Source organism: Acinonyx jubatus, chromosome C1 (assembly GCF_027475565.1).
Source record: "Acinonyx jubatus isolate Ajub_Pintada_27869175 chromosome C1, VMU_Ajub_asm_v1.0, whole genome shotgun sequence".
In the NCBI taxonomy this organism is placed as follows: Eukaryota; Metazoa; Chordata; class Mammalia; order Carnivora; family Felidae; genus Acinonyx; species Acinonyx jubatus.
In genome coordinates, this window is record NC_069381.1 from 210,042,989 (window position 1) to 210,144,081 (window position 101,093).

At 48.9% G+C, this 101,093-nt stretch overlaps 3 protein-coding genes, 2 long non-coding RNA genes and 1 pseudogene across 19 annotated transcripts; 2 read left to right on the top strand and 4 right to left on the bottom strand.

Moving 5' to 3' along the window:
- Nucleotides 1–213: 213 nt before the first annotated feature.
- Nucleotides 214–30,113, bottom strand: LOC106980996 (general transcription factor II-I repeat domain-containing protein 2-like). 14 transcript variants are annotated; one of them, XM_053215950.1, is made up of 8 exons: nucleotides 29,838–30,065; nucleotides 29,261–29,356; nucleotides 24,479–24,704; nucleotides 23,298–23,384; nucleotides 20,156–20,280; nucleotides 18,908–19,031; nucleotides 11,975–12,132; nucleotides 9,100–10,496 (listed from the first exon to the last, which is right to left on the bottom strand). In XM_053215950.1, exons 6-8 carry the CDS (start codon nucleotides 18,916–18,918, stop codon nucleotides 9,277–9,279), a joined length of 1,389 nt encoding a protein of 462 aa, XP_053071925.1. In that variant the 5' UTR covers nucleotides 18,919–19,031; nucleotides 20,156–20,280; nucleotides 23,298–23,384; nucleotides 24,479–24,704; nucleotides 29,261–29,356; nucleotides 29,838–30,065; the 3' UTR covers nucleotides 9,100–9,276. The 14 variants fall into 14 exon arrangements, 12 of the variants coding, with proteins under 12 accessions (XP_026903805.1, XP_053071925.1, XP_053071926.1 ...); XM_053215951.1 differs by having other exon boundaries at nucleotides 29,261–29,359; XM_053215949.1 differs by lacking the exon at nucleotides 29,261–29,356.
- A 7,391-nt stretch (nucleotides 30,114–37,504) lies between these two features.
- NMUR1 (neuromedin U receptor 1) lies at nucleotides 37,505–45,088 on the bottom strand. Its single transcript, XM_027047943.2, has 3 exons — nucleotides 44,731–45,088; nucleotides 41,704–42,592; nucleotides 37,505–39,467 (listed from the first exon to the last, which is right to left on the bottom strand). The coding sequence occupies exons 1-3, from the start codon at nucleotides 44,941–44,943 to the stop codon at nucleotides 39,085–39,087; spliced, it is 1,485 nt and encodes a 494-aa protein (XP_026903744.2). The 5' UTR covers nucleotides 44,944–45,088; the 3' UTR covers nucleotides 37,505–39,084.
- Nucleotides 45,089–49,014: 3,926 nt separating this feature from the next.
- LOC106980990 (stromal membrane-associated protein 1-like) lies at nucleotides 49,015–54,615 on the top strand (annotated as a pseudogene).
- Nucleotides 54,616–55,037: 422 nt separating this feature from the next.
- On the bottom strand, nucleotides 55,038–78,187 carry LOC113596059 (uncharacterized). 2 transcript variants are annotated; one of them, XR_008295612.1, is made up of 4 exons: nucleotides 69,339–78,187; nucleotides 69,086–69,176; nucleotides 59,392–59,730; nucleotides 55,038–56,651 (listed from the first exon to the last, which is right to left on the bottom strand). It is a non-coding gene; the product is annotated as an uncharacterized LOC113596059 (long non-coding RNA). The 2 variants fall into 2 exon arrangements; XR_003416744.2 differs by having other exon boundaries at nucleotides 69,086–78,187.
- A 1,535-nt stretch (nucleotides 78,188–79,722) lies between these two features.
- On the bottom strand, nucleotides 79,723–82,494 carry LOC128314147 (uncharacterized). The gene is made up of 3 exons (XR_008295613.1): nucleotides 81,452–82,494; nucleotides 80,941–81,076; nucleotides 79,723–80,478 (listed from the first exon to the last, which is right to left on the bottom strand). It is a non-coding gene; the product is annotated as an uncharacterized LOC128314147 (long non-coding RNA).
- Nucleotides 82,495–84,680: 2,186 nt separating this feature from the next.
- On the top strand, nucleotides 84,681–86,825 carry TEX44 (testis expressed 44). Its single transcript, XM_027047931.2, has 2 exons — nucleotides 84,681–86,047; nucleotides 86,392–86,825. The coding sequence occupies exon 1, from the start codon at nucleotides 84,737–84,739 to the stop codon at nucleotides 85,919–85,921; it is 1,185 nt and encodes a 394-aa protein (XP_026903732.1). The 5' UTR covers nucleotides 84,681–84,736; the 3' UTR covers nucleotides 85,922–86,047; nucleotides 86,392–86,825.
- Nucleotides 86,826–101,093: the final 14,268 nt, after the last annotated feature.

Genomic DNA, 101,093 nt, shown 5'->3' on the forward strand with positions numbered 1-101,093 from the left:
ATTAGGGGCGCCTGGGTGGCTCAGTCGGTTAAGCGTCCGACTCCGGCTCAGGTCATGATCTCATGGTCCATGAGTTCGAGCCCCGCGTCAGGCTCTGTGCTGACAGCTCAGAGCCTGGAGCCTGTTTCAGATTCTGTGTCTCCCTCTCTCTCTGATCCTCCCTCGTTCATGCTCTGTCTCTCCCTGTCTCAAAAATAAATAAACGTTAAAAAAAAATTAAAAATGTATGTATATGAACCTTCAAGGAGAAATATAGCCCTCACATGGACCAGGACTGTATTATTCATAAACTGACAACGGAAGCTAAATCGGAAGGTAGCTTGGCAGACATGGAAGGCCAGCTGACCACCTTCACAATAGATCTAGAATCCTAACCCTCCTCACCATGTCGGTACTCCCATGAGAGTAAGATCTATTCCCAGTTCCCCGACTCTGCTTTCCAGCCCTGCCGGTTTTCTCTGAAATCTCCAGATTCACCCAGCCACATTCTGCTGAGGACATGAGTGTGAGTCTTTGACTCAGGTTGCCTCCCCTGAGATCACCGGCATCTCCAGAGCCCCCATGGGGTGTGGGGCCCTAGCCTGCTGTCTGGCAGAGCAGGAGCTCAGCAAATGTTTCTAGAGGGAACTGCAGTCAGGAAGAGCCTCGTTGAGGAGATGTCATCTAGGCTGAGACCATAAGGGTCTGTGGGATCTGTCAGCCTGGTGGGCAAGGGGAGAGTGCCCTGGGCAGGCACAACGGAATGTGCAAAAGCCTGGAGAGAGAGGGCTGGTGCCATGCTGAGGACTCAAGGGAGACTGAGGGGCTTGAAGACTCACGATCAAGAGGATGGGAAGAAAAGCTAGAGCAGATGGGGCTAGAGATGCAGATTAAAGATTAGATACCTTTCATTGTAAGCAGCTGCTCAAACTGTTTAAATACCCAAGGGGTTCATTGGCTCTCAGCACCACAAGGTTCTGGGTGCCCCGTCTCATAGCACTTCAGGGCTGGCTTGATCCGGCAGCTCAAAGATGTCGTCCTGTACCAGTTTTTTTTCATCTTTCTTTCCCCACTGTTCTGTGTCAGCTTCATGCTTAGACTAGCTTTCATCATGGTGTCAGTGTCTTTTGCTGCGGTCAAAAAAAGAACCTCATGTCTATACATCCTAGAGTCTAGAGGGAGCTAAAAAACATTTTTTCCAGCAGCCCCAGCTAAAAAAAAAAAAGTCATCTCCACTGGCCTTGGGTTAGAGGCCCACCCTGTCGCCCAGTAATGGGATTATGCTGGTCAGTATGGGCCTGGGCCACCTGCCCGAGCCCCAGGCCCAAGTGAGTCAGCACTTAGGCCAGTGGGTACCCTCAAAAATTATTAGGGACTAAGACAACAGAGAAGGGTTATGGGAGGCAAACACAGTAGTCAAAAACTCGAATTCTTCCTTTCATTTACTCATCTGTGCAGGGTATCATCTCTCTTTTGTGGGGTTGCAAGAACAGAGAAGTTTAAACGTGACAGTGAGGTGCTGCCATCATCATTGGGGTGCTGTGGCTGGTGTGACATCAGCAGAATGCCCCAGGGGACTGTTTCTCTTCAGTGAAGGAAGGGCAGCCTTGGTCACTTGGTCCTACGGAGCTGAGTTTCTCACTCTATCCAAGGTCCTGTTCTCGGAAGGGAGGTGCAGTGGCATGACATGGCCAGCAGGTGGCAGCGCCAAGGCAATTTCTGGTTCCCGCCAAGCCTGTGAGCCTGTTCTCCATAGAGAACCTGCTGGCTTCTCCAGACAGATCCTGAAGCAGCTGCGACTTCTTGGGGGCCCTGACTTTCAGGTGGCAGCAGGGCCAGCTTCATGGGTGTGTGATACATACTTTGGAGCGGCCTGGGACTGGTTTAGTGCTTCACTGTCGCTATCTTGAAATCTTAACAATTGTTAAGGGGGAAGATGGAGACCTTACATGGGGAGAATGGGGACCCTACAGGGGAAGGATGGCGATCCTACATGGGGAGAACGGGGACCCTACAGGGGAAGGATGGCGATCCTACATGGGGAGAACGGGGACCCTACAGGGGAAAGACAGGGACCCTACATTGGGGGAAAAATAAATCTCTCCAGTGAGGTCATCAGTGGCCTCCTGGTTGTTACATCTGCTGGAAACCTGGGTCTTATCTTAACTTGACCCCTTTGGTATCTGACACTCAAGGTCTCTATTCTATACAGTCTCAGGACTCCCCTCATTCTCCTCTGGGCTCTCTCCTCACTGCTTCACAGCCATCAATGTCCCCTGGGCTTCCTTCTATTTTTAATTTAAAAAAAAATTTTTTTTTATTGTTTGAGAGAGGACACGTACAAACAGGAGAGGGACAGAGGGACAGAGAGGGAGAGAATCTTAAGCAGGCTCCGCCCTGAGCTGTGAGATCATGACCTGAGCTGATATCAAGAGCCGGACCCTTAACTGACTGAGCCACCCAGGTTACCCTCCTTCCATTTTTTAAGAAGTCACCTACTAAGGTGTAATTTACATACAGTAAAACTCAACCATTTTGGGTGACAGTTCAATGAGTTTTCGTAAACATGTACAGTCATGGTATAATGAAGAAAGAATGCTGCCAGCCCCCCTTAAGTTTCCCTCATGCCCTCTCGTAGTCGGTCCCAGCCCCCACAACCCCTGATCCACTTGCTGTCTCTATGGTTTTGCCTTTTCAGGAAGGTAATGGAAATGGAATCATACAGCAGGTAGCCTTTGGGGCCCGGCTTCTTTCACTTACCATCAGGCCACTCCCACTTTTGAATCTTAGTTTTTGGTGTTCCAGGCACAGCCACAGCTTAAAGCACCACTCCCTGCTGAGGACACCCACGGCCTACCACTGCAGACCCTCAGCTTCCCTCAAACCAGCTCCTCTGCCTTCGTTCTCTCCGTTGGTCACCAAGCAAGAAGCCTGGGAGGCATCATTGACTTTTTCTGGTGTCCCTCCATATCCAGATGTCACCCTCCCGACAGTCCCCTCTGGCACTGCCTCTGTTCAGGCCCTGCCCACACCCTTGCTGATCTCCCTGCCTTCTCACCCTGGCCCTGTCCCATTCTGGTCTGCGGGTATCAGCTCCCAAGTGTAGCAAGCCAGGGCCCTCGCCCTCATCTGGCCTCTGCCTGTCTCTCCGTTCTCTCCTGTCTTCCCTGCTCCTTTCAACCCCACAACAGAGAGATGATACCCTGCACAGATGAGTAAATGAAAGGAAGACTTCGAGTTTTCGACTACTGTGGTTGCCTCCCCTAACTCTTCTCTGCTTAGTCCCTAATAATTTTTGAGGGTACCCACTGGCCTAAGTGCTGACACACCTGGGCCTAGGGCTCGGGCAGGTGGCCCAGGCCCACACTGATCAGCATAATCCCGTCACCTCCCCTCCTCAGAGCCTTGCATTGGCCAGATGTCCACCTTTCACTTCCCCCAAATAGTCCATGCTGTTTTTCATGCACAAGAGGCAAGACTATTCAACAACTTCACAAAAGCTGATGGTGAACTTGATGAAATGGAACTGTAGGTGAGTAAGCAGCACCATAACAGAGTAGCTCACAAGGTCTCCTAGCAATTTCCAAGAAACTGTTAAGTATAAAAAGCCAAGTGCAAAAGCGATCTATAGTAGGCTTCCTGTCATGTAAAGAAGGGGAACGTGTGAAAAGAAATACTGTAAGGATAAAGCAGAAACTAACTGAGGCTGGTTACCTGGCTGGCCACAGGGTGTGAAGGTGGGAGTGGGACAGGTGGAAGGCACGGGGAAGTGACGCTTCTCGGGACATGGCTGTATGGTTCTGACTTTTAGAATCATTACTATTGAAAACATTTTTTAATCAACAAGCAATTGGGGAAGAGGAGGGGTGGAGATGACACGAAGTGAAATATAAACAGGAACAAATGACCCCAAGTGTACTACAAATGAAATAACCCTGAGGACACGGGGACAACTCAAATAAGCAACTTTAGAAAAGAGTATTTAGACCAAATACCCTGAGACTAAAGAAAAAACGTGTACAATATTGTACCCTGAGTAGTAGGTTTATTTTTCATATCTGCACTAAGCGGATAAGAAAATTATACTGACTGGGGCACCTGGGTGGCTCAGTTGGTTAAGCGTCGACTCTTGGTTTCAGCGCAGGTCGTGATCTCATGGCTCATGAGTTCAAGCCCTGCGTCAGGCTCTGGGCTGACAGTGCGGAGCCTGCTTGGGATCTCTCTCTCCCTTCCTCTCTGCTTCCCCCACTCATGCTCTCTCTCTCTCTCAAAAATAAATAAACTTAAAAAATTATTTAAAAAAAGGAAAAAAAGAAAATTATACTAATAAAAGCCATATTTCTGTCATAAAAATGAGTTAAAAATATGGAAAGGGGATCAGCTAGAATAAACACTGTGGTGTTGGGCTGGAAGTAGAGCCATCATTGTGAACTCATAGTTTTCAAAATTACAGACAGATTTGTCAAAATAGCTTTTGGTATCTATGTGTATGTACATACATTTCCTGACCATCCACTGAGAGGGCCTGAAGGTCCTAATGCCCAACATCAATGACCTCACCCAGCACCCAGGTCTTGGTGTCTACTGCCATTCTGTAATGAAAGTCCCCAAGACTTCTTGGGGAATAGCCATATCTTCACGGCTGTGGCAAGGAAATTACAAGATAAGCCTCTAACACCTTGTGGTGCCAGAAGGTAAGGAAGGGTTCAAATAATAATGGGGACATGTAGACCCATATCAGTAGACACAGGAGGAAACCTGAATGGGCTCCCATGCCAAATCTGGGACAATCTGATAGACAAAATAAATAATGATCATAAAGGATTATAACCCTTAGAATAAGAAGCTATAGGATAAAATAAGAATCTGTGAGTCCATATGGATATAAATACTTGAATGAATGCAGAAAAAAATTAATGAGGGTGAAGGGAAAGGACTTCCTCATGGAATTCCAACCAATAAATATAGAATGAGCAAAATTGAAAACCACCATTTGGCAAATACCCCAGTGGTAAGTGTTTTAGGCAAGAATCAGCAATAGATGTTAAAATTAATAGGAGAAAGTAGGATAATAAACAGACTATTTAGAGAGTCTCTTAGTATCTGTCCATGAGATACTTATAAACAAGTAATATTATAGTGAAGGAACCTGACAGAAACCATCTTAAGCAAATGATCAAAGATAACATCACCAGGAATGGGGCAAATGGACTCCATATGCCTCCTGATATGACACTGAGGATACAACATTTTGGGGTAAGGGTATCACATAAGTGGAAACAAAAAAGGAGAGGGAGGGGTTGCCTGGGGGGGGGGGGCGGTCGTTCTAAGGTGGGTCAGGAGAGGCTTCTCTGAGGAGGCAACACTGAAGCTCTGACCTGGGTGGTCAGGAGACCCGGAGAGGAATATTCCAGGAACAGCTATGCAAAGGACTCAAGGCACAGAAAGAAGGCAAGTATCAGGTGTGCAGCCAAGAGCAAAGTGGGTAAGAAATCAGGGAGACAGGAGAGCCCCTATTACATATGGCTTTGTAGTCCCATCGTAGGTGAGGAGTTTGGGTTTTTTTTCCTCTTTATTTTAAATTTTTTAATGTTTATTTATCTTTGAGAGAGACAGAGAGAGACGGAGAGAGAGAGAGAGAGACAGACAGAGAAAGAGGGAGACACAGAATCCAAAGCAGGTTCCAGGCTCTGAGCTGTCAGCACAGAGCCTGACGCGAGGCTCAAACTGACAAACCTCAAGATCATGACCTGAGCCAAAGTCGGATGCTCAACTGACTGACCCACTCAGGCACCCCCTCCTTTTTTTTTTTTACTGGGTAAAGTACAAATAACATGTCATCTTAATTATCTTTAAGTGTATAGTTCAATGGTATTAAATGTATTTGTAATATTGTGCAATTACTACCACCATCCATCTCCAGAACTCTTTTCATCTTGCAAAGCTAAAACTCTATACCCACTAAACACGAAGCCCTTCCCCCCCATTCCCCCCCCCCCCCCGCACTAGGATCCTGACTGACGACTCTAAGCTCCTAAGTGGAATCATCCTATATTTGTTTGTTTTGTGATTGGCTTATTTTACTCAGCATGATGTTCTTAAGGTTCATCCATGTTGGAACATGTGTCAGAACTTTCTTCTTTTTTAAGGCCAAATGATATTCCAATTTTATGTATATACCACATGTTGCTTATGCATTCATCCGTTGGGAGACCCTTGGGTTGCATCCATGCTTTAGCTGTTGTGAACATGGGTATACAAATATCTGTTCAAGACCCTGCTTTCAGGTCTTCTGGGTATACACCCAACAGTGGAATTGCTGGATCAGATGCCAATTCTATTTTTAAATTTTGAGGAATCACCATATTGTTTTCCACAGTGGTTGCACTATTTCCCATTCTCACCAACAGAGTACAAGGGTTCCAATTACCCTATAGCCTCTCCAACACTTGTTTTCTGTTTGCTGTTGTTGTTTGTGTTATAGTAGCCCCCTAATGAATGTGAGGTGGTATCTCATTGTAGTTTCAATCTGCATATCCCTATTGATCAGTGATGCTAAGCATCTTTTCATGTGCTTACTGGCCATTTGTACATCTTCTTTGAAGAAATGTCTGTACAAGTCCTTTGACCACTTAATTGGGGTTTTTTTTTTTTTGTTGTTGAGTTAGAGGAGTTTGACTTTTATTATAAATGATGTAGGGAAGCATCAGAGAATGTTAAGTAGGGGAGTAATGTGACTTAATATGATTTTGTTTTGACTTATTTTTTGGTAACTCTATGAAGACTATTTTGGAAGCCAAGAATTGTAGATGGGGAAACCAGAAGCAGGGAGACCAGGTAGGGGCTTTTGCAGGAGTTCAAGCAAGAGATGACAACGGTCCTAACTAGGGTAGTGTTCACTACTAATGGGATTGTAGAGAAGTGGGAAGATTGGAAACCTTGGTTAAGTAGTATAATCAAGATTTGGCAATAGAAATGGGAAGTAAGTTAAGGAGGAGTCCAAGATGACTGCCAGGTTTCTGCCTTGAGCCAGAACTGGGTGGATGATGGCACCATTCACTAAAATAAAGAAAACTAGAAAAGAATTGGCTTAAGAGTTTGGGGAGAGAAATGATGAATTAAATCATCAACACCATGCATTGAAAGGGCCTGTGGGACATCCCAGTGGAGAGGTCCAGCGGCTTCCAGGCTGACATTTAGAAAGAAGTGCAGGGCTGGAGATTCTATGCTGAAAGCTTGCACATAACTGAAGCCATGGGACTAGATGGTCCCAAGCTGGGGTTCTAGGGTCTGGAGACTTCCTGAAAGTGTGATAAAAACACACGTGTAGGTACATGTGTGCATAGTTTTGGAAAAGGGTTTGTATCTCTTGAAGTTTATTTATTTTTTGTGGGGGAGGGGCAGAGAGAGAGAGAGAGAGAGAGAGAGAGAGAGAGAGAGAGAGAGAGAGAATCCCAAACAGACTCCATGCTATCTGTGAGTGGGTGGAGCTGACCCAGGACTCCATCTCAGGAACCATGAGATCATGACCTGAACCAAAACCAAGAGTCGGACACTTAACAGACTGAGCCACCTAGGCGTCTTGGGTTGGTATCTTTTAAGTGTTGCTTTAAGAGAGCCCTGACTGACCTCCCCTGTCCCCTGCCCACCCCCGCCCCCATGCTAAAAGCCACCAGTAAATTGTAGGGAAGAAAAGTCACTGGAGGAAAATCATCATTTAAAGGACAGAGGAAGGAGAGGGCCTGAGAAGCAGCATTCCGAGAGGAAGGAGGAAAATGAGAGTGAGATTTCAAGGAGAGGGAAGGGAGGGCAGTGGTGGCAAATGGTGCAGAGATTAAGGTCAGATCTAGAAAGCTGAGCTTCTTCATGCTCATTAATGGTCCCAGAACCTCTGCCCAAAGGCTGTCCTGAGTGTCATCAGACGTAATCTCCCATTCCTTCCCCAGAAAACAGGGTGTTTCTCTGGCCTTCTCAGAGCCTGGCAGAACAGAAAAATCAATCCTATGGCTTATGTGACGCCAAGAGAACTCACCCTGGCTGCCAAAGGCCCGTCAGCACACACCTGATGCAATCAGATAAACTCAACTTTGAGCTTGGAAGACTGACAGATGCTTAGGATTTCACTGTTAAGAGGGGAGGGGGGAAGGAGAACAGAACACAAAATGATTCAGACATAATGCACTCAACCATATAAAATAATTCATAGGAAGTGAAAGGAAACAAACATATTTAAATATTTATAGGGGTTACCTTTGGTTGTTGACATTATAGACTTTTCCCTCTATTTCTTTATAGTTTCCAAATGTTCTACAATAAGTACATTTCACTTTCATAATTGGACTATTTAAAAAAATTTTTTTTTAGAGAGAGAGCGAGCGAGCACAAGCAGGGGAAGGGCAGAGGGAGAGGGAGACACAGAATCCTAAACAGGCTCCAGGCTCTGAGCTGTCAGCACAGAGCCCGACATGGGCCTCGAACCCACGGACCGTGAGATCGTGACCTGAGCTGATGTTGGACGCTTAACCAACTGAGCCGCCCGGGCGCCTCATAATTGGACTATTTAAAATACAGTGTCTGTAACAGTGAGCAGTCATGTCCCAATTTCACAGTGGAAAAACACATTTTGGGTCACAGACCTTTGTAAGGTGCTGCTGGTACCTATGGGCCTTCTCCCCAGAATGATGCTCATAAGCTCTTCGACACGGACACCTCATTCTGCATCCCCTTGGGGGCGGCCCTGATGGGGAGGAAATGCCTATCTGTGCCTGTAAGAGGCAGAATGGCTGTGGGACCAGCCACAACTTCTTTTAATGCTGACCAACAACACTGAAATTTCAAAGAAATGTGTAAATCCAAAATGGAAGCACCAAAAGAGAAGCCGAGGGGCCAGTATTGGCTATGCTGTCCCAGCTCTCTCCAGGGAGGGGGCTGAGTCTGTCATCCTTGGGGATAGAGCTGCTCTAGGCCTCTAAACACCCCATTCATCCAGCGGACTCCCTGGTTCACATCCCCGGTTCACAAGTGCCTTTGGGAAAAACGCGATTGCTTCTAGGGCAGAGGTTTACCAACGTGAATCACTCTTCAGGGCCAGAAAGGTACGGCAGGGGAAAAATAAACCGCCAAGGTATAATCAAACTTTATTTTATACGTGATAAGATACAAACATAGGATGCCAGAGATTGTGGTTTAAATTTGACAGTGAACAATTTGGAAATCGAAATAATCAAAGTCTCATAATGTATTACTCCTTAGATTTGAAATCCAAAACGTGACATTCTTTTCTTAAGCCCCGAGGTGTCATTCGACGCCAGGGTGTGTATCTGGTGCAGCGACATGCCGCAGGGAAGTCACCCCTGAATCTTTTAAGTGGGGGCAATACTTAGTAGTTTTCTGTTGTTTCATAACTGAAAATAGCTGCTCACAAACGTAGGTACTTCCAAACATGGACAGAATCTTTGCACAATGGTTCTTATATTTAGGGTAACCATTCCCAAGGTGTTTGTAGAATTCTGGGATTCCGACACAGTCGTATTTCGTTTTCAGTATCGTGTTGCACTGTAGTTCAATAACCTCCATCTGTAGCTCCTCGCTCACGTTGTTAATATTAACTGAGAAAGGTGAACTGAACAACGTCAGCTCGCTTTCATAAAGTTTGAAATCAGAGAACCGTTTTTGGAACTCAGTCTTCAACTCTTTAATTCTGGGAATATAGTTCAGGCCATCTCTTTCATTTTCGGAAACTAATTTCAGCGTGGGGAAGTGGGCCAGATTGTTCCTTGCCAAATGAGTCTCCCAAAGACACAGTTTCATTAAAAACGAGTGAATTGAGTCATACATCTGCGTAACCACTTGTGAACGCCTTTGCAGGGAGATATCCAACATGTTTAGGTAAGTCATAATGTCAACCAGAAAGACTAAGTCTTTGACCCAATCTTTGCTAGTAAGCTGGGGAACAGGTTTTCCTTTAGAAGACATGAAAAAATCAATTTCTTCCAACAGTTCGAAAAACCGCCTTAACACCATGCCACGACTCAGCCACTTAAGTCCCACGGAGAACAAGCTTCCATACTGTGCATCTAACTCACTGAACAAAGCACTGAACTCTCTGTGGTCTGAGCCATGGGAACGTATCCAGGTTATGGTGTGAATTACTATGTCCATGACATGATCCATTTTTAACTTTTTAGTGCAAAGTGACTCCTGGAGTATGAGGCCGTGCACAGACTTAAGCTCTGTGTCTTTGCAAAGCCCTGACACCTTAGATTTAAGTTCTGTAACAAGTTGTTCAACACTAACCAGTGCAGAATTGCCATCGGTACTAACACTGACTAATTTCGACCAGTCTACATTAAATTTTTTAAGACTTTCCTCAACACATACAAATAATTCGTTTCCTGATGAGGTGCCTGTCATGGGTACCATGTCCAAAAGCTCTTCGGTCACATCAAAAGTTTCGTCAACACCACGAATAAATACAGCCAGTTGGGGGGCATTATCTACATCAGCCCCTTCATGAGCTGCAATGGAGAAAGCCACAAATGATTTACCTTTTCCTCGCAACTTGTCCTGTAAGTTCCCAGCCACATCGCCAACGTGCTGCGGAACAATATTAGCACTTAGTCTTATGTTCGCAAATGCGTGTCTCTGTTCAGGGCACATAATCTCCACGGCACTCAATAGACATTACTTTATAAACTTGCCATCTGTAAAAGGTTTGGACGCCCGGGCAATTTTCTCACTTAATACGTAACTGCATTTCATAGCAGCATCACTTATTTTATTCACGTTCAAAAGGACATCATGTTGAAATTTCAGTCTTTTTTTCAGCTCATTTAGTTTTTTATCACGCATCTTTTCTGTATATCCCTCATGGTTCCTGCTGTGGTTTGTTTCATAATGGTGTCTGAGGTGATACTCCTTCGACACAGACACTCTTTGTTTGCATATTAAACACGTAGGGACATTCTTTACCTCCACAAAGAAATAGGCTCGCTCCCATTTTTCTTGAAATGTGTGGCTTTCTTGTTCTAGCTTTCGTTTTCCCACTTTTGAAAGAGACAAATGCATAAGAAATATTAACATGTCACCTTCGCTAATGCTTTGCAAGAAAAAAGTACTGACTCTATTTTTGCAAAGTGTAAGTGTGTTGTTCGCTCCTTCAGTTAGGGAAGAACTTAGTGAATGGTGGGGGTTGTAGTCAACAGCTAAGAGGAAGCCTCTGATTTTCCTGTGCAGATGACTGCAGACATGTAGGAATGCAGCCCCAGGGCCACCAGATTTTCTGATGCAGCAGCAAAAGAAGCTGGAAATCCAGATTTCTATGTGAAATTTCTTGATTTTTAAAAATATTCATAATAAATTGTGGGGTTTTTTCCCCCCTGTAAATACTGTAGAAGCCATTATGACTACTCACTAGATTAGGCAGATTAGGGACTCGTTTGGGGTCTCTGGTTTAAACCTGACAAAAACTCTACTTGAAGAGAATTAAATATCTAATTTCTGAAACCACAGCTTTACGAACCTGTCCAAACACAATCCTAGAGAGCCCCCAAGAAGGGGAGCTAAGCTGATGTATCTCAAAGTGCTGTGTTTTTGCAGACTTCAAGGTTACAGTTAACTAGGACAATACTCATTAACTTGATCGGAGGACTTACCCATTTTTAATACAGGGAGAAATTGTATTTAAGTGTCCCTATCCTGAGGGGCTCTGGGTGGCTCAGCCAGTTAAGCATCGGCTCTTAGTTTCAGCTCAAGCCACGATCTCACAGTTCGTGAGTTTGAGCCCCGCGTAGGGCTCTGTGCTGGCAGCGTGGAACTTGCTTGGAATCCTCTCTTCCCCTCTCTCTTTGCCCCTCCCCTGCTCTCGCTCTCTCAAAATAAATAAACTTAAAAAACAAAAAAGTGTCCCTATCCTGATTCCAGCCCCTCTCTGGGGAACCCGGCTGACAACCCGACCCTGGCAAGTTTCAGTCTACAGAGCTTTAGCGTCCCTTACTTCTCCGCGTGCTGTTCTTCCAGCCTCTCTCTTCTTGGCCTTGACTTTTCTCTCCAACAGGGTCCAGAGCTATGGCAAGCCCTCCAATCTTTGTTCCTTGCTTGTCTTCCAAGGCCCTCTCTGCATCAGCCTGTGATTTGAAGTCAGCATAGGCGATCCTGCAATTGTGGGGACCGGGTGGAGGGGAGAAGAAAGCATAGTCAGCATTCAGTACTTTTGGCTTCTGAATTAGTAATACATACAAGATTCAAAAGGCAAAAGGTAGAAAAGGATATGGTGCAGTGTGCCTTCTGCCCAACTTCTAGCCTCAGAGGCAACATGCTGTACATATAAAAGCAAATGTACACATATACACACTCTGTGTTTGTTAATGTTTTTATTTATTTTTGAGACAGAGACAGAGTGCGAGCAGGGGAGGGGCAGAGAGAGGGAGATACAGAATCTGAGGCAGGCTCCAGGCTCTGAGCTATCAGCACAGAACCCGACGCAGGGCTCAAACTCATGAACCATGAGATCATGACCTGAGCCAAAGTTAGACACTCAACCGGCTGAGCCACCCAGGTGCCCCACACTCTATTTTTTAAAGCTTTACTGAGATATAATTCATGTATCATAAAACTCATCCATTTAAAGTGCACAGTGAGGGGCACCTGGCTGGCTCTATCAGTGAAGCATGTGACTTGTGATCTCCAGGTTATAAGTTCAAGCCCCATGTTGGGTGCAGGGATGACTTAAAAATAAAATAGTGTACAATGACTTCTAATGTATTTATAGAATTCTATAACCATCACGATAATCCAATTTCGGCAGATTTTTATCATCTCCCAAAATGTCCGTCAGTGGTTACTCCTCGTTCTCCCAAGTCATACCCAACCCTTGGCCCAACCGCTATGCTATTTGCCTATTCTGGACATCTCATACAAATGGGATCGTAGGACTGTGCAATCTTTTGTGAGTGGCTTCTTTCATGTAGCCGAATGTTTTTCAGATCCTCCATGTTGTAGCATATGTTACTATTTCATTCCTTTTTATGACAGAACAGTATTATGTTGCATGGAAGGACCACATTTTGTTTATCCATTCATTTGCTGGTGGACATTTGGGGTTGTTTCCACTTTGGGGCTAGTAAGGATGAAGCTGATATGAACATTTGTCGAAACGTGTGGATTTACGTTTTCATTCCTTTTGGGTGCGCACCTAGTGGCAGAATTGCTGCACCATATGGCAACTCTATGTTTAACATTTTCGGAAACCGCCAAACCGTTTTCCAAAGCAACGGCCCTATTTCACGTTCCCGCCAGCAATGAACGAAGGTTCCAAGTTCCCCATATCCTTGCCCACACTTGTTATGGCCTGCCATTTTTTATAGCCACTCTACTGGTTGTGAAGTAGGATCACACCATGGTTTTGATTTGCATTTCCCTAACGACTCATGTCGAGCATCTTTTCATGTTCTTATTGGGCACTTTTACACCTTGTTTGGAGAAATGTCCATTCAAGCGCTTTGTCCATTTTTTTAAAAAATGTTTGTTTATAAAAAATGATAAAAATAAAGATGTTTACTTATTTTTGAGAGAAAGAGTGATCGCAAGCAGGGAGGGGTAGAATGAGAGGGAGAGAGAGCATCCCAAGCAGGCTCCACATTCAGCGCAGAGCCCAACGTGGGGCGCGATCCCACACCTTGTGATTATGACCTATGCCGAAATCAAGAGTCAGACTCTTAACCGAGTGAGTCATCAGGCACCCCAAGCCCTTTGCCCATTTTTTAATTGGGTTGTCTTATTATTGAGTTCTAAGAGTTCTTCACATATTCTGAAGATAAGTCCTTTAACAGACACATGATTTGCAATATTTTCTCCCAGTCTGTGGAGTTTTTTGTATAGTGTCCTTTGAAGTACAAATGTTTTTAATTTTAATAAAGCCCAACCTGTCAATCTTCCATCACCTGTGCAACACTCTAACCTAAGATCACAATGATTTACTCCTGTGTTTCTGCCACAATCTTGTTTTAGCTCTTATGTTTTAGGTCTTTGATCTGTTTTTAACATTTGTGTTTTCTACACAAAATACAACCTCCACTGTATTTTTACATAAAAAGTAGAATATCACACACACTGTTCTATATTTTGCCTTTATATTGGACATTATTTCCCATCAGTACACAAAATGCTGTTTCACTTCTTTTTACAACTGTATACTAGAATATCTTTTGGATCTACCAGAAAATTTTAGTCAGTTTTCTATTGACAGATATTCAGGTCAATTCTAATTTTGCACAACCAATTTTGTAACACATTATGTCACACTTGTCTGACTCTATCTGCAGGATAAAACAGTACGTGCAACTATAACAGATACTAACTCATCTCTATAGACTTCACCGATATCCCTTCTACCAACGAAGTCCGAGCATGCCAGTTTCTCCAACCCTCTAGCACTGTGATGATACATTTTTTGATCTGTGAACATCTAACAGGTAGGAAGTTGCATCTACATTAAATTAATTAAAATTACATTTTAATTAACAATTCTTTTAGTATGAATGAGGATGGGTGTCTTATGTTCAAAATTCCTTTGGGAATGCAAGCTGGTGCAGCCGTCTGGAAAACAGTATGGAAGTTCCTCAAAAAACTAAAAATAGAACTACGCTAAGACCCAGCAACTGCACTACTAGGCATTTAACCAAGGGATACAGGTGTGCTGTTTTGAAGGGACACATGCACCCCCATGTTTATAGCAGCACTATCAACAATAGTCAAAGTATGGAAAGAGCCCAAATGTCCATCGATGGATGAACGGATAAAGAAGATGTGGTATATATATATATATATATATATATATATATATATACATATATATATATATATACACACATATATACACATACATACATACATACATACATACAATGGAGTATTACTCGGCAATCAAAAAGAATGAAATCTTGCCATTTGCAACTATGTGGATGGAACTGGAGGGTATTACACTAAGTGAAATTAGTCAGAGAAAGACAAAAATCATATGACTTCACTCACATGAAGACTTTAAGAGACAAAACAGGTGAACATAAGGGAAGGGAAGCAAAGATAATATAAAAACAGGGAGGGGGACAAACCAGAAGAGACTCTTAAATACAGAGAACTGAGGGTTAGGGAGGGGGTGTGGGAGGGGGGATGGGCTAAATGGGTAAGGGGCACTAAGGAATCTACTTCTGAAGTCATTGTTGCACTATATGCTAATTTGGATGTAAATTTAAAAAAATAAAAAATAAAACAAGTTAATAAAAATAAATAAAATTTAAAAATAAAGGAAAAAGATACACATAAAAAAAAATTCCTTTTCTGTGACCTACCTGTTCATACTTTGCCAATATTTTTACTGGATTGTTGGTCTTTTTCTCATTGATTTGTAAGATGCACTTTATCAACAAAATTAGCCCTCAGTTGTTTTTTTTTTCATTTCTTTAATGTTTATTTTTTTTGAGAGAGAAAGACACAGTGTGAGTGGGGGAGGGGCAGAGAGAGAGGAAGACACAGAATCCAAAGCGGGTTCCAGGCTCTGAGCTGTCAGCAAGAGCCTGACGCAGAGCTTGAACTCATGGACTGAGGGACCATGACGAAGAGCCAAAGTCGGAAGGTTAATCGACTGAGCCACCCAGGCACCCCGATTAGCCCTCAGTTTTGATAGAAATTACAAATTTTTTTTCCTGGTTTGTCACTTGTCTTTTGACTTTGCTTAAGGGATTTTTTTCCCCCACATAGAAATACTTTATATTTATGCAGTCAAACTTATCTACTCTTTTAGGACTTCCAGGATTTGTGTCACACTCAACGGGTCTTCCCCTGCTGAAGATTAAAAACAAACAAACAGCAGAGTCCAGCTGGTTCAGTTGGAAGAGCATGTGACTCTTGATCTTGGGATTGTGAGTTCCAGCCCCCCATTGGATGTAGAGATTACTTAAAAATAAAATCTTTAAAAACAAACAAAACAAAAACATTCTCCATGTCTTCCTCTAGTACTTTATGATTCCATACTTTCAACGTAAACCTTCATGAAACTGTAACTTACTTCGGTGAAAGATAAGTAGAAAGGATCTGCTGAGTAAGAATATTCTTGAAGAATGTACCACACTCGATTCTGACATAGGTATTAGGCTTTATTTAATACGGCCATGGATTCCTTGGCTTCCGCTATCTCCCCTTTATAATAATTCTTCATGTAAAGGAATGATTCTGAAGACTTACGTATATGTAATCAAAACTTATTTAAATATCATTAGAGAAATTCTATGGTTTTTGGCAGCAATTTGTTGTTGTTTTCCAGTGTTTCTGACTGTAAGCATGGCAGAGTCCCCAAATCTCCTCACAGAAAACACTGACAATAGCTAATTGCTAACAATATGGGATTCATCCTTTCAGACTTGTTTTCTGAATTGGTAGGATTCTTTTCTAGAGATGTTATTCAGAATATACTGGTATAGACTATTTTAGAGTTTACCTACTCCAACAATTTTCACTCAAATGTATCTGTAACTCTGATATGCAAGCTGCACCTCATTAAGAATTCCTCCAAAATAGGGGCCTCTGAGTGGCTCAGTTGGTGGAGCATGGGACTCTTGATCTAGGGGTTGTAAGTTCGAGCCTCACAGTGGGTAGAGATTACTTAAAAATAAAATCTTAAGGGCTGCCTTAAAATAGGAGTACCTGGGTGGCTCAGTAGGTTAAGCATCCAACTTCGGCTCAGGTCATGATCTCACGGTTCATGGGTTCAAGCCCCACATCAGGCTCTGTGCTGACAGCTTGGAGCCTGGAGCCTGCTTCAGATTCTGTGTCTCCCTCTCTCTCTGCTCTTCCCCCACTCACGTTCTGTCTCCCTCCCTCAAAAATAAACATTAAAAATTTTTTTTAATAAAATTTTAATGGGCACCTGGATGGCTCAGTCAATTAAGCGTCCAACTCGTGATGTTGCCTCAGGTCATGATTTCACGGTTCATGAGTTCAAGTCCCACATAGGGCTCTGTGCAGATGATACAGAGCCTGCTTGGGATCCTCTCTCTCCCTCTCTCTCTGCCCCTTCCCCACTCATTCTTTTTCTTTCAAAATAAAAAAAACGTAAAAAAAATTATCAAAATCTTAAAAAAAAAAAAAAGAGGGTTGTGTGGGTGGCTCAGTCAGTTAAGCATCTCACTCTTGATCTCAGCTCAGGTCTTGATCTTAGGGTTCTAACTTCAAGCCTTACATGAGGCAGTTTTGAGCTTACTTTAAAAAAAGGGGGAGGTGGTGGTGGTGCCGGGGTGGCACAGTCAGTTAAGCGTCTGACTTCCACTCAGGTCATGATCTCATAGTTTGTGAGTTTGAGCCCCACATCGGACTCTGCGCTGACGGCTCAGAGCCTGGAGCCTGCTTCGGATTCTGTGTCTCCCTCTCTCTCTGCCCCTCCCCCACTCATACTCTGTCTCTCTATCAAAAATAAACATTAAAAAGATTTTTAAAAAAGAGAATTCCAGGGGAGCCTGGATGGCTCAGTCGGTTAAGCGTCCGACTTCAGCTCAGGTCATGATCTCGCAGTCCATGAGTTCGAGCCCCGCGTCGGGCTCTGTGCTGACAGCTCAGAGCCTGGAGCCTGCTCTGGATTCTGTGTCTTCCTCTCTCTCTGCCCCTCCTCTGCTCATGCTCTGTCTTTCTCTGTCTCAAAAATAAGTAAAAACATTAAAAAAAAAAAATTAAAAAATTAAAAAAAAGAGAGAATTCCTTTCATACATCCTACTCCATCCTTTCTGATTTCACCACATTCACCCTCTTACTCTACCAAAGCCTAGATACGTAGTGCTAGTGTTCCATTAATTATTACAACACAGTTCTTTTTAAAAAAAATTTTTTTTAAATGTTTATTTTGGAAGGGACAGCACAAGCAGGATAGGAGCAGAGAGAGAGACACAGAATCTGAAGCAGGTTCCAGGTTCTGAGATGTCAGCACAGAGCCCAGTGTGGGGCTCAAACTCAAGAACAGTGAGATCATGTCCTGAGCCAAAGTCGGAGGCTTAACCAACTGAGCCACCCAGGTGCGCCCCCCCCTTTTTTTTTTTACCGATGATGGCTTTAAGGTTGTTGTTGTCTTTTTAATATTTATTTATTTTTGAGAGAGAGACAGAATGTGAGCAGGGGAGGGGCAGAAAGCTAGGGAGACACAGAATCTGAAGGAGGCTCCAAGCTCCGAGCTATATTAATACAGAGGCTAACGCGGGGCTCAAACTCACAAACTGTGAGATCATGACCTGAGCTGAAGTCGAATGTTTAACTGAGCCCCCCAGGCGCCCCTGTTACAACATAGTTCTAATGGGCCAATTCAATGCTTGTTTGGCCACCTGTCCAGGCAATTCACCAAGTGTGCTGTTCTACTGGAGTCAGCCCTGGAGAGAGAAGAATGGAGATGATCTATGACTGAATTCTTCCAATCTTCAGTCTCGAACTTGGTAGAATAAGCCTTCATTTCTCAATGACACCACTACAGTTTTCTAGAAACTTCTGACTGTCCATTTATGATGCCCCCTTCAGTTTTTTTATTCTCTTTTTTCCTTTAAAAAAATTTTTTTTAATGTTTATTCATTTTTGAGAGAGAGAGACAGAGAGAGAGTGCAAGCAGGGGAGAGGCAGAGAGAGAGAGAGAGGGAGACACAGAATCTGAAGCAGGCTCTAGGCTCTGTGCTGCAGAGCCTGATGCGAGGCTTGAACTCACAAACCACAAGATCATGACCTGAGCCACCCAGGCGCCCCTGCCCCCTTCAGTTTTTTATGCCTACTGGTAGAAAGGTTGGATAACTACTCTTTTGTTTTCTAAAATCAGGCCTAAGTGACTTGGGAGAATGCAGTGAAATTGTGTTATGTCTGAACCCAGTAGAAATACATTGTTTTTCAACACCGGTACAAAACACACCTTTTATTCATCCCATCCTTGCTCACCAATCTGATTTGAAAGGCATCCTTAAACACTTCTTTTAACTCACGCTGAATGACTTTATCAGGCAGGTCCTTGATCAAAAGTGTTTTGGTATTTCGAGCTATGTAACACAAAAGCATATTTTCAGTCTGAGTTCAGATCTAATAAGCATCAAAAGTTCTACAAGGGAGGAAAAATACTTCTCCAAGAGTTAGGGAGTGTTAATAGCAATACATATTCCTTCATTTAACAAATGTTTGCACACACATCTGGGTGAGGGCCTATGCTACATGGTACATGAAAATACAGGCTTCTACTCTCGGGAATGTGGCCTTGGAGGAAAAGGCTAGCAAACATACAGTCACATAATTACAAACTCTGATAAGTGCTAAGAAGGAAAAGTAAAAGGGAAATGAGAACATCTAGTAAAGACTTAACCTAGGGGCGCGTGGCTGGCTCAATCAGAAAAGCACGCAACTCTTGACCTCTGGGTCGTGAGTTTAAGCCTCACATTGAGTGGAGAGATTACCTTAAATGAAGGGAAGGGGAGGGGAGGGGAGGGGAGGGGAGGGGAGGGGAGGGGAGGGAAGGGAAGGGAAGGGAAGGGAAGGGAAGGGAAGGGAAGGGAAGGGAAGGGAATCCCCCATACTCCCCCCCCCCCAAAAAAAAAAAGACTTAATCTAGTCTGGAAGGGAAATTTTTTCTGATCTGAGGAAGTGACCTTTAAACTGAGATTCTATGGATGGGCTGCAGGTGGTCAGGGACTGAGTCCTGCAGAGAACATTATGGCAGAGAAGGAAAGGTACATAATGACAGAGAGTACTGTAGACAAAGGATGCTATGACAGGGAAGGTGAGCCAGGCAGCTAGAGCACACAGGGTGAGAGCAATGCAGATAAAGTTTGTGCTGTGGAAGCAGGTGACCTGGTGGTAACTAAGTACTTGTACACAATAAGAAAGAATCTGATACTACTAGTTCCTGACCCAGAGTCTTCTAGATACACAGTTATCTATAATGTTTACTTATTTTTGAGAGAGAGACAGAGTGTGAGTGGGGAAGGAGCAGAGAGGGAGACAGAGAATCCAAAGCAGGCTCCAGGTTCTGAGCTGTCAGCACGGAGCCCGATGCAGGGCTCAAACTCACGAACCGTGAGATCATGACGTGAGCCAAAGTCGGACGCTTAACCGACTGAGCCACCCAGGTGCCCCCACAGTTATCTATAAATAAATTACCTTGTTTACATACCTTTCTTTACTTCCCTTCCTTTTGGTTTTCTCAATTTAATTTCATTCCCAAGGACCTTTGTCTCACTAAGTTTCAAGGCTTTTCCCTGATCATTAGCAGATTTAAAACTCACATAACAAAATTTCCTACAGAGATATAAAAGGGGAAAAAAAACACTAAGTAAGATCAAGAGGCACATGACTTCTGGTTGGCTAGTCACACTGGATGTGAAAGTGGAAATCAGCACTGAGTCATTTACAATTTAAAACTAAGGCTCCACCAACCAGCAATAAGAATGCCAATAAAGTAACCAAAGGAGTGGTTCTCACCTTTGGGCAAGTTTGACAATGTCTAGAGACATTCTGGCTGTCACAACTGGGGGAGTGCTTCTACTACTCAGTGGGGAGAATCCAGGCACACTGCTACAGAGCCTGCAACGAACTGGACAGTCCCCCACAACAAATTATCCGGCCCAAAGTGTCAATAGTGCCAAAATGGAGAAAGCCTGTTCTGGATCAAGGGATGAAGTCAGTGCAAATTCACCTGCTGAAATCTTTATTAGTTTTCTGTGTAGCAACTGACCAAATTTAACCAAAACCTATAGAAAATGAAGTTTAAAAGTAAGGTTTTGAATTTTTGTTTTAAGAAAAATCCATGTGCATTTGTGAATTAGAACAAAAATATCACTCCTAATGAGGAATGTATTAGCAAACCCAAGGGCTATTACAGAAAGATTTTTTTTTTTAATGCAAAAAGGGTTCTTATTTATTGCAAATTACAAACAAAAAGTTAACAAAAACCGTAAGAGCGATGTGACAAAAGTTGTGGCGTAGGCTCTGGAGCCAGAGTGCTGGGTTCAACTCCGAGCTCTGCCACTTTCTAACTGTGTGATGTTGGGCACATTACTTAACTTCTCTGTGCCTAAATTTTCTTTGTGAAATGGGAAGAACAGCAATAATTACCACTGAGGATTGTCTTAACAGGTTCAATGAGTTAATAGAAATAAGGAACGAAGAACAGTGCCTGGAACAGTGAGTGCTCAATGAATGTTTACTATTATTATTATTATTTTTTTAATGTTTATTTATTTTTGAGAGAGAAAGAGACAGAGTGCAAGCGGGGAAGGTGCAGAGAGGGAGACACAGAATCTGAAGCAGGCTCCAGGCTCTGAGCTGTCAGCACAGAGCCCGACATGGGGCTCAAACTCACAAACTGCGAGATCATGACCTGAGCCAAAGTCGGACGCTCAACCGACTGAGCCACCCAGGTGCCCCTGTTACTATTATTATTTTTTGTTTGTTTTTACCTAAGACAGTCTGAGTACTATAAAATATGCTCACACCCAGGAAATACGCTTCTGATGAAAAAGAAGTGAGAAAGATGAAATTCAACTTGGCAAAAAAAGCAGAAGTGATACAGAACCTATATTTGCACCAAAGCGAGGGGGCTACGATTAAATGTGCAGCTTAGTTTAAAATAATTCTGGGCAGGGGCGCTTGGGTGGCCTAGTCCATTAAGTGCTGGACTCGGTTTTGGCTCAGGATGTGATCTCACAGTTCATGAGTTTGAGCCCTCTTCGGGCTCCAAGTTGACCGTGCGGAGCCTGTTGGGATTCTCTCTTTCTCCCTCTCTCTCTGCCCCTCCCTTGCTTGTGCTCTCTCAAAATAAATATATTTAAGAAATAATAAAGTAAAATAAAATAAAATAATCGTGGGCAAATAACATCACTCACTGTAGAAAATCATGGAAATGTGTTTCTGTAAAGACAAGGAGAATCTCAGGATTATTTTAACATTTCAATTGGAAAAATGGGATAGCAATTTAATATGATGGATTTTTTAAATAAATTTTTTAAAATTTATATTTATGAGAGAGAGAGTGCATGCATGTGAGTGGGGGAGGGGTAGAGAAAGAGGGGGACAGAGGATCTGAAGCGGGCTCTGTGCTAACAGCAGAGAGCCCGACATGGGAACTGAACTCACAAACCATGAGATCTTGACCTGAATCCAAGTCAGATGCTTAACTGACTGAGCCACCCAGATGCCCCAATACAATGGATTTTCTAAGAGCCACTGAAAGATTTTAAATATAGTAGTCCCTCTTATCCGTGGTTGCAGTTATCCACAGTCAACTGTGTGGTCTGGAAGCAGACAATCCTCCTTCTGACCTAGCTTCAAAATGTCAACAGCACTCTAAAGCGAGGTCACAACGCCTATACCACGCACCTCACCCCATCTCATCACGGAGGCATTTTGTCATTTCACAGCATCACAAGAAAGAGGGTGTGCATAGCAGAGTAAAAATATTTTGAGAGAGACAAACCACATTCATGTAACTTTCATTATAGTATACTGTTACAATTGTTCTATTTTGTTGTATTGTTGTTCATCTCTTAGCCTGGTTAAGTTATAAATTCAACTTTATCACAGGTATGTTGTAAAAGAAAAAACATAGTATACGCAGGGTTCAGTACTATCTGTGGTGTCAGGCATCCACTGGGGATCTTAGAATGTTTGCCCGCGGATATGAGACTACTGTACTCACTTTGAACTGCCAGAGACTGATGTGAAACCCCACTAAAGGGTGAACAGCAGGTAACAGAAGGATCCGATGAGACAGAAGTCTGGTAACCCACAATGAAACAGAAAAATACGGGAACTCGTAATTTCTCCAGGGATAATAATGCTGGGCTGATCGACTTAACATTCTTCATCTATCAGTATTTACCTGGACATGCCAACTCTGACATCAACCACTGTGAGATCATTTTTAGCAAAAAACTCACTGAGACCGGTTTTTAGTTCAGCAGCGGTTTTGTTGAAATTCAGGTTTCCAACAAACAGTTTGAAAGTTACAGGTGACAGGTGGTTCAACTGCCATACAAAAAGGTTAAGGAAGGAAGGAAGGAAGGAAGGAAGGAAGGAAGGAAGGAAGGAAGGAAGGAAGGAAGAAAGAAAAGAACTCAAATAAACAGTTCAGTAACAATGATGCTAAAAGAAAATTCTGTTAAAGATTCTGGCATACTGTAACGCCAAACTGCAATAAAAATCCCCTTGTTTATCACTTGGGCTTTCGCCTTGTCCACAAACATCATACCTATACTTAACCAATACACAAGTCTCCGTGTTTTGTCTTGTGCTTTAAAACACAACAAACAAGTTACCTTCCAATCTCTGTTTTTTGATTTCAGGGGAAGCCTTCTGTTTAGCCATCTCCTTCTTCCATTTATCAGGTGTTTTTTTGATAGGCTCTGTGGGCAAAAGCCAGAATACTATATTTTTAATGATCTGTCTGTACCACTAATGAGTAAACCGGAAGCTTTTACTCTAATCACAAATACCATACCTATGGTATGTCTACTCTTCACAAAACACATAGGTTAGGTCTGGTCAGAGTACTTGTGAAAGCATTTATAAATTAATCAGAAAGTTCTTCAAGTTCCTAAAAGAAATCCAACAGCCTCTGCCCAAGGGCTTCCCTTACAACCTGAATTCCTTGATACGGGCCACCCCTCTACTGAACTGATTTAGGTCATTCTGACCTTCCTTTTCCTCTTCTTCCTTACAGCCCTTTTCCTCAGTCACTGTCCCCAACCCCTACAGGAAGGGCTTTCTCCCTCTGACCCATGTAGAATACACATCTTCTTTTTCAGATTCTAAATGAAAACCTACCTAATCAATTAGACAGACTTATTAAGAATGAGAATAACAAATTGTTCTTTCAGAAAAACTTCCTGTAAATCTGGCTATAATACACAAACCAAAAAAAAAAAAAAACAAATTCACTGCCACTTTAACCTCTTATTTTGAAATAACTTTAAATGCATTGTCATTGTATTTTAATAAAAATACAATAATTACTTATTTGGAAGCAGTATCTTTTTTTTTAATTTTTAAGTAATCTCTACACCCAACATGGGGCTCAAACTCACAACCCTGAGATTCAGAGTCATATGTTCCACTGACTGAGCCAGCCAGGCACTCCTGGAAGCAATACAATTTAAAATGTTACATAGATTCCATCAAGACAAAAACGAAATCACTGAGAATTAAGTTTGGGGGACTATTAATGCGCGTGGCTCATAGCACCACGACAGAAACAATCAATGTATAATGTTCAGTGAAAACTGATTCTGGTCATGGGGACAGCAGAGGTCAAATGTCCACTGAGATTTCCTCCTCAATGAAGCCAGGCCTGAAAAATCAGCCAGAGATTGCCATGGCAACTTTCTGAAGGGGGGTATCTTCACAGAACGCCTCTAACAGCAATGTGGAAGGACACAGGGCTGACCCTTGCTATCTTGTAGCCACTGGCCAGGAGCGCCTCTGGAAGAGGACTTCTTACCTTTCTCATCTTGGCCCAACTCCGTGTTCTTATCTTCTTCCTCCTCATCGTTCCCACTTCTCTTCTTGGCACTCCTCCTGTCTTTTGGCAATTTGGCCCATGTGGCTGTCTTCCTGTGTGGTGATGTTAGTTTCTCAGCAACCACGGGAGCCAGAGACGTTTTCCCCCCGACTTTATTTTCTGGAGCAGTAGTAACCTCCCCACCATTTTTCTGAGGGACGACAGCCTGGAGGAGAAGTAGCAACAATGAAAGCAGGTCTTCCCCCTGCCCAAGAGGTTACAGTCACATATACAGTCAGCAAGGGCAAGATTTGGTCAAGCACATATGTCAATGTCTATGTTGATCTGAGATGAACTTCTCAATGTGCAGTAAGAGAGCTCCCAGCGCCACCTGACGTGCTCGTCTTAAGAAAAAGGAAAAGAAAAACAAATTCCTAAACTTCACTTAGAGTTATCAAATCAGAATCTTTACAGGGAAGGAACTAGTTTCTAGGAGTATCCAAGCTACTGCCCTAGGAAAATATGCCCAGTCAACTACTGTTTAGGTGGCTCTACATGCCTTTAGAGTGCCAAATTTTTGCATACAAATATACATTAAAGTGAAAAGCTTCCCACAACAGACGACTAGAACATACACGGGAATGAGAGCCAAGCCCCAAACATTGAGTCTCATGTTTTCTAATTACACCATCAATTCCCACCCCATGGCTACTAATAACTGGGCATGGTATTATAAAATTAGATACCTAAAGATGACAATTTTAGTAAAACACTGAATGCAGTTTCACCATACACAAAAGAACAAGATGGGCAATTAATAGAAGCACTGTCTTTATCTTGCCAGTGCTAACTAGAACCATGTCATAATACAGGGAAGGCATTACTGGAGTTATGGGCTGAACTATATCCCACTAAAATTCATATGTCAAAGTCCTAATCCCCAGTATCTAAACATATTACTGAGAGCGCCTGGGTGGCTCAGTCGGTTAAGCATCCGACTTTGGCTCAGGTCATGATCTCACGGTCTGTGGGTTCAAGTCCTGTGTTGGGCTCTATGCTGACAGCTCAGAGCCTGGAGCCTGCTTCAGATTCTGTGTCTCCCTCTCTCTCTGCCCCACCCCCACTCATGCTCTGTCTCTCAAAAATAAATAAATGTTAAAAAGTTAAAAGAAAAAAAAAAGAATATTACTGTATCTGGAGACAGGCCTTTAAAGAAGTAATTAAGTTAAAATGGGGTTGTTACACTGGCCCTAATCCAATATGACTGCTGTCCTTATAAGAGATTAGGCCACAGATGACAGACGAATGACTACGTGAATAAACACTGAGAAAGCAGACATTTACAAGCCAAGGAGAGAGGCTTCAGAAGACCAAACCTGCCAACAGCTTGATCTTCAACTTCCAGTTTTCAGAACTGTGAGCAAATAAACTTCTGCTGTTCAGCCACCCAGTCTGTGATATTTTATTAAGGCAACACCAGCAAACTGGTGTATATATATATAGCCCTCAATCCACATCATAGGAAGAGATAAGTACATGTGATTAGCATTACTGATTATGAACACAATTTATAGGCAAGCAGATGAGGGGGACCAGTGCATCTGGCATGGTAATGATGTGGGATCAGGGAAGTTAGGTGAAAGAGATTAGGGTTTTATTTATTTATTTTTTTAATCTATTCATTTTTAGTAATCTCTATACCCAACGTGGAGCTTGAACTTACAACCCAGAGATCAAGAGTCACATGCTCTACTGAGCCAGCCAGGTGTCCCAAAAGATGAGGGTTTTAATGAAATAATTTCAATGAGCCAGCTTTAGGTTCTGGTTACCTTAAAAGTTCATCTAATTGCAACAGTATTACTACATGCTGCACTAATCAAGGATTATAAGAACCACACTTTAATGACCAAGGGTGACCAGTGTGAACAGTCGAGAACCACATCACATGCTTATCAGCCTAAGAAAAATATTATGTGACTACTCCTGTTTTCCTCTAAGCTATCAGAGTCTGAGTTCCAAAGCAAAAGTTGCATTCACCAATGGGAATGCAAGCTGGTGCAGCCACTCTGGAAAACAGTATGGAGGTTCCTCAAAAAACTAAAAACAGAACTACCCTACAACCCAGCGATTGCACTACTAGGCATTTATCCACGGGATACAGGTGTGCTGTTTCGAAGGGACACATGCACCCCATGTTTATAGCAGCACTATCAACAATAGCCAAAGTATGGAAAGAACCCAAATGTCCATCTATGGATGAATGGATAAAGAAGATGTGGTATATATATACAACGGAGTATTACTCGGCAATCAAAAAGAATGAAATCTTGTCATTGGCAACCACGTGTATGGAACTAGAGGGTATTCTGCTAAGTGAAATTAGTCAGAGAAAGACAAAAATCATATGACTTCACTCACATGAGGACTTTAAGAGACAAAACAGATGAACATAAGGGAAGGGAAACAAAGATAATATAAAAACAGGGAGGGGGACAAACCAGAAGAGACTCATAAATATGGAGAACAAACTGAGGGTTACGGGAGGGGTTGAGGGAGGGAGGATGGGCTAAATGGGTAAGGGGCACTAAGGAATCTACTCCTGAAGTCATTGTTGCACTATATGCTAACTAATTTGGATGTAAATTTTAAAAAACAAAAAATAAAATTAAAAAAAATAAAATAAAATAAAAAGTTGCATTCACCAAGAACTTTCTGGCTGATCGGTATGGAAAGCTAATGCAATGTATAGTGAACATCATAATACGTTAGATGTTCTCTTAACTGTGTCTAACCATCATATAACATATCTATGGCTAGATTAAATGACAGTCTCAATTCCAAACAGGACTTACTAACTTGCCATCCATGAAATGCCAAGCATGTGTGGCTAGCAGGTTCCTCTATAGTACTCAAAATACACCCGGGCATTTCTGTTCCATATGGCTAAAGTATATCCTTAAAAAGCATCAATTGCGTTTGTTCCAAACCTGCAAGTGACCATCGTATTTGCAGTTTCAATTACATAACCAAATCATACAAACCAATCATGCAAAAAGTAAGTTACTAAATCTATGAAAACCAAGTTGAATGCTTTGGGCATATTAGATAAAGCTTAAAAACCTGTAGTCAGGTTAGGTGTGGGTGAGCAGCCATAAAAGGATGGAAAAAATGGTAAATATGTAGGAGTATTCAAATTGCTTTATTAGCAGTCTTTCTGGTTTTCTTTGCTCTAAAGAAACAAACTTGGGGCACCTGGGTGGCTCAGTCGGTTAAGCATCCGACTTTGGCTCAGGTCATGACCTCAAGGTTCATGAGTTTGAGCCCCGCGTCAGGCTCTGTGCTGACAGCTCAGAGCCTGGAGCCTGCTTCAGATTCTGTGTCTCCCTCTCTCTCTGCCCCTTCCCTGCTCATGCTGTCTCTCCTTCTCAAAAATAAAATAAGCATTTAAAAAAAAATTAATAAAAAAAAGAAACAAACTTCAGGGCGTCTGGGTGGCTCAGTCAGTTAAGTGTCTGACTCTTGATTTCAGCTCAGGTCATGATCTCACAGAGTTCAAGCTCCACATCCGGCTCTGTGCTGACAGTGCAGAGTCTGCTTGGGATTCTGTCTCCCTCTCCCTCTCTCTCTGCCCCTCCCCCACTCGCGCTGTCTCTCAAAATAAATAAAAATAAACTTAAAAAAAAAAACTTCAAATTACAGAAGATGCACTTATGGGTGTACTTTGCACAGGGAAGACAAATTATTCCAATGCTGAACCCAAAGTCAAAGACAAAACCTTAGTCCCACATCAAAGGATTGGTAAATGAATATATATTTAATGTTTTAAATTAAAATCAAACGGTATGTGTGGATAATTTACTTTTGACTGATTAAAACAACTACTAGACTGAATAGGGTTGAGGAAAGTTTCTTTTATACAACTCGTTGCTCAAAGTGGACAATAAACGATTGTTGACTGCCTCTTACAACGAATGCTTGGGGGGAAGACAAAAAAAATGAGCTGGGAAGGGGTAAGGGCTTTGGATTCTGCAGAACCATAGATAATCCTGGCTGTGTCGCTTATTAGTTCTAAAACCATGGGCAAGTTAGTTAATGGCTAAATCTGTTTTCCCATCTATAAAATGGGGCTGATGCCGCCTGCCTAATATGGTCACTTAATGCATTAAGCCCGAGCACGGTGGCTGCAGACATGAAACATTCACTATTCATTAGCTGTGTCCTCACTCATCCACCTCAGTTCTTTCAGGACTTAACTTAAACCCGTCCATATTCAAATGCTAATACAGAGGCTCCCAGCCAGAAGCAGAGAATGTAGTAGGGACCTAAACATTTGTCAAAAGAATAAATATGGAAACAGAGATGTTTGGCGGGCATACAAACTAAAGAAATTTAATGGGGCAGTCTGACAAATCAAGAGATTTCCTTTCAAGCCAGTATTTCCAGGCAACCAATATCACTTTTCAAACAAAAAACACTTTTGCATTCCCCCGAAACAAACCTCACTTCTCACAATGTATCATTATTCTTTTTACAGGACACGGGTAGTTGACTCGATAAGATTCTGTTTGGAATTTCTGCATCTATGCTCATGGGAGTGGTCTGTAATTTTTTTTTCTAAAAGTGACTGTCAGATTTTAGCACTGAGTCTAGAGGGTGGGCTTGTGAAACTAGTCAGAGAGTGTTCAGTATACCACTTTTGAGATTAAACAAGGCAGTTTAACTGTTTTACTCTGGATTCTGACAGTAGTAAGTCATTATGCTACGTGCTGTTTATATAATTACCTCATGTCTACTTCCATCGTCTGACATCTCATCTTCCCCATATTCTATCTCCTTTGGAAAAAAACTCATTTTCTTCAGTTCATCTTGCTTTTTTTCCTGCTTAAAATGGACAAGATTATTAGGCTCATCACAGGGCCTTTGACATTCCATGCTATGTACGTTTTGCCTCTAGTATCTGCCATAAGTTTCAATTTGTAATAAATTCTATTTGTAAGAATTCTACTTGTAATAAAATTAGGTCATATCCTAAAGTTAGTTATATTTGGAATATTTTGCTCACACTGGGGAGTAACAAAATATAGCGAAAAAGATAATTTTTGGTAAATGTCTATAGGTCAGATGTCCCATACCGTGACTTCTGCCAAAACCTAGAAATGGTAACTCCTCAAGGTATTAGGCAAGCTTCCAAGAATTCCTCCCTTTCCCTCTCATCGGCTCCCTTCACCACGCGTTTTCAAATAATTTCGATGTTTTTAAAAATTAATTCCACTACCAACTGCTCAAATGAAGGCACACCGGGCCAAAATAAAGCCCCATACAGGTAAAAAATCAGTACCTACAGTTCAAATGTCTTTACCTTTCCAGACTGAGAACTCAGTGTTAAGGAGAGCAGCGTCCATCTCTACCTCCGTCCAAATTTACAACACAAATAAGGAGTCTCGCACCAGAACCTAGAGCCGCCACTTCTCAAGTTAACCCGCAGTCTGGTCCCTCCTTTACAGGCGACTGCGGGGGTGCGGCCCCGCCCACCCAGGGCCCAGCGAGCCACCGCGCACTGCAGAGCCGAGCAGGAAGCCCCTGGCGCCAGCAGATCTGCAGCGCCCTCCCAGCGGCCGCCCAGCACTCTAGACCCGTGCTGAACGCTCCCCGGAAGGAGACGGAGCCCTCGTGCCTCCGCGTCGGCCAATCAGAGCCCGCACAGTCTCTGGGCCAATCCGAGACGCGGGCCCCAGGAGGAGACTGAGAGCGCGAGCCTGGGGGCGGGGTCTCGAGTCAGGGCCATCAATGCTGCGCCTGCGCACAGGGCGGACATCTTGGTCGGTTTTCGTCGGTTTTCGTGGGCGGTTGGGTGTTCGGTTCAGGTTGGCGGAGTAGAAGGTGCAAGTCCTGTTAGGTTTGGGGGCCTGGCGGGTGGTCCCACGTCCCGGTACACCCTTGTCGGTGGGTCCGGAGAAAGTGAATGGCAGTCATAAAAGCAGCCACTCGCCCGCTCGTGAGCAAGGGTAGATAGGTTCCAGGCGCTCAGTTAACCTGGTGAGGCCGCCACCTGCCCGTAGCCGAGAGGGAGGCGCAGGGCATCAGAGGCTGCGACCCGACGGGAGGGATTGGGGGGCGGTCTCTCGACCCCGGGCACCGCCGCCACGCCGCCAGTGACGTTGGTGATGGTTCTAGCCCAAATCATCAATACCTGTTTTGTGCCCGGCATAGTTGCTTTTCACACATTTTATCATGGACTTCTCGAAACTTGTGATTTAGGTGTTATTAATAAAATACCATATCATTTGAAATAATGCCTAGCTGTAAAAGTGAAAGATGTGATGACGCTAAGTAAAAAGCATTCTTATTAAAATCAGGAATAAGAGGGGTGCCTGGGTAGCTCAGTCCGTGCAGCATGAGACTCTTGATCTTGGGGGTTGTGACTTTCAACACCACATGTGGTAGAGAGTTCACTTAAAATTTTGTTTTAAATCAGTAATAAGAGACATATTAATAAAAGACAAAAATGGACAAAGGATATGAAAAGCAATTTTCAGAAGACGTTTAAGTAGCACAAAAGAGTGTGAAACCGTGCTCGACCATACAACCGTCAGGAAAATACAATTTAATAAGATACCATTTGTATCCGTCAGATTAACAGAATTTAAAACCTCAAACAGTATTTTGGGCAGTATTTTAGGATTGTGGGAAACTGGCAAATTGCTACTGTAGGGAAGAAAATACATTTTTTTTTTTTTTTTTTTTTTTTGCTCTATCCTAAATTCTGGGTTGGGGGACAAAAGAGATAAACAAGAGAAAAGCATGTAAGTTTCTTCATCGTAAGTTTTATGTAACACGGGAGCCTTCAAAAGGAAGACCTGAAGAAGTGGTTAAGCCTGAGTGTTTTATGCTTTTGGTGAAGAGTGGAGACTTGTGGGAACACAGAATGGGACAAAGGAGTATGAGCTCAGTGTGGGAAACCAGAGAAAACAGCAAGGCCTGTTGGTTCATATTCCTCATTGGTGTCTTGGAGAAAAGGGTGCTCCTTTCCTCCGCATACAGGGAGGGTACCTTTGCCTCAGAGTCCTCTCTGCACCTGCTTTGTTCAAATTCATTTAGCTTAAAATGTTCAATATGCCAAGGTGCCATACTTCGGGATAGTGTGCCCTGAACCCCCTCATTACAATCACTCACAGAGAACTTTGTCAATTTCCAATCAAGGTAAAAATTCTCATTCCTTATATTTAATAATTCCACTTATAGGTATCTAAATAATAAAGAAGCAGTCACACTGATAGACGTGAATTTTTTAAAATATTTCTTAATGTTTATTTTTAAGAGAGAGCACAAGAAGGGGAAAAGCAGAGAGGGAGACAGGATCCGAAGCAGGCTCTGTGCTGTCAGCAGAGAGCCCGGTGTGTGGCTTGAACTCATGTACTGTGAGATCATGACCTGAGCCGAAGTCGGACACTCAACTGACTGAGCCTCCCAGGTGCCCCCATAATAAAATTCTTTTTAAGTTTGCAATAAAGATTTCACACATTAGGGAACCTGGGTGGCTCAGTCGGTTAAGCGTCCAACTTTGGCTCATGTGATGATCTTGAGGTTTGTGAGTTCAAACCCTGCATCGGGCTCTGTGCTGATAGCTCAGAGCCTGGAGCCTGCTTCAGATTCTGTGTCTCCCTCTCTCTGCCCCATCCCCACTCATGCTCTGTCTCTCTCTGTCTTAAAAATAAATAAAACATTTAAAAAAAGTTTAAATAAACATTAAAGAAAAAAAGGATTTTATTATGAACATTTCCAAACATACATTAAATAGAATAAAAAATGAATCCACTTTTACCCATCACCCAGGTTCAAAACTTCAATATTCTTGCCCAATTTTTTGTAACTATTCCCTGCCTTACTTTCCCCCTTCTTCCCTTCATTTTTTTTACTTGAGCATTTTAATGTGAATCCTAGGCATCCTATCATTCTACCTATAAACACTTTATTATGTACATTAACGTGATATTGGCTTGATACCAGTTAATAGCTGGTCTGTGTTCAATTTTCTGTCTCCAAAATGCCTTCTTACTGTTGGTTTGCTTGAATTAAGATTCAAAAGTTTCTACAATTCCATTTGGTTGTCATTGTCTCAAATCATTTAAATTCTTTAATAGAAAACCTCTTTTAAGTGCTATCTATTTATTGAAGAAACCAAGTCATTTGTCCTAAAGAATTTGACCTCATTCTGGATTTGGATGACACCTTTAAGGTATCTTTTTTTTCTTTAATGTTTCTTTTTGAAAGCGAGCACTTGAGAGAGTGGGGAAGTGGCAGAGAGAGGGGAACAGAGGATCTGAAGCAGGCTCTGCGTTGTGTCAGTGCAAAGCCTAATGTGGGACTCAAACTCAACGAACCATGAGATCATGGCCTGAGTCAAAACCGGATGCTCAACCGACTGAGCCACCCAGGCGCCCCTCTTCATGGTATCTTGAACATATTCGTCCAGCCTCAGTGTTCTTTTAAACTGGTAGTTAGATCTGGAGGCTCCATTACATTAAGGCTCAGGGTTTTTTGCAGGAAGACTTCATGGTTGGTGGCGTGTAATTCTCTTGCCTTCCTCTAGGAGGCACTTAGGGTCTGGTTGTCCCACTTTAGCGAAGTTAAAATCGATCAGACTGTTCGGGTGTTGTCAGCTTCATCACCCATTGTAACCATTAATCTTCTACCTGATAGTTCTAGGCAGTTTGTTTTGAAAAGCAAATGATTGAAAACAATCTATTATTCATTATTGGGGGGAGGGGATATGTGTAGGGACATGATAGGAATCAAATTGCCAAGAGCCTAACAGTGGTTTATGTAGGTGTTGGGAACAGAAGTATCATTTTCATTCTGTATACTTCATTGTTTAAAATTGACTAAAATAGAAACAAAAGAAATCCTGCCTATGCATGTCTAATGAGGTAAACCAGCCAGGGAAAACGACTGGCGGGAAGATTCCAAATCCAAATTCCAGGAAGGGCAGCCAGGGAAGTGCACAGAGTGAAAGCCGTGAATGTAGAGCACAGTCTGCTTTGCTGTGTTTTTGCCTCCGGTGTCCCTTCCTCCTTCTGACAGCCTGCATTCTCTCTAGGGTCCCCCCCTTCCTCCCCTGGATTCAGTTTTGGTGGAATTGTCATAAGAGAAGGTCCGCCTCTCCCGGCCAAAGCTCAGAGGCCAGTCAGGCTCCTTCTCCCCCGCCTTTGAGTCTTGAGCAGCATCACTTCCTCCTGGACGCCTTCCCTCCACTGAGGCAGGTGCCCCCCTTCGGTGCCGCCCCAAGTTCCAGCTGTCAGAGCACTTCTAGGCCAGTAGGTTTGTATGCCCCGTCCTACCCCCGTACAATGGCTGGCACGTGGTGCTAGCTGAATGATGCCCACATTGCTTTCATGCTGCTGGAGACACTTGAATAATAGATAAAAAGATCCCGCTCCTCTTATAGATGTTCCAGAGAATGTGGTAGCAGCTTCCAGGCCTTCCAGTCTAGCCCCAGCCTGTGGCCACTTCTCCTGAGCCAGGGGACTCTTACCCAGCCAGGTGCAGCCTTCCATGAATCCCTCACCTGGGGGCTATCTACTGTCAGCACAGAGCCTGCTTTGGATCCTCGGTCCCCCCCCCCCCCGCCCCTCCCCAGCTTGTTTTCCTCACGCTAGCTCTCTCTCTCTCTCTTTCAAAAATAAACATTAAAAAAAAAAAAGAATTGGTATGAATCCTTCACCTGGGCCTTGGGCCTCTGTTCCTAAACAGCCCCCTAGTTGTCCTTCCCTGCCCTGTGCAGAAGCTTGAAAGAGGGTGAGGATTAGGGGACTGCATTAAAGGAGGTCACACAAAGGGACATTTACCTGAGAGGGTAACTACCATCCTCACACTAAACCTTGTAGATTTAGGAACCTGAACACTGTTTGGAAGGATGCTGTCTTCTTAGCCTGTGAGTTCTCTTATTTGTGCGCAGGGAGGTTGCACATTCTTTGTTTAGAAATATCAATACCTTTCAGTCCAGTCTGACTTTGGCCTAAGGCCATTCTGACTTTTAAGGCTAATTAGCTGCTAAGCCGAGATTCAAACCCAGGGGGCCTGACTCCAGAGGCCTTGCTCACCACCTCTGTACCCTACTGCTTTGTCGCACTCAGGTTCTTTTCTTGTGCTGAAGAGGTTTAGGCTGTTAGAAAAATGTACATATGTTTCTAGGATCAAATGCCTTAAATCTGTCCTCGTCTTTTCTTGCCTTGAAAAAAAAAAAGCTAGTTTTAAAAACAGTGAGAGAGAATGATGATTAAGAAGTATTACTGTAGTTTGGGCTTTTAACAAACAGTGATAATATCTGCTCATCTTAGAAACGTATAAAGATAACCACTAGTAGAACAAACAGAATGCGTCATCTTCAAACCAGTGAACGGATGCATGTGTTAAGGTTCCTCGTTGCAAAAAACAGCCAACGACTCTGGCCGACTCAAGAAGAAAAGGAATTTATTGAAAAGCTCCCAGTAGCTCACAACAGCAACAGGAAGGCCAGAACAGCTGGCAGAGAAAAAAAGGGCAGAAACCAAGGAGCCTGGGTGGCGGGAGCTCCAGGAACCAGCCCAGACGGGATGCTGCTGTTGGCACTGTGGGCCTGGACACATCTGCCCCTGTTGTCACGGGTCTTAGGATCACTTGCTCCAGATAGGAGTCCCATGTCAGATCAGCCAAGCTGCCTGAGGGCGAGTCATGGGCCACTTGGTGATGTCAGCGGTAGAGTGTCCGGAACCCTTCCAGTGTCTGTAGTGGGAGCCTGGGTTTGGTCTCTTGACGAGAGTCATACACTGAGGGACTCCTGGCCCACACACACACACACCAGGAATGCGGTAAATATGCCAGGAAGCTCCCAAAAGGCAACTCCTCTCTACAAGGAAGTCCTGGGACAGAGAAAACTTGGTGGATCCATTAGAAGGGAACATGGGGAAGGAAGAGTCTGAGAAGTATACAACATGAGGTGGGCTCCCACATGTCAGGACTGATTTGGAAATACCATCTGACTATGTAGCAATAGATGTGAAGTGCCGTGTCCTTCACATTTTCTTTCTTTTTTTTTTTTTTTTTTTTTTTTTTTTTTTAGTTTATTTATTTATTTTGAGAGCGTATGCAGGAGGGGCAGAGAGAAAGAGAGAGTCCCAAGCACTGTGGAGCCTGATGCGGGGCTCGAACTCACCAACCATGAGATCATGGCCTGAACCAAAATCCAGAGTTGAACACTTAACTGACTGAGCCACCAGGCGGCCCCTGTCTTTTACGTTTTCTGAATAGATACTTAAAAGAAGGAAGAGTGGGAAAATGCAGCTTTGTTTGTTGAGACTAGTCTTGGGACTGTGAATTCCCAGAGAAAATAAACCTTCTGAGAAGGATGATTCCAGCATGTTCACCTTGGCGCTTAGAGATTCTGGCATAGAAGGTTGTGTGTGACCTGGCAGAGAAGGACCATGGGATGTAGGACACATCCGAAGGGAGGTGAAGATGGGAGGAAGCTGATGAAGTGGAGGAAAGCAGAGCAGTTGAGAACGAGGAAGGCTGGCTGAGGTAGAAGAATAAATCTATCATGGGGGAAGAGCAGGAAGGAGGCTGTCATGGTCAAGAGTTTCCCCCTTCCAGAAATGGGAAAACTCCTGGAGGTCCTGGGAGTGAGGAGGTCACCAAGGAACCAAGAGGCGGGGTGGAGGAGAGGTCTCCAGAGCTGAAGGAAAGATCAGGAACTGAAACAGGGCAGCAGTGGGACATCCATGTGGCCTTCGATGCCTCCCAGGATAATGGCAAGAGTGGAATAGATGGAGGGGCGCCTGGGTGGCTCGGTCGGTTAAGCGTCCGACTTCGGCTCGCGTCATGATCTGAAGGTTTGTGAGTTTGAGCCCCGCATCGGGCTCTCTGCTGTCAGCACACAGCCACTTCAGATCCCCTGTCCCCCTCTTTCTCTGGCCTTCCCCCTCACGCATGTGCACTCTCTGTTTTTTAAAAAAGGAGTGGAGTAGATAGGAAGTGGAGAGAGCCCCAGCTCTTGAGCACAGAGGAGGAGGGATGTGGGTGACCGTAGCCAGGAGGGGAGGTGGCTCGAGCCCCAGAAACCCCAGACACTTAAGAAGAGTTGGGGACCCCTGGCCTGGGAGTAGCCCCAGGCGCTCCGGGGAACGCTGCCCCACCCTGGCTGGTGCAGAAGGGCCTGCCACAGGGGACTCACTGCCGGGGAGTGGGATCCTGCTGGCTGGCCTTTCCACCTCCATCCCTTTTGCTCCAGGGCAGAGCCCAGAGTGTTTTTTTTCCACTTTCCATGGTAACTGGCGACCTGTGACAAATGGGACCCAGCCACTGACACGCTGGGGAGACACTTGAGAGACAGGCATCGAGTTTACACTAAGGGGAGCCATGCCTTCTGATAAGTCACGTCTCCACCTTCCCTAGTCAGCCCAGCACTGCTCTGCAGCAGACCTCCCATAACCACACACTGGCCCAAGCTCCTCGGGACCATAGGTCATCTCTGGCAGTCGCTTGAGAGAGGCCCCTGGGAGCCCACGGTTAGTCTTTGGGAACCGCAGGCTCCAGCCTGGAGTCCGGGGCCTGGCTGCTCCCCCTGGCCAGCCCGGAGCCCCGGGAGCTCACTTCAGAGGCGACCTTCTGTGCTGCTTCTTTTCACAAGCCCCTCTCTCTGAAGGCCCCCGTCTGTCTTCCACACAGTGGTTACCTCAGGAGAGTAAAGCTATGGGTGGTCTCTAACTTTCCTCTTTTCCTTTAGACTTAATCCTTCCTCCCTTCCTTCCTGTGCTGAGAGAGAATGTGAGCAGAGGAGGGGCAGAGGGAGAGGGAGAGGGACAGAGAGAATCCCAAGCAGGCTCTACACCCAGTGTTGAGCCCGACGCAGGGCTCCATCTCATGACTTGACCCAAAATCAAGACTCGGATGATTAACTGACTGAGCCACCCAGGCACCCCTAGCCTTAATCCTTTCTTTAAAAAAAAAAAAAATTGTGGCAAAATACACATAACATAAAATTTACCATCTTAACCATTTAAGGGTGCAGTTCAGTATTAAGTACAGTCACACTGTTGGGCAGCCAATCTCCAGAATGTTCTCATCTTGCAAAACTGAAACCCTGTACCCGTTAAACAACTCCCCGTTTCCCCCTCCTGCCGGCCCCAGCAAAGGTGGTCTTTAATTACTTAAAATTCATTCATTTTTGCTTGTTTGTACCTTCCAATTTTTCTACCAAGAGCATTTGACATTTTTATAATTGAATTTCAAAACCTCCAGAACATTGTGCACAACCTGTACAATCTCTCCACGTCACAGGGAGAACCTGGGCAACAGACCTGCGTCACGCCGCCTTCTTCACTCTGGGCACCTGCAGCACCCGCCAGGGAGGCTGGGAGTCCTCCCACAGCAGTCCTGTCTCAGGAAAGGGATGGGGTCCACAGACTTGTAACAGGTCAAGTTCCAGAAACCGAGTGGGTCCTGACTGAGCACGGCACCAGCCCCCAAGCATTTGGGATGGGGTTCCGTTTCAGGACTTACATACTTACCCCTGGTCGCTCTTCCCTCACTGAGCCCCAGGCAAAACTGTCCTCACGGCCACTCCTTGCCCTTGGTTGGCCCATGTCTCTTACCTCCGGAATCCTCTGGTCAGCCAGGCCCGGGTTCTGCCCACCTCAGGCCCCCCAACCAGCCCACGTGGAGGCGAGGACTGAGGCAGGCAGGGGCCTCGCTCACACGCTGACCCTCAGTTGCTGTCAAGCAAAGAACATGCCTAGAGTGGCTCTCAGTGCGCTGGCAGGGGCGGGGGGTGGGGGCGGCGCGGACATGGAGGTCAGGGAGGGAGTAGGAGCTGGAGGGTGGTGAGGAAATACAGAGTAATTTCTGCCTTGTCGATCCTGGGTTTTCCATCAGTTTTGTTACAAGCAGTGACTTAAGCACACGCACCAAAAAACCGCGGCTAAAGTGCCAACGTGTGACACTGTACAATGTCAGGGCCCCTCTTATTTTGCAAACAAGGGACCAAGGCTTGGAAAGGTGATGTCACGCTGCAAGGTGGTGGCAGCAGGGCTGAGACCAGAACCAGGTCCCCCGGATCCCCGGCACCCCTGCCACCCAGCGACTCCACCAGGTGGAGATCCAGAGCAGAACGAGCTGAACGGGGGCCACGGAGGGCCAGGCTGGAGGGGGCCCCGGGTACAGGCCAAGAGCTTAGAGGGCCGGAACGGGCCGGAACCTGCAGAATCTCAACAAGAAGTGGGAAGGAAAGGTGGGACCCAATGAAAACATTTCAGAAAATGGGGGTGAGGGTGGGGGAGAGCCCAGATGGAAGCTGGCTCCTCCAGTTAACCAGCTGCCATGTTTCTGTAGAAGAAGGACTTTGCCTGTGGGCCTGGGGCTCTGGAGGGCAGATAGCAACGTTATATTCCTTCCAAAACTTGGGTGGGGGTAGGAATCACTGAGGTGCCAGTTCAGAGTTTAGAGGCTGAAGTGGGGACGGGCACAAAGGGGGACAGACCAGGAAGACACCCCAGCAGAGGAAGGCGAGTGTGGCTCCCAAAACTGCATGTGGCACTCTGGTCTCTCTGGGTGTAGCTGCTTCGAGGCTCCGCTCAGAAGGGGTCAGTCTCTTGCTGCCCCTCTCGGCCACCATTCTCAGTCAGAGGGTGGGCCCTGGTGCCCGGGGAGCCCAGGTCACACAGGGTGCTGCCCATGGTCACCCTGCTGAGGCTGTGGGAGTTGTGGCAGGGCCTGTGGTAGCGGCGCCGGGCCCCCAAGCACAGGGCTTCCTGGAAAGTCTCCCTGAAACGGCTCGACATGAGGTTGTAAAGCACAGGGTTAATGGCGGAGCTGAGGTAGAAGAAGACGCCGGAGATAATATGCACGTACTGGAAGGCCAGGTACACGCCCTCGGTCCAGCTGGACACAAAGCTCCACATGAGGCGATCGACGTGGAAAGGGGCCCAGCAGACTCCAAACACCACGACCAGCACGACTGCAGGGACACAGAGGGGAGACTTTGGTGCCTGCCAGAGTCCTCTCAACTAACCGCCTTCCCTGGGCTTCAGTGTAGGCTGCCCACTTTCACCTTCCCACCCCCGCCCGTCGTCCATATGGAACTTTCTAGAAGTTTGCCCGCCCTGGCCTCATCACCCCTTTCAGAGAGGTTGGTCCCACCGCTGTCACTGACGGGGCAGTGGGCGTGTGCTCTACCCCCCTTCCCCCCGCCCCCCAGCCACAGTCAACTGGACCAGGTGTGGACATCTGAGCCACACTGGCCCAGTCTGGCTCTCTCACCACAGAGTTTGGAATTAGGTGACTCTAAGAGTTCACCCAGCTTCCCAGAGCTTCCCTCCAGCTGTGGTGTTGACCAGCCACGCCCTTCCTGGGGTCTCTTTCATGGGCTTGCCTCGATTTCTGTTTATTTCTTGTGTTTGCTTCTGTGACTGTCTATCTTTCCCCTGCAGTGCCTTCCCCACCACACCCCAGCACGGTTTTCCCTCCTAATCCAGGATTTCCATCAGGATGCTGCTTACAATATCCCCACCAGGCCCTCAGAAAGTAAAGGTGGGGGAAGGAGCCGGAGAGGTGGGGAAAGGAGAAAGCCAGAGCCCCAGGCCAGCAAGCAAGGCAGGCTTAAGGAAGCACCCCAACTTCCCAGGGGGAGAGCCATCCCAGCTGAGCAGACTTGACCCCCACGGGACAAGGAAGGAAGTAGAAAGCAGAGGCAGAACGGGCAGGGAGCAGGTGGTCTGCAATGCAGGCTTCACAGAGCTGAGGGGCAAGCTTGGAACTCTGGGGTCAGCCTCATTTTAGGGAGCAGCACAAGTGGCCTTGGGCTCTGGGACACTTTCTGGAGGGCACGATGAGTGGATCTCTCACTGGGAATGGGGCAGTCCCCTATATAATCCCACGGCTTTGACCAGGGTCTCACTAGCTCTGTCTTGCCCTGGCTCACCCCACCTACCTGATTCAGACCCTGCTAGGGTAGGGCAGGATGGGGACGAAATCAGTGATTGGCTTAGTGTCATTTTGTCTGGCTTCCCCAGGGCCACTGTTTTTGAAAAAGAGCCAGATCTAGATGACAGTAACACCCAGAGCCTCAACCCAGCTGGGCTTGCCATGGCCTGCCCCAATCCACACTTCTGCCCTGACCTTCACAAATATGCCCCCTGATGAGACTCTTTTAGACAGCGGTGGCCATTCCTGTGGTCCCCTAGGAACCAGAGATATAGCATGGAGAGAATTTATCATCTTGCCTCTCCAACACCTTGCTCCCCTACTTTGGGGAATTTTGCTCCCCCCAGATCCCACCACGTGAATCCATGGGGACTGCAAACCTCAGCATCCTGCACTCTGGGCCAGGGGCAGGCTATGACCTAAGCCCACCAATTGGAATCCTTCCCTGGGATTTTTCAACAGCCATTAAGGGAATAGGGCAGTTCCTCAAGAAAGGGGAATTCTGTGCCCATGGCCATGCCTCCCAGGCTGCTATAGGGAAGGACAAAGCCAAGACGTGTTTAGGAGCAAAGATGAGAGATCTGGAGATCCAGCTCCCACAAACAGCTCTGTCATCCTGGAACCCAGCCACATGCCCCAGCCCTGTCTGTGGTTTGATTCCACGAACCAGCACCAGCTTCTGCACAGGCCTCCAAGCTTAGAAGGACCCTAGGCTTCGTGGCTTAGTTTATGCTCGATTATTGCTGTCTGGACAGTCTTTTTTTCTTTTAATGTTTATTTACTTATTTTGAGAGAGAGAGATTTAGAGCACGAGTGGGGGGTGGGCAGTGAGAGAAGGAGAGAGGAGAGAGAGAATCCCAAGCAGGCTCCACACCTTCAGCACAGAGCCCAACACGGGGCTCGAACCCACGAACCGTGAGATCATGACCTGAGCCAAAACCAAGAGTCAGACGCTTAACCGACTGAGCCACCGAGGTGCCCCGCTTGCCTGGACGGTCTTAATGATTTTTGAACAAGGGACCCCAAATTTTCATTTCACACTGGACCCCACAAATTATGTGGCCCATCCTGCCGTTTATCTTTGAGTTTCTTACAGAGTAATCGCACAGGTGCGTGCACACACACAGGGCGGCGTGGGCGGCAGCGGTGACGACTTCAAACTTCACACTCAGCCCCCATCTCAAACCCAGACACTCAGCCCCCAGGTCCTGGAAGCTCTAGCCCCTTACCCAGGGCCTGGCTCAGTCCCTCTTCCCCACCGCAACACTTACACAGCATCTTGGTCACCTGTGTCCGACCCTGATCCTGCGGCCGCTGAAACCTGCGGCTCTCGCTGGACTTGGCCCTGCCCCTGGCCTCCTGCCTGAGCAGCAGCAGTCTCTCCCGCTGCAGCTGAAGCCCGATGAGCAGATACAGCACGCTGATGGTGGCCATAGGCAAACAGAAGAAGAACAGAGTGGTGATTTGCACCACCAGGTTGTAGAGGGCCCGCGAGCGGACCAAGGTGCACACAGCTGAGTGGGGCACCGTGCCCCGGCAGGGCACCTCCAGATGCTGGATGCCATGGAGGCTGGCGTTAGGCAGAGAGCACAGCACGGCAAGGCCCCAGATGGCTCCGAGTACGCGGCGCACGTGGACCCGAGTCATCGTGGATCTGGCCTGCAGCGGGTGCACCACGGCCACGTAGCGCTCCACACTCAGGGCGGTGACATTGAGCACCGAGGCCAGGCAGACCGTCTCGAAGAGCAGCGTGCGGAAGTAGCAGCCACCAGCGCCCAGCAGGAAGGGGTAGTTGTGCCACATCTCATAGAGCTCCAGGGGCAGGCCCACGAGCAGCACCAGCAGGTCCGACACAGCGAGGCTGAGGAGGTAATAGTTGGTGGCTGTGCGCATGGCCTTGTGGCGCAGGATGACTGTGCAGGTCAGCCCGTTGCCCACGGCGCCCACCACGAAGATCAGCAGGTATGTGGCGCAGATGGGCACGAACAGCTCCGTCTGCCGGGGCCCCCGGTACTTGAGTCTCAGTTCCTCATCGGTCAGGTTCAAGTCCTCAGGGCCAAAGACCCCCCAGGCCCTACTGCCATTGCAGGGCACTGGGCTCCCTGCCTCCGTCGGGGACATGTCTCCAGGGAGGATGGAGCAGTTGAAGCAGAGAGGAGTCTGTGGAACAGAAGAGAGAGACCCCCCGGAAATGTCACTCAGAGATCCCTGGTAATTCATTAAACCAAAGGTGCCGGCAACACTAGGAGGAAGGTTATTTTACGTACCACTGAGAAACAAAAAACCGTCATCCGTTGTAAGGTGTGTAACAATTTCAGAGATGTAAAAATGTACATCTTGGAAATGATAAAAGTGGGATTCGGTCGGGGCGCCTGGGTGGCTCAGTCGGTTAAGCGTCCAACTTTGGCTCAGGTCATGATCTGGCAGTTTGTGGGTTCGGGCCCCGTGTCAGGCGCTGTGCTGACAGCTCAGAGCCTGGAGCCTGCTTCAGATCCTGTGTCTCCCTTTCTCTTGGCCCCTCCCCCACTCACACTCTGTCTCCGTCTCTCAAAAATGAATAAACATTAAAAAAAATTTTTAAAAAGCAGGACTCAGTTATGAATTTCACAATCCACCGAAGCTTTAAATAAACAATGGATCCTCCGGAGCATGGGCTTTGCGGTCAGCAGTCTCCCCTTGGGTCTGTCCCCTTTCAAGCCCTGGACTTTGGGAGAGGGACTCGGTTTGGGTGTCTGTAAAATGGGCACAACATGCAGTATCTTGTCAGTACGGTTTTTAAGAACAAGGCCTCTGGAAGCAACCGCCCGGATTCAAATCCAACTCCTCAGTTCTGGGCTATGTGGCCATTTGTAGGGGAACCTTTCTGACTGTCTCCTTATTACAAGGATGCAGGGAGTTTAAGCTACAAAAGGTATTAGCTCAGGGCCTGCCTGACACACAGAAGGGCCCGGTTATCAGCCATCTCTCAAGGAGGACTGAGTCATTGTGGGGACGAAGCGAGGGGGTCAAAGGCTAAAAACTAGAATGCTAACCCCAAAGCTGGTTCGTGTTCCTGTTTCCTATCACCTGCGCTGTTAAACGTTGAAATATTTGACAACCGTGACCCTGCTAGTTCTGGGGCCCCCTCTCCTCTGTTGGGTCCCTATCTCTGCCAGTCCGTGGGATATAGTGGTAAGGACCCAGACCACAGAGCCAAACATGCTGCTTTGGGGTCAGATGCCAACTCTGCTACACTTTAGCTGTGACCTCACCTCACTGTGTCTCAGTCTCCTCATCTGTGAAACGGGGGTGTCCACAAAGCTTACCCCCTAATTTCTGTGAAGATTAAATGAGGGAACACATATCAAGTTGTAAGGGGTGTGCCTGGTTTTAGGTGCTCGAGATCAACGCATAGGAACATTAGCCTTACTTCCCACGTGGAAACGGAAGATTAGTCCAAGGGAGGGGCACCTGGCGGGCTCAGTAGGTAGAGGGTGCAGGGTTGCGAGCGTGGGCCCCACACTGAGTGTGGAGATCACTCAAAAATAAAATATTTTAAAAAACAAATGTAAAAAAGAACCGTCCAAGGGAGATGGGACAGGGGCCGAAACAAGATTCGGCTGGGCAGACGGTTTGGTGGGACAGGCCAGGAGCTGGGGACTGTCCTCCTTAGCCTTTTTGCCGAGCCCGCCATCGCCACCACCCCTCTCCCCAGGGCAACCTCGGATTTTCAAGCTCTCTTCCTGGATCGTCTCCCTATTCCATCACCTACATTTCCTCTTACCAACGGGGGCTTGGGGCATCCCCGTTGCCCACGTACCTGCGCGGCCACATTTCAACTTCCTTTCTAGGTCCTTTTCTGTCCCAGACCCCAAGAATTCTTAATCCGGAATGTCTTCCTCCTCACCAGAACCTCCACCCAGAAGTCTCCCCCAGCCTCCCTGCCAGTCCCACACCTGATCCCCGCACCCTGGGATGGAACGCATTTTCACCCATCCAGGCGGTTCACCTGCCCGCCTCCCAGGCTGCGGGCAAGGGCCGAGCGGGCAGCCGCGGGGAGGAGCTGGGGACCCGCAGGCGCCGAGCAGGGTTCGAGGGAGAATCTCTGCGCCACCGGGAACGGTCGCAGCGCCCGTGGCCGGCAAAAAGAAATAACCCGGAGGCTGCGAGTCCTCCGAGAAGGGGGGCGCCTCCGATCCCTACGGCCCCGGGGAGACCCTCTGTGCGCGCTTCCCAGTCCCGCGCCCCAGCCCCAGGCCGCCCGCGCGCCCCGTCCAGCCGCCCGCGCCCTTGGCCTCGGCGGTATCGCGTTCACCTACCCTCCCGTAAGCGGCTGGAGACATCGAGGCGCGCGGCGGGCGGCGGAGAGCGACGCCCAGACGCGGCGCCAGGAACCAGTCGACTGGAGGCTGGACGGCGACCGGCCCCCAAGTAGCCCTTCCCGTCGCCCCGCCTGTAGTCTGGGTGACCCGAAAGGGACCGCCACCAGGGGGCGGTGCTCCCCCCGCATCGCTGGACCCAGACACCCTCATCTGGGGTCCCCACACCCACCCCTAGTTGTTTCCAGGCGTCTGGCGCGACACTCCCAGGAGCACCATTATCGAACTCCCACGGAACCCTAACGGAACCCTCACAACAACCCCTTTACAGATGAGAAAACCGAGCCTCAGAGACACGAAGTGCGAGTGGTCTAGCTCTCACACCCTTGCCAGGGTCTCCAGCGTGCTTTTACCCTAACTCCTTATTATGGGGTCTCTCCAGCCCCCGCCTCCTCCTGCCGCACATTTCAGACGCACCTGAAAGTCCACGTGCCCCAAAGGGTCTCCTCTCCCTCTCTGGGGCCCCAAGTCCCAGGGCAACAGTCTCCACCCCTCTCCCTAGGGTTCCCGGTCCCTGAGCATCTCCTCCTGCCCTCCCAGGACTTCTGCCTGCTGCGGGAGCCTGCGTCCTCCCTCCAGTCTGTCCTCCCACTGCCCAGTAGGAGCCCCCAACACCTCACTCCTCTGCTGGAAAACCTCCCCAGCCACCCACCTCACTTCCTTCTGAAAAAGGACATACCAAAGTCTAGCTTGGTGTTGGCCCCATGCCCCACTTGCCTTCCTGCCCCCCCACTATATTCCCTCACCCCCAAATACCCTCCCTCTCATCCATTCAAATGTTTCTCCATCCCTCTCACCCCACCGCAGGGTGCCCAAGGGGGAAGGAGTGAACTGTAGGTAAGAGTCATGAGTGCTGGAATCCCAGCCTCCTCCTGCTCCCAGAAGCTGTAAACAGGTGAACTCCAGCAGGGAGCCCCTTCCCTGCTCTGTCCCTTCCTCCAACCAGCTCCTTAGCTGGAAGTTATTTCATTAGGAACTTTCTAGGGAGCCTGCATACATGAATCTTGCAGGCCCAAATGCTGGCTCCTGGGCCTCTTCCCAGGGTCTGATTCATTTATTCTGGGCAGGGTCCAGCAACCTTCATTTTCGAGGAACACCCTCCAGGCGGCCCCAAACCTAAGAATCACACTTTGAGAAGCACTGGAAGGGGTTAAATACCAAGTCCCAGGACCCAGAAGGGCTGCCTGAGCAGTGTGAATGGGAAAGAGATCAGCCCCTCTGTGCCTTGACTCCCCTTCCCAGTGGAATGTGTAACCATGTGTTCCTTGAAACATCAGTGCAAAGATTTAGCACAGGGCTGGCATGCAGCCAGCACTCAAAAGAGTCTATGTGATGACAAGTGGAGGTGTGACCTTCTTCCCCCCAGACTTTCCCTGCCTCCCCTTCCCCCATGAGTCACTGTCTGGCCTTGGGAACTGGGAGTCAGACCCTCTCAGAGCCTCCACAAGCCCTGCCTTCCCAGGAACCCACGTGTAAACACAACCCCAGGCACAGGGAAATTGTAGGCCAGTGCAGGGGCAGATGTCCTTGGGGAAAAGAATTCTAGGGTGTCCCTGAGAATTAACTACTCCACCCCAGATGAGTGACCCCACCCAGAACCTTCAAGGTCCAAGCTGCTATTATATCAGAGGAGCGTTGAAGGGTAGGCAGCATCACTGGGAAACAGCCCACCATGGGGTCAGGGTGGTACTTAGCACGTGATGAGCATTGTCAACCCCTGCCCCCGTCACTGGAATCACACTCCCACCACACACGCCACTTTGCATACACTCTGAGCATCCTGAAACCCACTGTGGACTCATTGGAGGTGCTCCGAGCCCAGGAAAGGAAAGGGAAGGACCTATTTCTGCCTGACAGAGACACAACGGTTCCTGCCAATAGGAAGTCTTTAGCTGGCTGCATCATTCACAACATTAACTGAAATCAAAGACCATGCCAGGCTAAAATACAGGGGTAGCCCCCCCAGAAGGGGAGGCCCAATGGCCATCATGGCTATAGCCACCCCTGCACTGTTCAGAGGGCCCTGGGTGTCCCAGCCTCAGGCCTGAGCTCAAGACCGCCATGGCAGCATGTCCCATCGGAACTGATGGTAGGTATACTGCTGCCTCCCTGCTCCATCCTGAGGGAGCTTCTCCAGGGCCACGTTCGCTGGGGTACTGCAGGGCTGAAGCCTGGAGTAAATGCATCTTAGGTTTTCTGGGTGTACATTCCAGTCTCCTGGCTTGGCTGGTGGGCATCTGCCCAGACCAGGGTGTTAAGGGCCCCACTGTGCACAATTGCAAATGCCTCAGGGGTCTACGGGAGGCAGCCGGGAGACCTCTCAGGTCCTGGAGTCTGTGCAGGGCTCGCAGGGCCTGAAGTACATGATTAGCTCCATAGCCTTTCCTCACCCTGCTGAGAGCCACAGAAGGGCAGCTGCCCCAAGCCAAGTCTTCACCGGCACGACCTGAGCAGCTTCTGGAACATTCACCATTCACCCCCACCCCTCCCCCTGCTCTACTGCCTGCAGGGACCAGACAAGGAGGATGAGATGAGCTTGGGGACACCAAGGTATTGGATGGGAGAGAGGAATTGTTCTGAAGGCAGTGGGGACAGCCCAGAGTCCACCAGTAATCAGGCTCAGCAAACATGGAGAGCTGGGCATAGCAAACATTTGGAGTGGGGAGAGTGCCCATGCTTACCTAGGAACTTCTCCACGTCAGACACCTGTCCCTGGCTCTGCTGGGCTGGACCCGGGCCAGGCCAGGGCTAAGGGAGAGAGGAGGAAAGGTCTGAGTCCCTTCAGAGTGGGGAGGGTTCCCCAGTGCACCTCAGTAAGCCATGCGGCCTGTGTGTGGCCATCCGCACTCCCCAAGTCCCCAGGCCTGGATCCACTCACAGAAACCAGCACACTTCCCAAGGAGAGAGAAGGCAAAGGAAGGCAAGGAAGAGTGAGGCCTGGAGGAGAATCCTTGCTTGTACTGCCACACACTGGCTGTGTGGCCTTAGACAAGCCTCTGTGCACTCCAGACACCGGCTTCCTGGTCTGTAAAAAAGCAAGAACAGCACTTACTTCTCTAGATGCTAAGTGAGATAATGTGGGTTAAAACACCTAGGGTTGACACACTCAAGAAATGGTAACCGTAACTGTGCTCAGAATTCTCTGAAAGATACTAGAAAGCTGCCAGGAGTCAGGGCTGGGGCGGAAGCTAGAGAACAGAAAAGCTTGCTCAGCAGGGCTTGGAAGGGCAAGGTCCCCAACATCCTAGGGCAGGAAAGCTACTCCCCAGTGAGAAGAAGGAAAACACAAACTTATGGGGAACCTGGCCACAGTGCAGGAGGCCCAGGCCCTGCAGTTGGACCTCGGGGACCAGCGGCCAAGACCTCCAGTTAGCATCGCCTCTGCCTCTCCTGCCCACGGAGAGGGCCACTTGGGACGAATTGTCTGGCTTCTTGCCGTCTGAGGGCCATGCGGCCTGGCTCTGAACCATCCCGGTCTCTCGGGCAGGGACTGGGCTACAGAGTCAGTCCACTTGTGGCCAAAGGGAGGACAGACTCAGGTGGCACATCGAGAGGGCCAGAAAACGCCTGAGTCTCTCTTGTCCTGAGTCTGTGTGTCCTTCATCCCACCCCGGGGTGGGGCTAGTTGTCACTGGTGCTCCTGGCACCTGCTCGTCCACACGGCCTTCTCAGTTAACCGCAGAGAGGCCCCTCTCGGGATCTTCCCTGTTATGAATGCTCACGGTTAGCTCATAACCAAAGCTCCTGACCTCCTGCCAGTGACTGCTGTCAGAGGGCTTAGGGACTCGTTAGTCACATGGGTTTGCTGTGTCTACCTTAGTGTTTTTGTCTTCCCTTTGAGTTTTTTTATACCGGCATAATCTGAGAGTCAATTGCAGCCATAATGCCCCTTTACCACTAAATACGTCAATTCTGGTTTAGTTTCAGTGTCCCATGAATATCATTAATTCCACCTGGGAGGAGTAATCGCTTCTCATCTAGCACATCTGATAATAGAAAGCAGACGACTTTTAGTTGGTTTTATATTTTATCAGGTTATTGCCATTCCCAAGGCCTCCACAGTCAACAGATACAAAAGCAGTAAATATTCGAAGTGCTGGCAAACAGAGGCTCAGGATTCCAAAGGATATAACATGAAATCGGAGGAAATAAATTACAAAACCTGCAGGTAGTGGAAAAAGGACAGTTGCTCATGCATACGGAATGAATCTTTCTAGAGTTACCATGAGGTAAGTGAAAAATGCCGGGCGTATCAACCAGCAACCATGAGACATGGGGCAAGGGACAGAACACAGGGACACTGGGATTGTGCGGTGGAGGGCTGGACCCCAGTGTGGACACAGCAGGCCCGAAGTAAAAAGAAGGCAGGAATCTGAGCACTTGAAGGCAGTGGGCCAAGAGATGCCGCTACTGAAATTCTGGTTGCAAACGATAGCGGGCTCCTGTGCACAATGTGAGGATCTTGGTTTGCAAATATCCAGACTGGCTCTAATTAAGGCAGAATTTCCTGGAGACTATCAGGTAGCTGGAGGACCAGGGAGGCTGTTCGGTGTGGCCCACCGCCCCAGGCATGTAGCCAAACGGCCTGGGGGTGTGGCCCTACATCTTCCGGATGCTTGCCCTGGGCTGGGACCACATTCCTACTTTTTAAGGCACTTGCCTGGACTTCCTGCCCCGGGTGAGACTTGGGATGCCCTGAAGTGAAGTTGGATCTGACCCCGGTGTTCTCACTGCTTGGGACAGGTGAGCCTTCTGGAGTGGAGGAGGGCAGATTCCCACTTCGTGGATCATTGCTGGCAGACAGCCTGAGTGCCACGCAGCTGAGACAAAGCGCATGGGTCCCTGCCACTCAGAGGTTCAAGGCCTCTTCAAATGCACCAACATCAGAAAAAGGGGCCAGCAGCTCATGTGGGCACAGTGGGACCCAACTTTGGGGGTGGGTGGTGACTTGTCTAAAAGGCTCACTAAGCCGACAAAACCTTTTTGGAAAACGATGCCCAGGAGAACATGCATCTGCAGGGAAGATAAGAGATTGCAGATTTTAAAACTCGGAAAGACCAGCTCACCCTCATACTTGGGGAAACCACATCCAAGAACCGAAAGTTTAAACCTTTTCTGATCTTTTTGGACTCAAAAAAAAAAAAAATCAGACTTATAAACAGCCTGTTCTCAAGCAGCAAAATGTCTGTTACTCTTGCCAGCTGCCTTAAGATGGAGGTTATGACAAACTGGCCTTAAACACAAGGAAGCAGTGAGTCTGAAACATTGAATAACTTGCCCAAGGTCCTGTAGCTAACAAGTGCTGGAGGTGGGATTCGGGACTAAGTTTATCCAAATAAAAAACTTTCCACCTTTTACTCTATGGTTCCGACACTACATCCCCCATTTCCAAAGACAATCAAATTTCAAGAGTCTGGACTCAAAAATTTTTTTAATGTTTATTTTTGAGAGAGAGAGACAGAGACAGAGAGACAGTGCAAGCAGGAGAGGAGCAGAGAGAGAGACACACACAGAATCCGAAGCAGGCTCCAGGCTCTGAGCTGTCAGCACAGAGCCCAACAACGCAGGGCTCGAACCCATGAACCGTGAGATCATGACCTGAGCCAAAGTCAGGCGCTTACCTGACTGAGCCACCCAGGTGCCCCTCAAGAGTCTAGACTTAAAAATAAATGTCCACATGCATTATTCATCCCCTCAGAGACTGGATTTTTGTGGCCATGCCTAGCCTGGTTCCCCTTCTCAAGCCCACGTTGCCTCTCCCTCGCTGGGTTATGAGTTGTCTTCAAGAACCGCCCTGCCTGGTTCTTAGTGGCCCTGAACTGCTTAGAGGTGTCACTTTCCATGGGCTGGTCTGTTCCCTCCATGTTCCCAGCCCATGGGCAGCTACTGAGTGCCTTTCCCTGGAGAGCAGCGTCGGTACCCATTTGGCTCTGGAACTTTTGGAAAAAATTCAAGAGTTTCCTAGTTAGGGCTTGGTGCCTTCCAAGGGGTTAGGACGTGTGGTTGCAGCTCAGAGGCTGTGAGGTGAGTTTCCAAGGACGCAGTTTTATAACCTCTGTTCTGAAGCTCTTGGGGAGGGGTGCATGTTGCTTAGACTTTCTATGCCTCAGTTTCCTCATCCGTAAAGCGGAGATGACAACAGACCTACTCATGAAGTCATGAGAGGATTCAGTGAAATAAGGATGTAGAGTGCCCAGAAAGCACTTAGCTGGCACCTGAGAACCATTTTTCAAATAAAAGAAGGTAGGTGCATGTCTCAGAAGCTTGGTACCTCTTCTGAGCAAAAATGAAGGGATTTTTAATATTTCTCTTCTGAGGCAGCAAGAGACAATAATGTAGAGGCTTCTCCACCCCCTGGGAGGAGAAGTAGGCAGAGAGAGACAGAGGGCCAGAGGAGTTACAGGAAGGAGGCAGGCCCCATCCCCGTGTAGGTGGCCTGGCAGGCCCTGTCCACCCTCAGGCTAGCATCCTGCCTTCCGGCCACTCATGTTCCCACGAACTTCTCAAGTGTGTTTGTGTGCAAGCACTGTAAACAAAGATGGAAAGAGCAGGCTGCAACAAGCAGGCCTTTATTAGGGCAGAACCAGTTCAGTCAGGCTGAACCCCTCTCCCTCAGGAAAGGGACCCAGGAGGACCCCAGCCCCCACCTGGCTCCAGGCTGGCTCTTTCCCCGAGCAGAGGTCATTCTGCGGTGAAAGAGGGCGGCTGCAGCAAGAGCAGGGACTTGGATGTGTGACCTTGGACGAGTCCCTTCCCTCCTCTGACCTCAGCTTCCTAGTCTGCAGAGGGGGGACACATAGTCCCCTCCATGGAGTTGAGGACGGGAGAACAGGTTGAGGTTCTCCCACAGCCCCCCACCCTGCCGTGGCCAGCGTGCAGCTCACGGGCTGGGCAGTGAAGCGGGGCCTGGCGGGAGGGGCGCCTGTGTTCCGTGTCTCTTCCTGCGTCTGATTCTGAAGTGAACACTGGTTACCTCTGGAGGTTGGTTAGGGTGGGAGGAGGAGGGGAGTTAGAAATTTGTTTCAACAGTCAAATTTGTTCCTCCTATTTTTTTTTCATTTTTTTTTTTAACGTTTATTTATTTTTGAGACAGAGAGAGACAAAGCATGAACGGGGGAGGGTCAGGGAGAGGGAGACACAGAATCCGAAACAGGCTCCAGGCTCTGAGCTGTCAGCCCAGAGCCCGACGCGGGGCTCGAACTCACGGACCGCGAGATCATGACCTGAGCCGAAGTTGGCCGCTTAACCGACTGAGCCACCCAGGCGCCCCCTTTTTTTTTTTTTTCCATTTTAAAGTGCAGTTCCTTGGGGGCGCCTGGGTGGCTCAGTCAGTTAAGCGTCCGACTTCAGCTCGGGTCATGATCTCAGGGCTCCTGAGTGGAGCCCCCCCCCCCCCCCCCCCCCCCCCCCCGTCGGGCTCTGTGCTGACAGCTCAGAGCCTGGAGCCTGCTTCGGATTCTGTGTCTCCCCCTCTCTCTGCCCCTCCCCCTCTCATTCTCTTTCTCTCTCTCTCTCAAAAATAAACATTTAAATAAATAAAATTAAGTAAACAAATAGATAAATAAAATGCAGTTCTTTTTGGAGCACCTGGGTGGCTCAGTGGGTTGAGCATACAATTCTTGATTTCAGCTCAGGTCTCGATCCCAGGGTCATTCCTCCAATTCCAATCTAACCAACACGGCATTCATCCCCTTTCGTTCATCCCTCCCTGAGAGTGAGAAACGTGCCTTTTGTTATTTTCAGCATATTTATTGGTAGGGTCGACCCCCCCCCCCCGAGTGTGTAACCAGTCTTCCACGCTGCCACCCTTTGCAGACCCCTCCTCACCCTCTCTAAGCCTCTAAGTTGTCCCTGCTTCTCCCCACATTTATCTGGGAGGCATACAGGACACCCTCCTCACCGCACGCAGCCTCTCAGATAGAGGGGAACAGGCTTCGTCGCCAGGGATGAGAATTACAGCATTACCGGAGACAAATCTGGCAGCAGGTACCAAAATACACAGATGTCTCTCTCTCTCTCTCTCTCTCTCTCTCTCTCTCTCTCTCTCTCTGGTCCTGCAACTCTACCTCTAAAAATGTATGAAAAAGAGTCCACCTGCGGTCCTGACGGCTCCAGGTACGTTCACCCCGCCCAGCTCCTGCCCGTGACCACCGCTGTCGCGGAAACTTCCCAGGGGTCCCCGCCCCGCTGCTGAGATGGCCACGTGCTCCTGCCGTGAGGAGGGTCAGAGGCTGAACGACAGCGCCAGCTCTTCCTGTCCAAGGTGCTGAGGGAGGAAGACAGCACACAGTGCGTGAACTGCAAGCTCAAAGGTCCTCCATGGGCTTCCCGGAATATTGGTGTGTTTATTTGCATCAGATGTGCTGGAATCCATAGAAATCTCGGGGTTCATTTATCCAAGGTCAAGTCAGTCAACCTAGACACAGTGGACACCAGGACAGATACAGGGCATGCGAGATATGGGAAATACTAAAGCAAGACTATTCTATAAAGCCAATCTTCCAGAAAACTTTCAAAGACCACGGGTAGAGGGGCGCCTGGGTGTCTCAGTCGGTTGAACATCCAACTTCAGCTCAGGTCACGATCTCACAGTTTGTGGGTTCGGGCCCCGTGTCGGGCTCTGTGCTGACAGCTCAGAGCCTGGAGCCTGCTTCAGATTCTCTGTCCCCTTCTCTCCCTGCCCCTCACCAGCTCATACTCCGTCTCTCTCTCTGTCTCTCAAAAATAGATTAACATTAAAAAATTTTTGAAAATAAAAGTACCAGTGCTAAAAAAGTCACAGAGCCCACTGCCAACCTTTTAGGACCTGATGGCGCTGCTGAGGCACCAGTGACCAATGGGAACACAACCGCGCTGCCAGCCCTGAGTGATGATCTGGACACCTTTGGACCAATGACTTCGAATCCCTTACCTCCAACCATCTACGCCCCCAGCTCCGGGGACGTCCTCTATACCTGCAGCTGCCACTCTGTCTACGTTAATATCTGGGGTGCTCGATCTGTTCACTCAGCAAGCTACAAAATCAGAAGAGGTGGGGAAGAAGCAACACGCCAAAGACTCCATCTTCTCTCTGTGTGGTACAGGAACCGTTCGGCAGAAGAGTACTCCTGGTGTGCTTATGGGACCCACAAATATGCCCTTTGCCTCACGAGCACCGTCTGTCTTTCAAGGCTTTCCATCGACGGGCACGCCTGTGCCTCCACCTGCAGCTCCTGGTCTTCTAGGAAATGTGATGGGACAGAGCGCCAGCCTGATGGTGGGCATGCCCAGGCCCAGCGGGTCTATGGGAAACACATGAACCGGTGTGATGTCACTTCCTTCAAATGTGGTCGGCCCCCAAGGAGGAACCGTAGGACAGAGGGGCGCACCCTCGGGTGAGCTTGGCCTGCCGCAAGCTCAACGGCCCCAGCAGAACCTCTCGCAGATGAATCAGCAAATGGCTGGCACGGGTATCAGTAGTACGAACCCTGCAATGGGTTTTGGCCAGCCCCCAACACAACAGCAGTTTGGCCCGGAAGCTCATCCGTTCAGACTCTCGGCACACAGCTGTGGAAATGAAAACTGCAGGGCAAGTTACATCCAGAACCAGCCCCTGACATTCTTTGCTAAAACACATCTCGTTCCCATGATTACTCATGTACTTTTTTTTTCTTTTTCCCCGTTTGTTCATATTAAGAATTATCTGACTGGGGCACCTGGGTGGCTCAATCGGTTGAGCGTCCAGGTCATGAGCGTCGGCTCAGGTCATGATCCCCAGGGTCATGGGATCGAACCCCGCACTGGGCTCCGTGCTGAGTGTGGAACCTGATGAAGATTCTCTCTCTCTCTCTCTCTCTCTCTCTCTCTCTCTCTCTCTCTCCCTCCCTCTGCCCCTCCCCCACTTGTGCGTGCTCTCTCTCTCTCACAAATAAAAAAAATTAAAAAGAATTATCTGATTGACCATGTTGGTCTGTACTGATTAAATGTGATGTGGGGGCACCTGGGTGGCTCAGTCAGTTAAGCTTCCAACTTCGGCTCAGGTCATGATCTCACGGTTCATGAGTTCGAGCCCCACATCAGGCTGTGTGCTGACAGCTCAGAGCCTGGAGCCTGCTTGGGACTCTGTGTCTCCCTCTCTCTCTGCCCCTCCCCCTGCTCTTGCTCTGTCTCTCTCTCTTTCAAAAATAAACATTAAAAAAATTTTTTTTTAATTAAAAACATTGATGTGAAAAGCAAAAAAAAAAAGAATTGTAGCTCAAATACGGAGATGAGGTAAGAGGATACCAGGCACAGCCTTTCTGTAAAATAATGAATAATTGGAGACAAGTTCAGTTTTCTTTGCCTTAGCTCCTGAAGCAGGGCAGCTTACATGCCTCCCAAACCCATCTGCCTGGAGGACCAGATAATTGGTTGTTAATTGGCTTCCTCCCAGGGCTCTTAGCATCCTGCATTTTCTGGTTGTGTTTGTACAAGAATCCAGAGGGCTGTTGTGTGTCAGAGAAGGTACTGGGGCAGAAAGTGGAGGGAGCAAGGCAGGCACTTGAGTCGGGACCCTTCCTCCATAGGCACAGCTGAAATCAGAGTTAGGCCAAAGGGAGACCGGTCTTCAGCATGATGGTGTCTTCAGCATGTTCTGGTTTAGGCCAAAAGTTCCAGGGACTTAACACCCCAGGAGCAACCCTCCCAATGAGGGATGGGAGTGGGTGGGAAAATGTCTCATGTGATAGGCGACTTCCAAGATGGCCTCCGATGACCCCTGTTTCCCGGGACTCACACCGTGTGTATTTCCTTTCCACACTGAAAATGGCTGAACTGTGTGATAGGATGTTACAGAAACGACAGTGTATGATATCCAAGGCTAGATCATAAAAGAATTGTAGCTCCTGCCTTTTTCCCTTTTGGATCTCTTGTTCTTGGCAGAAGCCAGCTGCCATGTTATGAGGATGCTCAAGCAATCCAGGGGAAGGTACACATAGGAAAGGTGCATAAGGACTCCTGTCAACAACCAACACTCCCTCGTCAGGCAAGTGAGACAGCCATGTGGCCATGTTGGAAGTGGATTCCCCGACACAGTCAAACCTTTTGATGATTCCAGCCTCATGAGAGACCCTAAGCAGAACCCTGAGCTAGAACCACCTAGTTGAGCTGCTCCTGGGTTCCTGACCCTCGAAAACTGTGTGATATAGCAAACATTTATTGGTTTTTTTAATGTTTATTTATTTTTGAGAGAGACAGAGAGCACGAGAAGGGGAGAGGCAGAGAGAGAGGGAGACACAGAATCCGAAGCAGGCTCCAGGCTCTGAGCTGTCAGCACAGAGCCCAATGCGGGGCTTGAACTCAAGCACCGCGAGACCATGACCTGAGCTGAAGTTGGACACTTAATGGACTGAGCCACCCAGGCACCCCAAATGTGTATTGTTTTAACCTGCTAAGTTTTGGAGTGATTTGTTGTGCATTAATAGCTAACTATATTCTCATACAGCCCTGTAGGAATGGAAAATGGTGTAGTGACTTTGGAAAACAGTTTGCTGGTTCCTCAAATGATTAAACGGAGAGGTACCGTATAACCCAGCAATTCCACCCCTAAGTATACACCCAAAAGAAATGAAAACACATGTCCCCAGAAAAACTTGTGCATGAATGTTTACAGCAGGATGTATTCAGGATAGTCAAAAGGTGGAAACAACCCAAATGTCCATCAATGGACACATGGAAAAATAAAATGTGATACATTCATATAATGGAATATCATTTGGCCGTACAATGGAATGAAGTAGAGATACATCCTGTAGCTTGAATGAGCCTTGGAAAGTGAAAGAAGCCAGTCACAAAAATCCACATGTTCTGTGACTCCACTCATACGAAATGTCCAGAAGGCAAGTCTATAAAGACAGAAAGTAGGTTAGTAGTTGCCTAGGCTGAGGTGGGGGATCGGGGTGATAACTAAAGGGTATGAGATTTCTCCTTAAGGTTATGAAAATATTCTAAAATTGACTATGGGAATGGCTAACACACATTTGTCAGTAAACTAAAAATTACTGAATTGACTACTTTCAATGGATCTGTTATATGTATATGAGTTACATTTTAATAAAACTGTTTAAAAAGCTGGTAATGAAGGGGTGCCTGGCTGCCTCAGTTGACAGACCATGCAACTCTTGATCTCAGGGTTGTGAGTTCAAGCCCCACGTTGGGCGTGGAGCCTACTTTTAAAAAAAAATGCTGATAAGGAATACACCCCAGCTTCTTCCCCGCTGGTGAGACAACTCTGAGGCGTGTTCCACACAGTCTCTCAGAAGATGCCCTGTAGGACTGATCCCATTTCCCATGGCCGTATTATGCCTGTTAATAAGCACTTTCTTTTCTCTCCTTTCTTCCCGGTCTCATTTCTCCACCCCATGCTTTCTGGGACCACATCTCAAATAAACTTCTTCGCCCAGTTCTTGTCTCAAGGTTTGCTTCTGAGGGAACCAAACTAAAGCAATCATGTTCTTCAGGTTGGAGGTCAGGATGCCCTGGCATGGGGCTCATTCTGCACCCATCCATAGAGAACCCAGATGGAACTGGCAGACTGTCCAGGGTGAAGGCTTGAACCAAAGTCCAGAACAGTCACAGAGCTGCCCCCCTTCCTCCCCAGCACGCCTGGCATGAGCCTGGCACGATTTGCACACACACACACTTTTAGGCATGGGAGAATTAAACAACCCAGCCTGTCACCGCCCTTTACCCGAGTCAGGCTGTGTGGGACATGTTCATTTCCCCTTTGGCTTATTTTGCTTGTCTCTGTGGCTGGGCGTCATCTGACCACACAAACTACCAAGACAGAGAAACAGGAGGCTCTGAAGGGTTGTGTGGAACTCAGTCAGGCAGTCAGACCCTCTAATGGTGAACCAGAGGTATCTGATTGAGGGGGGAAAAGATTGCACAGCTAAGACTTGACATTAAAGATACAGGAACATCCCTGGAGGCCCCCCGCCCCAGGCAGAGGGGCCAGCATGGTAAGGCACCTCCCTCACAGGTCAGTCTGGCTGCAAACCTCACCAACTGTCGCCGAGCACAGGCTGACTGTCCAACAGGAGAGGGAAGACGCTTGGGCTCGACTCAGCTTTTCACAGCAGCCTCCAGGCCCAGACTGGGAAACGGGTGCCTGGAGTTTTATGCTTTCCCTGATTTAGTCCTGTTCAGCCGTGGTCAAATGCCATCATCTTCAACCAAAAGACAGCTGGTGGATGTTAATGCTTCCAGCATTCACACACAGGGTTACCCAAAGCAACAGAACTAAAGAGCTCCGATTGGCCCAAAGATTTCATAAGTTGGTCCTAGAATAAGGACTTTGATTTCACTTTTTATATATTTTACTGTGATGCTGAATTTCATGTGTCAGATTGGCTAGGCTATAGTACCCGGTTATTTATTCAAATGCTAATCTAAGTGTCGCTGTGAAGGTATTTTGTACACATGGTGAACATCTACAAGGAGTTGACTTTATTACTTTCCATGATGGGGGTGGGCTTCGCCCAATCAATTGAAGGCAGCAGCTGCAAAAGCTGAGGCTTCCCAGAGAAGAAATTCTGCCTCACGATGGCACCATCAACTCCTACCTGAGTTTTCAGCCTGCCAGCCTGCCCTACGGATTTCAGAGTTGCCAGCCTTCCAGTCACATTAGCCAATTTCTTTAAAAGAGGGACAGAAAAGGTATATACCTATCACCTATTGGTTTCGGTTTTCTGGAGAGCTATGACTGGTACATCTACCTTTAGAGGAAGGTAAGCCTGAGAGGCGCTGTGTTGTGGGGCATCACAAACAAAGAGTCCACCTTTCAGGGGGCATGAGCGTCTGTCCTGGGGGAGACAATGCCAAGGTCACAAGGAAGCAGGTAGGGGATTTGCAAAAACACGTCCTGTGGCTCTGCACCCATAAAATGCATCCTGCTGTTGGTTTAAGCAAGTTGGCTAGAAAACATAACTCCCACAAAGCTATCCCAAGATAGTGCTGCAAACGGAATATTACAGAAACCACTCAAAGGTCTCCCAAAATCCAGGTCCCGTAAGCCGGCTGCCACATAAATCAGAGCAGGTCACAGCACTGCCCTGATGAAAATCCTCCCGAGGATCTTACAATAAACCCGAGTTTAGCTCAGCCTGTAGCCCAGCCTTGCCCACTCCGGCTCCCCTTCTCCTTCCCTTTGCTCTGCCGGTCCACTCTGTGCCACCTCAGGATCTTTGCATGTGCTATGAAACTCCTTTCTCCTGGCTCCTTGTTTGGTGCCTTCTCCTCCTTGAGGGCTCTGAGGTGGCCTTCCTGACCACACATTCTGACGTACCCCCCTCCACCCCTAAAACCATCTTCTGCACCCCCTGTTCATGCCCTTCATAGAACTTACCACAGTCTGGGGGCACCTGGGTGGCTCAGTTAGGCGTCCGACTTCGGCTCAGGTCATGATCTCACAGTCCGTGAGTTCGAGCCCCGCGTCGGGCTCTGGGCTGACAGCTCAGAGCCTGGAGCCCGTTTCAGATTCTGTGTCTCCCTCTCTCTCTGCCCCTCCCCTGTTCATGCTCTGTCTCTCTCTGTCTCAAAAATAAATAAACGTTAAAAAAAATTAAAAAAAAAAAAAGAACTTACCACAGTCTGGAATGATTTTGTTTCTTTTCGTGCTTATTGTCTGTGTCTGAAAGTTCCAGAAGAATGTGCCACACCATCTCATTCTCTTGTGCCTTCCCCACATCGGGTCATAGGAGGCAGCGCCCGATACATATTGAGTGAATAAATGATTCCTCAGCTCCTAAGCTCATCCACATTCAGGTCAGGGCCGCTTCCTGCCTTCCCACAGTGCCCTGGGCTGACCCATCATGTCTCTCGGTGATGCACAGTAGAGCCGTGGCATCTAGCTATCCAGAAGGCTGGCCCCCATGCCTGGAGGGTGGAGGACTTGGATACTTGCACAGGGTTACAGGGTTGAGCCTAAAGAGAAAGTCGTGTTGTTTAACAAGGTGGAAATGAACTGAGCCCTGAAGAGTGTTCCTGGCAGAGAGAACAGCAAGGGGGGGAAGGCCTCAGGGCAGCATTTCCAAGGACTGACGGGAAGCCAGAGAACCAACCTCTAAGAGCCAGGAGGAAAGTGGCGGGAGCAGAGGGAGGGCAGGGCCTGAGGGCAGACTGAGATCCACAGGGGGATTTTCAGTAGGGAAATGATATGGCCTGATACACACACACACACACACACACACACACACACACACACGCGCGCTGAAAATCCAGATAATTCCTGGGCTGAGGGAATAAAGAGTAGGGGTGAGAAGGAGACTTTTTTAAAAAACATTTTTTAATGTTTATTTATTTTTCAGAGAAAGATCACGCAAGCAGGGCAGAGAGGAAGGGAGACAGAGGATCCAAAGTAGGCTCTGAGCTGTCAGCACAGAGCTGGATGCGGGGCTTAAACGCACGGGTGGGGAGATCATGACCGGAGCCTAAGTCGGAGGCTCAACTGACGGAGCCACCCAGGCCTTCCGAGGCATTTTTTTAAACTATGGTATTAGCTAGGCTGCTAGCTATTTCTTTTCTCACTATGTACACGTATTGCCTTAAAATTTAAGCACACGATCACTCTGGCTGCTAGGTAGAGGCTGGACCGTAAGAGGCAGAGGAGATTGTGGTGGGGCCTATGTCAGACTGCAAACTGCCCGCCTGATAGCCATTCTCTTCCCCCTCCTTTCCTCACTGACCGGCCCGACTGTCTGCTCTCCCAAGTGACCATTCACACAGCGTGCGTCCGCCTAAAAGACTAAGTTTCCCAAAGAGCAGATGCCACTGAGTACAAGTCACTGAGTGGAACTTTTGAGGAAATTGTTAAAAGAGGGACAGGCAACTGATAAGGGCCCTCTTCTGCTTTCCTTGGCTTTGACCCTTTATGACCTCCACTTCAGTGGGGTTACTTTCCACGGGGGTCCCTCATTCCTGAGTCATAGAAGCCAACCTACAGCTTTGCTTTCGCCGCTCAAGCCCCTGAGATTCATTGGTTATGATGATTTCTAGGCTTTCTGTGTAACTTCAGAACCCCTGCCCTTGGCTTTGAAGGTCAACAGCTGTCTCCCGATCTCCATGAGCCATTTCTGCTTCTCCTCCTGCTAACTTCACTGGTTTTATGTTCCCTCTGCATTCCTGGCACCTGGGAGTTTCCCTCTTTGAGTTTAAACCTGGCTAGGTATTCAAAAAATCATTTTACTGTATTTGAAAAAAAAAATTTTAATGTTTATTTTTGAGAAACAGAGAGGGACAGAGCACGAGTGGGGGTGGGGGGTGGGCAGAGAGGGAGGGAGACACAGAATCCGAAGCAGGTTCCAGGCTCCGAGCTGTCAGCACAGAGCTCAATGCGGGGCTCTAACCCGCGAACCTTAAGATCATGACCTGAGCCGAAGTCAGACGCTTAACCGAGTCACCCAGATGCCCCTATTTTACTGTATTTTATTCAGCCTGCCCATGTATATATAATCATTTCTTGCATCCTGTCTTATCTTCTTGTTCATCTATAGCACACAATTCGACAATTAATTACTTCAGCGTGTATATTGTCTCCCTAACTAAACGTAGACGCTCCCAGTTACATTCCTGCAAAATTCATATTGAAGTTGAAGTCCTAACCCCCCAGTTAGTGTGATTATATTTGGAGATAAGGTCTCTAAAGACATAAAGTTAGGGGTGCCTGGGTGGCTCAGTCGGTTAAGTGTCTGTCTTCATCTCAGGTCATGACCTCAAGGTTCTTGAGTTCGAGCCCCACGTCAGGCTCTGTGCTGACAGGTTGGAGCCTGGAACCTGCTTTGGATTCTGTGTCTTCCTCTCTCTCTCTCTGCCCTTCACACACTTGCTCTCTCTCTCTCTCTCTCTCTCTCTCACGCTCTCTCTCAGAAATAAGTAGACATTAAAAAATTTTTAAAAAGTAGATTCTCATGAGAACAAAATGAAATAAAGGAAGACATTACAGATGGACAGGCACTGTTACCAAGTGCAGAGACAGCCCGGACACGTGGCCAAAGTCTAGATTGGATGGAGTCTAGAGCAGCACCCCTCAGGCTCTCTGCCATCTTGGTTTGCCCCTCCTCTGTGACCTCCTGAGTGACCCAGCTCCAAATCCAGTCCCTGGGGGGCTTCACCAGGCCCTGGGTGTCCATCTCGGTGGGTCCTAGACTTCCTAGGAGGCCACAGTCATCGTCATCTCCTAGGAACACACGCCCAACAGGGCACCCCAGCAAACATCCAAGCGCCCACAAAGCAAGCACAGAGGAGCAGGGGAGACCACCTGGCTTCAAGCTGTGAGGTGCAGGGAGGTCACCTCCCAATGTATTTCTGAGGTGCTTCATGTAGGATGCAAGTGGTTTTCCCAGAAACTTCCCTTAAAAACACAGTTCTGGGGGCGCCTGGGTGGCTCAGTCGGTTAAGCTTCCGACTTCAGCTCAGGTCACGATCTCACGGTCCGTGAGTTTGAGCCCCGCGTCGGGCTCTGGGCTGATGGCTTGGAGCCCGGAGCCTGCTTCCGATTCTGTGTCTCCCTCTCTCTCTGCCCCTCCCCCATTCATGCTCTGTGTCTGTCTCAAAAATAAATAAATGTTAAAAAAAAAAACACAGTTCTGGGGGTTCCCATCCGACCCTGGGTGCTCTTGCCTCCCCTTGACCTGGAATCCCTTCCCTAAATCGTCAGATTCCAGAATCCTCCCCTCCCAATGCAGAAGCGCCCTTCTGACTTGGGGCCTTCCCTTCTCTGACTCACATTCTTCCTCCTCCTCCTTCTGACCCCAGATTGTCCAACACTTATACAGCTCCCCAGCTGTGGACGAGGGTCCCCCACTCGCTGTGACCAAGAGGGCTCCTGCCCTTGCACCCAACACCCACAGGCTGTCCTGCGGCCTGGTGGCACTGGCAGTCTGTGGGCAGGGGCAGGAAAGGGAAGCTGGGAGGGACAGGGGAGGGACAGGGGAGCATCTCCGTGGGCATTCCCCAACCAGGGCGGTCACTGGACCAGCAGGGGAAGGGGGCTCGGCCAGATACCAGGAGGAGGACACAACTCTGTCTAGTGGAGCCCAGGTGTCAATCTTTGGTGTCCATCCGAGTCACCTCATTGGTGACTGCAACAATTCTGTTGACTCAGAATTTCTGAGCCAGCGGGGCCGAGGCGAGGCCCGGGAACGTGCATTTCTAACAAGGTCCCTGGTGAGGCGGTTGCTGTCTGTTAGGACTGGACTTTGAGAACCGCTGATGCCCACGGTCTGCTCCTCAGTTTGTGGCGTCCGTTAACCTGGGTTCCAGTCACAGCTCTGCCCCCTGCTGGCAAGTGGCCTCTTAGACAAAGAAATTCTTCCGCCCAAGTTTGTCTCCATCAGAGAGATAAATGGAATATTTACTTCCTGCTGTGGTTGTAAGGATTAAGTTGAAATAACTTGGGTAAATTATTTAGCACAGTTCCTGGCATAGAATACGACTGGGGACAAATCAATCCTTTTTCAGTTGGTTGTGGTGTAGGAATTTGGCTGGAAGGAAGCTGCTGTTTGGAAGGTTTTGTTTTTTCGTAAGCCTTAATGAATTATTTGACTTTAAGAAAAAATAAATTTTAAGTAGTCTCTACGCCCAACGTGGGGCGAAACTCACGACCCCAAGATCAAGAGTTCCAGGCTCCACTGACTGAGCCAGACAGCACCCCCGCCCGTGAATTATTTGACTTTTAAGAAGATGGGGTGCTTGGGTGGCTCAGCCCCACTGACTTTGGCCTTGAACTCCTGATGGGGTGTATGTGACATGACCTGCAGCAGAGATCTGAAGAGCCATTGCTCATTTTTACCCATTCCCTAGCTCCTGTCCTCTGCCAGAAGTCTGATGTGTCCCTGGTGGGGGTTGGTCCTTCACTTGTATTCCAGAATGAAGAAGAATCACAGCCACAGCTGACCCACAGCCAAAAGGAGCCAAGCCACAACCAAACTGTGAAGGAAATGTACGACAGGCATGGCTGCGAGCTGCTGAGATGTTAGGACACGTTACTGCAGCTAAACTTAGTGACAACTCAGTAAAACTATCCTAAGAGAGACATCTGGCTAAATAAAGCATGATGCGTCTATATGATGGGAATGTAGCTAGTAAATTTAAACATTTTTTAATGTTTATTTATTTTTGAGAGAGAGAGACAGAGACAGAGACAGAACGTGAGTGGGGGAGGGGCAGAGAGAGACGGAGACACAGAATCCGAAGCAGGCTCCAGGCTCCGAGCTGTCAGCACAGAGCCTGTCACAGGGTTCGAGCCCACAAGCCAAGAGATCATGACCTGAACCGGACTGACGTCCAACCGTCCAACCGACTGAGCCATCTAGGCGCCCCGCAGCTAGTAAATTTAAAGTTACATTTCATTTATTTTTTTAATGTTTATTTATTTTTGAGAAAGAGAGGTGGGGGCAGAGAGAGGGGGACAGAGGATCTGAAGCTGGTTCTGCACTCACAGCACAGAGCCGGATATGGGGCTCAAACTCACAAACCATGAGATCGGGACTTGAGCTGACGTCGGACACTTAACGGACTGAGCCACCCAGGCGCCCCTTAAAGTTACATTTTAAGTTACATTAACTTTAAATTCATATTTAAATGCATGCAGCTATAGAAATTACATGTAAGGATATAGGAAACAGCTAAAAGTGTCATTTTTTAGTAAGTAAACAAAGGCAAAATTTAAAACGGAAAGTACAGAGGGATCCCGATTTTGTAAATAAAAACATATATTATAAAATATATATCTTGTATATATTGTATATGTTGGTTGAAGTAAGTTGGGTAGAAACTTTTCCTAGAAAAAAAGAATTGGGGTGAGGGGAAGACACCTAAAATATTTTAACCATAGTTATCTCACGATGGTGGATTAGGGGGGTGCTTGTTCTCCTTTTTACTTATCTAAACTTTCAACTTGCCTGTAATAAACATGTCATGCTTTTATACTTTAGAAAAATAGTTATACTATACAGGTATGTTTCAAAGAATCAATAGCCTAGAGACGCCTGGCTGGCTCAGTCGTAGAGTACAGGACTCTTGATCTTGGAGTTGTAAGTTCGAGACCCATGTTGGGTGTAGAGATTACTTAAAAATAAAATCTTGGGGCGCCTGGGTGGCTCAGTTGGTTGTGTCCCACTTCAGCTCAGGTCATGATCTCGCAGTTTGTGAGTTCGAGCCCCGCGTCGGGCTCTGTGCTGACAACTCAGAGCCTGGAGCCTGCTTCGGATTCTGTGTCTCCCTCTCTCTCTCTGCCCATCCCCTGCTCTCCCTCTCTCTCTCTCTTTCTCTCTCTCTCTCAAAAATAAATGTTAAAAAATGTAAAAATAAATCAATAAAATAAAAATAAAAACAAAAATTAATCAATTGAGGTGCCTGGGTGGCTCAGTCAGTTGAACATCCAACTCTTGATTTCTGCTCAGGTCATGATCCTAGGGTCATGGGATCAAGCCCTGCATTGGGCTCCTCATTGAGTGTGGAGACAGCTTAAGATTCTCTCTCTCTTGGGGCACCTGGGTGGCTCAGTAGGTTGAGTGTCCGATTTTGGTTCAGATCATGATCTCATAGTTCATGAGATCTGCCCTGGCAGCATATAGCCTGATTGGGATTCTCTCTCCCCTCCTCTCTTTGCCCCTCCTCCACAATCTCTCTCTCTCTCTCTCTCTCTCAAAATAAATAAATAAACATTAAAAAAAAGAAAGAAAGAAACAGTCACATGTTGTACCCACAGAGCCAGCCAGACACCCAGTAAATTTTGTGTTAACAAGCCTCCAGACTCAACTGCAATGCAAGTCAATTCTTATGTAATTATATGGAACTCTAATTTAAGGTAGGCTGTGGGTGACCTTCAGTGTATCTAATATGTTGTGAATGGGACCCCAAAATAAAATTTCCCCAGAAGTGGTGGTGGTTGCTAATGATTCCTGTTCTCCTGTCACTGGATACCTTGTGGAGTGACAGTGAACGTGCAACTTTTAGGGGGCAGGGGTGGGAATGGGAGGACTCCTTCTCAACTGCCACAATGGGGTCTGGGCTCAGACCCTGACCCTGAGAGGGATCAGCCACAGAACCAGGATCCTGGATCAGGGGTGGCACCCTCCTGCAATGCTGAAGAATCAGCACTAGGGGACAGCCGAGAGCCAAGTCAGGCTGGGAGGGCGCCTGGGAGCTTCCCCGCATCCTCTGCTCTCCCTGCCAGTCTCCCGCCTGGGACCATCCCTACCACCAACACAGTTGCTACAGCTTAGAAGATGGTGCCATTTTTCAAAAGGGAATCGCTTTGCAAGTAAACCTAAGTGTTTCACCAGCTCCTTCCAGTGGGATACTCAGAAATATTCAAGATAGGTCAGAGGGTTTTTTTAATTAAATTTTTAATGTTTTTATTTGTTTTTGACAGACAGAGAGACAGAGTGTGTGTGTGTGGGGGGGGGGGGGGGTTGGAGGGGCAAAGAGAGAGGAAGACACAGAATCCGAAGCAGGCTCCAGGCTCTGAGCTGTCAGCACAGAGCCTGACGCGGGGCTTGAACTCACGGACTGTGAGATCACGACCTGAGCCAAAGTCAGACGCTTAACTGACTGAGCCACCCAGGTGCCCCTTTTATGTTTATTTTTGAGAGAAAGAGAGAGAGACATAGACAGACAGAGCTCGAGCAGGGGAGGGGCAGTGAGAGGGAGACACAGAATCCGAAGCAGGCTCCAGGCTCTGAGCTGTCAGCACAGAGCCCAATGTGGGGCTCAAAACTTTGAACCAAGAGATCGCGACCTCAGCCAAAGTCAGATGCTTAACCGACTGAGCCACCCAGGCACCCCAAGATAGGTCTGTTTTTACATGTTTAACACAGTCTACCATTTAAAACACGTTCTCAATTCCTCTGTAGCCAGTTTGTGCTAATTTTAGGGACTGACCTAATATAGTTCATATCTCATTTTTGTGCGGTATCACTTTAAGGTATTTTCACCTGATGTTCATCATGCTGATACTTTCAAGAGGTTAAAAAACTTTTAGTAGCAAGATTGGTGGCAAGGACCATTTCTCTGTAACACTGAGAAGGTTGACGTGGCACAGACAGAAGCGTCCTGAGAAGACCACTCCGCAGAAAGCCGTGACGTCACGAGTTTCTTCGAACTGGCCTTTACTAGCATGGAACAAACCACCTCAAAAGTAAGTAGTTTAAAGCAATTACCACTACTGCTACTATATTTTGTGGGCCGGCCTGAGTGGAGTGGTTCTTCTGCTGGGCTTCCTTCCCTGGGTTCACTGTGTGGCTGCAGTCAGCAGGCAGGTGGGCTGGAAACTGGCTGGTCTGGGTCTCAGATGGCACCACTCAAGGGTCTAGTGTTTGGCTGGGGTGGTGGGGGGCAACCAGACCATGGTGATCTCATACTCAAACAGGTCAGATTTCTTCACTTGGCCGCTGGGCTCCAAAAGGAGCAAGAGAAGCCAAGCCCTCAGCACCCAACCACTTTTTACACCTCTGCTCTGTCGTGTTCCTACTGCCTCCTCAACCAAAGCAAATCACACGACCAAGCCCTGGTCAGGGGTAGAGAAAAGAGTCCCCATCTCTCGACCCGAGGAGCTGCAAAATATCGTGCCCTTTAAAAAAAAAAAGATCTACTATGTGCTCTTTCTCCTCTCCTGCCACTGCCAAGGACATCTTTATCCAAGCAGGGACGGATGGCAGCCCCTCCCCCTCCCCCATTACCCCTGTGATCAAGGTCAAGTCAACTCCATGTGCGTTTCCCCAGCTGTGTGTGTGTGGTGTACCAGTCTCATGAAGTCAGATGCTATGGACTGAAATGTAACCCCCTAAAATTGGTATGTTGAAGCTGTAACCCCCAAGTGCGACTGCATTTAGAGATAGGGCCTTCAAGGAAGTAATTAAGGCATGCGTGTGCACACACACATGCACACACACGCACAATCCTATATATGCAGCTGGATGAATGTGTAGATGGGGGTTTTGTTTACTGGACTGAGGAGTTTTTAAATCCTTTCCTTTTTTGTTACATCAGAGCACAGATTTCAGCAGATTGTATTTTCTGAAAAATTAGCCACAGCAACGTTTCCAGTCCTGCACGCTGATCTAAAAACTTGTCACTGTCTCATGAAAGGAGGCAGCCTAACAGAACCAGAATACACACTCGGGGGGTGCCTGGCTGGCTCAGTCAGTGGAGGATGCCACTCTTGATCTCGGGGTTGTGAGTTCGAGCCCCATGTTGGGCATGGAGCCTACTGAAAACAAAAATCCTTTTTTTTTTTTTTAAAGAGAGTGTGAGTGGGGGAGGGGCAGAGAGAGAGGAGGACAGAGGATCTAAAGTTGTGACGTGGGCTCTGCACTGACAGCAGTGAGCCCCATGTGAGTCTCAGACTCACAAACCATGAGATCATGACCGAGTCAAAGTCAGTTGCTCAACCAACTGAGCCACCCAGGCGCCCGCCAAAAAAAAAAAAAACCTCAAAAAAAAAAAAAAAGAATACAGACTCTGAAGCCAGACTGTTCACATGCAGACCCAGAGCCACCATTTTCTAGCTGTATGATCTTGAGCACATTGTTCAGCCTCTATGTGTCCCTGGTTTCTTCACCTGCAAATGGGATGATAATACGACCAACCTCAAAGGGTTGTTTTGAGGATTTAAAAATATATAAAATTCATTTTTTTAAAAAAGGAAGTAATTAGGGCGCCTGGGTGGCTCAGTCGGTTAAGCGTCCAACTTCAGCTCAGGTCATGATCTCGCGGTCCGCGAGTTCAAGCCCTGCGTCGGGCTCTGCGCTGATGGCTCAGAGCCTGGAGCCTGCTTCTGATTCTGTGTCTCCCTCTCTCTCTGCCCCTCCCCCGTTCATGCTGTGTCTCTCTCTGTCTCAAAAATAAATAAACATAAAAAAAATTTTTAAAAAAAGGAAGTAATTGAGGTTAAATGAGATCATAACCATAAGACCCTAATCTAATAGGACTGGCGTCCTTATAGGAAGAGGAAGAGATGGGGCACCTGGGTGGCTCAGTCGGTTAAGCATCCGACTTCATTTCAGGTCATGATCTCACGGTTCGTGAGTTCGAGCTCCGCATCGGGCTCTGTGCCGACAGCTCAGAGCCTGGAGCCTGCTTTGGATTCTGTGTCTCCCTCTCTCTCTGCCCCTCCCCTGCTCACACTCTGTCTCTCTCTTTTTCAAAAATAAGTGAACATTAAAAATACATATATTTTAAGAAGAGGAAGAGCCACTGGAGTGCTTGCTGTCTCTGTCTGTACACACAGAGAAGAGTCCATCTGAGGACACAGCGAGAAGGCTGTGTGCCAACTTACCAGAAACCAACCCAGCCGACACCTTGATCGTGGATTTGCAGCCTCCGGAAGTGTTCACTCAGTCTGTGATGTTCTGTTATGGCAGCCCGAGCTAAGACATAAGAGTTTCTTGATTAGTTATGCTTGGGAAGTGAGTGTTCCATACTGATTCCCACCCGCCTTGGAAATTCCTAAAGCTCCATAGCCTCTCAAAGCACTCTGAGCGGTTCCTCAGCAAAGAAGGCTATAGTTTATCACAGGTCCCAAAACTTACTCAACCAGGAGGTCCTTTTCCAACACCTACGATCACCATATGAAGCCATGTTAGTTTCTAGGGCTGTGGTCATAAACCAGCACACTGGATGGCTTTATGCTCTCACAGTTCTGGAGACCAGAAGTCAGAAATCAAGGTGTCAGCAAGGTTGGTTCCTTCTGGAGCTTTGAGAGAAAATTCGCTCCACGCCTCTCCCCTAACTTCTGGTGGTTGCTGGCCACCCTGCGTGTTCCTGGGCCTGTAAGACATGGCACTCACTCCCCTTCTGCCTCTGTCTTCATGTGGTTCCCTCTGTGTCTCATTCTCCACTCCTTCCCCTTTCTCTTCTAAGGACCCCGGTCGTTGGATTTAGGGCCCACCCTAATGCCAGGATGATCTCATCTGGAAATCCTTAATTTTGTCAAATTTTGTCAAATTTTTAAAATTGTTTTTAATCTTTATTTATTTTTGAGAGACAGAGTGCAAGTGGGGGAGGAACAGAGGGAGAGGGAGACACAGAATCCGAAGCAGGCTCCAGGCTCTGAGCCGTCAGCACAGAGCCCAACATGGGATTCTAACTCACGAATCAGGAGATCATGACCTGAGCCAAAGTCGCAGGCTTAACCAACTGAGCCAGTCAGGCGCCCCAGGGCTATGCTTTTAGAGACTTGCTCCCAAAGCCCCGCTTCCTCCATGCCTCCCTTCTGCCCAGAATCCTCCAACACTCCATTGGCTTCCAGGAGGAAATGAGACCTCTTCCTCCCTCTAGGGACAGCCTTCCGGGATCAGCCAGAGTGTTCTTACAACTTCCCCGCAGAGGCCACTTCTTTGGTGAATTTCTCCTGGACTGCATCCCTGCCCAACCTCCCTCCACCTGTCCACACCTCTGTTTGCCTATAAGCCACACGGCAGGTGAGTTTCAGGAGTCTGCGGGTCCCTGGAATGCAAATAACCAGAAACAGTTCGAATCTCAGAGGTGGGGCGCAGGGGGGTCTGTGCATGCGCATTTTTCCAGGGAAGGACCTAAAGCTTTTCATCGTTTCTCCAAATCATTCTTTCCTGAGCTAAGGAGGCTAAAACGGCAAGTGTGGAGCGAGAGAGCAGTGAATAATTCTCCCTTAGAGCAGTACCACTGGGGAAATCTGCTCTGAGGGGAAAGAACCCCTCTCCCCACTCCTCTGTGTTGAGGGGCATCTGGTAAGAACAGACAGCAGGCACAGCCCATCCAAATGGGTCAACCATCCACAGGGGTCAGATGTGGCAACACAGCCTGAAGGATGCCCTGAGGCTGGAGCAAAGCTGGCTCCATGCAGACTGGCAGCTGTGAGCAGAGGGGTGGCTCAAGGCTCTGCCGCCTCCACGCCCCCACCCCTGCCCCCAGCCCTGTACCCTGTAGGTGACTAGCAGATGGAGGTAGGGGGGAGGCTGGGAGAGATCAGAGAAGCCTGAAAGCAAAGCCCTATGGCCCCCACCCCCCACCACACCCCATGGTTTGGCCTCTGGCTGGCCCCGTCCGTAAGTCCTGCCAACATCCTAGATTCTGGGAACCTGCACGTTCCTGGGAATGTGCGTTTGGTCCGCTGGGCTGTGTTGTGACAACTGCTAGGTAACTTGTCTCTCAAACTGGGTAATACGGTTTTTGCAAGTAGCCATCTAAACCTCTTTGGGATTCCATTTGAAAGCCTAATCCTGTGCCCACGGACTCTGTATTAGTCAGCCGGGACTGCCAGAACCAAGTGCCACAGACTGGGAGTCTCGAACAACAGAAATGTATTTGCTCACAGAAGTTCAGATATGAAGGTGTCGGTAGGACCCGTTCCCTCTGGGTGCTGAGGGCCGTTCCCAGCCTTTCCTTGATTTATACATGGTCTTCAGGCTCACATGCCATTCTCCCCTCTGTGTATGCATCCAAATGTCCTCTTCTCACAAGGACACCAGTCACATTGCATTAAAGCCCACCCTAATGACCTCCTCCTAACTTAATTACCCCTTTAAAGGCCTCATCTCCACATAACAGTCACATTCGGAGGTACTGGGGGTTAGGACTTCAACACGTGAAGTTTGAGAGGATACAATTCAGCCCAGAACAGACACCCAGGAGTAATTGGAGGGTGGATGGTGGCACTTGTGGGCGGAGATCACAGTTTGATTCTGACCTCTCAAAGCTAGTCTGTACCAGGGCCCCCTCGGGACACTGCGTGGCCACCTCGCCCAGCCTCCGAGGGGCGTGGATGGCCCACCCCTCCGCACTGGCAGGCCAAACCTGAGGGGGAGGAGGCATCAGGGAGGACCCTGGAGATGGGGGCAGGGCAGCTTGAGGGGGTGTACATGTGGTTTGGGAAGGGCTAAAGTACCCCTTTGTTTGGGAGATGGGGTGGGAGAGAGAGTCTCTCGGGTTCAACTGGCCTTCCTGCTGGGGAGTGGGTGTGTGGGTGTTCCCAGGAATCCTATTTGCATACAGGGCCCAGACTTCTGGGAGGTTAGCAAGAAGGAATTTATTTTAACTTGCAAATTTGTTCTATTACGTAAAGTGCTATTTAGTTGTTGTTGAAAAGACAAATGAATCCTAGAAGTTAAAAATGCACAAAAGCTTGAAAGAAAAAAAAATGCCCACGATCCGCCAGAACTAAAAGTCACTGACATTAGCTAGACATTTGTTATTTGATAGTATCATGTGCTTTCCGAACCTTCTCTTAAGACAAGTAATAAATGAGGTTACTAAAAAAAAGAATTAGAAAATGCAGTTCACCAAAAGAAAGCAATGTTATTGGGTCATTTATAATCCCACTACCTAAATATACCTTGCTTTTTTGTCTTATAAGTCTTTGGCTACTAATTTAAATACTTTCCCATGTTTATTAGTCATTTAGATTTCTTTGGCGAATGGTCTTTTCTGGTCTTTTGCATATTGTGCCATTGGGTATTAATGGTGTCTTATCAACCTGTTTGGAATCTCTATATAGTAAAAAGGTTCTGAACAAGTCTCCCACAAACGTACTACTTTTGCATGTGGACTATTTTGAGTTGAAGGCAATTGAGGCCCCGTGGACTCAAGAGAAACTTTTGCCTCTTCTGGGAATGCAAGCTGGTGCAGCTACTCTGGAAAACAGTATGGAGGTTCTTCAAAAAATTAAAGATAGAACTACCCTACGACCCAGCAATTGCACTACTAAGCATTTATCCACGGGATACAGGTGTGCTGTTTCGAAGGGACACATGCACCCCATGTTTATAGCAGCACTATCAACAATAGCCAAAGGATGGAAAGAGCCCAAATGTCCATCAATGGATGAATGGATAAAGAAGATGTGGTATATAGATACAATGGAGTATTACTCGGCCATCAAAAAGAATGAAATCTTGCCATTGGCAACCACATGTATGGAACTAGAGGGTATTCTGCTAAGTGAAATTAGTCAGTCAGAGAAAGACAAAAATCATACAACTTCACTCATATGAGGACTTTAAGAGACAAAACAGATGAGCATAAGGGAAGGGAAGCAAAAATAATATAAAAACAGGGAAGGGGACAAAACATAAGAGACTCAAATATGGAGAACAAACTGAGGGTTAGGGATGGGGTGTGGGAGGGGGGATGGGCTAAATGGGGGAGGGGCACTAAGGAATCTACTCCTGAAATCATTGTTGCACTATATGCTAATTTGGATGTAAATTTTTAAACATAAAAAATAAAATTTAAAAAATAATAAATAAATACTCATGTTGATTTAGGAAAAGAAAAAAAAAGAGAAACTTTTGCCTCTTCCTTAATTACCTATAGGGATCTAAACTGGGAGTCTTTCCCAGAATAAGAGTTATCTCCAGAGAGAAACCTTATCTGAGTGACCCATCTGTATGGCTGGGCAAACATCTAATACCAAACATCTGGACCTGTTCTTACTGCCCTGTAAATTGCCCTCCTCCTCTTTGAAGCCCAGGTCCTATCCCATTCCTTAGCTCAAGATGGCATATATACCTCATTTTACCTGTCTGTGTTTTAATCTGTCACATATGTGGGATTTCTGCAGTTAAATTTTATTTTCTCCTGTTCATCAGTCTCATGTCAATTTAATTCTTAGACCAGTGAGAAGAACCTTAGGAGAGTAAAGAAAAAGAAAAATTTTTCCTCCCCAACAACAGTACAGATATTAGGGGCACCTGGGTGGCTTGGTCGGTTAAGCGTCCGACTTCGGCTCAGAGCATGATCTCTCAGTCTGTGAGTTCGAGCCCCGTGTCGGGCTCTGTGCTGACAGCTCGGAGCCTGGAGCCTGTTTCAGATTCTGTGTCTCCCTCTCTCTCTGCCCCTCCCCCACTCACACTCTGTGTCTCTCTCTCAAAAATAAATAAATATTAAAAAAAATTGTTTTTAACAATACAGACATTAACCCTGTGTGGTATTCGTAGCAAATATTTTTACCCAGACTGTGGTTTGCTCTTAAGTCTTTTAGCATTTTTTGACCTGTGTCTATCTTTTCCTTTGGGATTTCTTTACTGACTCTTATATTTAGAAAATCCTTCTTCTTCCCAAAATGAAATATTTTCTTTTAGTTTACTTATGACTGCTCTCTTTTCTCTTTCGTTTTTTGCGTTTACCTCTTTAAAATCTGGTGAAAGTGAGAGTTTTACCCAAGGTTCTCCAAACACTTAACAGATTTTCCCACCACCACTGTGTACGGGGCCCTCCACTACCCCTGCTAGGAGCACACACTCCCCCAGGGCCCACAGTCCTCGGCTGCCAGCATTCACACAAAAGCACTAGAAAACAAGTGTGGTTTTTGATGTTGTGGAGGGCGGGGGGAGGGGAGGGGTTGACCTTGGAGATCTCCACGCAAATAACTTGAAAATTCCCCATAGGGATTTCTGTTCTCCTGAGCCCCTGCCCCTGGCTCTACCCCCAGGGGGCCGGACCTTGCCTCCTTTCTCAGGGCAGCTGCCTTGCTGCCCACCTGTAACTCCGCATCCATTTCTTCACTTCACTTCAAAATCCCTCCTCACTCCCTCTCTCCCGCAGAACAATCTGGCCCAAACCCAATTCTTCCCGAACAAAGACGTTCTGCTAACAGCATCCACCTCCTTAGAAAGCAGAATGGCAACTGTTTTTTGTCACTTGAGAATTCCTTTGGGGTCTAAGTCTCTGCCCCATGCGGCCTCTTAACCGATTTCTTCCAAGCAAATCCAGTGTATGTCTAAGTGAAATTCCCACATCATCTGCTAATGGAGCCCCAGGGTGCTCTGTCTCCTCAGTGTGTTGAACATGCAGGAAGTGGGAGTTCTGGAAGATACAGAATCTGGACCACCCCCCACTATGGAGCGCCAACATTCAGAGAGGCCTCCCTGGGAGCGCAGAGCTAGGACTGGGCAACTGAGGAGGCACCAGTCAAAGAGTCAGACACCCAGGACCCTTCCCAGGTCCTCAAGGTGGTCTCACTGGCAGGGAGGGTCCGTGGGCACCACCCTCCTCAAGGTGGACGGGCGCATGGGGGACACGTGGGCAAGGCAGCAGAGCTCCAGAAGCCTCCAGGCCCCCACTCCCAGGAGCAGTCATGGGAGCCCAGGGAGTGGGCCAGATCCCAGTGGCCACACCTGGGTGGCAACAGCCAGAGCAGTGACCACAGCGAAGGTGCCCATCACAGCAGGTGTAGAGAGTGGGTGGCAGCCCTGGGGACTCTGAGATAAAGGAGAGGAATGGGGTCCCCGTGTGAACGCACAGGTTTGTGGAGGCAAATTCTGACCTGCTCTGAAGGGTGGTTCCACGAGCTCAGCTCACAGGATCGTCCAGTGGTTAGCAGCACAGCCTTGGGGGCTTGGCCAGATGGCCTGGCTCACATCCCCGCTCTGGCCCCGGCTGAGCCACGCTTTTCCCACCCGAGAAATGGGATAACACTACCTACAACGGGCCTCGTCGGGAGGAGTAAGTAGCTCAGAGGCTGTGCGTGCGTTGAGTCAAGAGTCAATCACTGCTCATCGTTGTCAGCTGCTCTGTTAGCTTCCTGGGCTGCTGTCACAAATCACCACAACTGGGGCCCTCGCAGCAACAGAAAGCTATTCTCTCGCAGTTCCAGAGGCCAGAGGGCCAAAATCACGGTGTCTGCAGGAACACGCGCCCCCTGAAAGCTCTAGGGTAGAACCTTCCTTGCCTCTTGCAGCTTCTGGTGGTTCCTGGTGTTCCTCAGATCGCTCCAATTCACGGCTCTGTCTTCACATGGCCGTCTTGCCTGTGTCCTTGTGCTCTCCCTTCTCCTTCTCCCATATTGGGTCATTTGTACCCGGGCGATTTTGAGTTATGGAGGTGATCTAAAGATGACACAGAGAGGTCAACGTCATCGAAAGAATTTATTACTTACACTTCCCGAGAGAAGGGGCGTGCCCCGCCACGCAAGGCCGCACGGGAAACGTGGTGGTCAGGAGGCAGAAGACAGGAGCAAGGGGAAGGCAAGGCAAGGCTGAGTAAACCCTGCAGGACTGGCTATTTGGAATAATTCCCACAGGCTTTGGGCTATAGGAGTGTCTCCAGTTGCAGGCACCTGGCCCTGGGATTACTTGGGGGCAGGGACAATGTTGGCCTGGTGTGCAAGAGATCAGAAGGTAGGTGGGGGCTCAGCCTTAGGTAGCCCGCCTGCATCAGAAGGGAGAGTTCCTGGCAAACTGACCTGCAGGAGAGAGGTAAATACTCTGGCCAATAGTGTGGTCCTGTGATTGATAGATGCCAAACAGACTTACAGAACCTAAGAAAACACAGAACACTTCTCTTCTCTTGTAAAGAAACTAGCCATTGAAAATCAAAACAAAACAAAACAAAACAAACAACAACAACCAAAGAGACTAGCCATTGGATTTAGGACCTACCCTAATTCTGGATGATCTCAAGACCCTTAATTTAACTATGTCTGCAAAGACTCTCTGTCCAAACAAGGACACATTCACAGGTTCCAGGGGTTAGGATAAAGACATACCTTTGGGGGGCCCACAATTCAACCCACTATGGATGGCCATGGACTAGATTGGTTTATAGTTCTGTTAGACTCTGGGGAGAAATGACGGCTTTTGCCTTTTTTGATGAGCCCTGCAGTGTTTCTACCGTGGTGGTGGCTCTAGATGAGTGCCAAAGCCAGGAAGGAATCTAAGGAAAGGTGTGGGAGGGACCCTATGGGGAGATTTCTGGATCAGTGTGGGCAGAAGTCTTGGGGTGGAGAAGTCTGAAGCCTAGGCAGAAGGGATATGACTGGAGAGCAGTGGCCACGGTAGCCAGAGGACCCAGGGTGCTCTGGAGAGGCAGGGTTGGTGGGGCCTCATAGCTCAAGTTCCTTGGATGACTTTCAGGCTAGGGATGCTATTCCTTAAGACGCTTTTGGGGGCTAGTAACAGAAAGCCCTGGCTCAATTTGCTGAAACAACTTGGAAACAAATCACCACCCATCATGGGAAAGCTGGTGGCTGGGTGGTTGCAGGTAGAGTTTGATCAAGGCTTGCTCTACTTTTCTATAATCTCCATGGTTCCACTACTCTCTATGTGGGGCTTTTTCTCAGGCCGGGTGCCCTCATGGTTACAAGAAGCCAAACTAAATGTGATCACGTACAAGAGCAGAGGAGGACTGCCTCTTCCTGGGTCTCCTAATGAGTGAGGAAACCTCTCAAGGTCTCTAGCAGAACTCACCTTGCTCTCATGCCTCCATGGCTAGCATTGCATGAAGGCCTATGCCTGATCCAGGGACCCCCTCAGGGAAATGGCTTAGATAGTCAGGCCCATCCTTACAGTTGGACTGGGGCCAGACCGCCTCCCCCTGCTATGCACCCTTTTCGCTACCGGTGTTACGCAGTTAACCTATTGTGGACAGTGTTTAATCCAGCATTTCTGTGTGTTTGAAGGATGTGTGTGTGAGAGAGTTTCTATGTGCTAAGGTAACAGACTTCCCACTCACTGAGCCCAACATATGGTTCACAGTGAGTCTTCTTTTTATTGTTATTTACTTTTATTTAATTATTTCTGATATGTATTTTCTGATTTTGTTACAATAATCAGAATATCTTTGGGAGTGGGGGGTGCCTAGGTGGCTCAGTTGATTAAGCATCCGACTCCTAATTTTGCCTCAGGTCACGATCTCACAGTTCGTAGGTACCAGCTCTGTGTCAGGCTTTGTTCTGACAATGCAGAGCCTGCTTGGGATTTTCTCCCTCTCCCTCTCTCTCTGCCCCTCCCCTACTCACACACACACAAGAGCGTGAGCTCACTCGCACTCTTTCTCTCTCAAAATCTCAAAATCTGAAAATAAACTTAAAAAAAAAAAAGAATATCTTCTGGGCAATTTGCTTTATTTCCTGCCAGGCTTTTCCCCAACAGACTTTTTTTTCACATGTCTGTGTTCACCATACAAGTGGGTTTTTTCTGTATTTCCCACCCAGCATCCATTCGCCTTCTTTTGGTTACAGCACCCAAAATCCTTTAGGGACCCACTCCGCTACCACTTGGAGGACTTATGCTTCAGTGGGGCTGACCCCATGCCCCCACTCCAGGCCTGACCAACCGGGATGTGGTCCCCAGGCCATAGAGATCACTTCAGAGAAGGGAACAGGAGCCCACAAGGCTCAGGCCTGAGGTTCACCATAACTCTGTAACTACAGCATCTCTGCACTGACCACAGCCGCCAGCAGCCTGCACGCAGAGGACATCTTCCTACAAATCTAGCCTCAGTGAGAAAGGGGAGCCAAGAAAGGGAGACAGAGGGGCGCCTGGGGGGCTCAGTCTGTTAAGCTTCCGACTTCCGCTCAGGTCATGATCTCACGGTCCATAGGTTCAAGCCCCGCGTCGGGCTCTGTGCTGACAGCTCGGAGACTGGAGCCTGCTTCACATTCTGTGTCTCCCTTTCTCTCTGCCCCTCCCCTGCTCGTGCTCTCTCTATCTCTCAAATATAAGTGAAAAAGAAAGAAAGAAAGAGAGAGAGAGAGAGAGAGAGAAAGAAAGAAAGAAAGAAAGAAAGAAAGAAAGAAAGAAAGAAAGAAAGAAAGAAACTAAGAGAAAGAAAGGGAGAGAGAAGACTAAATCTTGACATTATCACGGGGCTCCTGTGGTAGGGAAATTTTCCCTTAGACTTTACAGGTTCTGTGAACCAACAAATGCCTTTATTATTAATAATAATATTATTATTATTCAGCTTAAGCAAGTCTGAATTGGGTTTCCATTACTCCCAGCTGAGAGTGTTGGCAAATACACATAGTGTGCATGAAATACTGTATCCTGCTTTTTAGAGTAATATTATTTAAGCATTTTTCCATGTGTCTATGTAGGCTTTATATAGTTGCATAATAGTCCCCAAACTGGGTTTACCCTAAAATGAGAATATTTATTTATTTAATAGGAGAGTCATTATGTCTACAAGACAGGAATGGAAAAGAAATCAAAGGCAACCGTTTCTAGACTAATTTCCTCCTCTGAGCATTGCTTAATAAAGGCAAGGGGCGCCTGGGTGGCTCAGTCAGTTAAGCACACAACTCTTGATTTTGGCTCAGGTCATGATCTCACAGTTCATGGTTTCAAGCCCCTAGTCAGGCTCTGCATTGACAACATGGAGCCTGTGTGGGATTCTCTCTCCCTCTCTCTCTGCCCCTCTCCCACTCATACTCACTCTCTCTCTTTCAAAATAAATATTTTTAAAAAAAATATAATAAAATAAAGGCAAGAAACTTTCAAACTAAATTAAGGAGAACAACTCTTTTAAATATATTTTCTTTTATATATGTCTACATATATATTATGTATAACAGAATAAATATACATGATGTTCTACACCAATATTATTTAATATTTATGCATAAATAAACAATACTTTGTCCCCAAATCTTAATACTCCTCTCCACTCTTTGACATTAATCCCTCTTTAGTCTACTTTTCTTTCCTTGGCACAGATTTTCATCTTGTTTATTTTTTTAAGTAGGCTTTGCGCCCAGCATAGAACCTAACACGGGGCTTGAACTCATAACTCTGAGATCAAGACCCTAGCTGAGGTTAAGAGTCAGACACTCAACTGACTGAGCCACCCAGCACCCCTCCTTGGTTCAGATTTTTAAGGCATGTGAGATTTAACAAGGGTAAGTGTAAAATGCCACATGTAGGATCAAAAATCGAATTCCAGGGCGCCTGGGTGGCTCGGTCAGTTACGTGTCCGACTTCGTCCTGGGTCATGATCTGGCATTTCACAAGTTTGAGCCCCGCATTGGGATCTCTGCTGTTGGCATGGAGCCCACTTCGGATCCTCTGTCTCCCTCTTTCTCTGCCCCTCTCCCACGCTCACAAGCACTCTCTCTCTCTCTCTCAAAAATAAACAAACATTTAAAAAAAATTTTTTTAGTCGAATTCCAATGGAAGGGGAGGACAAGGAGCTTGGTTTCAGTGTTACGAGGAGTGCCTGACAGCTTCAGTGGTCCACAGGCTGTGCACAAGGTGACATCAAGAACCAAGAACGTACTAACTAGAAGCAGGGCACAGGGAGGAGTAGGGGGTGGGAGCCTCTAGGGTCAGGCAGATGCCATTGAACGTGCTGTGCACTTAGTTTCTCTAAGTCTCAGTCTCCTCACCTGTAAATTGGGGAAATAACACCTGCACAGTGCAGGCACTCAATGCAATCAGTGCAGTACGCTGGTCTTCACTGTTTAGGACAGGAAGATATTCAGGCAAACACTGAACAACTGCCCCACAGGGATCTCATAACCTTCAAGACTGGAGGAGATTAAATTTAGCTGCATGTAAAAGGAAAACCAAATAACAGTAGTCTGAGCATATATATATGACTCTTTTCCTTCACATAAAAGAGCTCAGGAGGATAGCAAAGGTCTCCTGGTGACTGGTATGGTGGCTCCAACCATGGCTCCCAGATTCCCTCTATTTTTGTGGTCCACCATCTTAGTGTGTGCCTTCCAATCTCAAGGTCACCTCATGAACCAACACAGCTGCCGGGGCTCCGGCCTTCACACACCTGATAGCAGGATGGCATAATGGGGAAAGAGCAAAAAAGATGTTCTGCTTTTCAAAGGATCCCTTCTAAATTCCACTCAGGACTTTCTGTTACATCTCATTGGCCAGAAGCTCTTACCTTGCTGCAGGGAAGGCTGGGGTACATATTCTTTTGGCTGAGCACACAGCCACGCTGAATAAAATGGAGGTTCTGATACTAAAGAAGAAGGGTGACTAGGGTGAGCAACTAGCAGTCTTCTCCATGATTCTTTCACAGGGTACAAGTTCGTACCTATTGGTCCCTCCCTCCCCAACAAACTTGGGTTTGCCCTGTGAGCTCCAAGAAGGCAGCAGAGTATTCATGGGGAGAAGAAATACTTAATGAGCACTGAGCCCGGGGCTCAGGAGAAGTTACAATGGCTGTTGCCTACTGATGTGATGCGATTACGGTAGGCCTCTGTCCGCATTATCCAGTGTCCTTACCATGCCAGTCATTCAATATTTTTAATACCCCCCTCCAGGGTATAAGATGGTGTAGGAGAGCTTGAGTTCTGAAGCCAGACAGAGTTTAAAACCCAGATTCAGTGCTCATTAATTGTGTGACTTTGAATGAGTCATTTGTCCCCTCTGAGGCTCAGCTTCCCCATGTGTAAAATGGGTGTAACAATAGATGCATTACCTACGTAGAGACGATGGGGTAGTTGGAAGGGTTGGATGCTTGGCTCCTTCTCCTGCCTGTTAGTAGTCGCTGTGAGCTGGCAACCCCAGGGGAAGCACAGATAAAAGAGACTGGAAGCTTCCACTCCAACTGCCTCCTTAACAAAGAGCATAAGCACAAGTAGGTTGACCCGGGTCTGCACTTTTCCGAAGAGCACTCGGGGGGTTATAGATCCTTTGTTATCCTCTGCCCTTCCAGCCCAGTTGAGCGGGGAGGAGATGGAGACAGTTCATCCTGTGTCACGAGGAGCGCAGGAAGGGAGTGGAGCCTGCGAGGTACAGCTGGGCCAGGCAGTTACGCCCTGGTCCCATGCCGGCAGCCCCTCCCGTGCTGATCTGCACCCCACCATCACCAGCCCTCCCACTCTGGGCCGGCGAAGGGAGTGACAGCCTTGATGATATCAAGTGACCGCTTGGCCGCACCCTTGATGTTCCCCAAACACACTTGCTCCAAACGGAAAGACGTTCCATACCTGTGGATTGGGAGAATACTGCTAAGATGGGGGCACCCGGCTGGCTCAGTCGGTAGAACATGCGACTCGATCTCAGGGTCGTGAGTTCAAGCCCCGTGAGTTCTTGGGCCTAGAGCATACTAAAAAATTAATATATAGGGGGGGCACCTGGGTGGCTCAGTCGGTTAAGCATCCGACTTCGGCTCAGGTCATGATTTCGTGGTTTGTGAGTTCAAGCCCCGCGTCAGGCTCTGTGCTGACAGCTCAGAGCCTGGAGCCCGTTTCCGATTCTGTGTCTCCCTCTCTCTCTCTCTGACCCTCCCCCATTCATGCTCTGTCTCTCTCTGTCTCAAAAATAAATAAACGTTTAAAAAAAATTTAATATATAGGGGCAACCTAGGTGGCGCAGTCGGTTAAGTGTCCAACTTCGGCTCAGGGCTTGATCTCATGGTTTGTGAGTTCAAGGCCTGCATCCGGCTCTCTACTGTCAGCACAGAACCCACTTCAGATCCTCTGTCTCCCTCTCTCCCTGCCCCTCCCCTCAAAAATAAATAATCATTTAAAAATTAATAAAATAAATAAATAAAATCTTAAGATGTCCATCCTACCCAAAGCAATCTACAGATTCAATGCAATCCTTATCAAAATACCAATGGCACTTTCCACAGAACCAGAACCAATAATAATAAAATTGGTATGGAATCACAGAAGACTCCAAATAACCAAAGCAATCTTGAGAAAGAAGAACAAAGCTGGAGGTACCACAATCCTAGGTTTCAAGATACACTACAAAGCTACAGTAATCATAACAGTATGGTACTTGCACAAAATATAGACAAATAGATCGATGCAACAAAATGGAGAGCCCAGAAATATAGCCATACTTCCAGAGTCACTTAATCTACGACAAAGGAGGCAAGAATATCCGATGGGAAAAGGACAGTGTCTTTAATAAATGGTGCTGGGAAAACTGGACAGCTACGTGCACAAGAACGAAACCGAACTGCCTTTTGACACCATACACAGAAATAAACTCGATGGATTAAAGATCTAAATGTGGGGCGCCTGGGTGGCGCAGTCGGTTAAGCGTCCGACTTCAACCAGGTCACGATCTCGCGATCCGTGAGTTCGAGCCCCGCGTCAGGCTCTGGGCTGATGGCTCAGAGCCTGGAGCCTGTTTCCGATTCTGTGTCTCCCTCTCTCTCTGCCCCTCCCCCGTTCATGCTCTGTCTCTCTCTGTCCCAAAAATAAATAAAAAACGTTGAAAAAAAATTAAAAAAAAAAAAAAAGATCTAAATGTGAGACTCGAGGGGCACCTGGGTGGCTCGGTCAGTTAAGCATCAGACTCTTGATCTCGGGTCAGGTCATGATCTCACAGTTCGTGAGTTCCAGCCCCGCACTGGGCTCTGCACTGATGGCACAGAGCCTGCTTGGGATTCTGTCTCTCCCTCTCTCTCTCCACCCCTCACCCACTTGTGCTCTCTAAACAAACTTAACAAAGAAGAAAAAAATAAATGTGAGACCCGAAACCATAACAATCCAAATACACCTCATTCCTTGCAGCATGGATAGACCGAGAATTTTCCAGATCTTTAAGTTCTAGTTCTTTTTAGCTTAACAATTCTCCTTTGGAATTCTACATTAAACAGTAAGAGGAGCCAAGCTGCACCTTCGATACTTTACTTAGAAACTGCTTCAATTTCTTCTGATTTCACCACTCACAGGTTAAGTTCTACCTTCCAGAAGATCCTAACACACTTCAGCCAAGTTCTTTGCCACTTTATAAAGGATCGCCATTCCTCCAGTTTCCAGTAACACGTTCCTTGTTTCCACTTGAGCTCTCATCAAAATGTCTTTACCTTCCATATTTTTCCCAACACGTGGTTCAGGATTATTAGGGGTTCTCTAGGAAGACTGAGGCTTTCTCTCCAGAACTCTCCTTTTCTTTCTGAGCTCTCTCCAGAATCATCCTTAAAGATCTCCAGAGCCGTGGAGACTTTTGTGAGCGTGGGCTCAGACTCTTTCAGCCTCTGCCCGTTCCCCGGTTCCAGAGTGGCATCCACGTGTTTAGGTATTTGCTACAGCAGCCCCCCACTTTTCGGTGCAAATTTCTGTCTAATCCTTTCGGGCTGCTATTACAGAACACCATAGACTGGGGCAGTGGGGTGTGCTTACAAACAACAGATTTTTTTTTAAGTAAACTCTATGCCCAATGTGGGGCTCAAACTCACGACCCACAGATCAAGGGTCACACACTCCACTGACTGAGCCAGCCAGGCGCCCTAACAGAAATTTATTTCTCCCAGTTCTGGAGGCTGGGAAGTCCAAGATCCAGCAATGGGTGGGTTCAGTGTCTGGTGAGGACCTGCTTCCTGGTTTGTAGATTGCCTCCTTCTTGCTGCATTTCACATAGAGCAAGGGGGCCCGGCAGCCGCGAGTGGCCTCTTTGATAAGGGCGCCAATGCTACTCACGAGGGCTCCACCCTCATGACCTAAGCACCTCTCAAAGGCCGCACCTCCAAATACCATTCCACTGGGGAATAACCTCCAACCTATGAGTTTTGGGGTGGGACACAAATGTTCAGTCTATGGTGCCCCACAACCAAACACAGTCATTGCTAGGAACTGCCCAGGCCCTTAGCCTTCATTTATTTCTACTCACCACTGCTGGGAAACTGACTCTCTGCAGAAAGGCTGGCCAAATCAGGGTACCGAGTCACCAGTGTGGACAGAGAGGTGCTGGAGGTGGCTCCTGGCAACATTCATTTACTTTTTTAAAGTTTATTTATTCTGTGTGTGCGTGCGTGCGTGTGTGTGTGAGAGAGAGACAGAGACAGAGACAGACAGAGACAGAGAGAGAGAACAAGTGAGGGAGGGGCAGAGAGAGAGGGAGAGAGAGAATCCCAAGCTGTTAGCACAGAGCCTGACAAGGGCCAGATCCCACAAACCCTGAGATCCTGACCTGAGCCGAAATCAAGAGTCGGACGCTTAACGGACTGAGTCGCCCGGGGGGGCCCCTTACAACATGTATTAAACAACATTGTGTCCCACGACTCCTGTGGGTGCCAGCAGCTGCACCTGTAGACACACGTCCACTTTTTCCCCAAAACATTTGCCCTTCTCTCCTCATATTCCTGCAAACTCAGCCCGCTAGGGCGGCCACTCCAGAGGCTCAGGAGCCGTGCGGTGCAAGCACCTATGACATCGCCAGCTGCCTGCAGCCCCCTGTGACCTCACCACCTGGACAACTTGGCCCCGCAGGGCCGTGGCCACTCCCTCAACCAGCACAAGTGACAGAGGGCCTAGATGACCACCGCACCCTCGGGGGAGGCCAGAGCTCCCAGCATCCCCACACATGGTGACAGCAGGCCCACGGACACTTCAACAGTGGGGTCCCAAAGTCAGGAGCCCCTCCTTGCAGATGTCCCAACGGCTAACGGTGCCACCGTATCACCTGAACAGCAGGATGTAGATCAGGCCTCCATTGAGCAGGTCACCTCCCGGTCCTCATCAGAATCTGGGGACAAGGACAAACATGAAGCTGCTGTAGGGGACAGCCAGGAGCCTAAGGAGGCCACGGCCCTGCTTGACCACCAGGCCTCAAACGCTCCACAGATGCCCACAAGCTCCCAGGACCCAGCGTGGGAGGGACTGGTGCAAAATGCAAGCATGTCTCTGAGTCCTCAGACCTCCCAACGAGACCCCCTGGGGGAAGAAGAGACCCCACAAATGTCGGGTACCCCGGACAGTGACCAAGAATTAGCTCCAACTATGGCAGCTGCTAAGGCACAGTTCCCCGGAAAGGACACTCAGCCCGCTGTGAGCTCTGCAGACTCGGGTGGTCAGGAGGACACTGAGACCACGGGCACCACCACCACCACTGAAGGAGGGACTCTTGAGGGGGAACCTGAGGGTCCAGAGACCTTGAACTCTGACACTGAAGCTTTGACTACCGCTGAGTCCCAGGGAGGGACTGAGGGGGATTTGGTGGGCGGCTCAGAATATCTGCAGGCTGAGCAGCTCCCGCCCGCACGAGGAGGCAGTGCCCCCCCTTCGCCTGGCCCCCGCGAGGTGGCCCCGGGGAGGAGGCCCCTGGACGTCAGCCTTTATACGGCCAATGAGGACAACAGCTATATGCGCTCCATGACCAGCCTGCTGGGCGGAGGTGAGGGGTCCATCAGCTCCCTGGCAGATATCCTAGTGTGGTCTGAGACCACCATGGGCATGGCCACGGCCTTCCTGGCTTCTGGCCACAGCTCCGCGACAGACGTGCTGCAGAGCAGCGGGCCCAGCCTGCGCTCTGTCTCCAGCATCCTGGGGAATACCTTCTCCTCTGGGCTGATGACAGGGACTGGCTCGGCCCTGCTCTCTGTCACCCACATGCTGGAGACGGTGGAGCAGAGGACTATAGGGGGCATCCGCTCGGCCATGCGCTACCTGATCAGCCACCTCAGCCCACGCCGGGCCCCTGCCAGACCAGACCCTGACTAGAGGCTACGAAGGGAGCCCCAAAGGACCGGCTCAGCAACCTCCCGAGAGCCTGGGACCCGCATGCCCCTGCTGCCTCGCCCACCCCTGCCCGGGCTGGCTCTCCCCAGATCAGGCAATAAATCACTGGTGAGCGTTTATTTTCTAAGCGCAGAAAGGTGTCCCCCGAGGGCTTCCCGGGCTGTCCGATTCAGGGGCTGGAGGTTGAAGTCCAGAAAGAGAAGAGCTTGGCAGGGCTGGGGGGCCAGGCGTGGGGGTCTCAGACTTACAAACATTGATCCTAGAGGGACCCCCACCCACTTAAGTGTGTTCCTGAGGAAGTGAGGCCGGACCCTTCCCCAGGGCCTTGCTGGGCTCTCCAAGGGGGACTGAGAATAGAGTCAGACCAGTGTGAACTGAGGTTCACACCCCAGGGCTCTTACTCATCCGGGGCAAGTCAGTTTGCCCTCTGAACCTCTGATTTTCACCTACAGGATGGATAACGAATCCACATCGTGAAGAGGTTATGAGGCATGAGGGGAACAATGCAGGGCTTAACACAGGGTGCCTGGCACTTAACAAGCTCACACAGTTCAGCTGCCATCATGATTATCCTCCAGCGGTCTGGGGACATGGTGGGAACAGGGATCTAGTAGGGTGACCGACCATCCGTGTTTGCCTGAGGGTTGGTCTGAACTAAGAGGGTTCCTGGGAGGTGGGACTTTCAGATTTAAAACCAGGAAAACCCCAGGGCACCTGGGTGGCTCAGTCAGTTAAGGGTCAGACTTTGGCTCAGGTCATGATCTTTTAGTTCGTGAGTTCAAGTCCCGTGTCAGGCCCTGTGCTGCAGCTCAGAGCCTGGAGCCTGCTTTGGATTCAGTGTCTCCCTCTCTCTCTCTGCCCCTCCCCTGCTCATGCTCTCTCTCTCTCTTTCTCTCTCTCAAAAATAAATAAACATTAAGAACAATTAAAAAAAAAAAAGATATTCCTGCTTCTCTTGAGAAACCTAAGAGCCTTATTTCTTCAGAGCAACCAGTAGCCGAGCTGTCCTGTCTAGAGGGACCACCCCTGGCCTGTATCCGTGATTGATGTCACCTGCCTGAGCCCAGAGGCGCCCCTTTGCCACCCCGCCCCTGCAGATCACCCCAGGCCCCAAGGGGATGCCAAGACAAACCAGGCGTGTCTACCCCCTTTTCTCAAGGAGCTGCCACGTGCTGTAGGTGAGCTAGGAGATGTCCTCATAGTGAGAGCAAAGAATTCGGAGGAGGAAGACTGTCGATCCAGATCCCAGTAATCAGGGTCTTCCGGAGAATCAACCGAGTCAGACCTGGGAAGAGAGGAAAGGGAGCGTCCACCCCGACAGAGGGGAGAGGAACAAAAGCTGGGGCAGGTGTGAGGCCTGCTTAGCTGGGGAGCAGCTCAACCTGACCAGAGCCCAGAGCAACAGTTGAGCCCGGCAAGTGCCGCTGTCTGGCAGGCACCGCTAGAGACAGACCGCGGAGGTGAATGAAAGATTGGAAGGGACAGAAACCAAACTCGACCCAGATCAGGTGAAGGGATTAGATGCAAGGCACGAGCGCCAAGGGGGCGCGGCTGGCCCTGGGCTCAGCCTGGCCCTCAGGGCTCTGTCTCTGCAGCTCCGCCCGCCTGTGCAGGCTCCATTCAGAGGCGGCTCAACCTCCTTCCCGGAAAGACAGAGGCCCTTGTTCTCGCAAGCTCCAGTAGGAGAGGCCCAAAGGAGGACAGCGCCCGGTTTGGCTCCCTTGCTCTCTCTCGCACCAATCACGGAGGCTTTGGAAATGAAATACCTGGCCTGGGCCTCGCGTCCGTCCATCGGGGTGGGGTTCGGGGGAGGCGGGGTCAGCCCCGTCGCGGAGGTTCCCCCACAGGAAGGGCTGCTGGGCCTGTTTTGTGTGTCAGAGCTGGCAGCATTGTAAAGAGTGTGGCCTTGGGGGCCAGGCTGCCTCGAATCCTGCTCTGCGTCCCACTAACTCATCTCCCTGTGCCTCAGTTTCCTCATCTGTAAAATGTCAATAACAGTGTCTACTGCATCGGGCTGCTCTGAGGATTACATGAGCTAAGGAGTCAAGTGCATAGAACAGCGCCTGGCGCGTAGCTGAGCGCTCTGTGTTAGCAATCATTGTGATTATTATGACAGAGGGTTCTGTGCAGCTCCTGCCAAGGGCAGACTTCCCCCGCTCCTTCCAGCTCCCTCTTTGCTGCGGGATAAACAGTTGTGTTGGCAAATCCTCCTGGCAACACGTCTCCTCTGTAGGTGGAACCCCCCTCCCCCAGGCATCCAGGTGCTAAGACACCTGGGGAAAAGGTCAGGGCTGCACATGGGGGCTGAGGACTCCAACACGGATGGAAGTGGGTGCACCGCAGCTCCGGACAAGATGGCCAGAGTGAGAAAGGAAAGGCCCCATTCCACAGGCAAGAGGAAGCCGTTCCTAGGACACAGGTCAGCAAGCAGGAGTGGTCCAGCCCATCACGGCCATGGATGAAAACTGAACAAGGAGAGTGCTACCGGGAAGGGAGAGGGAACGGAAGGTGGTGTGTAAGGGGGAAAAGAATGAGTAGTCGTCAGAATAATGGGGTGGCTGTATGTATTCTTTGATGGTGAGGACTCAGGCATAGACAAAGTTATTAATTCACCCCTGAAAAGCTAGCGCCCCCTCGCTCTTTCTCATTTATGCGCTGGGGCTAACACCTGACAACCATCCGTGCTTCTCCAGGATCAACAACCATCTTTCTGGGTGTGTACTGCCACTGAGAGACCCGTCTGTAAGCAGAGGTTCTGCTTAAAGAGACATTTAGGCTGGGCGAAGAGCCAGCGGGCAGACACGACATCCCGACATCTGAGCCCGGCAGGGGCTTGGCTAAGGGAAGGGCACCAACGAGTCCCGGCAGGCAGCATAAGAGACACTGTGGCCTCTCCCCGGGGCACGGTGGGCACTGTGATGGGCCACCCAATCTCCTTCAATGAAGGACTTGTCCCCCCAGCTGCTGGGAGCGTTGGCAGTGCCCAGCCTTCGGTGCTGACCCCCTTTCAGAGGGCCGCCACCCATCGTCGTGGCCAGGTCCGTGCCAGAATCTAAGGCCTGACTGTCCAACTCCAGCTCCAGAGTGCCCATGGGGCTGGCCGGGGTGAGCTGGGGTTTGCATTATAGACTCCATTCCCCTCCGCCCAATCTGGCTCAGAGCCTGTGTTCCAGAGAACCCAACCTGTGACCACAGGCTGTTTTCTTTCCCATCGGAGATGTGTGTGTGTGTGTGTGTGTGTGTGTGTGTGTGTGTGTGTGCGCGCACGCGCGCGCGCGTTTGCGGAGAGGTGGGGGAGGACCTACAAATTCAAACTGTGGGAAAAGTTCAAAGATCTTTTTATTATGTTTATTTATTTATTTTTGAGAGAGAGAGAGAAAGAGACAGAGCACAAGCAGGGGAGGGGCATAGAGAGGGAGAGAAAGAATCCCAAGCAGGCTGCCAGGGCAGAGCCAGATGTGGGACTCAAACTCACCATCTGTGAGATCATGACCTGAGCTGAAATCAAGAGTCAGAGGCTCAGCCGACTGAGCCACCGAGGTACCCCCAAAGATCTTTTTAAAAAGAATCTTCATTGTAAGAAAAGTTAAGAAATTTGAGGCCATCTTGAGAATGGTAAAAAAAAAAAAAAAAAAAAAAAAAAAAAGCTAAATCTTTGTCAGTGCTTTTACTTGTTTTGGAAGGACAATAATATTGTTTAGTCTACAGCCACTTGTCTAACTGGTTAAAGTCACCATGTGCTTGTGGTCAAGTTTATAGGTTTGGCTGGGTGAGGCACAGATTCTATCCAGGAAAGAGTGTCTCCAAAAGAAAGTGACCATAGATAAGGGCAGTTCCCACAGTGGGATGTAACAAGGTGTAAAGATAAACTAAGGTCTTTAGTACACATTTACTTATTTAAATGAAACACTGGATCCTCTCTGGGCTGGAAGGAAGCCCCGTATGTTGTTAGGCTGTCTGGATCTTCAGCTTCTAGTCCCTAAGAGTGGAAGTGCGCCCTCTGCTGGAGAGAAGGCACCACTGACCTGTGCCCGGAGGGCCCAAAGCTGAGCCTTGACAATGTTCACTGGGGGATTTGAGACACATTCAGGAGCGAGGCGGGGGTTAACAGAAAATTTTCTCCACTCACAACACTTCTGACATCAAATGCGTGGCTTTTCCACACGAAACAGTTCTCCAATTCCCTGCAGACACCCACCTGGGTGGCCAACAATTCAATTCTGGCACTAACCTGAGTTAGCACAAACCCTACAGGTTAAGGGCTCAGTCTCACCAGATTGCCCCGCTTCAGATGCCAATCCCAAGGAGCGGGTCCCGAGGTACCCGCACTTCGGTCTGATGTGGCTACAAATCTGGGATTCCCTCATTCCCTCCTCCGGTCGGATAATTGTCTACAATAACTCACAGAGCTCGGAAAGACAGGATCACTGCTTTATTACAAGGGATATAAGAAAGGATACAAATGAACAACCAGATGAAGAGGTATATATACGGCAAGGTCCAGAAGGGTCTCGAGCACAAGAGTTTCTGTCTCCCAGAAGTTAGGGTGTACCACCCTCCTGACACGTGGATGTTTTCACCAGCCCAGAAGCTCTTCAAACTCTTTTGTTTAGAGTTTCTTATGGAAGTTCCATTATGTAGGCATGACTGATTAAATCACTAGCCATTAACCCAATCTCCAGACCCTCTCCTCTCCCCAGAGGTCAGGGGACGGGAGGGGTTGCTGGAAGTTTCAACTTTTTTTTTTTTTTTTAGTTTATTTATTTGTTTTTATTTTTTTTAATGTTTATTTTTGAGAGAGAGAGAGAAACATAGTATGAGCAGGGGAAGGGCAGAGAGACAGAGAGGGAGACACAGAATCTGAAGCAGGCTCCAGGCTCTAAGCTGTCAGCATAGAGCCTGACGTGAGGCTCCAACTCAACTCACCCTGAGATCACGACCTGAGGTGAAGTCAGCTCCTTAACCCTTAACCACTTAACCGACTGAGCCACCCAGGCACCCCTGAAAGGGGCATATTATGAATAACAAAAGATGCTCCTCTCACCCCTAACACTCAGGAAATTCCAAGAGTTTTAGAAGTTCTCTGCCAGGAAGCCGACAGGGGCGAGGAAGAGTCCAAATATATATTTCTTATTATATCAATGTTCAGAATAAACCCTAAGGTACCAACAATCAAGCTGACTCAGGCTGGAAATGTGTCCCTAGGAAGATCTTAGGAACAAAGGCAGGAGGACAGAGGAGGACAGGCCCTCCAGCTGGAGTCACTGCCAGAGCCCAACATCATGGCAACGTTGGTAGAACAGTGTACTATGACTCAGACCTCAGAAGGCCCAGAGTCCTCCAGAAAGGATCCCACCATGGCAAAGGCCTTCAACGGCAGGGCCTGGCTGAGCAGTACCCCCTGGAAGAGCAGTACCCCCTGAACCTGCACCTAGAAGCCAGCCGGCCCACCCTCTGGAGCCCTCAAGTGGACCCTGAGGCACTAGATGAAGGTCCCACTGTCTTCCAGCCTGTTTCCTCATCTATAAAATGGGTCTCCCATTTGCCTCACAGGGATGCTAAAATCAATAATGCATCTTTTTAAAAATAGCATTTAATGGTGCATGTGACAAACGTCAGTTGTCTCCCTTCTGTGGGGTTCTCTGCATTGTCTGTGTATTGATCGGGAGTCTCTTAATTGGAAGTGACAGAAACCAGCCCCAAGTAGCTTACTTAGGCACAAACAGATTGATGGGCTAGGTAGAGAAGGGCTAGGAAGGAACTGGCTTTGGAGATGCCTGGTGTCAGGGACTCAAAGCTGCCAGGAGTCCATTGCTTATGCCCCCTACCTCCCCTGGCAACTCTGCTCTCCTCCAGGCTTTTGCTCCTTGCAGGGAACATGGCTCCTGGAGGCTCCTGGAGTCCCACAGGCTTGTACTTCTGAGACTAAAAGGAAAGTTGTTTCCCTGCTCCTGCCTGATAAATCCTAGGGGTCAGTGTTCTGGTTAACCTAGCCTGGATCACATGTTGGAAAGGCCTTCCTCACGCAGAGTTCCCGGGACCTCCGGAGCACCCGGAGCTGTGTCCCTCCCAGAGAGGAGGAGGGAGAGGAGGCTAAGGAAGCCTGTCCCCTCTCCTAGGTCCCTCACTGCAGGTTGCAGTGCTCTGCAACTAAAGGCCCGCAGCAGATTATAATCACCTTTCCCACCAGTATGTGACCCTTCGACCCACAATCAAGTTTCCTTTGACCATGTGCTTTGGAAAGATCTGAGGCCTTCTTAAGTGTACTCCCTCTAACTCTACGAATTAAAAAAAAAAAAAAAATTCCTTTGCATCTCTAAATTTTAAATATCAACCAATGAGGAAAAGGGATTCACTTGCAACGCCTGATTTTGCTTCTGGCCACCTGCATGTTATTAGGACTTGTCAAAATACAGTTTGGGGTGAGGAAAAACTCCTCCCACAGGTGGCCTTCACCACAGCGAACCTGAACAAGATAAGCAAGGCCCTCCAGCAAGAGGAGGTAGTTGGGATTACCCTTGGCCAAAGACGGGTCGGTTGAGGCAGACCAGGTCAGGGCATGGTGGCAGATTACTGCCGGCCCCCGCATGGTTCTGGGCTTTGGGTTCCAGCACTTTACTATCTGCCTTGACGTGAAACAGAGACGGGAGATGCTGCAGCCTGACAAGGCCCGCACCAGACTCCGCGCAAGGTGCTCAGACAGGCCCCTCCCTCCCCACTCCCCGCACCCAGAGGCGGCCCCGGTCAGACTGCAGCCAGGGCAAGGAGGTGAATGTCACACGGACGTCAGGGGGGGGAAGGCACGGGAGTGGGAGAGCGAACCAGGGATGGGAGCAGAGTGGCGTGAGCAGGGCCCAGTGTCTCCTCCCCCAAGGCAGGTGGCCAAGCGAGGGAGAGATTTCCTGGGCGACCGAGGGGGGAGGGGGGGATGAAAACGCCCCGACCGCCACCTGCTCCTCGTGGCCAGAGCAGGAGCCCAGGTTGTGGGGCCTGGTGAGAAACGAGACGAGCGGAAAACTGGGGCAGTCAGACGGGGTGACGGCAAACAAAGGCCTCTCTCTGCGAGAGAAACGCCGGCTGGCTGAGGGTCGCATTCAGGCCACGCGGGGCCCTCGCGGGCGGCGCCGTTTCCTCCGCTGGGGCCGGTCCCCTTCCGCCGGGGTCGCGCGGTGGGCACAGCTCCGGGGCGGGACAGAGGGCGCCGCCCGGCGGGCGAGGGGCGGCGAGGACAGCCACCGCCCCGCCCCGCCGTGTCCCTGGCGACCGAGGCCTCAGCGCCCGGGCGGGGGCCTTCGGAGGGTGAGTCTACGCCGGTTGCTACGCAACGGCCCGGTGACGTCAGGCGATTGAGTTTGGTTCCCAAGGTAACTGGCCGGGCAGCTGGGCCGGGAACTATTTGTGTCTGTCCCCAGAGGGGCTGCGGAGCCTCCGGGGTCTGGCGCAGCGGAGGAAATGCGCTGCTGGCCGGCGGGCAGGCGGGGGACAGAACACAGAGGCCCTTTCAGCTCTCGGAGCCGGCGACCCAGGCGGGGCGGCGTCTGCGCCCTACGGGAGGACGCCCCTCCTCCGCTCCCCGCCGCCCCGGTTTTCTCCCCACTCCTGCGGGGGAGGCCCCTGGACCGCCAGGCTTTGTCCTACTTCTAAACGCTCCCCTGGGTAAACCCTAGGAAGAAAGGGGCCTCTGTTTGCAGCAGCCCGGCCCGCACCGCCACCCTCACTGCACACAGTAGGCGCTCAGCACGGCATTCCCATGGGACTGTGGACATTCTGCCCTTTCAGAGCTGCCAGACGCCTCCAGCACTCACAACCCCGTGTCAGGTTCTGATCTCGAGCGCCCCGGTACCTGTCCTCCTTGCCCTGGTGAGCACATCAGCAGACCGGCTCCATATTTAGGGGGCCACGATGCAAAAATAAAGTGAGAGGCCCCTTGTTCAAAAGTGACTGAGGGACAATGTAGGAAACAGACCCCAATCCTGCCCACTGAGGACGAACTGCAAGAGAGTGAAAGTACATGGGTAAACTGAGGCAAGTGGCCCCAGTCACGGAGGAGAGAGGATAAAGTTCAAATCTGGAGTGGAAGAAGTGAGCGACAAGACACAGCGGGACCAGAAAGACCAGCAGGTGCACAAAATAAAGCAGTGACCTACATCTGGGCCTGAGAGCTGGCAGCAGGTTGCCTGGGGGACCCCCAGGGCGTCGGGGCGCTGTAACTGGGTCTCCGGACTAAGGCGGTGCAGTCTGGCCAGGCCTCTCGGGCTCTCCCTTCCTCACCGCACCTGTTGCGGTGGATAACATGGAGCCTCTCACAGTCCGTCTCCAGGGAGCCACCATCACCTCCTCCAGCAGGGGGGCCAGGCCAGGCTGGCCCCGGGGATGTGGATATCCAGGTCCAGGTCTCAGAGACCGGGTGTGCATGCATCGACATCCAGACCAGCTGTTTCCCCAGGAGCCAGGGCATGCTCTGCCTGTCCCACCCCAGGGAGGCATCTGCCCCATCCCTGTAAACCTTCACTTCTTGTCAGCAGTCTGACAGCTGACCAGGGGCTCTGAGGACTGGAGGCATCTGGTATCTCTTGAAGAGCAGCCGCAAGGCCTTCTTTCCAGGGCAGTGAATTCCCACAACCTGATCCTCACTTGCGAAAAGCCTGCAACCCTTGTCTTCTCTCCTCTCTGTGAAGCAGGCTCCGTAATCCCAGTTTCACACACAGGATGGGTTCTAGAATGCCCCCTCCCCCAGTCTCACCTCCAGATTTGCCAGACTCTCCCAGAGGATACCTTGAGAACTGGCTCTGGGCCTAGGAACCAGAGCTGGTGAGCAGAACCGGCGACATAATGTGCGGGGCCTAGGGCAGAGTGAAAATGCAAGGCCCCTTGTTCAAAAAGTGTTGAGAAGGTCAAGATGGGAGGGTGTCTGGCTGGCTCAGTCAAAAGAGCATGTGACTCCTGATCTCAGGGTCATGAGTTCGAGCCCTATGTTAGGTGCAGAGATTACTTAAAAATGCGTAAGTACGGGGCGCCTGGGTGGCGCAGTCGGTTAAGCGTCCGACTTCAGCCATGTCACGATCTCGCGGTCCATGAGTTCGAGCCCCGCGTCAGGCTCTGGGCTGATGGCTCGGAGCCTGGAGCCTGTTTCCGATTCTGTGTCTCCCTCTCTCTCTCTGCCCCTCCCCCGTTCGTGCTCTGTCTCTCTCTGTCCCAAAAATAAATAAACGTTGAAAAAAAAAATTTAAAAAAAAAAATGCGTAAGTAAACTTGGGGCACCAGGGTGGCTCAGTTGGTTAAGCCTCCGACTTTGGCTCAGGTCATGATCTCACAGTTTGTGGCTTCCAGCCCCTCATCGGGCTCTGCTGACAGCCCAGAGCCTGGAGCCTACTGTGGATTCAGTGTCTCCCTCTCTCTCTGCCCCTCTCCTGCTCATACTCTGTCTGTCTCTCTCTGTCTCTCAAAAATAAAAAAACACTGAAAATAAATAAACTTAAAAAAAAATTAATGCCAAGATGGTGACAACAGACATGAGACCAAGCATGGGGCCCTGTATGGCTGCATAGGTTGCACACTCACAAAACCTGCCCCGCCCAGCTGGCAAGTCCTAGACACCAAGTAAACCTCCTTCCTGCACAGAATCTATCTGTTCCCTCTGTCAAGGTCCATCTGTTGGCCTCTCCCCACACTGCGGCCAGCCACTTACTTCCGGGGGCACTTTCCCACCCATCCATTCAACACAATCTGGGCACCTACGGGGTCCTCAGGCCCACCAGATATCGCAATGGGGATGTGCCCATTGCTTTCCCATCAAAGGACCAAAGTCATAGAATACTTCCAGAAATGTTCATTTATGCAAATGCTGGATGTTTGGTTCTCTATTTTCGGCTGAAGAACGCTTGCTCTTGAAAAAATAGATAAGGATAGATAAGCATCTCTGTAAGATGATGAAATATGAAATGTAGCAGCTGATTGATGAGGGTTTGGCACTAAACAACATTAAAACAATATAAAAGAACAGAAGTCAAGGGTGTGTTTGCAGCCTCTTAAGGTCCAGGTCACGCCCATGATTCATCTCACTCTGCCCTCAGGGAACCGGGGGAGGGAAATTCTGCCACAGCCCATTAGGTTTAGTTCACCCTGGGATCAGATCCTGCAGTGGGAGCTCCCCGGGGATCAGCTGAACCTGCACCCCCTCTTCTCTCTCTGCTTGCTCCTGCCACCTTCCCGACCCTTCCACAGATGTGACCCCAGGAGAGCTCCCTGATAAACTTCCTGTACGCTAGTCTATGAAGTCTCCTCTCACCCTGGGAGGCACCCATGGGCCCCGCCCACCTACTTAAATGCCCTATAACAGCTGTTCTTTCATTCATTCCAAAGACCTTCACTGAAGACCTACTATGCACCAGATGCTGTTCTAGGTGCTGGGGGTAAAGCAGAATAAGGCAGGCAAACACCTGTGCCCTCATGGAGCAGACATAAAGCAACCAAAAATACAAAGCCATAACATCGAACTTAGAAGTTCTATTTTAAAAAACCAACAGAATGATACCGTAGAGAATATCTGATCTGAGCCAGGGGCAGCTACTTTAGATCAAATTTCCTTTGGGTCAAGAAAGTTCTCTCTGAGGAGGCAATAAGAGGCCAGGCACTCACCAGTTTGAAGGACAAGCATCAACCAGGCAAATTCAAAGGCTCTCAGGTAGGAAGTTGGGATGTTGGGTTCAAAGCAACAAAAGGTGAGTCTAGAATAAACCGAGTGATGGAAGAGGAGGTCAGAGGCAAGGCCAGATGATGCAGGGCCTGGAAGAAGAATCCAGAAGAATTCAGCTTTTATTCTAAGTGAGGTGGGAGCCATTGGGCAGTTTTAAGCAGGGCAGTTATGGGATCTTTACCTATTTAAAGCATCATTCTGGCTACTTGGGGAGAATGGATTCACTACACAAACCACCTGCTGTTTGGCACATGTTTGCCCTTTGACCTAATTGTTACTAACCACCATTTGCGCAATAGCCTCTCTATTGCTGGAGGCCAGTCCTTGGACTTGTTTGGAACCCCACACTGCCTTGCACTGAGTAGGCGCTCAGTAAATATTTAGAGGCCAACCAGATGACACTTTTGTGTCTGCAGTGATCTTCTGGAGTCTTGCTTCTCGGACCAGCATCAGTACCACCTGGTAGCTTACAGGGAAGATAGAATCCCAGGCCCCACCCAGAACGTCTAAATCAGAATCTGCAATTTAAGAAGATCCCCCAGAAATCCGAAGGCATGGTAATGTTTGAGAAGCTCGTATAAAAAAGAGTAGAATAACTGGAGGGCCAGACAAGGAGGTTGGGGGGGGGAGGGGGGGGCTGGAGGTGAGCCAGGAGGTGAACCCAGGTGAGCACAGTGGGCTCACTTGGGAAGTCTCCCATAAAAGTGGCAATGGCCCTGAGTCACTGAGTCTGAGAGGAGCTGGGACCAGTAATACAGCTCACACTTATTTGGTGCTTTCTATACGTCAGACACTGGTTTCTCAATCTTTTCCATGCATTAATCATTTAGTCTTCACAACAGTCCTATAAAGTGGTACGATGACAGTCACCGTGCCCATACTGCAGATGAAGAAACCGAGGCCCGGTGAGGTTAACGTTATTCCAGAATCTTCAGCAGGTATACATGCATGTGTCCGCACCGGGTATTTATGGCAGAGTGTGTTCTGATTGGTCCCTGCCTGCCCTCCTGATTATTCAATGTTTTGAACGTCGCCGTGGTTACAGAGCTGGAAGGAAGAAGCAGGATCCAAACTAGTCCACTGTGCTGGAGCTACACTCTAAACCACTATCCTCTATACATCTAGTGCCATCACCGCCCAGAAACGGCACTCCTCAGGGACAAGTAATGTGTGTCAAAGTATTTTGCAAGCTATAAAACCCAGTATGAATGCCAAGTGCATAGACTCCTCCAGAGAGAGAAGCCTGTTAAAGCTGGAGTAGCTGGGCCGCCAGAGGTCAGAGGAGAGGTTGCGGTGGGGAAACAGCATTTTCTCTGCTTACTCCAGGGGGAAACTGAGTCAGAAGGAACAGCCTTCCTGAGTGGAGCCCCCACGATCAGCCCTTGGGAGGCTCTAATTTGCCAGAAACCCCAGGCAATAACCACGTTAGCCTGGGCGTGTCTTCACGGACCGACTGGACCCTCCTGATGCTGACCACTAGAGGGCGCTGCTCCCCAGCCTTCGTCCCACCGGACCCCACTTGCTCGCAAGAAACTAGAACTTGGAAGGGGTCCTCGTGAACAAGCACCACGGACTTTGAGAAGTGGAAAAGGAGGAAAGGAAAGATGGAAGGGGAACTTATACACACTTTCGATACCCCAAAACACTCTGGTGCGGGAGCTCTTGTTCCCATTTTACAGATGAGGAATTTGAGGGCCAAAGATATTGGATAAGATCCCCCAAATCAGGAAGCTAGGGAGAAGCAGAGCTGGGTCATCTGATTTAAACCTCAGTTCCCAAAGGGACCACAGGTAGGTGTCAGCTCATCTGACCCTGTCATGTCGCTGGTGTCCCTGCTTCTGTTGACCCTGCATTCTGATTGGTGGCCGCAATCACTACCTCGCTCTGTTCCAGGCTATGTTCCGGCAACAATTCCAACAGCCAGCCCTCATAAAAAAGGCCCTTTCTTGAAACTTGAAGTCATGGTCTCCTGCTTCATTGCCCTCTGGCCTTCAGGGACCCCCATCTGCCACCCCAACACAGCAGCCTCCGATTTTGGCAGATTCTGGGTTGCCTCTGATCCTTAACCTTCTGATCCTAGCCTCAAATTCTACGTTCCTTCCGCACCCCAGGAACCCCACAGGTTCAGGCGTTGCCCCCTGGCACCCCACGGCAGGTAGCAGCACAAATAAACACGGGGACATTTGACCAAGAAAAGCCTGGGGTTGGGGCCAAAGTTTTTTTGTTTTTTTTTTTTTCCTCAGCTCCCACCAACTCCTTTTATGGCCTCTGGGTCCAGTTCCTTCTTCATAATAAGTCAGAGCTGGAAAAGGCCTCAGGAGTCACTAAGTCCAACTTGAGCCAACACTTTCCTTCTCTACATAACCCTCCCCACCCCCACCCCCTGCCTTGTTGCCTCCCTGCCTGCAGCCAGGTTCACAAAACCAGGCCAAGGCAAGAAGCTTCCCGCACTGGAGGGAAACTCCAGCCCTGGGGCGGGACCTGGGCAACTCGTCGGCCCAGGTGGCCCAGCCCGGCACCTGCAAAACGGAGGGGAGGGAGGTGCCCAACCGCCACTTCTACTAAGGCCCCGCCCCCAGTTTCTGAGCTTCTGTATCTAAACCCGGGGACCGCCCTAACGAACGTCTATTTCGGTCCCTTTCGCACGGCCCCTTTCCTTCCTTCTGCCCTGGGAGCTATGGGCAGCTCGCGTGTCTGTGCGCACGTGCGTGTAAATGACCATGTGTGCGCTGGAGCGTGTGCGCCGCGGCACACGCGTCGGCGCCAGTGCCCGGGTCTGTGTACGCCCCCTACCGGCTGGCCGCCACCGACTGCCGTAGCTGCCAGGTGGCCGTGTGCAGCGCCGCGTGTGCAGAGTGCCAGTCCGGACCACCCTTCCCTCGCCTCGCGGCCGAGAGCATCCGGAGCATGCGGGCGACTGGCTCTCTGTCCGCGGGCACGGGCCTCCCTTCCCGGTCCAGCATTTTCTGTCTTCCCGGGCCTCCCGCTCCGCCCGCTCGGAGCGCTCCGGGGCGGGGGCCGGGAGCAGCCCCGCCCGGGCCGCCTGGCGAAGGTGGCTGGGCTGCGGGGCGCGCACCGCCTCTCCCCTGCCGCCCCCGCCCCGGCGCCCGGTTGGGTTTTTCCATGACTGCATCCGGCCGCGGGCCGCCTTTGTTCCCGCCGTCCCTACAAGCTGGCCCGCCTCTCTCCTGCGCGCCGGGGTTTTTCCAGGGCTCAACTGGAGCATGGCGGAGCCGAGTCCTGCGCCCGCGTGGGCGGCGGCCCCGCAAGGAACCCCGCGATCCCCTGCGGGAGGCCGAGCCCTCTCCAGACGTAACGCTTCGTCCCTGCTGTCCCCAAGGCCTGCCGCCCCCGAGCCCCACATTTGTGCGAAAAGTTGGAGCACCCAGCCCGCGCGCCTCCGCTCTTCGGGAAGCGCTTTCGGCGCCCCAGGTCCCTCACCGGACTGCGCGTTGTGGCGCGGAGGCCGCACGGGTGCAGTGTTGCCGGAGCCGGAGCCGGGCCGCCCCTGCCTCCGGCTTGTAGAAGGGCTCTACATTTCTCCCACGGGGCAGGGGGCGCAGTCGGGGCGGTAGGAGGCCTGGCCTGGCCCACCCCACTGCAGAGGGGACCCAGGCGCGCACGGCCAGGCCAGGCACAGCTGGGAGACACCGGGCGGTCCCCACCCCCACGGGAAACGTCACACTCGCCTCTGTAAGCGCCAGAGCGCGGGGGACTCCTCTGTGCCCTGAACCCCCTCTCCGACATCAGGAAGGAAGGGGGGAGGTAGGCAGAAAGGCGGTGTTCCAGGCACGGGATCCTCACGGGCCGCATGGAGACTGCGTGCCCGCAGCCCTGTCCTGTCCACACTGCCGGACCCAGTCAGTCCACGCTGAGCTCCGTCCAGTTTGGTGTCTGTGCAACGGTGGCTTTATGCCCCTGGGGAGCCTCTCAGCTGTTACTCGGCCATGTTGGCGGGAAAAGTGTAGAAAACGCTGTGTTTGCGTCTGAGTGAGGCTAGCTAACCCTACCACAGAAGCCAGACTCGCAGGGTGGCCTCCAGGACGGGGCATAGGGAGACGGGGACATCTGGGCGGGGGAAGGGCTTCTGGAATAAGACGGTGTCTGCCTGGGTGCGGGTTTCGGAATCCCTGGCTGGCCCCTCCCCACAGCTCAACGGGAGGCGGCCCCAACTGGCCGAAGATCGAGAGGTGGGGTTGGGAGGAGGGTGAAGGACAAGGAGCATCGAGATCCAGGGAGGCCCAGAGCTCTCTCCCTGTTGGGGGCAGGCGGGATGCGCTTTGAGCGCTCCCGGTGCCAGCTCCTCTCTTCCTTCCCTGGTGTATTACCTTGTTTCGTAAGCAGTTACCAGGAGCCTGAGTGCCCTGAAAGGGTGGCTGTAAGCAGGATGTGACCCACTTCCCCAAACGGCGGCATTCTGGCTTCTCCTTTCTTCTCACCACACCCCCCAAAGGGGTG

What these genes read in the sequence shown, in the direction of transcription:
- NMUR1 (XM_027047943.2), bottom strand. Translation starts at nt 44,943, where the DNA reads ATGAGGGTGTCTGGGTCCAGCGATGCGGGGGGAGCACCGCCCCCTGGT. An exon ending in CTCCAGCCGCTTACGGGAGG is followed by an intron (nt 42,593 to 44,730) that starts GTAGGTGAACGC and finishes TCTGTTCCACAG; the next exon opens with ACTCCTCTCTGCTTCAACTG. An exon ending in ACAGGTGACCAAGATGCTGT is followed by an intron (nt 39,468 to 41,703) that starts GTAAGTGTTGCG and finishes GTGTCCCTGCAG; the next exon opens with TCGTGCTGGTCGTGGTGTTT.
- LOC106980996 (XM_053215946.1), bottom strand. Translation starts at nt 19,050, where the DNA reads ATGCTTTTGTGTTACATAGCTCGAAATACCAAAACACTTTTGATCAAG. An exon ending in AAGGATGGGATGAATAAAAG is followed by an intron (nt 12,133 to 18,907) that starts GTGTGTTTTGTA and finishes CCACAATTGCAG; the next exon opens with GATCGCCTATGCTGACTTCA. An exon ending in GAAGAACAGCACGCGGAGAA is followed by an intron (nt 10,497 to 11,974) that starts GTAAGGGACGCT and finishes TCTCCATTGCAG; the next exon opens with CTCATGAAGGGGCTGATGTA.
- TEX44 (XM_027047931.2), top strand. Translation starts at nt 84,737, where the DNA reads ATGACCACCGCACCCTCGGGGGAGGCCAGAGCTCCCAGCATCCCCACA.